General features: G+C 37.0%; 1 protein-coding gene across 2 annotated transcripts; it reads right to left on the reverse strand.

The window, feature by feature from the left end:
• Positions 1-9,381: 9,381 nt before the first annotated feature.
• Positions 9,382-118,459, reverse strand: UPF2 (UPF2 regulator of nonsense mediated mRNA decay). Of its 2 annotated transcripts, XM_044228898.1 has the most exons (22): positions 118,342-118,459; positions 112,524-112,903; positions 108,479-109,258; positions 99,012-99,172; positions 92,396-92,593; positions 83,847-83,996; positions 81,978-82,081; positions 77,468-77,553; positions 61,212-61,320; positions 53,056-53,169; positions 50,487-50,603; positions 48,876-49,061; positions 46,607-46,810; positions 45,495-45,770; positions 43,160-43,343; positions 37,920-38,059; positions 34,976-35,080; positions 34,574-34,672; positions 28,064-28,231; positions 18,492-18,633; positions 17,179-17,299; positions 9,382-10,669 (listed from the first exon to the last, which is right to left on the reverse strand). In XM_044228898.1, exons 2-22 carry the CDS (start codon positions 112,883-112,885, stop codon positions 10,660-10,662), a joined length of 3,816 nt encoding a protein of 1,271 aa, XP_044084833.1. In that variant the 5' UTR covers positions 112,886-112,903; positions 118,342-118,459; the 3' UTR covers positions 9,382-10,659. The 2 variants fall into 2 exon arrangements, with proteins under 2 accessions (XP_044084833.1, XP_044084834.1); XM_044228899.1 differs by lacking the exon at positions 9,382-10,669 and having other exon boundaries at positions 17,175-17,299.
• Positions 118,460-121,896: the final 3,437 nt, after the last annotated feature.

Consider the following 121,896-nt stretch of genomic DNA (forward strand, 5'->3'; position numbering starts at 1 on the left):
TGCTCTTGCCCAACCCACTCACCCCCTTTGTCAAGAGGCTAGTTCTTAGTCAGTACATGGTTTTCTCTGCATTAAACAGCATGGGAAAAATAGAATGCTTCCTTCTAAAATCAAGAGCAAGGCAAGGATGCCCACGGCCAACATTTCTACTGACTATGGTACTGGAGATTCTAGCCAACACAATCAGGTAACAGAGGGAAATAAAACACACTCAGATTGGAAAGCAAGAAATAAAATTGTTTTTGCGGAATGACATAATCCTGTATGATGAAAATCCTAAGGAATTCACAAAACAACCACTAGAGCTAATTAAAGGGTCAGATAATGTCACAAGATACAAGACCAATGTAAAAAAAAAATTGACTGCATTTAGATATGAGCAATGAACAATCTGAAAATGAAGTTAAGAAAATAATTCCTTCACAATAGCTAAAAAATCATTATGCAATTCTTATCAAAATCTCAGCAAAATATTTTATAGACATAGATAAGCTTACTCTAACATTTGTATGGAAAGACAAAGGAACTAGATGAGCTAAAACAATCTTGACAAAATCAAATGGGAGGAACCATTCTACCTGATATGGAAGCTTACTACAGAGCTATCATAATCGGGACAGTATGGTATTCACAGAGGGAGAGACACAGAGATCAAAGGAACAAAAAAAAAAGGAAACCAAAACAGACCCACACAGTATGTTCTGTAGTTGCTTTTTGTTTTGTTTTTGTTTTTTTCTGACAAAGATGCAAAAGCAATCCAATGGAAGATTGATAGCCTCTTCATTGTAACATGTAACAGAACATCATTAAGCAAAAAAATCCTTGCCCTAAATCTCACATCTTACACCAAAATAAACTCAAAATGGATTACAGACTTAAATGTAAAATGTAAAAACCATAAAGCTATTTTAGGAGGAAAGGGTGGCAGAAAATCTTTGAGAACTAGGGCTGGGCAAAGATTGGAGTTCTTGGGCATGAAATAATTTATGGGGGAAAAGGTAAGTTGAACTTCATCAAAATTTAAAACTTTTGCAGACAAGAAAACTCCATTAGGAAGATGAAAGACAAGCTACAGTTTGGGAAAAATATTTGAAAACTATGTAATGGGCTTGGTATCCAGAATCTACAGAAAAAATTCTCAAAACTCAAATACACAAATGCAGTAAAAACACCAATGCAAGCCTGCCTATAATCAAATTAGAAAGGCCAAAGGCATGAATAGACATTTCACCAAAGAAGAGAAATGATTAGCAAATGGACACATAGAAAGATATTGAACATCATTAGCTTCTGGGGAAGTACAAATTAGAACTAAGGCGATAGCACTCCATACCTATAATAGTAGCTAAAATAAAGAACAGTGGTTGGGACCAGATGCTGGCAACGACATGGAGAAATTCGAGCTCTCATACATTCCTGGTACCATCACTCATTTCTTATGAACTCAAACATGCATTTTCCACAGGATCCACAAGTGCATTCTCGAACATCTAAATCAGAAATGAAAACTTAGATTCACACAAAAGCCTCAACATATAGGAAGCTTTACACTTAAAAGTGGTTAAAATGGTAAATTTTGTGCAAATATTTTGCCATAGCAGAAAAAGAACTTGTACACAAATATTCATAGCAGTTTTATCTAGAACAGCCCCCAAATGGGAATAGTCTAAATGTCCTTCAGTGGGTAAATCATTAGACAAACTCTGGTACACCCACACAACACAATACTGCTCGGCAATAAAAAAGAAATAAACTATTGACACATGCACCAGCTTGGATGGATTTCTAGGGAAACAGGGCCACAGTGTACATAACATTTTCAAAATGGCAAAACGATAGAGATGAAGCCAGATTAGTAGTTTCTAGGCATGATGGTTAGTTGTATGTGTCAACTTGACTGGGCTTAGAGATGCCCAGATCACCAGCAAACATTATTTCTAGGCCTGTGTAGAAGAGTGTTTCTGGAAGACATTAGTCATGGAATCGGACAACTGAGTAAGACTATCGCCCTTCCCAGTGTCAGTGGGCATCATCCAATTCACTGAGAGCCTGAATAGAACAGCAAGTGGAGGAAGGGCAGATGTGCTCTCCTTGCTCATCCTGGGACATCCATCTTCTCCTGCCCTTGGACACAAGGGATGGTAGATGTTGGGCCTTCAAACTCTACCCAGCGACAAGGGCTAGCTCATGAGTTCCTTTGTGGCGATGGAACTGTGTCTTGATTGTGGAGGGGTTACATGAATCTATACATGGAATCACATTGTCCAGAACCACCTATATGAATGCGTATATAAAAACCAGTGAGAACTGGACAGTATGTAGTCTATCAGTATTTACCTAATGTCTGTTTCCTGGTTTTGATGCCATACTATTATCATCTAAGAAGCCACCGCTGGATGAAGTGTTTGCAGGACCCTGTACTGTTTTTTGCAACCTCTCAATGGTTTATGATTATTTCCAGCTAAAAAGTTTAAAAAGTCAAATGGAATTAGGGATCCTGTGCATATTTTAGATTTTGTCCCCAGCAACGCGAGGGCGTTGACCTCCTCTCGTGCATTTGATCTCCACATTTGTTCTCCAGCTGGAGCCAGCGGGAACTGAAAAGACAGAAACACTGGTTGACTAGGGAGGGGGCAGAGTCACATAGGACTGGCACTAGAAAACTAAACACTTCTGCCAGCCACAGATCTTCTTTTTCACCTTCCACCTCTCTCCTGACAGGCTCTGAGTAAGCAGAAGCCCTTCTCCCATGAAGGCTGTGCCTGCCGGTCCAATGGCACCTTCCCCTGGCTCCTACTGCAGTGGGCAGGGGAGGGGGAGGGAGAGGACAAAGGCTCCAGGTAGGTGTGGTCTGCCTGGTGCCCAAACCTTTCAGAAGCCCAGGGCTCTGCTGCTGAGCACTGGCCTCAGAGAGGGACACCTGCAGGCTGTGGCTGGAGGACCTGTGGCCCGACCCAGGTGTGCAGCGACACCGCCAGCCCGGCTGCCTGTTATGTCTCCTGAGTCGCTCAGAGACAATGCAAAGCAAACAAACAAAAGTCAAATTAAAAGGAAAGGAAAATCCAGGTCACACAGAACAGAGAGCCAGAGCCAGAGATCAGTTTGCAGTCAGCCCTGTTCTCACAGGTTTGCACAGCCCTGCAGGGAGCCTTCCCTCACTCACCAAGCCTCGGGCCCAGTGCCGGGGCCCACAAGTCCCCGAGGACAAGGAGAGCCTGAGCTCTTAAAGTTTTATGTGGAGCAGTTCTGGAGAAGAGGCCCCTGGTGCCTCCTTTCCCTTTTCCAGGGCTACGTGATCTCAGCTCTCTGGTCAAGACCTTTGCCCACCCACCCACAGGAAGTCTCCAGAAACCAGGTGCATCTGGCAGTAGCCATTTTCACTGGTAGCCTGCGAAAACACAAGGTGTGGGGCCAGGCCCTGCAGACCAGTCGAGCAGAGGAAGCAGGAGCCTCTATGTAGCTCCCTTCCCCAGGAATGACACCCCCTGGACACTGTCTCTTGCAGCACCCCATCACCCAACTCCTCAGGTTCTTTCCCCCACCCTCCTCCACAGAACCCACCAGCTGGCCCTCAGGAAAGAGGTCTGAAATCTGATCCTTCCTGCCACCACCACCCCCATTGTCTCTCATCCTCTCCTCTGGGCTCCTGCCTTACAAGTTTCTTACACTCAACTCAGCAGTGAGTGACCCATGAAAATCAGAGCAAATCAGTGTTGTCACACCTAGAAGGAAATCCAAATTTCTCACTCTGGCTTACAAATCCTCTCCGGTATGGGCCCTGCCTCCTGTTGGCTTTTCCCTGAGTCCCTCTATGTGCCATGCTCTTTGCTTTTTCTCCAGTCTCCTGTGGAATGTGTGTCCCCCATCTCCAAGGCCTGGTCCTTGTCATTCACATCTTGGCTGAGCCCACTTTCCTTGCAAGGAGCACCCCTTCTCTACAGGCCCAGTCTCAAGGAGCCGGCTGACCACAGTGCCCTAGCCAGCACAGTACCTGCATTACAGTGTAGTCTCAGGAAAACAGACTCTGAGGAGGAGTTCAGAGACAGAATGTTTATCAGGAAGGCCTCTTGGGATCAACCTCTGTGGAAGCGTGAACAGAATGTATGGGTAGAAGGGCAAGTGAGCTTGGACGCAAGCCCAACAACACACCCATGGGGAGTTGGAAAGGCCCTGGAGTTATCCTGACCCGGGCTGAGGATGGACGGGCCTTCATACTCCTGCACTGACCAGTCTCCATGTGTGGACGGCCCCAGGGCACGCCTAGCAACACCTATAGCCCAGCAATTCTAGAAAGAGTGAAGGCCGCCAGCCAGCAGCACTCCTGGAACAAGGCCTTCAGCCAAGGAGGCCTGGGAGACACACCACAGGAGCCATCCCTCGAGGCTTCTCTGACCCTTAATTTTTTTTTTTTTTTTTAAATTACGTCTCTCCCTCCTAGTTGGTAAGCTCCGTAGAAGCGGGATTTTGCCTTGTGCGTCCCCGCACCCCTGCCTAGCACATACCAAGTGTTGATTAAACACTTCATATTCAATTTTCAAAACCAAATTGGAAAATTCATCATTTCTCATTGTCCCAATGAGTTAAATGAGGCTGAGGTTATGACACTTACCCAACAAGGGGCAGGACCGAAATTCCAGCTGGCGCTGTCCAGCATCACTCTGCCACACCAAGGTCATGGAAGGGGGGCCGTGCAGTAGTTGGTCCTGCATTGATGTGGAAGGGTACACATTCTGAGTGCAGCTTTGATCAAGGTTATACATTTCTGAAGCATTTGGGCCATTCCTTATAATTCCTCATATTCTCAAGTCTTCATCAATGGCCCCTGTGCACAAAGAAGTCGTAGCAAGTGTGGACTCACTGGCTCGAAGGCCAAGCCCCACATGGCCTGGTGCTACACACATAAGCGGGGAGTCAAACTGGTTAAACCAAGGAACAACTCCACTTTATCATTTCAAAGCTGCTTCCTGTTTTGTCCCCTTCACTTCTCATTCTTTGTCAACGCCCTCACAAAGAAGCCCAGCAAAAACACCACCTGCATCTCAACATGACTCTCAAGTATTTTCCTGGCCCATCCTGCCTGCTGGAAGACATGGCCAGCCCATGGAGTTTCAAGAGCTCTTCCAAAGAGCACCCGGGCATTTGGTCAGTCTGACCCCATCCACGATATACTTTGGGAAAACACTGGGCATGGCCTGACCCAATAGCCAGTTCTATCTCGTTCAGGAATGTTAGGAGGACTCAGAAGCTACCCTACTTTTGGAGTCAGATGAAGTAGGACCACCACGTAGTTTCCCTTAATAGTCAAGTCAACCAGCAACCCTCTGCTACTGAGGAAGTTAGAGATAGGGAAAAAAATCAATGAGAAAGTAAAAGGTTTATGACTGAATTTATGTGGCCAATATTCTCTGGGGAGATGGGATGTTATTTTTCTACTTGGCAAGGAAAGAGGGCTTAGTCCAGGCTGGAGTCACTTGAAGGGTGGCATTCCCACTGCTTTTGGAGGACATCTGTTTGTGGGTGATAATGTATATAGTTTGTTGGAGGTCATGCGTGTGAAGTTCACCCATGTCTGAACTTCATATTTACTGTCTGAACACCTAAAGGATTTGGGAGTTCTTTGAGCGCTAAGAGTGTGTCAGTCAACTTTGCCACTGACACTGCATGTGGCACATAGAAGCTGCGGTTACTATAACTATTGCCACCACTCCTACTAGTTAACCTTTATTGAGCACTAACTACATAGTAGCCACTGTGTTAAGACCCTCATGTCCATTATCCCATTATTTCCTCATTCAACTCTAAAAAGTTACCCCATTTTACAGATGAGAAAACCGAGGTCTAGAGGTTAGTAACTACCTAAGGTCGTATAGGTAGGAAGTGTCAGAGATGGTGCTCAATCTACAACTAATGAGTGAGCGATCAGGGGTCAGCCTTGCGCCTTCACTGCCCCTCTGAACATAGCAGGCATTTCTTGCCTTTGGGTGTTACTGAAAATATGTTTCAGACCCAAGCACCCCTTAATGGCAAGTGTATACAGATGCACACAACTCTTGGTGGGGAGACACATTAAACCCAGCTCTTAGATTATAAAAAGTTTACCTCTTAGATCACAAAGCAAACAGTTCATAGAACTAGAATGACATAAAAATATGAGTATTTGTACACACACATACACACTCTACAGAATTTGAAATACTTTCCTCAAAAACTAGAGAATTAGAATGACTTCCAAGGAAACAAACATTTGAGTAATAATCCAACAATTTTCTAAGTTATTCCTCCAGAAAGCTTATCTGTTGAGATAGCAGGTAGCTGAGTGTCCTTTGGATTTCCAAAGGTTAAAGAGGAAAAAACTTTTTCAATAAACATAAAAAATGTGATTTTACTATAGGATGTTAGGTATTTTAAAATTTGTTTTAAATGGATCCCACCTTCATTTTATTTTCATCCGAAACAAGAATAAGGACAAGCATCAGATGGCGATGTACACCTCAATGTAGCCATACAAAGTAAAAGGGATGCTATAACAAGAGGTTGTATAGATAAAAACACTTGGGGTTCTTTAAAAACCAAACTTTGAGAGATAGCAGTGCGGGAAACCTCACATTTAAAATCTGAGAGACGTCGCCTTGGTGGCTCAGTGGGTTAAGCCTCTGCCTTCGGCTCGGGTCATGATCCCAGGGTCCTGGGATTCAGCCCCACATCAGGCTCTCTGCTCAGCGGGGAGCCTGCTTCCTCCTCTCTCTGCCTGCATCTCTGCCTGCTTGTGATCTTTCTCTCTGTCAAATAAATAAATAAAATCTTAAATAAATAAATAAAATCTGAGAGAAACCCAATTTTGGAAAAGCGAGTACAGGAACTGGCCCTTCCCTGGATAATTGGTAAGGCCCCTGCAAGGACAGCCATGGAATTGCAGGGCCTTCCCCTTGAGCATAGCTCACTAGCCCAAGGTCAGACACCTGCACCAAACACGGCCTGCAGTTGAGTAACATGCAGATGTGACTGGAGACCATCAGGTCATCTCTGTAACTAGAGAGAAGACTCAGGAGATGTTGGCAGCCAAGTTTACAGTGAATGCTATGAACTGAATCTTGCCCCCCAAATTTCTTAGGTTGAACTCCCAATCCCCAGGGCAACTGTCACCTGGAAGGGGCCTCTAAAGGAGGTACCTGAGGTTAAATGAGGTCCTCAGGTGGGGCCCTAATGTGATAGGAGTGGTGTCCTTACAAGAGGAAGAAATGGAGGATGCAGAGAGGGACAAAGAATGAGGACACCGTGAGAAGGCCACCAGCTGCAAGCTAGGGTGAGAGGCCTCACCAGAACCTGACTATGCTAGCACCTTGACCCTGGGCTTCCAAGCTCCACAACTGTGAGAAATGCTGTTTAAGCTACCCAGTCTGTGGTACTCTGTGAGGTCAGAGTACAAAGCAGAGGAACAGAAAACACAGTGTGAATCTGGACTGCATTTCGTTACTTCCAAAGCCCAATAATACTCCCATGTTGGCTTAAACATTAGGATCCTTAGTCTCCCATGGGTTTAAGCAAATTGAAATTGGGTAACTTTCATTTGTGACAACATAGCACACTGGGCTTCTGGATAGCTAGAAGATCATCCATAAATGTAAAAAACCTTAAAACCATTTCAGAAGGAAGCACAAAATGTTTCACCTCTGCCTTTTATGAGGTTTTTGTATATTTTTTAAATGTCAGGTTTTCCATGGTGAGTATTATCAAGATTATTATATACTACAGTGGGAGATTATTAGGAAATCTGAGGTTTACCTCTCTGTTATTGGCCTCACCACTCTGGACCCATTTCCTTCCTATAAAAATTCTGCTTACAAAAATTCTGGTATCACCAATGACTGACCTCATTGCATTAAGTGGGGTAAAATGGCCCTACTTTCCAGGACGATTTACCATCTGTAGACTATTTCTTCCAGTACTAACATCCCACACACTCCTTGACTACCACCACCCCACACAGCCCGGCTCTGCACCACGTTCTCTTATCTTTTGTGTGTGTGTGTCTTGCTCATGTGGTTGTTAGCTTTCTGGTCTTGCTCCTTCTCCACTCTTCCAGGTGTGTGCTACCACTGTTCTTCCTTCTTCCTTCTTCTTGGCTGAGGTTTACATGGGCATGTTGGTGATGACTCTATGAAGAGCATTTGAGGTATGGGCGACTCCCACAGCGAACCCCAGGGACTCATCTGAGGAGGGAACTTTAGGCCCAGAGGCCTTTTTGGCTCATTAGTTCCCAAAAGGAAGCAAGGGTTCAAAGCTTTATATCAGATTTGTTAACATCTGCTTACCTTTAATGGACCATAAGAGGAAAAAGAAGCCCTGAAGACTGACAAAGTTATGAGAACCACAATGTTTCCCAAAAGTCAGGAGGCTCTCCCCCTTTTTTATTTTTAATAGACGCAAGCTTATTGATGGTTAACACATAACCTATCTTACCTAGCACTGGTCTTTTGGTCACCAGTAATCTATCTGGTTCCAGTTCCAGTAAGCTGAGTCAAGTACCAATGTTGCACTCCACCTTATTTGGTCCACTTTCTTTACAGTTCCCAAAACATGGGACACCTGCTAGTGACCTTCTTCTTTCCAGATGAAAGATTGAAGGTGAATTATCACAGCTGATTTTCAGATATTCTTTGCCTTGTGTATGACATACATTTGAATTATCTCTGGCTTCCTCTAACAATTTAAAACTCAGAAAGAATGTAAAAATAGTAACAATTGTAAACCATTCTCCCCAACCTAGGATCACAAGTAACGGCATACCAAACCATGACAAAGATGGCAGTGAGGATGGGAAAAATGTGATTAATAGAGTTAAGTAGAGTTTTGAAACTTCCTTTTTAATTAAAAGTGTGTTTCTTTTCAAATTCTAATGACCCTCAGATGCATTTTAGAAATAGCGATCACAATCATGTCTTCTGGATTGTGTAAGGCTCCTTGAAATGAACACCTGGAAAGAAACTGAAAAGAATGGCTCCTTTCTGAGTTGCACAGAGGCGTCTGTCAATCCTGTTGCACATACATGGGTAAAACCAGAAATGCTGCCTCACGCTAGGCCAGACCGTGTCAACCTTTTCCACCTAACCAGCTTTAAGCCCATTCTAAAAATGCTTATTCTACTGGTCTCCATGGGCTGGCTAATCTGTGTACAGACCCTCAGGTGAGGTAAGTCAGGCGCCCAGGAATACCACGCAAACCCAGAATGCTAGAGGGAGAGCAGCACTACCACAGATATGCCCAAGAAACCATCTCTGAGACTATTTCAGAAAGAACAAGGATGACCTCTGAAGACAAAGATCTACCCATTTAATAAAATTTCCGAAACCCAAACCAAATAAAACACAACCATGGCAAATCTAAATTACAACACTTTATTGCAGCATCGGCAAAGGTCAGATTTCTGAAGCTGGTGAAGATCGGGCAGCATTTCCATGTGAAATGTTACAACTTTACAAGTTTTGTTCTTATTTAATTCTACATGCAGAAACTGAAACATGGTAAAAGAAAAAAATGCAAAATAGCTAGAAAAAAAAAGATGTAATCAAGTTGTAGCATACAGATGTGCTCTTTAACTAAATTTACTATGCCTATCGGAAAGCAAACGAAAGACAACTATCCTAATAAATTAACAGATTGCCAGAAACAGACTAAGAACCCTCATTTCTATTTAGTGGGGGGGAAAACAAAACAAAACAAAACAAAAACAAACGCAAAATAAAAGCTCTACTGTTTCCATACTTTCTTTAAAGACAGAGGCTGTAAACCCATGAAGGTCAACAAAATCTTCTGATCCCCTTTCCTTGTTGTCCTTCGTCCATTTTCTGTGACATGCTGACTGGTACGCTGTTTGTTTTCTATGATACTTACAATGGGCTCAACTCTCCCTGTTCTTGGGCTGGTGTCAGATTCCTCTAAGCCATCTGAACTCCTGCTCTTTGTGTAGTAGAAGTCTTCACATTTTTCTTTTACCCTAGTAGGCAATTTTGTATTACTGACTCTGATGGATAAAACTGATTTTTCTCCCTCATCCCTTGTTCCTCTTGAAACAAATTCCTAAACAAAAGCCTTCCTGGTGGATTATCTGGTATTTGGTTATCTTTCATCATTTTGTTGTCCTGCATGTAAGTTTTTACTAGAAGGTTTTACTGCTTGCTCTATACTTTTCTACTGCAGTCCTGGAGCCCCCAAATGTATCTTCTTCCAACATGGGATGTTCAATTCAGAGACACTGTAACTCAAATCAAATTTAAAACTCAAGTTCATTTCCCCCATACCATTACCATCACAACCGTTTCTTCTCTGGCTCAGTCATCTCGTTGACGCTCTTCTTGGTGTAACTGCTCAGTAGTCAAGTTAACCATCTCATTTCTTGACCGCCATTCACAAGAGAAGATTAACCCTCACGTGATTTCCATTACAAAAGGCCTTTACGCCTTATCTGGAAGCTTCGGCTTGTTCCGGTGTTGGCAGAGGCTGCTGTTCCCGCCTCACGGCCCCAGCCTGTCCCAGGTTTGGATTCGCAACTCTCTAGACCGACATGCTGAGATGTGTCCACTGCTCTCATTCAATTGCTGGAGGACTCCACTATCCACAACATCAGATACAGGACCTAATGAAATGACACGTGCTGCTGGATCAACGTCTCCTGGAGGCACAAACAGGGCAACGTTAAAAAGAACTAGCGCTGAGGGCAAACTTCTGGCAAGAAAAGGCCCCCTCAACACCACCAACCACTATTTCCTGAGGTGTCCCAGGCAAATCGGTGCTTCTTAAAGAGCACACAAACTCCTACTGGACTCAGAAACAACAGGAGCAGAGGGGTACTTAAATGAGCAATTCTGATGGAGATCAGACAGGTGGTCCTGGAATCTTGCCTGTAACTACCTTCTAAGGTGCTGAGTGCTTAGAGTTTGTATAATAGTTGAACTGTGTCCACCCCACCCCCCAAACCCGCATGTTGAAGTCTAATGCCAGGACCTCAGGATGCAACCTGATTTGCAAGGGGTCAGTGCAGATGTAATTAGTTAAGATGAGGCCACATTGGAGTAGGACAGGCCCATAATCCAGTGGGACTTTCTTTTTTCTTTCTTTCTTTTTTTTTTTTTTTTAAGATTTATTTATTTATTTGAGAGAGTGAGAGAGAGAGAGCATGAGAGGGGAGAAGGTCAGAGGGAGAAGCAGACTCCCCATGGAGCTGGGAGCCCGATGTGGGACTCGATCCCGGGACTCCGGGATCATGACCTGAGCCGAAGGCAGTCGCTTAACCAACTGAGCCACCCAGGCGCCCCCAGTGTGACTTTCTAAGGAGGGGAAATTTGGATACAGATGCACTCAGAGGGGGAATGCCAGGTGAAGATGGAGGTGCAGGGATCAGCAGTGCTGAGGGAGCTGAGGGGGGACCCTGAACAGACTCCCCCCACCCACAGGTGTCAGGAGGAGGCATGCCTGCAGACGCCTGGCACCAAGATGAGGAGTTGGCCACCATCACCTAGTGGGCGCTGTGTCCTCTGGCAGCACTAACAGTTCACTGCTCACAGAGAAGCTTATATGAGCAAGAAAAAGATTTCAAAGAATAAGATGTGAATATGGCGAAGTGTATCTTCAGCTCGATATATCTGTTACAGGACTGAACTGAATGGAACAAGGTCAATAACACAAGTACTCCCTGAGAGAGTGTCTCTCCTGAAGTCAAGTCAAATGGTCTAAAATAGAATATTTTAAATAAATACAATAAATGATGGGAAAAAATGTCCAGTCTTTTTTTTTTTAAGACTTTATTTATTTATTTGACAGAGAGAGATCAAGTAGGCAGAGAGGCAGGCAGAGAGGGAGGAAGGGAAGCAGGCTCCCTGCTGAGCAGAGAGCCAGATGCAGGGCTCGATCCCAAGGCCCCTATCATGACCTAAGTAAGCCCAAGGCAGAGGCTTAACCCACTGAGCCACCTAGGTGCCCCCCAAAATGCCCAGTCTTCGATAAGATAAATATATCCCTGAATATAGTATAGATTGTCATTTGACTGCTTTATAGGCAAACAATCATTTTGAGAGATTTAAAAATTTAAGAGCTCAAAAAATACAATATACTTTTTAGATAAACTATTCAATAAGGGACTCTATTTTAAAACAAAAGTATCATTTATTTAATTTTATAATAAGGACATAAGAAAATTTCTAATAAAAAATGCACATCTCAGGTGCTGGAGTCACTTAATTGGTTAAGCATCTGTGTTCCGCTCAGGTCATGAACCCAGGGTCCTGGGACGGAGTCCCACACTGGGCTCCCTGCTCAGTGGGAAGTCTGCTTCTCCCTCTGGGCTTGACTCACCCTGCTTGTACTCACTTGCTTGCTCTCTCTTGCAAATAAATAAAATCTTAAACAAACAAACAAAAGCACATATCTTTAAGATGGATTAAAAGAAGTCCTAAAGTATAACACTCTACTTGGAATGTCATTTGTATTTCAGCAGCTTTGACATCACCTGAGAGATGTTAGAAATGAGTGAAAACTAGCAGTTTAATAAAAGCCACAAAAATTAAAATACATATTTAGGGGCACCTGGGTGGCTCAGTTGGCAGAGTGACTGACTTTTGATTTTGGCTCAGGTCAGGATCTCAGAGCCATGAGATCAGCCTGCACTGGGCTCCATGCTGGATGTGGAGCCCACTTGGGATTCTCTCTCCCACTCCCCACCCCTGCTCATGTGGGTACGCTCTCTAAAAAAACACAAAAAAACCCACAAAAAAACAAAAAATAAAACCATATATATATAATTATATGTATATGTATTTTAAAGTTTAAGGAGCACTGGTTTAATTCATATGAAGTTTAGCACAAAAACTGTATCAGCACTAATACTTGCCAAAGATGTGAAGTTTCACAGTATTTTCAACACTGGCAGAGTGGAAAACAACCTTTTCTGTACTGGTTAACTGTTTTACTAGAACATTATTACAATTTTAATGCATTATAAGCAAATGCCTATCCTTTGTTAGGGTATCACTGCCCAGTGAGAAGGGCTGTAATTTTAATTCAAGCCTATTTTAAGGATCACTTTTTATTAGAAAAATTTTAAATCATTATAATTAATGCCTGGGAACCTATCAAAATCTGCTTTAATAACCAGTGTCCAAATGAATTTCTCCTTATCTGCCATATAACATGGACAATATTAATAACTAATTTTTTTTAAATAAATGGTAGCCAAGTTAAGAGACAAGTTGAAAACAGTTTCTCAGACCTGACTCAAGTTCTCTTCCCCCTCCTCTGTTTAGGAATTCATCTCACAGCACATTCTTCCTAAGGGATCTGAGGAACCACTGCTCTAGATACACATCTTTCTACTGTCTGGCCCAGTGTTAAAAATAGAAAATAAATAAAGAGGTGCCAAACCACCAGGAGACTCCACCCCACCAGTTATGTTCCTTCAAATGACTACATTTCTTCCTTAAAATTTATGTTTTAAAAAATGGCAAAGAACATTTGGTCAAAAGCTTATGTTTGCATGATTGCTTGCTCTTCTCCCATGCTCATTTGTGCCTTTATTATAAGACTAGTGTATTATAAGACCACCGTAATATTTTACAGAAAGCCATTTTTAAGAATGATGGGTAAGTTAGCATTTTTTCTTGAGTTATGACTTTAAGAAGAGATTTTAAAACAGGAAGAGATGGTAACTCAAGAATTGGACTTTCACAAAATCAGGAAATGAGGAAAGGGCTAGGGGACAGAGCTTAGGGAAAAAGTTTATTAAATGACTAAATACAGATTTTTCCACGTTTCTCTGTCCAGTCAACAAATATTAACTGAGCATCTACTATGTGCTAGGCCCAACAGCCATGGAGGATTTATAACAGAAAACAAGGTAAGACTTCACTTCTGTCCTAAATCTTCAGTCTCATGGGGAATATAAAGACAAGTTAGTAGGTGATTACACAGGACAAAGTCTGTGGAAATACAGGGCAGCATATATGCACCAACTTACGTCAGACTTGAGACTATCAGGTAAGATGTGAAGGAAGAACAGGAGATTTCCAGAGGAAAACAAGAGAAAGTTCCAAACAGAAAACATAACTAGAAGGACTTAAAAGGCCAGCTTGGTTGGGAGTAGAGGAAGAGAAAGAGATAAAGTCAATAAGGTAAGTACAAACGCCCCCCCCACACACACACAATAATGCAGGGCCTTTGTTAATAAGTTTAGGAGTTTGGACTTTATCCTACAAGCCATGAGGAGCCACCAAAGGTTTTAAGTAGAAGAGTTCACCTACTCAGACAGCAGATGGGCAAATTTAGAAAGAACAAAGTGAGTACAGCAAAGAGAATGAATTAGAAGGGGTTGATATTGGAGACTGAGAAGTAATCAGGGGGCTGCTGGCAGCAATCCAGTAAGAAGTGATAGCAGCTGGGGCCCCTGGGTGGCTCAGGCTCAGAGGGTTAAGCCTCTGCCTTCGGCTCAGGTCATGATCTCAGGGTCCTGAGATTGAGTCCCTCATCAGGCTCTCTGCTCAGCGGGGAGCTTGCTTCCCCCTCTCTCTCTGCCTGCCTCTCTGCCTTCCTGTGATGTCTCTCTGTCAAATAAATAAATCTTTTTAAAAAAAGGAAGAAGAAGAAGAAGAAAGAAGAAGAAGAGACAGCAGCCTGATCTAGGGTGTCTGCAGCAGAGGTAGAATACAATAGGCAAGTGTGAGAGGTATTCAGTAGTAGAATCAAAGGAACTGTTAATTAATTAGACATGGAGAATAGTCCAAACTTAAACCTCCTTTTCTAGTGTGGACAACTGGCCCAGCAGTGCCTCTGCTCACTGAGCCAGAAAACAGAGGAGAGAGACCTGAGGACAAGGGACATACCTCCTAGGTGGTTGTTTAGAAGACAGGAAGACCTACAGTCAGAAACTGAAACCTGTGACCTGAGCCATAGCTATGGATGGAAACTTTGCCACAGGAGGGAAGGACACCTCCCACAGAGAGTACAGGGATAAGAGAGGAGGGTCTAGGAGTGACCCTGAGTGACATGAGCGTCTCCAGGCAGAAGCAAGCCCATAAAGGAATCAGGAGACAGGTAGAAGCAGTCAAGGAGGGAAAAGAAAGACCGGAAGACTGGACAGCTACAGAAGCCCAGGGAAGAGAGTATGTCAAGAAAAAGAGGGCCCAAGTGCTGAGTGCTGCTGAGGCAGCCTGAAAGAAACAGGATGAAACACTGGGAGGTGGCTGGGGGCTGGGGTGAGGGGGCAGTAGACTACAGTCAGCCAGACCAGTGAAAGGTGAGGAAGAAAGAGCACATGGCCAATCCTTCCAAGTTTGGTTAACTAGGGGCTGGAGGGAGGGAACAAAAATACAAGTTAACAAAGAGAATTCTGATAAACAACTGAATAACTGGTAGCTAAAAGGCATACCTTTGTGTTCATCTATTACACATCTATCAGCATATATAAATTTACACGTCTGTTTTCCCATATTTTTTTTCCTATTGCTTAAGAAATCCCTGGTACTTAATAAACTTTTAATGACTGTTTAAATAATTAAATGACTTGGACAAAATCAGCTCTTTCAAATACCTACACTTAGTTTTCCCACTGGACTATAAGCTTAAGCATAAAGACTTTGTCTTTTTGTACTTCTTAATTTGCCATAGTGTAGGACTAAACCCATGGTAAGTGCAGAAGGAGTGAAAGCTGAGGGGGGCAAATCGTACCGCAAGTATCAAATATGTATCAAATGTCATAGTTACTGATTCTTAAATCCACCCAAACATTTAAAAATTGGGAAAAACTAGGAAAATGCACTATACTTGCATTACGTAATTCAAGAAGGGATTAGGTATTCATAGAAATCTTGCCATTCAGAGATGTGAAGCTATAATATGTAAACATGAAGTTGGTGGGAAACATCAAGATAAAAATATTCTAATAGATCTGTTTGCCAACCAGGAGACAAGAGAAACAGGCAGTATCAAGAACACTGATATATATTCAAAGCTCTGTAAGAAAATGTAAAACGGAGAAAACGAAAATTTTCATGGCTTGTTAAAACTACCTAGCTTCTACGTTTTAGTGGCAATAAAAGGTTTTATTAAAGGACTTTAATGAAGCTTGGATAATTAAAAATAACCTAATATCTTGCACCTCATTAGATGGATTTGTACATCAGTCCTAGCTTGGATTTCTAAAAACATTACACTCACTAGATGTTAAAAACAGACCCCAAATCTGTCATGACAAACCAAAGTGCTAACCCATAATCTGACTAGCATATAGGTCTCAGCATATAGGTCAAAGAAAAATGTATCAGGTACACACAAACATAGTGTGCGTACAAGACAGAGACTTACACTTCCCCAGCACTGCTGTCACAGTAATGAACTATTCTGCTCCCTATCCCTAGCACACTCCCTCCCATACCCACCTTGCCTGCTGCCGACAGCAAGGTGACATCCTGGGCCTATCGTCTGTCCTTAGGCTAAAACACCAATACCCTGAAGGAGATCAGTAAGAGCAGCATGGCCAATGTTATCTTTGATTATAACCTGACCATAAGACAGAAAATTGAGTTAATGGTATGGGTCCTTAGATCAGATCCCAGAAAAACTTAATTTTCTCCCTTAAAAGAAGATGAATAAGGTTTTATTGACAATCTTCTATGTGAAATTCCTTATGTAATTATAATTATTTCACTTTAAGCAACTCAAGTTTAAGCAGAACTGGCATGGATCCCAGCAGAACATTCTATAATTAAAAACAAACAAATAAACACCTCAAAACAAACTCAACCTGCAGGATTTAAAGTCTAGGAAATAGGTTTTGAGTTTTTGTTAATATGACCCTACACTGGCCTAAAAAACCTAACAGAAAAGTGTGATTTCTCTCAAACTCATCTATAACTAGTCATCTCTGTGAATGCAGAAGTGAAAATTAAAGAATCCAAAAAAGTCCACTCACAGAGTGAAAGCCAAGATCAATGTGGCTGAAATTAAAAAACCAAAAAACTGTAATTATTTCATAGATGTTTTCTTTTCTCAAATATCTACAACTCAAAGACTTTTCTATTTTGCTAAAAATTAGGCCTCTATCATTAAGTATAATCCAAAACTATCTAATTTATTCATACAGACATCATGAAAAACAAGTAACTAAAGGAGGAAAAAAAGGAGAGACCGTCTTACCTCCCACCAGTCTTAAAGATTAGATCCGCATTAGGTGCTCCCTTTGGATGTTGGTAACGAGGCCGCCGCTCCCGATTGGTGTTTGCTGGAGCTGGGCGCTGGGCAAGAGACTGCAGCATTTCTGTACACAGGAGTAAAACAGAAAAAGTGGTCAACTGTGGTAAATGCACTCCCCTCCATGAAGCAAATAAAACTCTAGGAGATCAAGTTTTTTAGTTCTGTCAGGTAGGTGATTAAAGAAAAATAACCATCACACAGACTACAATGATTAAGAAGTTCTGAAAGAGCACACCGAGAGAGGCGACACTCTCTTAAGCATTTACTATCCAATATTCCCCATACTGTCAATCTGGCCACTACATAAGTGTGAGGCGGTAAAGCAGTATAAGAAGCAGTCTAGTTCAATAGCTACAAACATAGCATCTGGAGCCAGACAATATTCATTCAAATCCCAGCTCTGGTACTTACTAGCTACGAGACTTCCGGTTCATTTCCCTAAATGTCAATGCAGGTAATAATAAGCACTTATCTCCTGGAATTGTGGTGAGGCTTATGTGCTTTGTAAAAGTACAGAAGTCAGTGCCCAGCCCGTAGTAGGCACTTCTGCTGAATGTTAGCCATTACTACTGACTGTTTAAAAATGTTGGGTATCATCTACCAGAAGAGATTCTAGAACGATTCGAAGATAGAAAACCAAATATTTATTTACTTAACAATCTATCTTGCACAGAAAGCAGTCTGTCAATACAGTGCTATATAATAAACAGTCATGCTGTGGCTCTAAAATCTGGGTGCCAGAGAAATGCCAAGAGGCTGGCTAATGAGGTTCGTGGAGTCTATACATGAGATCCAGTTAGTTGAAGAGTGTTGGGTACATCGGCACAAAACCAGAATCTTAATTTGAGTATACCTTCAAATCTGAAGAAGCATGGGGTCCTCGAGATAGGATTCCCAGACAAATGAGATAATAAATATGTACTGAATTAATTGCTCACAGATGACTGGCAACATGAGGCAATTAAAAAGCGATTATCATCTCAGTTGCAAACATAGCTCTAAAGAGTACAGAATCTAACCTGAATTATGGAGCTGGCAGAATATGCTGAAAATGACATTGTTATTTTGCAAGTAAGTGAAGAAAGAAATGGAATATAAAAGCAATTTCTTAAGCTTAATATTTACAAAGATGACAAATATTTACATAGCTTAATATTTACAAAGAGAAGAGTGTAAAAATCCCCCTGATATTCTATATTTAAAAAGCCCAAAAAGCATAAAACTTTCCCACTTCTGTCCTATAAAGGATTATTTACCTTGATAATCTTCTTGCTCTTGCCGCTCATTGATATCTAAAGTGAGCTTTTTCATTCTCATCCTTTCTTCTTGTTCTGCCTGTTGCTGGTTCCAGTGATTTGCAGCAAGTTGGGAAGACATGGGTACATTAAGGATCTTAAACTGAGAAAAAAATAACAAAGAAAAACAAATGGCTTGAGAAAATTGAAGAAAAATGATTTCAAATAAAATGCTAAGTAGAATTAAACAAATTTAGAAAAAATAATGTCTTTCCTCTAAGTCAATAAAGACAGTATCATCCAAGAACATAAAACAGATTAATAGTCTTAATCTTCTAGAGACAAACCCACTCAGGTTGGCTAGGAAGTGGAAGACTATCAAGTTCAACCTCAAGAAAAGCAGAAGCTCCTCTTGCCCGCATTGTTTAGAAACACTCATCTAGCAACAGGGTATCAGCTTCCATCAAAAAGACCTTATTATGTATGGGTAATTGTCAAAAAGGCTTTTTATGCAACCTATAACCTGCATCCTTTTTATTTCTATCCTCTGGAACCAGTTCCAGTGCTCGCTTCGGCAGCACATATACTAAAATTGGAACCAGTTCCAGCCTCCCGGACCATACCACAAACAAATCTACGCCATCTTTAGTATTGACACACCTTCTTACTTCTAAAGATAGACTACAGGAAGAGTTAAGAAACTACCCTGTAAGATCTATTTCTCTGTTACAGGAGAGTCCTTATCTATGAAATGTTTTTGTTTTTAGCAGGATGTCTCTGGTTAGGATTCTGCAATGTATACAAACCTAGACAGAAGCTATGAGTTTAAGAGCTCCCTGGAAATTGTTGAGTAAGTTACATAACTATCTGAACACAAAAAGGAAATTCGCTCTGCTGTGGATAATGTGCACACCTTAGTTAAGAGAACTTCTCAAATACTCTGGGTCAATGGCATGCCTGATGAGGAAAGAAAGGACATAAAGACCTGTGCTCAGGATCCTCTCTCTGCTGGGTCTATGCCATTTTGAATGCTTATATCCTTGAATTAGTAAAGCTTAACACTGTTTAAGTCTCTGACTCATGTGAATCTGATCAGACAATCTGGTTCTTCATATTATCTCATATGTCCTCTCTTGATACTCACTTTTATATAATGCACTTGAGTCAGTTAACATTCCTCTTAAAATATAATACCCAGAACACTAAATGCACCAGGCCAGATACACTAAGGTGAAAAATATAAAGTGGGTAGTGATATAAATATGAAGGTGAAATATAAAGATGAAAAATATAAAGAAACATCTACAAACCCAACTGACTGCATTTCATTTTTATCACAGTAGATAACCAAGTATCTCCTATTTCAAAATACAAATATATTTAAGGTAGTCCATTTGGCTACCAGCCTAGCAGACTTTACCCATTCTTCCCAATGAGATTAGTTTGACTTAATGTACTCTTAGTGGTCAAGGATAGACTTTCTGAAACTACCCCTTTCTATTTTATGAGTTCAAAACCATCTTTTAAAGAAAAAAACACATACACATTCAATCAAGAAAACCTCACTGCAATCAAGATAATGAGCATGTCCATTACCTCCAAAGACTCCCTGTCCCTCTGTAACCCATCTTTTCCTCTACCCCAACCCCAGGCAACTGCTATTTCTGTCACTACTGATTAGTTTGAACTTTTTAAAATTTTATGTAAGTTGAATCATACAACATGTATTTCATTTTGTCCAGCCTCTTTTAATTCCCACAATGATTCTGAGATGCATCCGTGTTGCTGCAAGCATGAATAGTTTGTTCCTTTTTATCGAAGAGCAGTACTTCTTTATATGAACATACTGCAATCTGCTTATCTGCTTACTTGTTGACAGCACCTGAGCCTCCTATTTTGGGTTATTACAAACACATTTACAAATGTTTGTGTGGACACAGGTCTCCAGTTTTCTTAAATACAAAATGCTAGTAAAGAAAAGCTGGGACTAGCTGGTGTATTTTCTAATTTTTTTCAAGTAAGCTCTATACCCAAAGTGGGGCTTGAACTCATGACCCTGAAATCAAGAGTCAAATGCTTTACCAACTGAGCCACCTAGGCACCCTGTGGTGTGTTTTACTTTTTAAGAAACTACAAAAATATTCTCTGAGGTATTTGTACCACTTTACATTCCACTAGCAGTGTAAGAGAGTTCTGGTTCCTCCACACCCTTGCCAATACTTGGGATGGCCTATCTTTTTAATTTTAGCCATTCTAGTGAGTATACAGTGGCATTTTTACTTTGGTTTTAATTTTTATTTTCCTCATGACTAAAATCATCTGTTTCAAAATTCAATCTAGAATTCTGCTAAAAGGTGATATAAGTTTACTGGATTGTACAGTTTTCAGAATGTATTTTTCCCTTGCTCTTTGAACAAGGAAATTATTTGCCCATTAGGAACTTTCGACTCAATAGGAACGACCTTCTAAGTTTAACGACAACTGCTCTACAATTACTTATAGAAGTTATTTCAGTCTTTGAGGATATAATTGGTTTTTAACTAAAGACTGGGACTCATTTAAAGTACATAAATTATCCCTTTCAACACTATCTAATTTTACCCGATCTTCAACTTACCAACTTCCAGGATGAAATCTTTCTTGTTGATAAAAGCAAAAGTGAATGGTTGGTTCGTTCCCACCTCTGCCTGCCTGGCCCCAAACCTCCCACAAACGGTGGGATTACCCTTCCTTGTTCTTATGATCCTGAACATAGCATTTTAAAAAGTACTTCCTCTTGTCAACTATACTTCAATTAAAAGAAAAAGCATTTACACATCCTCTACATCTCCTTTAAAAACGGCTAGCTGTGGACTGTTTATGGTCTGATGAGAGTCCATTTTCTCCTTCATCCACAATTATGACTCTGTGTTTTTCCTGCTCCTCCCCCAAACTTCCTTTCGGTTCCACATTACAATCAGTGCTTTCATGAAATATACACTTGCCAGGCAGTGCTGCAAAGAAGACCATGGATTTTTGTGGTCAAACAGATGAGGTTCACAGCTCAGGCCTACTCTATATTAGTACAATTCGGCAAATCACTTAAGAACACTCTTTCTCTCAGCTATAAAATGATATCAAGACTATCTTTTAGGGTGCTATAAGAATTAAGTAAGATAAATATGTACAGTGCCTAGGACACAGTAGGTTCTCCATAAATATTACCTATTAATAACAAAGGTTATTAATCAAAATAACAAAGTTCAGAATAATAGTCACCCTCATTAGTCACTATACAGCTGAAACCAAAACTGCAGAAAAATAAAATCACATGTCAACTAAAAACATCACTTTCTTAGCAGAATGACACTGACAACCACCAAGTAGAAACTGAAGACCTTAACTACTTCTGTCTACTGTCCTGAGGCCTGTGTAGTAGTCTACATCAGGAATGTGTCTGCATCAGATGGGACTTGCCCCAACTGTGTCTTATTTCCACTAACAAAAACAACTGAAACAAAGTTAAAATAAAATGGTCATCATTCCTGTTAATAAATCTTTTATTTTTCACAAATCAAGAAGATGAACAAAAAATAAGTTAATGAAAAAGTTCAGCTTAAAATAACCTTTCTGCCAGACTCTTTACATGTTATTTAATAGATGAAACAAAAACCTCATAATAAATTTACTCTTCCTAAGCAGAATTACTGAGATGTTGCATTAATTCAAAATGAAATTTTAAATTTCCAGCACTATGCATGAAGAAAGCATTCTGTTTCACCTATATTCCCAAATCCAGGTACTATACTACTGGTAGAGAAAAGCTGATTAAAACCGACACTACAGGGGCTACTGGAAGGTTCAGCTGGTTAAATGTATGCCTTTGGCTCAGGTCATAATCCCAGGATCCTGGGATAGAGCCCAGCATCAGGCTTCCTGCTCAGCGATGAGTCTTCTTGACTCTTTCACCCTGCTTGTGTCCTCTCTCTCTCTCTCACTTGCTCATTCTCTCTCTCAAATAAATAAAACCTTAAAAAAATAAAGTGTAAAAAAACAAACAAACAAACAAAAAACAAAATAACAACAAAACAATCCAGACACTGCAAACAGAGGTGGGCCAAATTATTACAACAGCAGAAGCAGATATGTCAAATTCCAGGAAGACCACAAGAATGAGGACAATTTCCAGCATGATGACTTAAAGCAATTTTTCAATCTTCTCTTAACAATTGTGAAATCTGGTTAGCAGATATATCAGAGATACAAATACTCTAAATAGAATTTGACCTGCCAGTATAAATCAATAAAGACAGAGCTATGTACATTAATACATTAGTTTTAAAGATATACTTACACATAAAAGAACAATGTCTGAAATAAAGTAAGAATTCAGTATGTTTTAGGTATTACTGTTATCACTACAATTACTTTCTTATTTTAATTATAAGTAAGAAATCTGGGCAATGCTGAGTATTGTCACAGTGAAATATAAGAAACCTATTAGGTTTCAAGAATCACAACTAAATTTTAAGTCACTCTTTGTTCCTAGTATCAAGTAAAATGCCTTATTTGAGATAAGGATAAAGAAAGGTGAGGGACACCTGGGTGGCTCAGTGGGTTAAAGCTTCTGCCTTCAGCTCGGGTCATGATCCCAGAGTTCTGGGATCTAGCCCCTCATAGGGTTCTCTGCTCAGCAGGGAGCCTGCTTCCTCCCCTCTCTCTCTGCCTGTCTCTGCCTACTTATGATCTCTGTCAAATAAAATATTAAAAAAAAAAAAAGTGAAAATCTGAGTTTCTCAAAGTAAATTACAGACTCTAATATTACAATGCTCTTACTTATTCAGCTAGCTGCTTTTCCTTAATAGCTTTATAAACTGGTTTTAAACATGTGTAGATATATGTAAACACATTGGGCAAAGTGGCCCAATAAGAAAGGCAGACAGATAATTTCTTGAAATCACAAACTGCAATTCAAAGATGCTTCCATCTGTTACCACATTAAAACACTAAGAGAGAAAACAGGGTGGCTGTTTTTTTCCCCTTTCTGGGTTTCTGATAACATTTAAACTGTCCTTCACAATTCAGTACTAAAGAGATGAATAATGATGGTACTTACCACACTAATAAAACATTATAAAAGAAATTTCATAATGATTTGATTAAAAATATGAAAAATATAGGCTTCTATTCATTTATAAGACTGACTTGAGATAAGTTCTACAAAAGAAAATGTTCTGAAGTCCTTAAAAAGGATATAAAAGAGAGTAATAAATACAGAGAGCACAAGAGACCAATTTCCTGATGCCACCATCACCAACTGACTTTACTGTAAAGCTGCCAAAACATTTTTAAAAGAAAGTTACTACTTTATAGCAAATTAGATGACAAAAAGACGAAAGTTGTTTTTTTTTTTTTAAAGATTTTATTTATTTATTTGAGAGAGAGAGACAGTGAGAGAGAGCACGAGCGAGGAGAAGGTCAGAGAGCGAAGCAGACTCCCCATGGAGCTGGGAGCCTGATGCGGGACTCGATCCCGGGACTCCAGGATCACGCCCTGAGCCGAAGGCAGTCATCCAACCAACTGAGCCACCCAGGCGTCCCAAGACGAAAGTTTTTTAAACTACATTTTCTGGAATGCAATAATTGCAATAAAGGTGACTTAGGCTGTATTTTAAAGCTATTTCATAACTGCAGCTGAAACTGAAATATACACACATAATCCCAAGTATCAATTGCTATAGTCAAAAGATATATAAAACAAATGATGACTCCTTATAAATATTAACTGCAAAAAAATGGGTTGTTTACAAATATTATATATAAAAAATATACTGTACATTTGTTTAGAGCAGTCAAAAAAGTTCTTTAAAACATTATATAATGGTTCTATTAAAACTTCTATTTTAATAGCCAAAACATCTTATTTCAATTCACTATTCTAATTTATAAATGTTTAAATCTAGAAAAATAAATTATGAATAGCATTATCCTCTTTTCAACTACTCATTTCATCAGTACCTTTTATTTTCCTAATGACTACAGAAGAAAGTTATTTCTCAGCAGAAATCTGGTACACAAAGAGATCATTCACTTAAGAACTAAAGATTCCTATAAGGCAAAACATTTCACATTTCTAGAAAAACCGTTAACACAAGAAGGGCCAACACCCAAAAGTTAAATAAAGAAATAAAAATCAGAACAAAGTAACTTTCTTTTTCAGACCACAAAATACCAGTGATGTTTCTTCAAATAATGTTCCTAAAACTGAACATTTTCCAAAATTCCAAATAAAGTTTGAGTTGAAAATTTACTTATTAACCAAGTACTCTGAGCTCTCACTTCATCTTGCTAATATATTTTTAGTAAAGTTCAATAAAAATGTTTCCTTAAAAATTAAAATTTCACATTTTAAGAAATAAAAATTTCCACTCCTCATTTTATAAAATTATATGGGTTATACAGTATATAATCTATCTACTTTAAACCAAAAATATTCCTTCTAAAAAATAAGCAAGTTTTACTTCCATCGATACTATTTAGAATTTAGGACTGCTGAAAAGAATTTATTTTTCAAAGCTTAGAAGTTTCTTAGCTGTGGTTTAATTTATGCCTGCATGTTCTTAAAAGGTCAAATGGTATCTATGAATTGACGAGGTTAAAAGGATTTTCTACATGTCCCTCAAAAAAGGGAGGGACAAATGAAGGAAACGGATTATTTAAATTTTGTGCAATTTGATCTTCACAGAAAGATGTTCTTAAGCCCCCTTTTAGATAAGAAAAATGATCTGGGCCACCTGGGTGGCTCAGTCGATTAGGCATCTGACTTCAGCTCTGGTCATGATCTCAGGATACTGGGATTGAGCCCCATGTGGTAGGGCTCCCCACTCAATGGGGAGTCTGCTTATCCCTCTGCCCCCACCCCTCAGCTCATACTCTCTCTCAAATAAATAAATCTTTAAAAAAAAAAAAAGATTAAGAAAAATGTTTCAAGAAGTATGCCAGTAATACAAATGTTCAGGAGCTGCACTGGAATGGGAACCAAGGCACATCTAACTGAAGTTGCCAAGTACTGCCCTTCACAGTGTAAAAAAAAAAAAAAAAAAAAAAAAAAAAACCAACAAAAACAACAAAAAAACCCCTCTCTTTTGGACCCAGAAAATCTGGTATGGGGTAGGGGAGGAGCTAAGAGTTTTTAAAGAAAACAGAGAATGAAGCAGACCTAAAATGTAATGACTGAAATAGAATAGTGAGCCTCAGAGAACGTAGTAGTCCCTAGGAAAGAAAAGCAGAAACTCTGGGCTTTGAGAATCCTAGGAACCATGATGAACTAGGAGTTTCAGGTGCTCTGAGGGCAGTTTTGCAAAAATCTTGATTCAACACCAAATTTAGGGTCTTGGTTAGAAAAAACCCTTACTTTTCTAGGGACTGAGTGGAGGATGGGGGGGGGGGATTGCCAGAGTTCAAACCTGGCCTGAGGGTGGGTGAAGGCAGAGCTCCCCTAAATGCACAACAACCCCAGAGGCCAGGAGGGAGGAAAGGCCATGACTGGAAAAGAATTATGAAGGCAGTGTTGGAAGACACAGCAGTGCTCTGAGCCTGAGCCAAAGTTAACTGCTGACATACAACATGATGTGAAGCCTTCTCTGGCCCTCCTTTCCAGGGTTCTAATTGTTGTACAAGTTTTGTATCTCAAGTTTTGTATACTGGAAGATTTACTTGCAGTACAGCAAAATACTGGACAACTCTGATCCCCTGAGTACATAAGATTACCCGACAAAAGCAAAGGTAAAAAATTAATTTGAGCACTATCTCTTGATGGCTGTACTGGTGAGGAGGGAATAGACTATCCCTTCCGTCACAGATGACATCTTATTAGAGATCTTGCAGACCATCCACTTCAGCACAGTAGGCTCCCTCCCCCTCTCCCCACCTGTCTCTCTCTAGCCTCTATCTTGCTTTATTTTCCTTCATAGGATTTCCCTCAACCTCACCTTGTGTGTTTCTTCACTGTCTGCCTCCCAGCACTGGAATGAAAATTCCCCTCTCCTCAACCCTCCCAAAGCCCCACCCCATGCCCCCACCCCCTCCTGCCCAGAGGAGGGACTCTGGTGATTGCTGTACATTCTGCACGTGGGACAGTGCCTGGTACATACAGAGCGAACAACAAATTACCTGTTACATGACTGTTTGAATGAATACAGAAGCCAGGTTATTAGACTTATCTATAACAGACTTATTACAGAGTCTATAATTATAAGTCTATATTATAGACTTATCTATAGTAAGTTGTGGTAGCTACCGTATTTCATAGAACATAATGTTCCCTAATTTTAAGATGCTCCATTATTTTACACACCACTAAAATAGGAAAAAATGCTGCCAATTATCACAAGATACAATCAATGCTAGGAGGCAACTTGATTTCAGAAATGTTAAAATGTGAGAAAATTTTTACAGAATTGGTAATGGGATATATATCCTAGAGTTGTATCTGAGAGCTGACCTTTTTTTTCTTCATAGCACACTGCACTCTTTGCAAATACATTTGTCTATCAACCTTGGCAGGATGTGAACTTATGAGGGCAGGGATTTTATCTTATAGATCACCAAAGTCTCAGTACTTGGTATTTGGCATCTAGAAAATGCTCAATAACCAATAAATATTTGATGGATGAACAATGAATCTGTGTATGAATCCCTTAAGTAATAGTTTAGCAGTCAGGGAAATGATTCTGAGGACTGTCTATAAGATAATGGAAAGAAGGAGGAAGCAGTATAAGGAGAATGGAGAAGGATTAGAGGTCAGAAAACAATGATTTTCAAGAGAAATCTTTTTTTTTTTTAAAAGATTTAATTTATTTATTTGACAGAGATCACAAGTAGGCAGAGAGACAGGCAGAGAAAGAGGAAGCAGGCTCCCTGCTGAGCAGAGAGCCGATGCAGGGGCTCCATCCAAGGACCCTGGGATCATGACCTGAGTTGAAGGCAGAGGCTTTAACCCATTGAACCACCCAGGTGCCCCTTCAAGAGAAATCTTAATAACTGAACATTTTCTTGAGCTGTATCTGTCATCATCCTCCTTTCCTTTCCCACCGAGCTTACTTATGAAACCTTTCTCCTGAAAGTCAAAGTATTTATATATTCTAACAAATCTATATGAATTTAAGATTTAAATGTCCTTTCTTTTATGGGCGCCTGGGTGGCTCAGTGGGTTAAGCTGCTGCCTTCGGCTCAGGTCATGATCTCAGGGTCCTGGAATCAAGTCCCACATCGGGCTCTCTGCTTAGCGGGGAGCCTGCTTCCTCCTCTCTCTCTCTCTGCCTGCCTCTCTGCCTACTTGTGATTTCTCTCTGTCAAATAAATAAATAAAAATCTTTTAAATACATAAATAAATAAATAAATAAATGTCCTTTCTTTTAAAACATATCCATTCAGTAGAAGTCAGATGTGTCTTCCACACATATAAAAAATAAAATTATTTCTACCTCTGAGTACTTTAAATGTTTCCAACTCTCCCCTCATAGGCAAAAGATAACTTAGAACCTACAAAACAGTTATTAGTTAAACTCAGTAACTAACAATCAATTGTGAATGCACAGAGGACAGTTTCTTACCTGCTGTTTATTGCCTTTTCTTGTTAACATGACAAACGGCATTGTGTCTGCAGACTCTGCCTCTCCCTCCCCACCACCGAGTGGAGGCCCTTTCCTCAGCTGGCTTTTGAGATGCAAGGGAATAGCAACATCTAGTTGGTGCACTTTAACAGATTCTCCACTTCGTTGCTTAAAGACAGAAATGAAAAAATATAAGTACTCCAAGGTACACATGGATATATGTAAATATAATTGTGAACAATTCATTCAGTGCCATAGTCCCTAAAACACACCAATCACTGGAGCCAAAGTAATCCTTCTGAAAGGTAACCAAACGGAGTTGGCCCCTCCCGTGCCCCTGCTCTTACAGCCGGCTTGGCAGACTTCTGTGACCAGCTCCCGTTTATCACTGTAGCCTCCCCTGAGGCCAAAACACACAATGCTGTAGGTTCTCCTAACTTTACCTGCTCCTGAAATGCACAGCCAAACCACACATCTTCCTACATAATTACCATGTGTCACAAGTGCCTGCTCCTCTGTTAGAATCCTCTACGAGACTGGTGGGGTTCAGCACTGGACACTCTTTCCCTGGTGTCCTCTAGCAGGTGCTCAATTAATGTTTAAAAATGAATGAAATCTATTAATGTTCGGATTAGCTTTATGTTTGTTAACATCCAAGTTTTTAACATTTACACCAGTTTCATCAACCAATTATTTAAACAAACCTTCACTGAAGACTTACTGTGCATTAGGCTTTGAGGTACTAATACTAAAAATATAGTCTCTATCCTCAGAGAGCTCATAACTTGTTGAGAGAGAGAAATCAATTAATTACAATTCATCCAAGTCATATAAACCTGTGTTGGGTGTAGAGTGGCTATATATAAGCTCAGTTGGGAGTGGGTGGATGCTGAGATTTCATAAAAACAATAAAAATGGGACACTTGAAAGTATCTTTAAGGCTTCATATGATTTCTTATAAGCAGATGGTAGCAGAGCAGTCTGGGGGATTTGGAAGGAATTTAGGAAGGGGAAGAATAGGTGCAAAGCAAGTACATGAAACATGGTGCATTTAGGGACCGGCAGACAATTTTCCGTATTTGCTGAAAGGAGCACAAATGAGGAAAGAGCTGAACGTGATTCTTCAAAGCTAAGCAGGGATTGCTCAAAAGGCCATGAAGGTTTTGAAATTGCTTTACTATAATTTAAATGATCTTTCAATATAGGCTCCTTATTTCCAAGAGATTTCAAATAAAATAAAATGGTAATAAGGTGTAAAATTTTGTTATTTCTAAGTTCCACTTTGTTAGAATTTGAAGTTCTCCCAGGTTTGTAAGATTTACAAAGACTTTTTACTTAAAACTTGAAAGGATCAGGTTAGATCACCCTTGATTTATAAATTAACCATTTTCTAATTATAAAATTAACATATTCTCTTTGTAAATTATTTAAATACAGAAATGAATCAGCTAATGTGTCCATCCATACAAACCTCTCCCTCGACCGACCACCTCTACCTGCTCCAAGGTGCCAAAACCAGTATCAATGGGGCATGTTCTTTCAGATTTTTCTTGAAAATACTAATATAAACATAAAAATTTACAAGGTGCAAATGTGCATACTGTTCTATACGCGTTTTTCTTCTTTTTGATTCCATGAGCATCTTTCTAGTTGAGTATATATAGAGCTAATTACATGGCTATGCCCGTATTTATTTAATTGGTCCTCTACTGATAATCTAGACTTTTTTCCTTTCCTTTTTTTTTTTGTCTTTAAAGATTTTATTTATTTGAGAGCAAGTGAGCATGCACACAAGCTGGGGAAGAGGGAGAAGGAGAAGCACACTCCCAGCTGAGCAGGAAGCTCAACCTACAGACACGCGCCTGATACCAGAACCCTGAGATCATGACCTGAGCCAAAGGCAGCCACTTAACCGACTGAGCCATCCAGGGGCTCCTAGACTCTTGTTCTATTACAATATGACATCGTTGCATATTTAACTTCACGCATTTGAGAGACAATTAGTAAGGGTAAATTTTTATATCAAATGGCATCCCCATTTGATAGGTTTACTAAATTTCTCTCTAAAAAGGCTGGACTGATTTACACATTCCAAATGCAGATGTTTACCAACACTTAACCACAATGGGTATTATTATTTTTTAAATCTTAGTATCTGGTGATTTGATAAAAAGGCTCATCCTAATTTAATTATTATTATTATTTTTTAAGATTTTATTTATTTATTTGTGAGAGAGAGAGAGCACAAGCAGGGGAGGCAATAGGCAGGTAAAGAGGGAGAAGCAGACTCTCCACTGGGCTGGGAGCCTGATGTGGGGCTCAACCGCAGGACCCTGGGATCATGACCTGAGCCAAAGGCAGATGCTTAACCAACTGAGCCACCCAGGCACCCTTAATTTGCTTATCCTTTGATTATCGTGAGCTTTAGCATGGTTTCACTTATTTTTTCAATCAACAAAAAGACCCTGGGTCATTCTTTTTTTTTTTCTCATTGGCTTGCAGGATCTGCTGCTATAGTACAGCTATTAACCCTGCGTTATATAGACCATATACACACACACACACACACACACACACACACCCGCCACGCAGCCCACCATTCCCCCACCTCCCGCCCGGTTTGTCATTTCTTATGGCATTCTGTGATGGAAAGCAAAATAGCAAGGTGGCTGAGAACAGCCTACACCACTCACAAGGCTTATGGCCTTAACTGCAGCATGGCAATATTAACAGTATCTGACAGCACTGTATGAAGAATAAATGTGAAGTGTTAATGCAGTACTCAATAGTCTGAACATTTTTTGAGATTCCTGACAAATTTGCAATTAATTCTGTTGTGGAAATAAAATAGAAATTCAGTTTTATTTTTATTGACCATTCACTGAATAATCCATTTCCCTCAACTGATCTGCAATGTTATCTTTACAGTCTAAGCTGTCATGTTTTAGGTCTATTTTAGACTCTCTTATTTCATTAATCTATTTACTGCTGTGCCAATTATTGTGTCTTTAAAATGTTTTATTTTCTTATAGAGTATCGTCCCCTACTTTCCAGAAGTTTCCTAGCTATTTTATTCTTACAGATACATTTAAGAGTAATTTTGTTAAATCTTAAAAACAAGCCCTTTCTCTCTAATAAATAAAATTAAAAAAAAAAAAACTTTCTCTCAAACAGATAAAATATTTTTAACCTACTGAGCCACCCAGGCGCCCCAGATAAAATATTTTTTTTTTTAAAAAGAATTTTGTTAATTCCATTCTGCCTCTATCTCCCTGTTCTTCTCCAACTACCTCCTCCCCCAATCCATCATTCCCATCCCCTGCCAATCTTTCCAGTGGGACAGAATTATGACTACACAAAATCTAAGGACCTGATTTATGGAGAATCAGTATCTTTTACGCTACTGTGTCTTCCTGTGACAACTTTATCAAAAGAAAAAAAACTCCCTGTGGCTGTTTGCTTTGGGTATTTGACAATGTTTGAAAATTAGCGCTTAATTTGGGATTAAATTTTCTCCAGTAGGCTAAACACATACGCATAAATGTAAATTCAAGCTTCCCTCCTCTCTGATCACATCCTCCCATCCTTCTAGCTTGTTTCTTCACGAACTCCCAATAACCAATGATTACTGGATCCTATCAAAAGACTGTATCTTGACTCCATCAGCTTTTCTATTTCTAAATGTTAGGGGCTCCTCAGGACTCAACCTGGAATCTTGTCCTCCTCTCTCTCCAAACCTTTTTTTTTTTTTTTAAGTAGGTTCCAGGGGCGCCTGGGTGGCTCAGTGGGTTAAAGCCTCTCCTTTAGGCTCAGGTCATGATCCCAGGATCCTGGGATCGAGCTCCACATCAGGCTCTCTGTTTAGCAGGGAGCCTGCTTCCCTGCCCCCATCTCTGCCTGCCTCTCTGCCTAGTTGCGGTCTCTCTCTCTCTCTCTGTGTCAAATAAATAAATAAAATCTTTAAAAATAAATAAATAAATAATAAAGTAGATTCCATGCCCAATGTGGAGTCCAGTGTGGGGCTTGAACTCATGACCCTGAGATCAAGACCTGAACTGAGATCAAGAATTGGACACTGAACCGACAGCCACCCAAGCACCCCCTCTCTCCAAACTTTATATGTGGGTGATTCATTTATTGTTCCATCTTTAAGTATGCTCTAACAACCACTCCACTTATGTTTCTCTTCTGATATCTGACAATTCCATTTTGGCATTTCACAGGCTTCTCAAACTTAACATAGCCAAATGGAACTTTTGCTCACTTTCTCCTTATTTCCAACCAGAGATAACTAGCCAGTGGCCTAAGCTAAAAAACCTGTGCTATCCTGGACTCCTTGACCCCACCACTATCTAATCAAGTGCCAAATAAATCTGGTTCATTCTTCTTCCTAAACAACTTTTGATCCAGACTTCATTCCCTGTGCCCTGCCACTATTCTAGACAAATGATCATCATCTGTCACCAGGATCACCAGCCTTCTAATCAGTCTTCCTGACACTCTCCTTGCTTTTCCTCTTATCCCAGCCTAAACCTTCATATGAACCTATGGTTCATACACGACTGTGCCATCCAAAGAAAACCCATCATAAATATCCATTCACATACCAAGCCACCCTCCCCATAGACCCGACTACACTCTGGTAATACTGGCTTCCTTTTCGTTTTTCAAACATTACACATCACCTTCTGCCTCAGGACCTCTGACACACTGTCCCCATATTCTCCCAATTTTTCACCTGGAAGGCTCCATTTCTGCCTGTCTTATCTAAAATTCATGATCTTTGATTATCCTATCTCAACAAAAGCCATTCTGTTCTTTCAGTTCCTCAGCACTGGGCACAATTTGAAATTATGTATTTGTTTAGTTGTTAAACATGTATCTTCCCCCATCAAACTTAGTCTCTGAGGGCAGGAACTAGGTCTGTTTTTATTTACTACCTTCTAAAAGCCCACTGCATAGTGCTAGGCACACAGACATACTCAATAAATACTTAAACAAATGAACAACAGAGTCAACAGTTATTGACTTATGTAAGATAGGAAAGTTAGGTAAGACAGAAAAAGCTTTCTTTTTTAAGATTTTATTTATTTATTTGACAGAGAGAGATCACAAGTAGGCAGAGAGACAGGCAGAGAGAGAGGAGGAAGGAGACTCCCTGCTGAGCAGAGAGCCCAATGCGGGCCTCAATCCCAGGACCCCGAGATCATGACCCGAGCCAAAGGCAGAGACCCTAACCCACTGAGCCACCCAGGCGCCCCAGGAAAAGTTTTTTAAGAAATAGATTGTTGCAGTGCCTGGGTGGCATCTGCCTTTAGCTCAGGTCATGATCACCAGGTCCTGGGATTGAGCCCCACATCAGGTCCCAATTCAGTGGGGAGTCTGCTTCTCCCTCTGCCTCTCTCCCCTGCTTGTGTGCAATCTCTCTCTCTCTCAAATCAATAAATAAAAATCTTTTTTTTTTTAAAGAATAAACTGTTTATTATCTGTCTCTTCAAAGGGAGTATGATCATCTGATGACTTGTGCTCCTAAACGAGATAAATTTAAGACTTCATATTTCTAGATATATGAAGAAGCTTTAACAACATAGGAAGAAACAAACTGGACTAAAAACCTATAGCACTAATTTTTACTTTATCAGAGCTTTTAGACTTGGTAGCATCCACAAAAGTAAAATCCAGTATTTCTTCCCTAAGGATTACTCCCTCAGCACAGAAAGACTACAAAACCTTCCATCTCAAAAATAACCCTTTTACCTCTAGTCACCTCTCCATTTCTCCTCCCTTTCTAGTAAAACTCCTCTAGGGCCACCTGTCTCTGTATCTAGTATTTTCACTTCCTCCCTTCCTGTTTTCCAATGAGCCTACAGCATGGGGCCTGCATACCCTATCCCAGAAGAAGGACTCTCCTCAAATCACTAACAGATTTAACAACAGCCATAAAGAGGGTGGAAGGAAACAGTCCACAGGATGTGACCTCTAATTATAGAAAAACACAATTAATCTAAATTACTGGGAAATGGAGCTTTTTATAAGTCCAGTGTATTAATGTCAAGAATATGTTAAACATTTCTTCAAACACCAAATGACCAATATTCCTCTACATATTTACAAACAAGTTATTCAAATTTTAAATCAAACTTAAGAATTTGGTATATTAAATTTCCCCAAATATTTATCTTTGGCAAGGTTTGAATCCTAAGCAAACTCTAAGTAAAGAGGTCTCAGAAACAAAGAGAGGACTTCAGAGAGAAAAGGCAGTGACTGGTACGATGAAATTACTCTAAGTGTAATATTTACTACATTTCCCCCAGTGTATCTCAAAAAAATGTTCAAATTAGGATGTGGGATGCGAGAAGCACTGGCAAGTGCAAGCTGTATACGTGAGGAAGCAGCTGCCGCGCAGGCAAATGTTTGTTTAGATGTGGAGATCCTTGTGTCAACCAGAACGGAACATGCCGCAATATTCTGTAGTAAGAAGACACTCTGGGGTAGAGGAACCATTCATACCTGAAGATTTTCCAGCATCATTTTATCCAGAGCTTGAATGAAGTCCTCATCTTCCACACAAGGTACGTGCTTAAGTCCACCTCCCTTAATCATTACCTCCTTATTAAAACAAAATGAGAAACCAGACCACAAATTTTAAGATCATGTTTTGGATGGCAGAGTCTTTTGTATTGATAAGCTGGTTCAACATAACTCAAAGAATGAGTGAGTAAAGTATGTAACATTACTTCATGTTAAAAAAAAAAAAAAAGTGTTAATATAGTATTTAGAAAAACAAACTGAAAGTGATTTTCCAAAGGAATATTCTTCAATAATGACAAGAAACACAACTTGAGTGGCTAAAACTGAAATAATAAAGAGAATGTGGCATGATTTCAAAAGCCAATTTTCAGCCATACATACAGTATTTTCTTCATCAGTTTCATTTTCTTTATTGGAGTCTGTAAGGTAATCGGTATTCTCTTCCTCTTCCTCCTCACCTTCATCATCATCATTATCAGAACCCTCCTGAAATTATTTTACATTAGAAGATTAAAACATTTTGAAAAGGATCTCTATTTTAAATGCTTTAAGATTTTAAAACTTTCTGTATAATTGTTCATTATTCTCAAGTTCCAGCCTTTATGTAGTCTGCCTACAACTCAGAGCAAAGTCAGCTGGCATTAGCTGAAAACTAATGTACACCAGTAGCTGAAAACCCATCTCACGATCTTCCACTGATCTAGTAACACAAAGATCCTTTGTAGAAACTCCTCCTTGTGCTGCAGAAGGAATGAGCTTCCTGAACCTTTTATGTATTTCTCCTCCCTGACTATTTTGAGACTGAATTTCTCACAGCAGTTCTTTAATACCCATCTAACTCTGAAAGTCAATAAGTAGTTCAAATTTAACATGGTTAGCAGCTGAAATCAAGAACATCAAAAATTTATAAAGCACTACAGTGTATGAAGCACCTCAGCTTGGAAGGTGTGCGGACATACCTCATTCTGTTTGCTCTATAAAATTCTGAAGAAGGCAGGATAAGCTTTCATGTCCCCATTTTTATACAGGACAAAAACAACGCTTGGGTAAGTTAATTGACCTGCCCAAGGACACACTTGCTTATTAAGCAAAGGAGGTAGACATTCTGATCCCCACACTTCTCCCATCCTCTCCTGTCAATGTCCCCACCTCCTCTTCTATCAGCCAAATTTCCTTTTCAAACAGAAGACTGGAAATAACCTGAGTGATTCTGCACAAGGACACACACAAAAAAGCACACAGTTGCACGATATCTGTGTATTCTTCCATTCCCAACAACAAAATTCAGTCTCACTCAGTTCTGTAAGTTTAAAAAAAAGACTACACTAAATCCAGCTTCTTCTCATTATGCTGAGAAATAATGTGAATGAGAAATATCACCTAGGAAAAAAAATGATTTAAATGTGTCACAACCTTTTCAGTATACATAACAATTAATTCCAAAAATCCAAAGACGGTATTATAATTTACTATACAGATAGAGATTTTTAGCGCTTCTAAAATGGAAATATTCTGGGAATGTAAGAAATGCATTTACTTTTTTCAAATGTATTAACTTTTTTTTTTTTTTTTTTGGAGAGAAAGCAAGTTAGAGAGAGCACGAGCTGGGACAGAGGGAGGGGCAGAGGGAGAGGGAGAAGCAGGCTCTCTGCTGAGCAGGGAGACCAACGTGGAGCTTGATCCCAACACCCTACGACCATGACCTAGGCCACAGGCAGACACTCAACGGAATGGGCCACCCAGGTGCCCCGAAATGTATTAACCTTTTTAAACATAAGTCTGTAATTCAAAATCAAATTTGCAAGAGATATTAAATTTGCTTGAAAAAAGTAATCATTTCTTAGCACTTAGAAAATATTTCCTATTCAAAAATTAAGCTAAACTAAATTAAACGCATAAACTTTTCATCCTTACCCTTTATTTTTATATTACTCAGGCAAAATAAAATAGATTACCTTTTGAAACTGAAATGCTGATCAAGAATTCCACATCCTAATGCCTATTATACATAATAATCTGTGCACTCTGGAAGTGAATGGACCACAAAAGCTGGCTAAGGAAAGCAGGGGGGCAGCAGAGCACAAGTCACACTGTCTGAATTCAAATACTGGCTCAGCACTTAGTGAGATCTTGGGCATATTAAACTACCTGTGCCTTATCTTCTCACCTACCTCACAGCATGGTATGAGAAATGGTAATATAAATATTACTACTACTATAATGATAAATTAAATCTTACACTTACTGCTGAATTATATAAATGCTATACTACAGAAAATTAGAATTTTAGCAGAACATTTACTTCACCTTTACTGTTATCTTTAATTTACACAGCTGATATTCAGGAGGAAATATTCTGGCTATTTGGTGCTAGGAATAACTCTGAAAGGCCATATGGAGCCAAGGACCAAGCTGAGGACCAAGAAGAATAAAAGAGCACAATTTTTCTGAAGAGTACACTGTAGCCCTTTCTCAGCTGAAGTTGTAGAATATCTCACACTGCTCTTATGAATCAACCTATTTTCTCTCTTTAAAATGTTTTCCCTGAGCATCTGGGGGGCTCAGTTGGTTAATCTACTGCCTTCGGCTCAGGCAGTGGTCCTGGAGTCTGGGGATGGAGTCCCACATGGGGCTCCCAGCTCCGTAGGGAGTCTGCTTCTCCCTCTGACCTTCTCCCCTTTCATGCTCTCACTCTATCTCTCTCAAATAAATAAAATCTCTTAAAAAATAAAATAAAATAAAATGTTTTCCCTATACTTGGAGAGCAGCCATGGGGAAGGGTGGTCTTGAGAAGAAGACAAGGCTCATGCAATGCCAACTGAACACTGTGTTTTTCTACTTAGCAAACACACATGTATCATGTATGATATTTACAACTGCAATTGGAAAAGTAAACAATGGTGAAAAATTATACAACTTTCAAAGTTCTATTTTACTTTTTAAAAAGAAAAAATACATCCCAACTCTTCAGATGAGAAATACAGGAAAATGAGTCACTTTTCAATGACACACCTACTAAGGATGTTTAATTTATTAGATTCTGTTTATCTAATTAGTGCAGCAGCAAAATCTACTCCAAAAAAATGTTCCTACTAAAAAAATGTCTTATGATCTGGTAAATACTATGATTTTCTTACTTAAAAAAAAAACAAAAAAACCCCACCTTAATTCCAGGGGTTTTATAACAGACATATACTACTGGTTACAGTTCCTATAATAAAACTAAGGAGGAGATCTTACTTTACAAATTAAAGAAAACTTTGGCTCAAATAATCAAGATACTCTTGTACAGATGTACCTATTGCCTATAAACAAAAGTCATCACCTCTTCTTCTGGTTCATTTACTTCACTTTCATTTCCAGATTGTTCTTCTGTTTCAGCTCCTCCTTCTTCTTCTTCTTCATCCTCTTCAAGATTTTCTCCTTCTGTCATGGAATCTTTTGAATCTTTGTCATTTACTAGGCCTTGAAATGAGGAGAAAGTGGAATAAAAAACATAAAAAGGAGTAAATTTTCAATATTATACCACTTAATTTTTTTTTTTTTTTTAAAGATTTTATTTATTTATTCGAGAGAGAGAGACAGTGAGAGAGAGCATGAGCGAGGAGAAGGTCAGAGAGCGAAGCAGACTCCCCATGGAGCTGGGAGCCCGATGTGGGACTCGATCCCGGGACTCCAGGATCACGCCCTGAGCCGAAGGCAGTCATTCAACCAACTGCGTCACCCAGGCATCCCTATACCACTTAATTTTTAAGTGAGATCATTTAACAGCCATTTTCTCAGAATACTAAGAATACAATTTAAAATTATTTGAGAAACATTTTACAAACTACAGAGACCTTCATTTCAACAAAAAAGAATTAACACATTATATATATGTATATTATATATACATAAATTTATACATTATATATATGCATATATACATATTATACATTTATACATTATATATATGCATAAACACATATTTTTTCTTTCAGCTTCTGTTTATCTCCATCTCAGAAGAACACAAAACATACCAGCATATAAAATGCAGCCTTAACCATGTAAGATGAAGCCTCAGCCACACTTTTTATCACGCGACATTTTAGAATACCTCCAACATCAAAGATATAAAATTAAGTTGCCTTCATAGAGAAATCATTTGGCTATCAATCTGAATGTCTGCACATTAAGATTGAGGGAAGGAGGCAAAGTTATATCACCAAAGGGCCTAATTTTTTTCTTCAGTATTGGCATTCTCCTCCTGAGAGAACCCTGGCTTGAATTTGCTTCCAAAGCTCAAGGCCTAGTCAATTCTTAATTAACATCTGAATTCCAAACCACTCTACTCGCAAGATGCCTCATCTGATCTGACTTTCTGCTGCTCTCTCCTGAGCCTTCTCTGATAGCTGGGCCTCTTTGTCACAAAGCATAATACTATCTTGGTCTCCTGCTCATCTGATACTCTTCTCAATAGAGAATATCCTTCAAAGTACACTTTCAAGTCCTTCCTGTACATTCCCTAAGTTCAGTCTAAATTTTATACTTTCTGTATAAATTCAATGAGTACCTCAACCTATTACTCTTCCTACTTGCTCCTAAAGCACTTGAATTTCTCATAGCACTTTACATTTAAGGATACACCATTACAACTTTTTTTTTTCTAAAGATTTCATAACCGTTATATCAGATTATAGGGCCCTTGAAGACAAAGAATTGTTTTATATATCCAAAACTTATCATAGGCCATATATTGATAAATACACACTAGGTGTTTAGTAAATAATTATTTATTCAGACTCTTAGATGATTAGAGCAGAAAGAAACTTTAGCAATCATATAATGATTTAACTCTTTCATTTTATGAGGAATACTGAATTCCAAAGAATTTGAATAACCTATCCAATAGGAGTAAAAAATTATTCCAGTGTCTTAAGTTCAAGAAATTAACCATGAAGTAACAAAAACATGAAAGTACAAGGTGATTAAGGTAGGTAAATGAAGTTTTAAAATTTTAAAAATTAATACTGAGAAAAGAAGTTGTGGCTTCAGAATGAGAATCCATTAACTTAAAATTTCTGTCACTTATTAGTTTTCAAACACAAAAACAGATTTTATACAGAAACATTTTATTTATTTACTTATTTATATATAGGCACTTTAAGAGCAGAATATTAGACTGTTATTTAAGCTATCAAAGCCAAAAAATTTAGTCAACTGTCTAAATCTAAACTTTCTGAGTAAAAAATATCACAGTGCTGATAAACTCACATAGCATGAGCGGTCCTTACACCTTTTTTCTATCCACCTAAAACATGCATAGTGGGAAGAACTATAATGCAGAAGAGAGCACGCACAAGCAGGGGGAGCAGCAGGTAGAGGGAGAAGCAGGCTCCCTGCTAAGCAAGGAGCCCAATGTGGGACTCAAGCAAGGAGTGGGACCTCAATCCCAGGACCATGACCTGAGTCAAAGGCAGATGCTTAACTGAGCCACCCAGGTGTCCCTAAAAATATTTAACTCCATAATCCATCTGCAGTTTGATAGGTTGTGGCTCTGTATCAATTTTCCTCCAAAATGCTGACCTGCTGCCCTTATCCTATTTTTAATATTCCTAGTTCATTATATACAAATTATTTTTTATTTAATTGGGGGGTGCTTCTAGGCCTTTTGTTCTGTTCTACTGATTTTTTTTACTAATTTGTGAAATACACTGTTGGCTTTATAATTTATTCATGTGGCTTCTTTCTTTTTCACTTCCATTTCCCTCATTTCTATTCCTTATATGATGATACAATCTAGAAGTTCCAAAACAAGATTAAATTATATTGCCTATGACCATTTTGGTTTTGTTCTTAAATTTAAAGAGACTGTTTTAGCCAGTAATTCTAAGTCTATACTGAGAACACCAAGATACACATAAATATCACACAAAAATGTTATTTATAGTAATGTAAAACTGGAAATAACCTAAGTGCCAAGCAATAGGTTTAAATAAATTATGGCATATTCATACAAAGGAATACAGCCAATTAAGAATTAGAAAAATATTTCATATCAGGAAGAAATTTCATAATATATTAGGTAGAAAAAAATCTAGTTATAAATACGAAAAAAATTTTAAAGGACGAAAACATATACCAAAAAATGTCAACACGTGATTATTCTTGTGTATGGAGCATGATTTTTGTTTTCTTGGTATTTTTCTCATTTTTTGCCACAAACAAGTACTACTTTTTTTTTTTTTTTTAAGATGTATTTATTTATTTATTTTTTGGCGGGGGCCTTTCTTTTTTTTTTTTCAATTTATTTTCAGAAAAAAATTATTCATTATTTTTTCACCACACCCAGTGCTCCATGCAAGCCGTGCCCTCTATAATACCCACCACCTGGTACCCCAACCTCAAGAGCTTCTGTGGATAATATGTACCACTCACCAAAATTTAAACCTATTTCTTAGAGATGAGAAACTCTGGACAATATAATTATATCCTAAATATTGTTTGCTTCTTTTGATTCAGGGAACAAGTTATTTATTTTAGAGAAAGAGAAAGTGAGTGGAGGGGCAGAGGGAGAGAGAGGGAATCCTCAAGCTGACTCTGTGCTGAGTGCAGAGCCTGATGTGAGGCACAATCCCACAACCCTGAGAGTATGACCTGAGCCAAAATGGAGTCAGCCATTTAAATGACGGAGCCACCCAGGTGCTCCAAACAAGTACTACTTTGAATAATATAAAAATGACTTTCAAAAGAAAAAGGAACTTTGTAGCTCTTTAACATTGGGCTGTTACCAAGTTAAAATGATAATGAATTTACAAAGTGCTTGAAAACAAACAAAAAAAACTACCAAAGGCAAGATATGGAAATAGAGTAATATAAACTGTTCCTATACATCTTCTTCCTGATACTTAGATTCTAAAACAGGAGGAAAATGGGACAACTTGAGAGCATACTGATTCTAGTTGCCATCATCTTTAGAGTTTGATCCACAAATGGTGGCCTGTGTTTTCCTTCCCATATTCTAAACAAGAACAGACCCCTCAAAAGAAGCCCGAGGTCCTTTAACTTAACCCTTTGCTCTATAAAAAGGATAAAGTATAAAAAGGATAAAGTATACCATACTCTTCACTGCTACTAAACCAGGTGTCAAACTAGTATTACCTGATGCCCACTACACAGAAAGTACCATCTGTACAAGTTTTTGGGAAACAAGGCTAAGACTTAACTATATCAAAGCATCTGAAATAGGGGCGCCTGGGTGGCTCAGTCTGTTAAGACTCTGCCCTTAATCTCAGGTCATAATCTCAGGGTCCTGGGACTGAGCCCTGTGTTGGGCTCTCTGCTCAGCAGGGACTTTGCTTCTCCCTCTCCTTCGGCCCTCCCCCACCTTCTCGTGCTCTCTCTCAAATAAATAAATAAAATCTTTAAAATAAAAAATTCTTTAAAAGCATTTGAAGTAAATGAAATAATCAAGAGAAGTGAGTACTCTGCCTGAAATGATCATTTTATACAATTGGAAATCTGAAAAGGAAAAAAAGGGTAGTTAACTGGGGACAAAGTTCAAAGAAAAAGGAATCACATATGCCCTTCTGGGTGGAGTGGTAGAAAAGTGAACAGCTGCATAATCAGTAGCACCTTTAAAAATACCTTTAAAAATAGATAATAGCAATCATATTCTCCAGAGGATGGACCCTTGGAGAAAGAATTAAAATGCTGGATATAATATGAAAAAAATAGTTTTAGAGGAAAAAACTCACAAATACTTCTGCCATGAAAGGAAGTACTTTAGATAGGCAACATAGTAAATTTATGCAGTTAGCATAAATGGTGAAGCTTAAGGATCCCCTAATAACAGACATATGGGTACCAAGTGCTGGCAGAAAATAAAACATTAGCTTAAAGCCTAAAAACGTGTCACTTTGAAATGACTACAATAAAACAAGCTAACATGCTAAGAACTATTAGCAAGCAAAACGGATTGGTAAGGCTGCATCTCATTCCAGTTATTTCCACTGATAAAGTTAGTCAGCTCCTAGTCCCTTGTGGGAGCTGTTCAAGAGCTAACTCTTCTTCAAGAACAGTCTCAGAAGAATGTTGAGAAAGTAAACAGACCAATCGTCCTATAGCACATAGTTCTCACATTTTCTCTAGTCCTAAGAAATAGAGATTACTCTCCCAAGTAAGGTCTGAAATTCCACAAGGTCGTTCCAAAACTTCTGATACTCCCCCTACAGTGTCTGCCTGCACTATGTTAGAAGATAATGCTTGTTTAAAATATATACTGTATACGTAAGAAATGCTTTCATCAAAGGTGTTTTCTATTAGCAGTAAAAATTCCACTAATTAAGAGAGGCTGACAGGAAGTGTTTTTCCATCACTATCCCTTCCTTACATGACTATTCTCCTCAAAATTGGGATTATTTAATCAAGAAGTATGTCACCCAGGTCTTACCTACACTATTATACAACACTCAACAGTGAAAACAGAAAGTATACAAAAGCAAACACTGACAACAATATAAAGCAAATTCTAGAAACAATCTGCCAAACATCATCTTCGTTTTCTCTCTGTAATTAATTGCTTACCTAGTTTTATTAAGAATTCTCGTTCCAAGTCGTGTACCTGCCTGATGGATTCTTCCAGAGAGTTACAGAGTTTGATCTTTGGTCTTAGCAGTTCTAGTGTATCACTGATCATGTAATCTATGTCAATAGGAAATGGATGGTCTTTTGTCCAAACTTCCAAACTTTTCTTCCACCAAACATAACGCTGATAACAAATGAAAAATAAGTTTAGCTATAGGAAATTAAAGAACAAAAATATTTTAAAATAATAATCTATATTGTGATATTACCTAGTTAAAATAACTAAGCTAAAGAGTTATACAAAACACCTACCATTTTTATTAATGGTCAACAGTAATAACCCTAATCCACTTTCTAAGCCATTTGGTGATTTTAATTTTTTTTTTTTATTACAACTGTCAAAAATCCTTTTTAAACGCAAGGAAAAATCGTAAATAAAATATCAAATAAATTTCCAGGTACTGAAACAAGGCAGAAATCCCACTCCCAAACCCCAAACAGGGTTTAAATATTTATTTTACAGAACAATAAAACCAAATTCAAAGCCATAGTTTTGATACATTTTTATTATTTTCTCTATGCTACTTGCTTTGATTTTTAAGCAAGTCAATTAAAGTATCGGAAGATACAAAAAAACGTATCTGAAGATACAGTTTTTGAAATACATAAAAACCATTAATTCACAAGCATTTATTGGACAGCTACTATGTCATACATGGTGCTGTTCAGAGATCTTCCCTCGCTTCTCCTAGCCTGATTTCTTCATTCTATTTTCTACTTTGTAATCTGTAAATTTAACTAAAAAGCACAACCCAAGAATTTGCTTATATATAAAAGGGTATCCTTCTGGGTGCTTTCTCCTCTCCAATTTGTTTTAGGTCCTTGCTACTGACATGTGGACTTCAACTGGGACCTTGTCAGAAATGCAGACTCTTGGGCCCCCACCCTAGACCAAATGAATCACAATCTGCATTTTAACAGTATCTCCAGGTGGCGCATATGTACATTAAAGTTTTGAAGCACCACTGTGAAAGTCCTTTCCATCTGGCCTTCCCATACTTAACTGTACATGTACATTTTCTGACCTAGAACACACTGCCCTCACCCCCCAGGCCTTACTCACTCCTTACTCCCAACTCCCTAGGTATATATCCTGCTACACATTTCTGCTTGTTACTCAAAAACTGCTTTTGTCTCCTTCTGCTCCTAGATAGTTCTGAGTGGCTTTTTTCTCTCAGTCTGGGATTTCAGCGTGAATGCAAATAAGGACACTCTTCTGAAAGAGAGTTTACTTTTGATGCTGAGAGTTACAAGTGACATTTTGCCACAAACGTTTGGTTTCGATACAGTCTCCAATGTATGATAGTCCTTGCATATTACCGGCAATCTGACTCTCAAATCTGTAGAATTTCCCTCCCCATTTTCTTCTTATCAAGTCAGAAAACAAGCGAGTAACAAGTTGTTCTCTACTGCATAGGTACGGTGACAGAACAAAGTTATCTGCTCTTCCCCCAGAGCATTTGCCCTCATTTAACAGTAGCCACTATGTGGATATATTTCTGATACTACAAAAGTTATAATTTTAATTGTATTTTCTTCACCAAAATAAGTGAAGAAAATACTAACAAGAGATTATATACATTAGAATGATCATATATAACTGAATGGTGCTTTTGGTACTTTATTTTAGTAACACCTGGAAAATTCAATAGTGAGCAGTTAAACCTAAATCTAAGTTAACTTTTGGAACACCAACCTTATAAAAGTTGTAGATCTGTCTCCATACTTGTTTCTGAATTTAATTTATATTATACTTAGTCTAAATTTTAAGTTTATATAATTAACTGATATTGGGACAGAGAAGCACAACCCAAGAATTTACCATGAATGAACAAATATTTTTTCCTGTGTTGAGAAGAGCATATTTTCCCCAAAATGACAGAAAAAAGTGAAATCATTTAGAAACAAGAATTTTAGATGTAAAATCAGAACACAGATGAGTTGAAAATGTTATCAGACGTATAAAAAGTCATAAATTATCATACTAAAACAATAATCCATAAATTATACCAAATTTATAAACCATACCAAAATAGTTCCCCAATGATCATTGTTAATCGTAAAAGCGACAATGCAAATAGAATGTTTATATAGTAGAATTCTTTTCATCATATATGTTTAATCTCTAAAACATCCTTGCAGGAAGAAAAAAAAATCTAATCTAATGATGAACACATCTTATATGTGATATATGAATGCTGTGTTTCTTCTCTAATATTTCTGTAACACAAGCAACTCATTAAATGATGCCAAACTGAATATTTAGTTTACATACCTGAAAGTATACAAGGAAGCAATCAAGTTTTCGTTTACTGGAACCTCTGTCAAAGTACTGGCCACAGGTATCCAAAATAGTGCACACTAGTCTAATTCTGAAAAGGTGTTCAGGAGGATCTAGTGAACTTGGAGAGCCATCTGGGTTAACACCAAATGAAGTAAAAGAATAAAGAGTTCTAAAAATAACAGCTGATTCCACCATTCGATAATTATAAAGTTCCCCTAAGAACTTGGCACTGCTGATACGTCTCTGATTAAATTTAGGCTGGTTAACCTAAAGGGGAAAAAAACACAGATTTCCATTAAAGAACAGTAATGTGTTGACAAGAGGTAAAATTCTCCTCTGTCACTTGATAATACCAATTACTGAAAGAACACTAAACAGAGGGGAAAAAAATGGGTCTTTTCCTTATTTTCTAGTAAAGTGATCACTTCTGCATATCCTTTTTAAGAAATGGCTATCTTTAAAATGTTTTACTAAAAAGAACAAGTTAAATATTTAAATTTAGTATTATCATTAACTAAGTTGATGATACAGTTAAGATGTAATTCTCCCTATAACTTATTTCTCCCCCATAACTTATTTTTCTGTAATCCATGAATTAAGGAAATGAAGAGCCAACAGAAAGAGGAAACAGTATATAGAAATTCTTACCAAAAGATTACCAATTCACCTAATTAAGAGATTTATAGATTCCTATAGCCTGAGTTCTAGTGCCCTAGAAATAATTAAAATCTATCATACTCTTCCAAAATAAGCCTAACTGAACTTGAGAAAAAGAAGCAAAAAACTCTCCGGCACTAGCCTGAAGGATGACTAGGAAATCTGAGACCACAGTAATTTTAAAGAAACACTAAATTAATAATGAATACTGTTTTTCTGAAAATAAATAAATTGGAAAAAAAAAAAAAGCACAATGAAGCACGTGCGAAAACACATGCTCCCATTTGTGTGACAAAATATAAATATAAAAAAAAAAAAGAAACACTAAATTGACATCACAAGGGAAAGAAAGGTTTCCAAATTACTCTTTTTAATAATCGGATTTAAAAGCTGTTTACATTCTCCACAAACTCCAATTTGATGACTTCAAGGAAAGTCCTTATTACCTCCATTCCTAATCGAATATCTTCTAAAACTCCGTCCACAACATGGATTCCAACATCTTCTTGGTAGAGGACCAGGCCTGCTAAGAGGTTGGCTACACAATGAATACTATTATATTTCACATTCCAGATATTTATCATACAACAAATAACATAGTCTTTCACTTCTTGGTCCTGCCAGGGCAACTTTCGCATCTGTCTCAAAACCTACACGGAGAGAATTTTGTTTCAATTACTAAGTTAAGTACATAATACTCTAATATACCCAATAATAAAAATATTTTGATTCTGCAGTCATTTAACTTTTGAAATAAAAAATACTTTAGAGATCCTCTACCAGCTTCTTAGCTTTAGAGACAAGAAAAGTGAAATATTTTTAATTATTGGCAAAATTTATTCACGTTTGCCCTACATCTCTTCATGATGCCCCTAAATTTCCTAGAGTTTCCAGATCTTCAATCAGGCTAATAGTATATACCCATAATACCAGTTACTACAAACACATACCCAAGGTTTACAAAAAATAATATTTTCTTTTGCATATCACTAATGTAAATAATCTCAGGTACTTTTTGTAAATCAAAAATTTCTAGTAAATAAATAAACCCAAGATTAGTGGGCTAAAAGATCACTTGATATGGAGGATACAACATTATACAAAACTAGCATTATACAGCATCCTGTTTCCTCAAGTGTAAAGAGGGATAGTAACAGCACTTACTCCACAGTCTATTGTTAAGGATTAGACAAAGTTACAATATGTGAGGCACATAGAACTGTCTGACTCGTTATAAGTACGACAGAAAGGTCAGCCATTACTATTTCAAAAACTCTACTGGTAATGAGATGGTGAGCAGAGCTCTACCTATAATCAAGTTCCTCCCATTTTTATATATTCTGAAAAAAAAAAAAGTAAAAACAGTAAAAAAAAAAAAAAGATACTATTAGCAGATTGCAAAGCACTCTTTTCATCTCTATAGCCACCACCCATCTTTCTTTCTTTTTTTTTTTAAAGATTTTATTTAATTATTTGAGAGAGAGAGAAAGAGAAGCAGCAGTAGGGAGAGGCAGAGGGAGAAAGAGAAGCAGACTCCCCACTGAGCAGGGAGCACAACGTGGGACTTGATCCCTGAACCCTGGGATCATGACCTGAGCTGAAGGCAGATGCTTAACCAACTGAGCCATTCAGGCACTCTAGCCACCATCCATCTTTCAAGCATTTAATATGTTCTCAAATCAGCTTCAGTGGTAATACTAATGTTGTCTCAACCACAGAGCAACCTATATTTTTAAACTTATAGCTAATTCTAAAATAGCTTTCAAATTGCTTGTTGTTTGAAACAACTACTATCTGTGAATCTCTGAAAGTTGAGTCCAATTTCCAAAGTCACATGATCATTGCTCATTACCCGTGTATAATGCATGTATTACTGCACACCTTTTCTTCTCCCACAGGTTTTCTTTGTGCAACAGCTTATCTGTTTCACATTTTTTTTTTCCTAAAGAGGAAAAAGGTTCTACAATGTGTTGTTTCAATTTCAAGAGTTAACCATGAAATGTTCTGTTCAACATATCCTACTTGAAAGTGAAGTTTCTAACAAGGTAACTGCAATAATTATGAAAACAGGTCAGCATTTCTTAACCTTTTCTGGAAAATGACCAAAATTAAGAAATTTCAGAGGGCCATGGACCTACTAAAGCCCACTCAAGGTTAGGATCCCCTGTATTGAAGCAGAATATTAAAAGTCAAATTTATTATAGAATATCAGAGACAAAGTAGTAATGTCAAATATAAACAGTACCAAAATTAAAATTAGAATAATTACTTCAGAGTAAGAGTCACAAAAGGAAAACAAAACATATGTCCTGTATCTTATGTTCATCATATGACTTTCACTTTAGAATGACTTGTATAGAAGAAGTCACAATTCAACTTGTGATCTAATCTTAACTCTCCTAAACTTCACTGCTGAAACTTTAACAGCTCTACTTCAATTTCTCCAGTTACAGAATATGAATAATGCAAGCTGCTTACATTCCTTACCGGTACTTTGTCGAACACTGAAGCAATTTATAAACAAGCTGATCTGGAGAAATTGAAATATACGTCCTGAACCGAAACATTTTAGTACACAGGCTACAAGCCAACTGCACTGTTCTTAATACTACAATCACTAGAACGAAAAATAATTAATTCTGTTGAATATTATATCATCTTAGCACTACTACAAATATCAAATTGACTATTACTTTATGATTCAACAGGACTTACCTTCTCAGTGGTAACTTTGGAGAGATCCTTGTACAAAAGTTTCCGGACATATTCCTGGAGAGGAGGACGTTTCTTTTTCACTGTTTTTTCAGCTGGAGGTGGGTTGCAGTAGTAATATGCATTCTCCACCATTGTAACATATCTTGCATCGAGGTGCATTGCTTGTTTCTTTCTCATCATTTGCTCCTAAAAGAAAAATGTCTAAATCAAAATACTTTCATTCTAATCTTTATTCCTAACCAAATTTCTATTCTCAGTGATAGGATTTCAGGATAAAGGACTAAAAAAGAAAAAAAAAAAAAAACCACAAAAAACGCAATCACTAGGTATTTCTAAGAATGTATTAATTAGCACACTAATATACCAAAATCATGTTTTTAGAACAAATTAGTCCAAGACTACTTAATGTTAGTCCTTAGGCTCTGACACAGCTCTACGAACAAGAAAACTAAAAGCACCCCAGGTTTATTAACTTGTCCACAGCTCTGAGCATCAACCCAAGAGGTGTTGATTCAAACACACATCTAGTCAACCAATGATAAAAGCTTGTTGCTTTTGCTGTAAGAGGGGAAAAGATCCACTGAGCCAATCCAATATCACCCATACCACCATGACTAGTAAATGTTTTTCCTAGCAAAAATAGAGGATTCAAATATTGTAAATAAATACAAGACATTAAAAGCTAGCTCTATCACATTTTTATATATACAGTCTCTTTTAACCTTAAGAGCCTGAGCCAAAAGAACAAGAGCTTTTTCCTTGTTAGGATAAAAATTTGAACTTGGAATGACGTTTAAGTCACTAATGTGACAGAAGCCTACAGAAAATTTGGAAATCAATTCCATTTGATGGCCTCCAGATTAATATTTTTGTTTATTAGAAATAAATTGTTTCTTCATATTAAATATTATTGGCAGAGAGTATTCAAGCTCACAACTGGATTTTAAAAAAACTAAATTATCTAATGAAAATTATATAATCAAGACTTTTGTAACAGTAACACTAATGTAATGACAGTCTATGCCCAGGATTCCTAAACCTGAGCTTTTTTTAACACTAACATCAATATTCCCTCTGCCATCACACTTCCCATCCTCCTGAGTCTGCAAGGGAATGCATGGATATTATCCATAAACACAAGAACTTAATTGCTTAATAAACTTGATGGCCATTTCAGAATCCTAAGTAGCTTAAGAAATAGCTTCTACCCCAAGTTAATTTTTCAAGCTTATAGTTTATATTTTTAAGCTTACAATTTATATGCTTATGGCACATAAAAAACAGCTTCTTTAAACATTCAAGAACATCCATAAAAAACAGCTCTAACACAACAGTATCACCAGTACTTGCTCATTTGCATCACTTATCAAAAGGTATTTGGGGATGAACTTAATCCTCCTTTACCATACAGTGAATTCACTGGCAGACAAGTGAGAAAAATTCCTACAACTCTCCTGGAATGGCCACAGCACATAAATATGGGAGGTTCTACTTTAGGCAGAAATGTTTCTTTTTATATAGCAGACCATGATCATAGGCACTGGTCAGTATTTCTAACCCCTGAAGTAAATCAAGAACCTCAAGCTCTTGCTAGGATCCTCAAGCCCTTACCAAAAGTACACTGGTCCTCAGGTGTGATTCTGGTGATCTGAAAAGAAATCTTCCACAGGTTTCTAGTAGAGTACATGCCATTTCAATATGGTGATGGGAAAAGTCTGATAGAAGCATCTGTAACAACAATGATGATGAGAAAACATAAAAGACAACACTTCAATCCTGTTAAAGAAAATACAGATCTATGTGTATAACAGCTTCAGAAATGTCAAGTGTGAAAAACAAAAACTAGTCTACTTTGGCTTAACAAGTTTCACTAATGAGTATCTTGTGTTCAGTCACAAAAATTTTATATAAAATCTTCAATATACTTAATGTCTTTTCTTTCAGATAAATACACGAAAACTAGTATCAAAGCCTTTTGTATATAATGACCATTAGATGCTATTTATTTAAACACCTGTGACATACACAACACAACTAACATTTTCTAAATCGCTTTGTGGTTTTTGGTTTATGGGACATTCACTTGTAAAATTCTGACCAAAACAGGTGCACTGTATGAAATTTAGAAATGTAACACATTACCATAGCATTTCAGTATTTATCCTCCTAATCTTTCTCTATGCACATTTTCTAAACCAAAACAGATTCAAACATATCACATTATTTAATAACTTGGTGTTTTTTAGCTAGTATGACTATTTTGCTGTGTCCTTATTTATCCTTCTATGCATGATTTAAAAGAGGCATATTACTGCATAATATGAACTACACTAAAACCTAAGTAATTCTTACTTATTGGATATTGAAATTGTTTATGATTTCTTGCTACTTAAACAACTGTGGGACAAATGTCCTTGTAGATAAATTTGTACATTTATTATTTCCTTAAAGCAAACATATAGAAATGGAATTTCTAGGTGAAAGAAATGTATACCCTTCCCACCTATCTGTAATAATTACTATAAAGAAATATACTAACGTTTAAATTGTTCCATGGTATGATTCCCTTCAAATATAGCACTGAGAAATCCTTCATAATCGTTTTTGAAATGCTGTCCAGAGATTCCCTAAATGTACTCTGCTGTCTTCTGAGATGCTCCAAGTAGATTTAGGAAACTTAACCCCTTAAATATTTACAATGACTATTAATATTTTAAACACTCTTAAGAAATCAAGCAATAAAGAAACTTGATAAATTTGTTTAACTTGGGGTTTTCCAAATGTACTTGAATCCATGAGACCCACTTTGTGTAATATACCTAATAACCTAAGGAAATCAATTTGATACAAAATTTGTCATTGTCTGTCATGATCAATTCAAATTTTAGAATTATCCCATCTCTGCTGCATCAGCTTTACCACATATAATTACTTACTAATTTCTAGCTTAATTCCGTTGTGGACAGAAAACATAATCGAGTAATTTTAGTCTTTTCTTTTTTTTTTAAAGATTTTTTCTTTATTTCTCTGACAGAGATCACAAGTAGGCAGAGAGGCAGGCAGAGAGAGAGGAGGAAGCAGGCTCCCTGCAGAGCAGAGAGCCCGATGCGGGGCTCGATCCCAGGACCCTGGGATCATGACCTGAGCCGAAGGCAGAGGCTTAACCCACTGAGCCACCCAGGCGCCCCAATTTTAGTCTTTTCTAATTTGCTGTGATTTTTGTTGTTAGTTACGGTAAATGACCCACGTGCACCTGAAGAGATTTTAAGTTCTGATGCTGCTGGGTATAGTGTCCATTAGATCCAGGTTGTTAACTGTATTGTTCAGTTCTGTATACACATACTAATTTCGTCTGCCTCTTCTTTCAGTTAGTGAAAGGTGTTTCAAAGTCTCTCACTATGACCATGGATTTGTTTACTTCCTTCCTTGTTGACTTTTGCTTTATATATTTTGAAGGTCCCTTACTGGATTCATACTGATTCAGGAAGGTAATAGTTTCCTGCTAAAATCAGCTCTTTGTCATTATGAATTGTCCTTCTTTATTTACAATAAATGCTTTGTACCTTAATTGCTTGATGATAATGAAAACAGGTGTATTTTCCTTTTTAAGATTTATTTATTTATTTCAGATAGAGAGTGAGAGAGCAAGTGAGCATGAGTGACAGGGAGAGAGGATGTCAGACTTTGTATTGAGCATGGGGCTCGATCCCATGACCCTGAGAGATCACCACCTGAGGCAAAACCAAAAGTTGGATGCTCAACCAACTGCACCATACAGGTGCCCCAAAACCAAGTGATTTTTAGTCAGTTCTTCCACGGTATGCTCCCCCCACCTTTTTATGTTAGCCTTTCGGGTCTTCATATTTAACTTTCTTAAAGGCAGCCTACAGTGTTTTACTTATTTATTTATTTTACAGTGTTGTTTTAATAAAGTCTTACATTCTTCAGTTTTTACTTCCTGTATTTTGTCCCATTACATTTCATGTAATTACTGTGATAGCTGTATTTCTATCTACCATACTGTTATTTATTTTTGGCTCTGCTCATCTATTTAAAGTTCTTTTTTACTCTTTTCTTGTCCTCCATATTAAACAAATATTCCTTACTTATTTCATTTTTTTCCAGCATTTATAACTAAAACTTTGTCTACTAAAAACAACTCGAATAATGCAGCACTAACCTTTAAACAATGTAATGTATCATTTTTTGTGAACATCTTAAATTTAGTTAATTCTCCAATAAAACGAACAGTTTTGTTCTTTGTTTCAATATTGATCTGGTCCTTTTTTCGTACCTACAAATTAAAAGAAAAGAGACATTAGCTTAGAGAATTAACATTTTGAAATCTCTGATAAGAAATATAATTTTAATAAGATTGCATTCACCCCAAATATTTTAAATAAATCTGCATAAATTTCTTGCTATTCAAATTACTTTAAGTTAAGGCAAAGTAAGCTCTGTGGAACACGAGTGCTGGGATATGATTTGCAAACAGTTCCATGGTCAAAGAATTTTGGGAAATGAAACACTTTATTGGGCTTAAATAGGTTCTCAAATAAAGAAGCCTGTTTAACCTAATTTAATTCATTTATTTAACAACATAAAGCTCCTTTTGAGATGCTAGCAACTACGAGTTAACATCTCACTAATATTATAAGGAACACACTTAATGAAATGCTGCTTTAAAAATAGTAAGTACCAAGAGCTTCTTAAGCAAAAATATTAGCAAGGCTTAGTGTATTATACTTATGAACTACAGTATGCATTTTCTATCATAAATTCATTACAGTGAAATTTTTGATATAATCACTATTCTTTTTTTAATCATCAGTCATGGTTGTATATCAAATTTCAAACCCTTTGCATATGTAAGCCTTCTAACTTAGACGCATGTTTCAAAAAACATTCAGCATAACAAAATCCTATTATAATAGTACAAAGCAAACGTATGTCAAGATAAATGTAAATGGATTACAATTTTATCAGCAAACAGACTAACAGCAAACAGTCTAAACATCTTTTATGTGAACAACAGTGACAATAACATGGTGGTGTCTCAAACTAGTCATAATGTACTTTTTCAGAATCCTCTCCTGTCTTATTCAGTTGTTCCAAATGGTGGTGCTTTGAACCAGTTTAGTGTTTTCTTTTCGAGGTTACTATCCTATCTTATTTGTTCCACGTAACAACATTCTGAGAAAGGAACAATAGGTTATAATCTGACTTAATAATTTAACAACAAAATAAGACAAAGCTCTCAGATGACTTGATGAAAGATCAGTACTAAAATCCCAGTTTCCTATTACTTGAGAATTCCACTACCTTAATATGTGCTGGGTTTTAAAATAAGTCCTAACCTCACCAGCAGCTAGGTGATTAATGACAGTCATTTATATAAATACTAAACTTCTACATACTCATGGAGCTAACACTTGGATTGAATTTATCATCTTCATTTTTAAGGACCTACTTTCTATAGCAAGCAAAAATAGGTGTTAAGATTTTTTAGCTCTTCAGGTATAATTTTTAAATAAAACTAAGTTTACTCATTTAAAACATCAGAGCAAACTAGAAGCTCACTATAAGCATTTATTAAAGCATCAATAAAACTGCATCGATTAAAAATAAAATCACAGAATTCAACTTATAGAACTTAAATCTTGACTGTTTCAGCAATTCAGAAAAGAGCACAGCTTTCATAAAGATCCTTTCACAAATAAATGTTAAGTACTACGTATGAAAAGCTCCTCGAACTGATTTATCATTTTTTTCTTTTCCTTTTTTTTTTTTTTAAGATTTTATTTAACAGACAGAGATCACAAGTGGGCAGAGAGGCAGGCAGGGGTTGGGGGGACAGGCTCCCTGCTGAGCAGAGAGCCCAATGCACGATTCGATCCCGGGACCCTGAGATCATGACCTGAGCTGAAGGCGATCATGACCTGAGCTGAAGGCTTAACTAGCTTAACCCACTGAGCCACCCAGGCACCCCTGATTTATCTTATTTTATGAACTTTTAGGATACACTAAGAGTATGGATTCTGGACCAGACTTGCTGGGTTTAAATCCCAGCTCTATCATTTACTAGCTGTTACATAAACTCTGCCTCGATCTCCTCGTCTTTAAAATGGAACTAATAAAAGTAACCTACCTCAAAGTTGTTGTCTTAAGTCAACGGATACATGTAAAGCACATATAACAGTGCCTGGCGCTAGGAAGAATTCAATATATATTAGCTACTACTAATTTTATTCATCACTATTATGTGGACACAAAATAACTGTTTATGGAGTGAACAAATAAATGAAAATGCTTAATGTCTATAGATTATCACAGGGACAAAAAAGAGCAAGTAATTTATAGTCAGAAATCTGAGCCCCTTTCATTCTACACCATTCTGGGGGTATATAATCTTGGGTAATTCACAAAAATTTCCTCAACCACTGGCTCGCCTAGTAAAATATAGATAAAAATAAGGATGGTGATGATGACAGAGGCAGTTGTGGTATTAACGACAGTTATGCTTCACTTGATTTCTAAGCAACTGGTTTACAGAACAAAATATTATACCCCCTTCAAAATGGTATGAGATGTTTTGAATGATGGCAAAATGCTTCTCAGTGAGAAATAAAGAATGGAAAATCATATACTATAAATTCACCCCACCCAGAAAAAACTACAGAGGAAAAAAAGGTAAAGAAAATATACAAAAAGATTAATAGGTTTGCTTTTGGGGCGCCTAGATGGCTCAGGGGGTTAGAGCTTCTGCCTTCGGCTCAGGTCATAATCCCAGGGTCCTGGGATCTGGCCCCACATCGGGCTCTTCGCTCAGCAGGAAGCCTGCTTCTTCCTCCTCTCTCTCTCTCTGCCTGCCTCTCTGCCTACTTGTGATCTCTGTCAAATAAATAATAATAATAATAAATCTTAAAATAAAAAAAGTAATAGGGTTGCTTTAAAGTGATGAATTATGAGGCTTCCCCTCTTCTTTCTAAATTATATATCTTATATTTTCTAAAGAACCCATGCTGAGCATGTCTTTCTTTTACAGCTGAAGAAACAGGGAAACAAAAAATGTGTAAGGAAGCAACTCAAAAATAATATACTAAAGCTGAATCGTGAGAGGGAGTGGGGCTGAGAAGTATACAAACATGGTTTTAAAAATCTCTTTGGTGACTCTGCATGTACAAGCTCTTAGTAACTGCTGTGGAACATTACACAATTTTAGGTATTACTGAGCATTATAACTTTCAAAACAAATAACATAGTGTACCATCTACAATTATTCTTAAATATTATTGAGGGTATAATCTAAGTAACATGACAAAATTATAGAATTTTTAAATGAATTATGAAAAATCAATTCTACCTCATTCCCTCATTTTCAGATGAAAAAAATGAAGGCTTTTTAAAAGTCTGTAACTTATAAAAAAGACTGACTTATTCTGACTATTCATTATTTTCTAGTCTCATTTGTTGACTCCTTATGATCAAAAAGGTATGTCCAAACATTTCTGCGGAAGTAAATAAACTAACAATGTAAAATTTTCTATATATTGGGGCGCCTGGGTGACTCAGTCGTTAAGTGTCTGCCTTTAGCTCAGGTCACAATCCCAGGGGTCCTGGGATCAAGCCCCACAACAGGCTCCCTGCTCAGCAGGAGGCCTGCTTCTCCCTCTCCCACTCCCCCTGCTTATGTTCCCTCTCTCCTCTCTCTGCGTCAAATAAACAAACTTTAAAAAAATCTTTAAAAAATTTTTTCTATATATTTCTAGTTCAATGTCTCTTACAGAATTTTACTCACATAATCAATCTTAGCAAAAATGTTGCTTACAACTCATTTATTAATGACAGCTAAAACTGAGATCAACTGAATAACTAAATTCCTAAGCATTAATAAAAACTCTTGGATACATCAACATATAAAAATTAAGGCTTTCCGAGGCCTATCTAGGAAGACCCTCCTCCCCAAACTGGTCCTTCTATAACTTCACCCAAATAGACATGATACACTGTCCTCTATAATTTGCTCATTTTGTTCTACATAAACTTTATTCATTTAATCATTCTAATTTTTTGGAAAATCTACTATACACTAGACACTAAGAAGGCACTAAGTCTATAAACAAGTAAACTTGCCTTCAAAGTTTATTTTGTGCTGTGGACCACTGATCTCCAGGGTAAGGTAGGTAAGACTCTTGATCTACTAGAGTGTCGGAAAAAAAGTCTTGGAACTTTTATTTTTTTAAATATTTTATTTATTTATTTGACAGAGATCACAAGTAGGCAGAGAGGCAGGCAGAGAGAGAGGAGAAAGCAGGCTCCCCACGACGCAGAGAGCCCGATGCGGGGCTCAATCCCAGGACCCTGGGATCATGACCTGAGTCGAAGGCAGAGACTTTAACCCACTGAGCCACCCAGGTGCCCCAAAAGTCTTGGAACTTCTATTTATGTTCTGATCTCACACTTTTCAATTTACTTTTATTTTATAAATTTACATAAAATATTTCATACAACTGCAAATATATAAGTATGCCAAATTGGGATATGTAGTCAATTTATTTTACCACGAGAAATTTGATTTAAAAAAACTGAAAGACTGCTAATTTAAAAAATGTCAGTCAGGGGCACCTGGATGGTTCAGTGGGTTAAGCCTCTGCCTTCCGTTCAGGTCATGATCTCAGGATCCTGGGATCAAGTCCCACATCGGGCTCTCTGCTCCGCAAGGAGCCTGCTTCCTCCTCTTTCTCTCTCTGCCTGCCTCTCTGCCTACTTGTGATCTCTGTCAAATAAATAAATAAAATCTTTAAAAAAAAAAAAAAGGTCAGTCTGATATGCTTATATTTAAATAAAAGCTGTCCCTTCGCTGTAAAGTAGGCTCTGCTGAAAATTTGGAGAGCATAGAAAAATTAGAAAGGAAAAAAATATTTCTTATTGCCCCACTATCCAAGACAGCCACTGCTAACATATTGATATGTAATTCTTTTCTTTCTTTACGTTCCAAGCATTTTAACATAACTGTAAATTTATTCTGTGTAAGATTTTACAGCTTCTTTTTTTTTCCACCAAAAGAAGCACTTTTTGTTACGAAAATTTTTTAGTAAGTATTACTTTCGATGGCTCTATATCATTTCAGCACTGCGACTACCTGACCATTTTCTTAATTCACTCTTGGGCTTCTAGCTTATTTTCCAGTTTTTCCCCACAATTCATGATATGAATAAAGCTTTTTTGGGTATACAGGATTATTTAGGACAGATTCTCAAAGTTGTCCAATGTATAAACGCCTGTAAGAATCTTGAAACATACTACCTAATTCCTCCTCCAAATTCTGACCTCAAGTGTATGTGGTTTCTATCATCTTTACTAATCTGTTGGTCAAATTAGTAGATTAATTGTTGTTTTAACTAGAATTTCTTGGACTACTAGATGAGATTTCATATAGTTCTGTTAACCAGTTTTAGTTCTCAGGTGAGATTCTTTCCCCCACCCCCCCTCAGGTGAGATTCTTAAGCAAAGGGTATGATTGTGATAATATGCTGGAATTAGACGACAGAGACAGGGAAGCCTAAGTAACACTATTCTCATAATTCAAGCTATGAAGAGGAGATGCTAGATTTGGAGAAGTGTTTTAGAAGAGAGTACCAACAGAATTTGGTGAAGGCTGGCTCCAGAATGTCCAAAGAGCAAAAGTACAAGTACTTCTCTTAGAGACTAGAGAAAAAATATTGCAAATTTACAGACAGAATGAAGGTTGATATAAGGAAGTGAAGGCTGAAGATTTTTTTTGAGAATTCATGAGTTTATTTTATAAACATATTTACCTAGAACTACATGAGAACTTTCTAAGCATCAAGAGAGAGGTTCTGGCAAGAGACATGTATTTGAGGTTGCTGAGAAATAAAAGTCAACTAAAGCCCAGGTAAAATGTGTTCTGTCAAAAAGGAGGGTGAAGAAGAAGGTCTGGGGAATGCAAAAATACAGACTCAGCTGGAAAAAAGTAGAAGATATTTTACTCTTGATACAAGATATTGAGAAAAGCAGTCAAGTAAGAACCAGGAGAGTGTGGTGGGAGAGAAGGGATGATTATTATTGTAATAATATCTATGTCTGAGCACTGCGTGATGAACTTTTTATCCATTATCTTGTGTAATACATAAGAACAATCCCATCTGAAAAGATACCAGTATTATCCCCACTTAAGTAACTCGACCAGCGTTAACAATGCTAGTAAGTGGGCAGACAGAAGGGCAGAAAAAAAGAACAGTCCAGCAGTTTAGAATCTGTAGGGACATCAACTAACTTAAAGTGATTAAGAGGATGCTGGTGGTCTCTACCAGGGTGCTATGATGAAACAAAGGGTAAATGTCAGAAGCAGAAGAGACAAGTATACTCTAAAACAACTCGAACAAGAAGCAAATGAAAGAGGGTGGGGGCTGAGGTTGAAGACATTTTCTTGTTGCTATTATTTTAGTTTCACTTAAGGATGGGAAACTTTAGGCACATATAGAGACAAAAAGCAAGTTGCTGGCAAAGTCTGCAGATGTCAGGGTTAGAAAAGATTGATCCTGGAGGAAGCAGAAATGATCAAGTTATTTGATCAAGTCACTTCAAGTTACTCTTCTCTCCCCTGAAAGCAGTGGTTCCCACAGTATTCTCCTAGAATTCCGCTAAGTCTCTGAGTCGTAACAAAACATTACATCAGGAACGAAACTTCCAAGTCCCACAACTCTCACCCCAATTATCAATTTCGGTGGGAAGCAAAAGATACATGAATAGAATATTCTTAATCTTAAATTTCTCACCAAAAGCATTAATTATGCTTGGTCCAGCATGTATGTTGTTTTTGGATTTGGTTGAGGGGTATATGTGTGACTCATATAAATAGAGTCATACTGTCTGCCAGGAAAAATTTCTTGTTTTGCATAATGGGATTAAATAAATCAAAAAGAATATCATAACTCTTGATGCATCAATCCCTGAACTGGCAGCATTTATCAAAGTGTGTTCTTTGACCCCTTCCAGGAGGTTCAAAGTGCACATTACCCTATTAAAGCTTTGGGAATTCTTAAAAGGGAACAAAACAAAATCATTTAACTCTCTTGATCTCAAGTGTTTCCAAACAGCCTTTAAAACACAGAAACCAGTGCTTGCTTAATACTACGTATGAAAATCCAGAACACACTTCAGCAAAAACTGCCCCAGAAAAATCTTAACCACAAATCTCATATAAACTAACACCTATGGCAAGAGGCCTTTAGAAGTCCTCCCACTCTTCACTGAAGACTTTTTCCTTCTCTGAACTCAAGGTTCTTACTCCTGAACAATTCGTTTGGCAATTAAACATGCAATTTCCCATAATATCAAATATACTCGGGGTTTAAATGTTTATTTCACTCTCATTTTTGTATTTATGCCTTTTCTTCACAACTAGGTTGTGAGATTCCTGTTCTCAGGAATTATTTCTGTTCTCTGAGCACTCAGCAGTACCAATTTCTGTATAATGAGCAATAAAGTGCATGCTGGGCACAGCAAACATTTATGTGCAGGACAAGCAACTTGCTATAAAGCTAAGTTTGTCAATTTTTTCCCATTGGCTAATATAACCACTTGAATTTCATGCATTTTCAGTCTACAATATTCACTTTCAGTCATGTTTAAGGAACCATTTTACTCCTTTCAAGGCTTTATTTATATACCCTTACAAGGTGATGGGTAGTATGGATTTGGAGAACAGCTAACAGGTAATTTAAGACTCCTAGAACCAGAAAGGGAGAGAAGCTATCTGGAAACTGGTCCCTGGTACTTATCAGGGCACTCTTTAAGAACTTACCGCTATACAAGGTAAAGATTGTTAAGGCAAGAATCAATAAAAACATGGGCTATCACACCATTCACTGCTCAGATAAATTATACAATCTCGTGTACCCCAGACATTTGGACTCCCGACACCCCAACGGGCATCCTCCAGGCACTGTGCCCTGACTTGCACAGCCAATCCGGTTTCTTCTGGGAACACCAATGAGACATGCTGGCTCTCTTGACCTTAGAGAATGGTTCTTAATTTACAAAAGCAAAAAAGTGCAGTACCTGTAGGAAACAAGGTAGCAGCAGCAGCTCATCTCCAGACTGGAATATACTACTTATCAATTTCAAGCTTTGTTGAGAAAATTACATTTTAAAATCTCAGAAGCTCATTAATTCTGAACTCTTAACCACTATCAAATTTCAGAAATATGCTTACCAATACAAAATTATATTCTTAAAGAATCCTCACTCAACTTATAAGTATATAAATATGTGTGTATACATATATAACAAAATAAATGCTTAAATACATACATGAAATCTGAAATCCCCCCTCAGCATGGAACAAAGATCCTCTGCTACATCAGACATGCAGGGATGCAATGTAGCAACCAATCTTGCATAAAATGGTAGCAAATCCAACCTGCAAAAGTTATATGTGATATATGTAAAAGGAAAGACATACCAGAAGTAATTAATCTTAAAATTTAAACTTTCTCAGATATATTCACACATTAAATGATAAAAACTAGTAATCGTACAGATGTGCCTATTTATTGCCATCATAATGAAGCATATGTAAATTCAACCTGCTTTGTGAAAGCTTACTAAGAATCTGGCATTTGCTCTTCAGTGCATTTATTGCACATGTGCAATTTCACTGAGTACACAATTTTGATAATATATGAAATACCAAGTGCAGAAAACATCAAGTTTTGACATGGCCTGAATTTTTCATCACATAATTACTAAGTAAACATACCTAATGGTCACTTACATAGCGCAAAACAGAACCTTTTTAAACTATTTCCTTCTTTTATCCACTGGTAAGTTATTTGGAAACTTTAATGTCTAAAGTGAAAGGGTAACCAATAAACAAGATGGCATCTAAGAAGTCAAAATATTATCCAAAACCCACACACTAACTTCTGCATCTTATTCATTACAGAAGCTACTCAGATTCACCCACAGTGCCTATCCTCTCTTACTTTAGACAATAACTGGCAAATATGTGGTTATTCATGCTGCCACCCCCTTTCATTATTAGAGCGCTTTCTCATCAAATCTGAATGCAGCCCCAGAGTCCTGCTTAACCCAGCACTCTAGGCAGCCACTACTAATCAGAATGAATACACAAGCTAAAATTACTTTCCATTCCTGCCACAGCCATTATTTTATAGAATTCGATTTCCAAATGATGCAATACTCAGCCGATGCTACAGATTAGCAGCAGTGAGGAATTAACAAAAGCAGCTGTGGTGACCACATCAAGTCATAGGGAGCTAACAGTGAGAAAGGAAGTTAAAAATTATAAAAATTCAACACAAAAGCTCAAAAAACTAAGCAGCCCACAGCCATGGAGAACAGAAACACAAAAATCCTACAGGTTATCCCTGAATACATCACTGCAGAATAGTGATGAAAACAGTTTCATCAACAGAGGAAAAAATACGCACACCATGCAAGGCTTAGATTAGATCTGCAAAATTCAAACCATGGACAGATTAAGGCTCAGCTGGAAGAAGAAACACAGCAAAGAAAGAAAGAATGGAGGTTAATCTGAAAGGTGCAGAGAAGTGCTCAAATTCATACCTAAGAGCCTAAAAACCTTTGCATTCCTCTTTGACCATTATAATTTCTTCTAAAAATTATCATTTAGTTCGTTCTTATGTGCCAGGCTCTGTCCTAGGTACCTAATAATACACTTCATTGAACTTGTTGATACTAATAACCATCCCATAAGGTGGATATTTTAACTACCATTTCAGAAATAAGGGAACAGATGCTGAGAAGTCAGGAAAATAGTAGCTTTGTATTAGTGACTCAGTAAATTTTGTTAAAGGCATCACACCTTTCTTTACTGAAACAATGAGAAGTTCAATCCATTATATAAAGGTCTAACGCAAAATATTTAAAATGTTAAATGTTACTTTAAATGTTTCTTTGAATTATTTAAGAAGTTTTATCAACTGAAGGTTAAGCTCCTGTCATACAGAAAATATGCACATGTGGGGCACATTACTCCTTGATATGATAAAAATGAAGTGTTCCCATGATATATTCTCACAAATAAGTAGCAATTTTCTTCATGTCTTTTAGCGTAAAAAGCCTAGGACAAATGAATCTTCAACTTTCTTGCATAACAGATAGATTCACACTAATAGCAAATTTACTTTATAAATTTTAAAACTTTGGTTGGAATATTGTATTTTAATATAATTGTAATACATTTTGTTAGAATATATTATCTGGTTTTTCATTTGTTTTTCAAACCTGCTTGAGCAATAAATACTTTTTTATTTCAGTTCATAACCAATCGCCAAATACAAATAAACTACTTATACCTATGCCTAGGTTCTACCACCCACAACTGCCACAATTTCCAATCAGAAAAATGAAGAATACATTAAGTGAATACAAGAACTGAGGTCATAAGACAACAAAGAGGAATGTGCTCTGAGTTAGGAGACTCAGGTTCTAACTCTCTCAAATAGTACTTCTGTAACCTCTAGTCTCAGCTGCCCTGGGTAACCCTCCCACAGCTGGGAAGCTCACCTCAGAACCTCCGCACTGGCTCTTTTCTCAGCTGGAAGATGCTTTTCTCTTTCCCCAAATATCCACACTTACACCCTAACAAAGGCCAAATCTTATTTGGCTAATAATTCACCTCCTCAATGAGACTTCTTCCAAATACTCCTCTGAAACCACAAATCCACCAGGCCCCATGCCCCCAATCCTCTACCCAGCACTATTTTTTTAAAGTAACATTTTCACCTTCTAACATATTATATAATCTACTTACTTGTTATGTTTATTACCTTGTCACCCTTCCCCACCAGAACATAAGTAAACTCCATGGGAAACAGTTAACTAATACTCAACACAGTGCCAACAACACAGTGGGTGCTCAGTAAACATTTGTTAGATAAATAAATATTACTGGTATCTCACAATTAGGTTTATTTATTATTTTCTTTTTTTAAGCAGACTCCACGCCCAGTGCAGAGATCAATGCAGGGCTTGAACTTACAACTTCTGAGATTGAGAAATGAGCCAAGACCAAGAGTTGGACACTTAACCAACTGAGCCACCCAGGCTCCCCCAGGTTTACTGTTAGCTTTTAGTCAAAATTATTCTTCACCACTCTGAGGAAGGATCATCTGATTTTTATAAAAATAATATTAAACTTCATCAAGTTTTACATTTTATCAAAGCTAGCTTATCAAATATTTTATGTACTTAATAGGATAATCATATATTTTCTTATTTTATTTATAGGTTTCCTATTTAAAATATCTTTTTAATCCTAAAATTAATCCTCTGATCCTGCTGGATTTTTATTTATTATACTATTAAATAGGATTTGCTAGTTTTTTACTTGGAATTTTTATATGGACATTCAAAAGTGAGACTGGCCAATCCTTCAAACCCTTGCTCTTTGTTACATTCTGCATATTCATAGTAGGAAACAGCAAGTTTGCTTTTCTATGCTCTAGATCAAACAACACAGCAGAAAAATGACTTTTCCATAAAAGACTGAAAGAACTCAAACTATCCAGGGACGCCTGGGTGGCTCAGTTGGTTAAGCGGCTGCCTTTGGCTCAAGTCATGATCCCAGCGTCCTGGGATCAAGTTCCACATCCGGCTCCTTGCTCGGCGGGGAGCCTGCATCTCCCTCTGCCTCTGCTGCTCTCTCTCTCTCTCTGGCAAATAAATAAATAAAATCTTAAAAAAAAAAAAAAAAGAACATATTAAAAAAAAAACTATCCAGTCTTATTCTATTTAAGATAAAATTAACTGATAACTTCACAGGTCTACGTTATCTTGAAATAATTTGGAAATGTATATTTTCCCCAAAAAATTCAGTTTCACTATGATTCTTTCAAATGCTTTTAAAAATATTTCCAGCATATCATCGGGCTCATTTCTTAAACTTTTAAATGTTCTTTTTGTTTAAATTTTCTAAATGCTTCCCTATTTGGATTTTAAGAAATAGTTCTTGAGTTTTTAAAATTAATTTTAATTTTGGTTGTCTTTCTCAATGTATTTTTCAATACAATTTAAAATTATATCCACTTAGCACAAAAATTTTGACCTAACTGTATCATTTCCTTTTTCTTCTTTTCCTGGACAAGTCACTTATACTTTATTACATTATTTTCTTCTTCTACAAAATCAGCCCAATCTATATCAAAGCTTTTTGCTAGTCCCAAAAGAAAGAAAGAGATAGTTAACCTTTCTAGAGGAAACCAGTCTGTGCTAACCATTCAGGTTCTTATCAGTGAACTAACAAATAAGTAAGTGCTTTCAGCTTCCAAAGCGATTTTTAAAAATAGTTTAAGGATTCCCTGGAAGATCTTAACTCTTTTATGCCTTTCCAGATAGTTAGAAATCCTGGGTTTTGTTCTGGCCACATGAAAGTGAAGTTAGATATTCTATTTTCTCGGAATCCTCTACTCATATAAAGCTCACCAAGTTCTTCTCAAGCTAACACTTTCTAAAATTCCACTTTTGGGGCTCCTGGGTGGCTTAGTTATTAATGTCTGCCTTCAACTCAGGTCACGATCCCAGGTCCTGGGATGGAGTCCCACATCAGGCTCCCTGCTCAGCAGGAGGCCTGCCTCTCCATCTCCCCGGTGCTTGTGTTCTCTCTCTCTCTCTCTCTCTGTCAAATAAATAGATAAATAAATAAGATACATAAATAAATAAATAAAATTTCTTTTCCATTATACCCATCACAATTAAAAGGATGGCTGAAAGTAAATGTCACCCTGCCCTATTTAAATCTTTAATTTATTGACTGTTCATCCACTACTTCGCAAAATAAAACCTCTCATGTTGTATGTAAGGTAATAAATTACGTATTTCTTCAATGTTAATTCAGCTTAAATATGCTTTTCTGTCTGTTCTACCCCTTTATGCATGCAAGGCTGCAAGGGAATGAAGTGCTAAATGCTATGCCAACCACATTAAAGGTATTAACCACAAAATAAAACATTTTAATGAAACTAAAGAGTAAGATTTATATTAAAATTTAAGCTAGGTATGTATTTTTAGACTTTTCTGCAATTCAACTAGAAAATAAACTTAGATCCTCCCTCTGAAAACAATTTTTGTCTTCAGAGTGAGCGTTATTTTTACCAACAGTTAATGAGTGAACCATTTGAAAAATAACATTTTTTTCTTAAACAATAAAACCTTGCTTACATTTTAAGGTCTCTTAAATCACACATTTAAGTATCTTACTAGCAGTTAATGATCATCAAGGTAATAAACATCCAGTCATTAACTACAAGTAATAAAGAATGCAGAAACACATTTTGTTACTGAGTGGAAAGGAAAGAAATTCTTAAAGGTTTTTATGTCATAATCAATTAGCTTTCTAAAAGAAATGTCCAGCTTTTTTTTTCTTTTTAAAATCTAAAGAATTTAAGTATTAGAAGGTATTAATTTTACCTTGTTCAAAAATGCCTAGAAAAAGGAGGAATGTGAAAGAATACCGACACCATTCAATTAAAAGAATACAAAGGATTTTCTTCATTGAAACAATGAAGCAGATGATTCAAAACATATGAAACGTAACAAAAGGTTGGAGTCAGTTACTCGGAAATCAACAACCAAATGCCCAAAAGACTTTTTCACAATGTTCCGCTCCCAGTGCAACAGTGCCATCAGGTGGCATAACATGCTAACACGCTTCAAAGACTAAGGAAAAGCTGTTGAAAGAATCAGGGGAAACACTTCATTCTCTTAAGTTTGTTTATATTAATCTAAATCTAAAGAGATTCTGATCATCCATCTGTAAAAACTTGGAAATTCATACAACTTCAAAGTCATTAAAACCAATACTGGGTTCGACTGTACCAGAACAATGAATAAGTAAGCCGTTTCTAGGTACTTTACACTCAAAAGTTAGTTTAGGGGAGGGGGCCTTTCTGAGATACTAAGCCCAATCTCTAACTTGATCTAGGTGGTGGATACATAGGTATACCTAAGATGTGAATACTCTGTACAAAATTTCAATTATAAGTTTTAAAGTTAAATTACAAATTAACTATAAAATGATATGAAACATCAAAGGGAATTTCTAATAGATTTCATTTCTATGGAGCCCTTCAATAGGCTGAGATAAAATGCCAGGCTTCTAAGATTTTTTTTGGCCAACTATTTATTTAATGAAGGAAAAACACACTAACAATAAAAACAGTTTCAGACTGAACCTTCAAAAACTGTACATGTTTAAAAAAAATTATACAGATGGACATTAAATTTTAAAACTTTTATGCTACAAATGACACCAAGAAAGTGAAAAGACAAATCACAAAATGGGAGAAGATACTTGCAAATTATTTTGATAAGACACACATACAAAGAACACATAAAGAACTCCTACAACTCAGTAATAAATAACATATTTTAAAAAGGGGGTAAAGGATTTAAACAGACATTTCTCCAAAGAAGACATACAGATGCCAATAAGCACATGAAAACATGCTTAAAACCATCAACCATTAGGAAAATGTAAATCAAAATCGCAGAAAGATACCACTTCAGACTAGGATGGCTATAAGCAAAAAAGGGACACTAATAAGGGTTTTGAGGATATTGAGAAATTGGAGCCCTCATACATGGCTCATGGGAATGTAAAATAGTGCAGCCACTGTGGAAAAAGTCTGGCAATTACTGAAAATGTTTAAAAGTTACCACAGGACACAGCTATTTCACTCCTAGACATACACCGGGAGAAATGAAAACAATACTCACACAAAAACCTGTACACAAGCAGTCATGTCAACATTACTCCTAGTAGCTAAAAAGTGGAAACAATCCTATTGTCCTCTCTGCTGAGCAGAGAGCCTGATGCGGGGCTCAATCCCAGCACCCTGGGATCATGACCTGAGCTGAAGGCTTAACCCACTGAGCCACCCAAGCACCCCAAGGCTGGTGGTTTCTTAGGGCAGGAGAAAAGGTGGACAGAGAAAGTATGGGATTGATTACTAATAGAAGGTTTCTTTGGGCAAGATAAAAATGTTTTAATATTTGATCATAGTGATAGATATTTAGAATACTGAATGTATCACTTCAAAGGTGTGAATTGTACAGTATGTGAATTACAGCTCAATAAAGCTTTTTTTTTTTTTTTTAAAGAAAAGATCCATAAAGAACCTTAAGAGTATCTAGTTTAGTGCTTCCTAAACTAAAATATACAGATTAGGTAAGACAGCCATTGTCTACCAGACACTAGCTCTACAAACATAAAGGGATCCCTTGCCTTTCAAAAGTTCACGTTATACCACTCTGCTTTTGCTTAAGACCTGCATCTATACTGGTTTTGCTACCTGGAAAAAATCCAGAGAGGATTCTTCACTTGCACCAAAAAGGTGAAAAGCAAGTATCAGGTTCAGCGTTGGTTTTGCAATGAGGCAGCTACAGAGGCGGTGCACACCAGGAGCAGCCAGAGTGGCTCCATCCCCAAGAACTACACTCCACAGACTGACATCAAATCACCAGAGCTTTCAACTATGTCTGTGAGCATCCATGCCTTAGCTAGATTTATTTATGGATTCTGTTACTAGGATGTGTCCCAAGTTATCAGAAAAGTCTAAGAGAGGTTTCTTCTTGGTGGTTGGAAGGGTCTGGGTACATTCAAAGACTTCCATATAAGTTTATGGTAATTACTGCTTTACACCATTTCAATTTAAGAAAGATTTCATAAGAACATTCTACTTTTGGGTGTATACAGTTGACCCCTGAACACAAGACTGAACTGTGCACATCCATTTAAATACGGATTTTTTTCCCCCAATAAATACAGTACAACACTGTAAATGTTATTTTTCTCTCCCTTGTGATTTTTTTTTTTTTAATTTGAGAAAGAGAGAGAGATCACAAGTAGGCAGAGAGGCAGGCAGAGAGAGGCCAGTAGGAGGAAGCAGGTTCCCTGTGGAGTGGAGAGCCGGATGCAGGGCTCCATCCCAAGACGCTGGGATCATAACCTGAGCCAAAGGCAGAGGCTTTAACCCACTAAGCCACCCAGGCGCCCCTCCCTTGTGATTTTCTTAATAACCTTTTTTTTCTCTACCTTACTTAATTTTAAGAATATAGTATATAACACATGTAACACACAAAATACATGTTAATCAACCGTTTATGTTAGCAGTAAGGCTTCTGGTCAACAGCAGGCCCTTAGTTACGTTCTGGGGGAGTCAAGAGTTATACATTAATTTATGTGCAGAAGGTTGGTGCCCCTAACCCTCATGTTGTTCAAGAGTCCACTGTATATATAAAACCTTTGGGCCCTCACAGCCACAGGCACTCAAACAACAAACAGTTTATTCTGATTTGGGAAACACATTATTTGGTCAGCTCAGGCAGGATGGGCTGGATAAAGGAGGGAATCCTGGCCATAGTAAAGAATCTTGGGCACACAGATGCTCAAAAGGATTCATGTCCTTTGGGGAGGGTGGGGAAGAGAAAATGCCACCCAAAAAGAAAGATGCACCTTATCAAAGGGGTCCCAAAGAGTCTATGTGGACACAGCAGACAGTGGGGATAGATAAGAGCAAGAGCTAAAACGTGTCAAGAATCTCCTTGGCCCTCTCTCCCAGTGTCCCAGTTTGTCCCCAAGTCCAGAGGACTCAAATAACTGCTACCCCTAATACACTAATAACTGGCTACCCAAGAGAACATTCTAGCATGCTCACTCTAGACCCAACCTGCTTTGTTCCCTCCTCCTCCCATTCCCCCTAAAGGCGATCAGTCATCTCTTTTATTCAAGACGGAATGAATAAAATGAATAAAAGATGGAGATGGGTTTGTGAGCCTATGAGAGAAGGGAAGAGAAGAAATAAGGAAAAAAAGAGAATGAAAAATGGAATGAGTGAAGACTTAATGGTACTTGACTATTATTTTTACTCTGGCCTCTTTAGAGACCAAGCTATAATCCTCAGGACAACCCAAATAGCGCAAGTAAGGTAGAAAGATGCCTCGGGGTTAAGGACAACAACAAAAGCCCTTCAAAATTAAAGGCTATCCCAATCAATAAAAATATACAGTTAACCAGGAAGCATCAACCTTGTCCGAGACTCTAATTCACCATTTTAAAGATGTGTAAACAGTCCTTGCCCTTCCAAGTCACTCAGGAACATAAATAAGACAAGTTTTAGCTAAACACTGAAATCGTTAAAGACCAGAGAGTACTATTTACACTAGAAAAGTAGACAGATGAGACATCTGTTCTTACATAAATTAGAGATTTTTCTAAAACTCAGCTCATCTGAAATGTGTATGAAATATGGAAATGCCAGTAAAGAGTTAATAGTCAATGCTACTTGTAAATTCCATTGCTGAACAGACCGCCCTCTATCAGCCAAACCATACTTAAAATCTCTTTTATCGTTTTCAGTGAGAAAACTTACTACTTACTAGAGAAATAAAAATTTAATGGCCTCAAACAAATCCCTATGAGTGTATCTGAAGCAACGGCAACAGCGCAACCCGAGTGCTCCACTTGCTTCCCTACATTTTCCAAATGTCATTATTGTCATCTTAGGCTTTGGGCTGAGGGAAAACGACGTGTAACTTTTTGTCCAAGGTACCCAGGAATGAGCTGAAGTCACACACTGTCCTTTCATGCCACGGCAATCCTGGAAGTAATGGCAACGATATAAGATGAAGTCTGTAAACTTCATTTTTTAGAGTAAATGCCAATGTTGCATAAGCTTTGAATGGAACTACCAAAATCAATCCAGATTTGATGCAAGGTAAATTACAGCAGAAGCCACAAGTGAAAAGTGAACAGAGAGCTAATCCAAACAGGGAAATTTTTCAAAATCTATTTATTAATATTACTAACCACAATTTATTTAAAAAATACAGAGGGGTGCCTGGCTGGCTCAGATCACTCTTGGTCTCAGGGCGATGAGTTCAAGCCCCACACTGGGCATTTACAAAAATAAAAAGAAAGAAAGAAGAAGAAGAAAAGGAAAAATTCCTTAAAATGTATCAAACTTTACCAGAAAAATATTGCCACAAAATATATTACAATTCTGGCCATTTTGCTGTGATTTTAAAAATACAAAATGAGAAGGCACCTGGGTGCCTTAGTCATTGCGCAGCTGCCTTCAGCTCAGGTCATGATCCCAGAGCCCTGGGATTGAGCCCCACATCAGGCTCCCTGCTTCTCCCTTTCTCACTCCCCCTGCTTGTGTTCCCTCTCTCACTGCGTCTCTCTTTGTTAAATAAATAAATAAAATCTTTTTTAAAAAACAATATGAAATGAGGGGCACCTGGGTGTTCAGTGGGTTGAGACTTTGCCTTCGGCTCAGGTCATTATCTCAGGGCCCTGGGATCAAGCTCCTCATCAGGCTCTCTGCTTGGTGGGGAGCCTGCTTCCCCTTCTCTCTGCCTCTCTGCCTACTTGTGATCTCTATCAAATAAATAAATAAAATCTTTTAAAAATAATAAAAATACGAAATGAACCCAAAACAAGAAATGAGGAAGGGAGCACAGGGGAGAACATACTTTGAGAACAATAAGAGGCAGAAGATTAAAAGAAGACACTGAAAAAAGTGATTAGCGAGAATACGGTAGCTGGAAATAAGCAAAGGAGATTTTAGGAGTACCTAAAAAAGAAAACCAAAACAAGAGAACAGAACAATTATCTATTTATACTTAAAGATGAAAATCGGGAAAACTTCCCTTAAGTATTCAATATGAACACTGAAAGGGCATGGAGAATGATCAACAACACTGAGGAATCTCCATCTTGGATCTCCACTGGATTTACTAGAGAAAGAGTTTCGAGCAGCCACATGAATGACCAAGTCAATCACCCAGGAGAAAAAGAAAAAGGCAGGCTGGCCTACAGCTTCTCCACAGTAACACCAAATGTCTCATGACACTCGGGTAACACCGATAAGGTATTTAAGGGATAAAGTATGAGCCATGAATCCTACAACTAGCTAAGCTGTCCTTCAAGAAAGAAATCCACAGACACATCACTGAATGTACAAGACCTCAAGGGTTATTTTTTCACAAGAACTCTTCTTGAGAAAATTATTAGAAGATGAACTTCAGCAAACCAAGAGATAACTAAGAAAACCAGAGAAACAGGGCTGGCCGGGAACATGGAGTATTTTAAACTGTAGAACTAAGACAAAACAAACGAGGGGGTTAGAGTGACAAATTAGGATGCGTTATCAACATGGAGACAAAACAGGGAGGGCAGACGGAAGAGAAGAGCAAAGGGGAAGTCTGGTAAGTTTGCTGCTTGCCTGCCTGTAGCACTGAGAGAGAATTAACACTGAAAGCTGACAAACCAAATGACACAAGTCTGAGCACACTTAACATTGAAAGAGGAAAATGTCAAAGAAGGTAACATCACAGACGGACACCAGGTGGGTAAGGAAACGGAGAACAAAGGAAGAGAACACAAGCTAATTTCATCATCACTGTGGCAGGAAAAACAAAGATTATCTAAATAACTAACCATGAAGTAAACCTACAATTATGAAGGGAACTACTAAAATAAAAATACAAACCTTCCTCAAATCAGAAAATACAAATACCCACATATGTAAGGCAAATAAAACAATACAGATTACATAATGAAAGATTTTTTCAAAAATAAAACCAAAAAGACAAATAATATAACAGAACTTGGACCAATCATATCTATCTTATCAAAAAGTAAACAGGGTGCCCAGGTGGTTCAGTCGTTAAGCATCTGCCTTCAGCTCAGATCATGATCCCAGGGTCCTGGATCTGAGCTCCCTGCTCAGCCAGGGGTCAGCTTATCCCTCTTCCCTTCTCCCTTTGTTCCTCCCCTCCACCTCCACTTCCAGCTCATGATCTAATAAAAAAAAAAAATGTAAATAGCCTAACTTAATGATAAGAAACATATTTTTCAGAAAATACGTCAAAGTAAAATTCAATTCTAGAATATATGAGAGACTCAACTAAAATAAAGTGATTCTGAAATACTGAATATAGGTCAGTATAGAAGGTCAAAAGCGTATGAGAAAAAGAAATTAATACCAGAAGGTAGTATCAGGCCAAAAAAGCATTAAGACAAAAAATGACACTTTATAGTGATAAAAGGCTCAGTCCACAGTGAGGTGTAAGTTTTATCTTCATACTAAATAACAACAGTAACATTCAAAAAGCTGAAATCATAGCAGTTATTAGGAAAACACCACACATCAACAGCAGTCTTTAATTCACCTTAGTCCAGAACCCCTGGGTAGAGAAAAAAAAGTCAAGAAAATAAACAAACTTAATAAAAGTTAATTTAATACTGTAAACTTCCCTGATCAATACATTTAACTCTGTACCATAAAAACAAAGAACGTAACCTTTTTTTTAAAAAAATGCTTGGTGGGGAGGGGCATCCCCCACCTGGGTGGCTTAGTCAATTAAGTGTCCAACTCTTGGTTTTGGCTCAGGTCATGATCTCATGGGTCAGGAGATGAAGCCCAGCATTGGGTTGCCAGCTCAGTATGCAACCTGCTTGAAGATTCTCCCCCTCTGTCCTGCCCCACCGTGCCCCCACATGCTCTCCCTCTAAAATAAATAAATAAATCTTTAAAAAAAAAAATGCTTGTGGAATATTCACGAAGACTGACTATATAATAGGCCATAAAGAAAATTTCAAAGACATCCAGAAAGTCTAGGCTGTATTTTGTATTCATAATGTAGTAAAAATATGAATTATTAACCAATTCAGACAAGAAAACAGAACAAAAAAAGTCCCACTATCTGGAAGTTTCAAACCTCCCTCAGATACCTCCTTAGGGAACAAAATGAAACTTAAAACTAAAATTGGAGAATTTCTAAAAAACAAAAATAGAAATCACCACATGTCAGAACTACAATATACAGCTAAGACCATTCTCAAGACAATATGTTAAATGCCAAAAAAGTAACAAAATGAATGAAGGAAAGGAAGAGAGGAGGAATTGGTAAATATCAAAAGCCAAAAATAGTGAGTAAAAAAAATTGTAAAACAGTAGAAAAAATTGTAATTTTGAAGCTGGTTTTTTGGTAGGAAAAACAAAAATGGATAAAACTCTAGCTGATATGCTTAAGAGGAGAAAAAAGAAAAGGGGAAGTACAAACACAGCGTTGTCTATAATGGCAGACTGGAATGTCCAAATGGTTAAATATAGTACATCCATAATTAGAAACACTGCAGCTTTAAAAGAACAAGGGAAATCTTTATATATTGATATGAAAGCTCTCCAAGATGTATTATTAATGAAAATAGTAATGTTCAGAATGACAGGTACAGTAAGCTGCCCTTGTATAAAAAACAAGAAATAAAAGAATTTATAATTACATTTTCTTGTACATGAAAAAGAAACTTAGAAGGATATATAAGAATCAAGACAGGGGTTTCCAAATGGAAAAGTGGAAACTGGGTATAAGGAGACAAGGATGGAAAGGATACTTTTCAGCACAGTGTTTGATACTTCTGGGTTTTGAGCCTATAAATGCCTCACATATTTTTTAAAATGAAATTTTAGATTTGCATATGACCAACATTAATCCATGGAATATTTCAGCACTTACCAGAACTATACGTGTTGAAAACATAAAAAATGAAAAGATCCAAAACTCTCTTTTTTATTAAGTAATCTCTACACCTAATGTGGGGCTCAAACTTACAATCCAAGATCAAGGGTTGCATGCTCTACCACTGAGCCAGCCAGGTGCTGCAAGAACTCCCAAAACCTCCCTTTTTTCCCCCTTCCACATCTTACCCTTTTATTTTTTATTATTTTTTATTAACATATAATGTATTATTTGTTTCAGGAGTACAGATCTGTGGAATCATCAGTCTTACACAATTCACAGCACTCACGATAGCACATACACTCCCCAATGGGTTATGGACACTGGGGAAGAACTCCCTTTTAAAAGAGCCTGTAGTTTATACAGATTGGTAAGGATACAGGTGGCAAAGCAATACTGGGAAATGTACCTGATTCTTCATACAAAGACGTTATTATTAAAAGTGCTAGAAGAGCATCTATATGTACATAATGGCAATGAAGATGGCTATTCAGAGAAGATAGCTCTTGGGCTAAGATCTAAAGGGTGAGCCAGAAATTTTCAGTGGAAAAATAAAGATTATCCCATACAGATTAGAAGACATGGGCTTGGAAGCAGAAAGAGGGAAGGGTATTGAAGAAATCAGGATCAGGATTTTGCAAGAGAAGAGTGGACAGAATTCACGTCTAAAGCTGAAAGGAGGCTAGATAAGATAAGGCATTAAATACCATGGTATGTAATTTTATCACCTTCTACCTGTCCCATATTACACTGAGTGCTGGAGATAAAGAAGTAAACATGGCCTCCTCCCTGCAGCTTATTTAGTCTAGAAGACAACATCCAGGGAAACAAGAAAGCAGTTTTTGCAACACTTTTCCCGTCTCTAGCTCTTTGCACATACTCCACTGCCTCCACGAGAATGCTCTCTCTACACTGCCCTTCCCCAGCCATCCCTGCCTAGCTAATTCCTTTCTCAAGACTCACATTAAAAATTACCCTTGTTCCAGGCAGCCTTCTCAGACTCCCCAGACTAAATCAATCAGTTCCACTTGCTATATACTTCAAAGCATGCTGTTTTGATTCTTCTTGGTAAATGCACTTAGAAGTCTTTGTCTTTCTTCTTTTCTAAACTGTAAGCTTTGTGAATACAAGAGCCTAATCTGTCCTGTTTACTACTGTATCTCTAACACTAATCTAGCACAGAATATAGCAGACTCTTAATGAATTAGTTAATAAATACATTTTAGAACATAATCTTTTCTGATCACTCAGGTATATTATTAAAAAAAAACCTAAAGGACTGAATTTATACATTTCAGGTATATAAGACTACATATAGGTCTCTTCCTCATGGCTCTAGCATACTATACACTCGTCTCTTTACTTTTTCCCTCTCCTCTCAAACCATAAATTGTCACTTACTATACTACCTTTAAGTCTACATTTCTAGAAGATTCCAAGTACATCTAATTTGCAGCTATTTGATGAGCTAAGCAGATAAAGTGAGTTATAAAGGATACAACCAGCAAAGACCAAATAATAATATACAGTTTTTGAGGGCCTTCTTGGGGGGTGGGCCACCAGAGGAGGGGAAGAGTATGGTGGAACAGGACAGAGTAGGGATGAAGGGAGACAGGATGCTCTTTTGTAAGCAAACTATTTACACATCACTGCATGATTTCTTTTGTAAACAAAGACTTTTATTTTGCTAACTTTGGATTATTCTGTGTTATATTAAGTTCAAATAATTGTTAATACCTATTTCTTCATTCAAATAGAGTTGAAAGAAATCTGAAAATAAATTTCCACTGTATAAGAAGAGAACCACTTGAAAAAAATCAGTCCAAGATACTGAGGAAAAAGTATCTGAATTTTCATCAATGAGAGGCATACTCTTTTTCCCACTTACAAATACATGAAAGTGGGATGTGTCTCACAATTAAGGGTTCAACAATAACGGCACTATTTTTTCCTAGTTTTACATAATGGTGCACTTCATAACTGATGGCACCTTAGATTTGATGAAATCAAATGCATATTATAAAAATATTCATGTACACGACTTTCTCAACTAGAGAATGCTTAATTATTATTATTAATACATTCCATCTCTCTTATACCACTAAGATGAAAAATCAAATGCTCATACTAATGATGCTGGCAGGAGGCAAAAACCAGTATGAAAGAAAAAGAAGCAGCAATTTGGTTTCACTGAGAAACCTTCTATCAACAGATTATGGGCCTCCACCAACAAATGGACCTAATGAAAACTTTGCTTAAGAAACCTTCAGTGAAATCCCTCAGAGCCCTTACCTTCTAGGGAAGTATCTACATTAGCTATGTGGTATGTAATCATCATAACAGTGAACAAAATTACTTAATTACTCACTGTTGAATAAACAGAAAAACATCTCCTCCAGGTTCGTAAGGTCAATAGACTGAGTGGTCCTCCATATTTCAGGATCATTAAGTTAGTGTAATTTACAGCATTATTATTCTCTAAAAGCATTATGCAACTAATATGCTGCTTGAATTACTAGCAACATAATCACGAATATAACTTCCAATTCTAAACTATCATAATTACAAAAACATGGAACTTTTCATTTAAATACAACTGCAAAAATTAGAAACACTAAATTAGTCTGATCCTTATACAAAATAAAAACTCTCCAAAAAACTTATATATGTTTTGTTATTTTTTTCTTCGCAGAGGCAAAAATGTAAACCAACTGCTTCTAGAAATGATTAAGTTATTACTACTCTTAGGTTGCTATTATTCTCAAACATTTCCTCTTCAAATAATAGATTAGCATTAGAAAAAATATTTCCACTAAAACTAATGAACAAAAGAACAGAAATCAATGAGAAAAAAGTTCCAGAAAATATGCTAAAAATAATAATGTCTGCTGACAAGAGATGTTTTTAAAGAGATAGCTGAGTAAAAACATTTATCTTACAATCATCACTACAGCGTAAAAACACTAACGAATTACTTTTTGGTTTTTAGTACCTACCTTTGTCTGGGAACTATAAAGAGTGCCCGTACCAACTTCTTCCTATTCGCTTTTGTATTCATGTTCATGCAAAAATCCATTGCTGCCTAAAGGAGAAAAAGCAAATTTTTTTCTTTAAAAAGCAAAAACAAAATTTTTTTTTTAAATTTAGCTAATGAAAGCAGAAACCATGCATGCATGCTACAAAGGACTTCTACTTGTTCCTAAGCATTTCAAAATAGTTTTAGAACACTAGCATTGTAAGCATATGCCAAACTAAAAAGATCACTGAAGTTTAGTATTCTCTCTTTTTAGATCTCAAAATCATGTCTCATAAACTTTTTAATTGCAACTAGCGTTACAAACAGAAACCCAAGTGAGTGGACTGAAGACCTGCCACAAATTGTTTGGCAAATATTTATATGAAATGGCAATTAATGCCTCTGAGCTCACTGATGTCAAGTAAATCACCATTAATATTGGAAAAATATTCTGACAGAATTAGAAAGTAGCAAGAAAAGTTACCAAAAACCAAGAAAATTACTGCCACTAATCAGGATAATCAAAAAAGAACAAAGATAAACTAGAAATGAGAGAAAGGTATATATTATTCTCAGGAACATGTAAAAATAAGTGCCTAAGCATTGACTAAGAAGTTTTAGTTTAGTGTCAACAGTCAGATTCAACAATTTAAAGAAAAAACATCACAGGATTACAAAAAATACCCACACCTGTTATCTAGTGCAGCAATCTACCATTCCATACAGCAAGAACAAAGAAGTGTTCAGTATTTCATCACTATGTCTGACAATTAAGCATAAAAGAAAAGCTGAGAGAGGTATGTGTTCTAGGAAGCCAGTGGAAAGCAAAAATATGAGTAATTGGTATTTTTAAAACATAGGCATATATATTTTAAAATGTTAAAGATTTTCAGTATATTTGGTTTAAGAAAAATAAGGAAGTCACACTTCTAAAAGGAATAAACTACCTTTAAATATACTTCTGAGGATTTCAAATATTGTCCTTCCATAGGTTCACATGTAATATAATGATTATTTTATCAATAATCCCAATCCTTAGTTTCCTGATTATCAGATGCACATAAAGGATCCACAGGTTCCAGATCTATTAAGCATTTCTACTCTTCACTATTGACAGAACGCACTGAAATATCTCCCATTTGGTTAAATCTTTTGAGGAAATGGCACAACTAACACTGATTAGATTCAAATCTGGGACACTAACTCACATTCCAAGTATTCACCAAGATCAAAACTGTACATCAAAATTAGTCAAGACAGAAAAATCAATTTAGAATTTTCTTCTACTTGTAAAGAGAGTATAATCAACGTTATTAAAGCTTACATTTTATAACATTAAAGCTTCTCATAGCAAATAAAATAACAAAGAGAAAGGAGAAAATACAATAAATTTCCTACAATCAATTCACCCATTTGCAACATTGAAAAATTCTGGACCTAATAAATAGAAACCCCAAAGTCATGTACTCAGAAAATAAAACAGGTTAACACTGGAAAAGTTCGCATTCCAAGGCCTAACACACAGAAGGGGTTCTACTATTCTAAGTATATAGAATAAATAAAAGACAAGATGAGTATAAAATTGTTAGAATTATTAAATTTCAGAAAATTAAAAAGAGAAAAGTTTCATATGCATATTATCCTTAGATTTAACCAGTCCTGTCCTTTTGGGAGAAACGGAAGCAAAGAGTCTCTCTAGCAGCATCTACCTGCCTGAGGAACAACTGCTGATTGGCAACTCAATAAGCAGTATTCTGAAAACTTGTTTCAAAACATTTTGGGTCAATGAAAGTTCAATAATCATTTCTTATTTTATTAAGTAAAAATAAATTCTTATGATCATCAAATGTATGTAGAAATAAACATTAATAAAAAATAATAAACAAACATCACCATGAATGACATTACTCACAGAAGTTACCCAAAAGAAATCTCCACTCTGGTTTCTATAGTGTTACATAATTACTGAATTCAAAGAATTCTTGGATTTTTCTGTTTCCCAGGTACTTTTCTCTTTAAGCCACTTGGACATCTGTGAGTGTATATGGAGGAAATTCCTTTCATGAGGACGCTAACTCCCCAGAGGAAAAATCCCCAGAGGAACAAACTGGGGTCCAATAGGGAGGAGTGGCCCACGTGACCCTCAGAGAGCTAACTCAGAATTTACTATACAGTCATTACTGGCAATAACTCTTAATACTGAGCAGGGCGCTAGAGGATAACTTCCAATGCAGACTCATTACAATAATGCTACTACATACAAAACTGGTGAGTTCCTTCTCACCTTCAAGTTTCATGATACAACTCAAAATGGGGTATGGGGATGAAGCAGGAGTGTCAAGGTATCTCTCTATCATCCTCTGTTTATGTCACATGAATAAATACATGAACATTTGGCAGAGAAAATATTCATTCATATTTCAAACTTGCTAATAAGTTTTTGAAAACTGTACAATGACCTAATCACTCCAAGAAGCCAATATGGAAACAGTTTCAAGCCTACTTGATTATATGAATAGTTAGTGAAAAACATCTAAATTATTTAAAGGAGGACTAAACGAGTTCAAAGCTGAAAAATAACTTAACTTCTTAACTTCTGTAGTTCTCCACAGGAGACTGTCAGACCATTATGGGGAAAAAATGATTATATTATACTTTGACCAAAAAAAAAAAAAAGGCTTAAAGCAAGTTTTCAAACTTTGGGTCTCAAAAGCCCTTTACCTGAAAGAACTTTGTTTATGGGTTACATTTATCATCATTTACCGTATTAGAAATTAAAATTGAGGGCGCCTGGGTGGCTCAGTGGGTTAAGCCGCTGCCTTCGGCTCAGGTCATGATCTCAGGGTCCCTGGGATCGAGTCCCGCATCGGGCTCTCTGCTCAGCAGGGAGCCTGCTTCCTCCTCTCTCTCTGCCTGCCTCTCTGCCTACTTGTGATTTCTCTCTGTCAAATAAATAAATAAAATCTTAAAAAAAAAAAAAAAAAGAAATTAAAATTGAGAGACTTTTAAAATATCATTTCACTCAAAAATACCAATAAATCTATTAGTTGTTACTTGTTTTTGGAAATAACTATATACTTTTCAAGATGAAAACAATTTAGTGCCAAAAGTGGTACCTTTTTAGATAACAGCTATATTTTTGTATCTACTTATACAGTCTGTCATGATGTGTTTTTTTTTGTTTTTTAGGATGAAGTAAATAAAGAAAATCCAACTTCACATATATACATAGCTAGAAAAGGGACGTGTACTTTAGTATACTTTCCAATAATTGTAGATATTCTCTGATACTACCCCAAAACTTGACAAGTGGTAGTTTCCTAACGGTTAGTTGCAATGTGGAACCAAAACCATATAAATCAATTTTTCATGCTACATTAAAATCCACTGGTCTAACTTGCACTTTTCAGTGAATCTTTAACATCCAAGCAAGATTCTGTGAACACTGTCTCGTGGTCACTTAGAACAATGGTTCACTGAGTGATGCAGATCTTCCATAGACATAATTTTATATATTTAAAATTACATTATTTAATATAATTGCCAATCTCATCAGGGAAGTCTCATCAATGAATCTCTTCAGAAAACAATTGGGAAGGTATCAAGCTTGTCGTGGTAGACTTAAGTATCCCAAAATTCTAACTTTTGTTTAAAAAACTAATTCCTTCATTGGTAATAAATACTTTGTTGCTATCCTTGAAGTGACAGGATCACCTTGTTCATGTTGGAAAACTGTCTGCTAAACACCCAAGTCTGAGTAAACAGTCTGTCCATCACTTCTTTCAAGTAAAAATGGTATTCTATGAAAAAAGCAACTAGTTCAGCTCGAAACTCAATCACACAAATATTTTCCCAAGAAAACCTTGAGAAAGCAGAAGTGCCTTATATGAAAGTCCCATTTTTTTCAGATTAAAAGGATGTGCATTCAAAGATCAAAATGAAATAAAATCATAAATTTTTACAGTCATCAAGGAGAGTCTTAAGTGAAAGTAGCACTCTATTTTTAATTGCAAATCATGGCAGCAAAGAATACAAAGGCTACTAGCACAGTTTTCACCCACTCATGCTAAATTGCCAGTTGCTTTTTCAAATGTCAAAAACAATGAAAAGGCAAGGCTAGTGGGGGGGGACCCTAGTTTTGGTATGAAAAGAGTTTTAACTTTACAGACCTCATGAAAGCGCCTCAGAAGACTCCAGAAACTGACAAAGCATACTTGAAGAATTTCGGGCCTAAAACCATATTTTTCAAACTGTGGGGTCCCTATATGAAGGGGAGAAGCATCAAGCCAATTCTAGACACAGTTTCACACTAAGAGATAACATCTACAAATTGGATCCAATTTTCTATGTTTATCTTGGATTCCCAAGAGTCCACTTGAAGACATAGTTCATTCTATGGCTAAAACTGTCCAAAACACACAGGCATTCCTAATTAGAGCTATCCCACAAGGTCTATGAGCTTGCATAAAGTTAAACCATGACAATTATACCTTGTCTATCAGATCTCGGTTGACACAGTTGGGCAACTGCTGGAGGAAAGCATCTACTATGAGCTTGAGATGAGATCCAGTGCTGGCTTCTTCATCTTCTTGTTCTAATATAAAATTATTTTTTAAATAGGTTAAAAAAATACAAAGAGACAATACAGACAAGAATAGAAACATTCAATTTTAAGTTATTTGGCAAATAGATAATCTGGAGTTTTTTGAAAAAATGGAAGCTTTTTTATGAAAATATTTTTATGAAAAATGGAAGCTATTACCCTAATATTTGGGTATTATCTAGAATCAGAACCTAAAGATTTCAGGTAGGCTTTCAGGTATCAAATATGAAAAGGCAAACTTTTGCATTAGGCATAAAAACTCAAACATAAATTGCATATAGTTTTATAATAAATTTGTTATTTTTATCTGCTGAGCATCCCACCCCCATGTCTTCAAGTAATAACAGCCCTCCCATCACTTGTTTGCCTTTGAAGGCAACCCATGGGATTCTGATAGGGAAGGGCACAGCCACAGCACAGCATATTGCCTTCCTCTTAGCCACAGGCAACCACTAGCCAAATCCTTCCATGACACTTGTGTATAGATACTGAGAGAGACTCTCTTGTCCTTTGATGTTAATAGCTGATAGGACCTGGGCCTAGGGCAGCTTCCAACCATGCCCACCCTCCCTTCATGACAGGGAGAAAAGAAAATCTCCAGTAGGGATGCCTGGGTGGCTCAGTCGGTTAACCGGCTGCCTTTGGTTCAGGTCATGATCCCAGCACCCTGGGATCGAGTACATCGGGCACCTTGCTCCACAGGGAGCCTGCTTCTCCCTCTGCCTCTGCCTGCCACTCAGCCTGCCTGTACTCTATCTCTCTGTCAAATAAATAAATACATAAAATCTTAAAAAAAAAAAAATCTGCAGTAGGAAACAATGAAGACAATAGAGAAGTAAGCAATACCGACAAAAGGTATCCTTCTAATAAAAAAATCCCAGCTAATAAATGGATAAAGATGTGGTACATAATATATATGTGTGTGTATATATATTAAATATTACTAATAGCCATAAAAAGAATGAGATATTGCCATTTGCAACAATATGGATGGACCTAAAGAGTATAATGCTAAGTGAAATAAGTCAGAGAAAAACAAATAACGCAGGATTTCACTCATATGTGGAATTTAAGAAACAGAACAAGCGAACAAAGAAAAAAGAGACAAACATAAAAGACTCTCAAATACAGAGAACTGGTGGTTGTCAAAGGGGAGGCAGGTGGGCAGGCAGATAAAACAGATAAGGGGGATCAGGAGGAGACATCATGATGAGCACCGATAATGTACAGAATCACTGAATCATATTGTACACCTGTCCCTAATATAACATACTGTATGTTAATTGTACTTCAATAAAAAGTCCTAACTAATTAAAAAAAAACTAATAGGAAGTATTTAGGGAATAATTAACAATATAACTTTTTTTTTTACTAAATATAAAATATTACTCAATTATAAAAACAAAATTATAACAAACTGATCTACTAGTTGTCTTTTTATCTCTCAACCATTTTAGAAAAACCTTCAAATACTTTTACGTTAAGACTGTAAAGATCATACCATGAATTAAAGTAAATTCAGGACAAACTAGCAAGTAAAGATGCAGAAGAAATATCTATTAAGATATTGAGAATTTGGATGATCATTAAAGCGTGTATTCACATTACATGGGACATATTGTGCTTCTATTCCAAATCAAATTCCAAAAAAGTGATGGCCTGGAAAGAATAGGAAAATAGAGAACTAAAGAGTAAAGCAGAAGCTCTGTGTTTAAAAATTAATCAAGAATTAAATTGTTAGCAAAATAAAACCCACCTTGCTCGTCAAGAAGTTTCTTTGTGAGATCCTCAGCTTCATCTCCACCCTCTAACTCCAAAGTGTCATCATTAATTTCTAGATTCTCCAACTCGAGTTCCAAATCATCAGGATTTGATACTTCCTTATTATCTTTAGGTTCTTTTGTCTCTATTTGAAAACAAAGAATCAGTTATCTCTGAATTAAAAGTCATATTGAAATCCTGTCACAAAAATAGGTAAGAATTCACAAAATCTGCATCATTTGTCTTAGAATCTACATATATACCTGGCAATAAACTTGAGTATATATTTAATATTCTCAGATTTTATAAAATATAGTATACTCATTGAGAACAAAGACCATAACTTCTTTGATTCTATAAGCCATCTATTAACCGAAGGAATGGGTGGGTGGGTAGATGGATGGATGGATGGATGGAGACATACATGGCATGAGGATCTGTGGTAAAGAGAGGAAAATAAAGTTGATTAGATAAAGTGGATTCAGATTAAGGTGGATCTCAAACTCCATGATGACAACTTCAGACTTTCTCTTTTACACAGTATGAGCTTTGCTGGGTCATGAGCAGGAGATAACATTTAAATGTGAGGTGACGTGAAAACTGACTTAGCAACAATACACAAGATTAATCAGAAAGACTAGATGCAAAAAGACCAACTGGGGAAACATCCTTATAATTCAGATGTCAGGGCTTAGAGGAAATTAAAAAATGCAACAAAACCAAGAAAAATAGCCAGGAGTTGGTAATAATGCTCAACAGAAAAGATAAAAATGAAAGCGGAAGTAAACTCAACTTCAACAATATTGCCATAATTTTCAATGGATTAGCTTTACTTTTGGTGTTTGAAATTTTTCATAAATGAAAAAAACAAAAAATCCTGACTTCAAGACTTTATGCTTTAAAGAGTAGTAGACTTAGGGTGTCCACTGAAATTATATTTCTCAGCCTCATCTTCTCTTAGAGTCTCTAATCTCATAATTTCTGCAGTAAAAGTAGAAATGTTTTACTGATACATGATCCCATCCCATATTTGGAAGAATCAAAACTCTAATATGGATTGGTTCTGCTACCTCTATTGGAGACAGTTTTCTTATTCATTTACCCTTCCATTCAACTAACACTTAAATTCTTACATGCTAACTACTGTTCTAAACAACAAGGGTACCACTTTGCACAAGATAAAAACCCCTGCCCATATGGAACATATACTCATTTCCCAGTATTCTCTGATGTCTGGCTATCAAAAAAACCAACATTTACTACCAGCTACTATGTATTCAAAACTATACTAAACTGAACATTCACAAAAAGCATAAATGTGACTCTTGCTCTCAAGAAATGTATAACCTATCCAAGGAAATTAAATTAATATACACAAGTGAGTCAGAGGAATATGGTGAAGTGAGGATTACAAGCAGAAAACATGACAAGGGAAGGCCATGAAGTAAGAGGACTATCCTGCTGCAGATGCTAAAAAGGCGAAAAAAGTAAGGGTAATGTGGTATCAGATATTGGAGAGGAAGACCTACACCAAACTGTGCAGCGTCCAAGAGACAAGGTTAACAAGTTTACATTATCTTCCAAATAAATGTAAAGCCATTAAAAAGATAGGAGAGTCAAATTAATTTTTAGAATGTACAGAAGGCAGCAAGAGCAAATCCAGGGCAGCCAGGGAGGAAGAATCACACAGTGGCCCAGGTTAAAAGACGATAGCGCCTTAGATTAGAATAGAAGCAGTAAGAACAAAACCAATCTCAGATACGTAAAAGGTTGAAATAAGCAGACTTGATTACTACAGTGACTGCCCCTTCCTCTTCTATCGGACCCTGAAAAACACTGACATTTAAAAGGTCCAATGAAAGTGGAAACTGAAGGTAAGTAGAGAAGACAAGAAGGTTTAGTGCCACAGAAGCCATGGAATGGAAATGCTCCACAAAGGAAATAGTAAACTGTGTTGAATAGTTTGAGAGATCAAATGAGACAGAGACTGGAACCTGCCCATGAGATACAGCAACATGAACTTGACTGGTAATTTTGGCAAAAAACAGTCTCGGTGTAGAGGTGAGGCTAGAGCCAGACTGAAGTTGACTAATGAGGAAGTAAGACAGTGAACAATCTGCGTGTTTCAAAAGGACTACATAAAAAAGAGACAGGACAGTAGCCAACAAAGGATAGGAGGCCCAGGAGGCTTCAGAGTATTCACAATTTGCTTTGATCTGTTTTGTTTTTTAAAGATGAGAATATGTTTGAATACTGAGACTAAGGATCCAGTAGAGAGAGGGAAAGAGAGACAGAGAATTCGATATCAAAGAGATAAAAAGGGATAATGGACTGCAACAAGGTTCAGGACAAAGAAGGAAACAAGATTCAGAGCAAGAAGATGACCTGGCCTTATACAGAAGTTGTAGAATTTCACCTTATCACCCAGGGAAGAAACATTGTATAAGCCCTAAGACAGGCAGATTTATAAATTAGAAGGGGTACACTATTGAGGGAATTATATCTGAAGGCCTCCATCTTCTCTATGAAGTACTATATTGCACATCATCTTCTGCTAAGGAGGGAAGCAGAACGAAAACGGGAGAGAGAATGAAAATGTGTTACAGAGTGTGGGAGAGGGAACTAAGGACAGAGATGCTGTCAAATTTCCATGCAGTGTTGAGATTGGTGACCATGAATTTATCAAGTTATCAAGCTATCTAAATGATCATCTCTAAGAGAACTCAAAAGTTTGGATACAGAAATCAATATGGCGGATGACAGAGTTCATCCAGGGCTGAACTTGACAGGCATGTATGAATGAAAGCCAGAAGAAGAAAGAATGTGTAAGAGAAATATTAAAGATGTATAGCAGCATGCAATCTAGAAAAGAAGGTAAGTGAAGGCAGGTGGAAACTATTGGAAGGCCAAAAAAAATAAAAAATAAATACAAATTTAAAAATTTTTAAAAACTGAGGAAGCCAAGCAAGGGACTAGATATCTCAAAAGAGGCAGAAGAGGGGCAGTGAGGGTACCTGAGAAGGTAAGGTATAAGGACACAGAGGTATTTAAGTTAGAGGTAATTTCAGGGCTGGTGCAGATTGGGAAGATTAATTTCTATCATACTGGTAAGAATGAAAGGTAAAGTTCAAACCAGTTACTAGTAGACTGTACTATAATTTTTTATCCACAGAATACCTCTACCAAATAAAATAGCATTTTCTTTCTTTTAATAAGTTCAACTGCTTAGTCAGTTACAAATTTGGTTTATTCATTCTTGGTTATATTTCTGTACATAAGACCATATCCCCCCTTCTCCTTTCATAATACTGTTCACAGGATTGATCTCTTATATTACTAAAACAGAGACTTGCTGGTCCACACCATATTTCTAATTTATCCTATATCACTGACAGAGTAACATTTTAACAGAAAGTAACAAAACAGTAACATAAAGCTGTGTATCAATCACATCTATGCATCTATGTTATTTAAACTTCAAATAAATGATACTCATGGTCTGTAGTGAGATAGTTCAAATGAATTTCTCACTACCCTCCAAATTTATTATACCTTCTAAAAAGGCAGAATGAATTATTTGATCCTTATTTCCTCTCCAAATATACTAGATAATTTCCAGCTGCTGTGTCTTATTTTTTTTTTTCATGCCATTCTCTCTACTTGGAAGGTCCACTCCAGTATCTCTTGTCAAAATTCAAGTTAAGCTTCAAAAAGACTGTCACAAAGGTCCATTTCTGCCACAGAGTTTTATCTGATCTCCAACCATGGTTACTGACCCCACGCGTTTGTTTGTTTGTTTTTGTTTTTTAAAGATTTGAGAGAGTGCATGGTGGGGGGGGGGGGGACAAGGGAGAGGAACAGAGAGAATCCCAAGCTGATGCCACTATGAGCAAGGAGCTGCATGCTCAGGGCTCAATCTCACAACCCTGAGATCATGACCTGAAATCAAGAGTCAGAAGCTTAACTGACTTAGCCACCCAGGTGCCCCCAGCCCCACTGTCTCAACTGCCACAGTTCTTGTACTTTTCCTATGGCCCCACTCCTACTTTCCTTCATATTCTAATTCTTTGAGACCCAGGCTGCTCCCCACTAATGTGACTGTAAGTCCACAGGCTTGCTCATATTTGTCTCGTCCATGTCCCTCAGTTCATTATCTCACAAGAGAGGTTGATACCCTAATCCCACTACCTCAAAGAAAAACAAATATTAGAACCCTTCAAGTAAGTCAGATGCTATGAAAAACCTATCATGGCAGAAAGAAATACTGAGGTAACTAATATTTTAGAAACTACTTCTCAGGGCTTCAGTTGTACATATATGAGGAAATGCCTTCTGAGAAACTTTAACTGACAAAACTGAGCAGTAGTTACCTAAAATGAGCATTTTATGTATTTTTTTCCTTATACTTCCTGAAACATTTCAAATATTTCAACATTACTTTCCATAAAATATAAAGTAAAATTTATCTTAAGGTAAGAACATCTTTGAGATTAACCAAGAGGTTTTTATATTTTTATGGTACCACAATATAATCCCACATATTTTTATGGTTCCACCATCCTATGGCATTCTTACCATAGGATGACCTCAACTATCGTGTACACCAAAATAGCCTAATTTTTGGAATACTACTCAGCCATCAAAAAATAAAAAGATCTTGTCATTTGCAACAACATAGATGGAAGTAGAGGGTGTTAGGCTAAGCGAAATAAGTCAATCAGAGAGAGACAACTATCAAATGATCTCACTGACTGTGGAATTTAAGAAACAAAACAGGGGATCATAGGGGAGGAGAAGAAAAAAAAAAAAGATGAAATCAGAGCGGGAGACAAACCACAAGAGACTCTTACGCATAGGAAACACTAAGGGTTGGGGAAGGAAGTGGGGTGGAGGGTCGGGTAACTGGGGGATGGACATTAAGGAGGACATGTAATATACTGAGCACCAGGTATTATGTAAGACTGATGCATTGCTGACCTCTACCTCTGAAACTATTAATACATTATGTTAACTAAATTTAAATAAAAAAAAACTTTAAAAAATAGCCTGTTTTTCATTTCACATTCAGTATACTTTAGAACTTAGATTCTAAGTAAGAATGTCATAAAACGAAATTGTTTTATTACTCTTCTTTCAATTAATATGTAGCACGACCCTATCCCCCATTTTAAATTATATGAAAAAGGAAAACAAAACTGATCCTTTAAAAAAAAGCTTTCAGTTAAAAACTGTAGGTATTTGGGTGATATGTTACTACATATGTTACCTGTAACACATGCACCACTGTGGTTGGGATACTGACAGTAGGGGATGCTGTGTGTGTGTGTGGAGGGACGGGGGATACGGGAACTGTATACTTTCAGCTTAATTTTGCTGTGAACCTAAAGCTTTAGCTCTAAAAAATGAAGTCTAATATTAAAAAAAAAAAGCTTTTGTGTGTCAAAGGACATTATCAAGAAGGTAAAAAGACAATCTTTGGAGCGGGAAAAACATCTGCAAATCTGATAAGGGTCTAATATCTAGAATATTTTAAAAATTCTTAAAATAATAAGATGACTTAGTTAAAAAAATAGACAAAGGACTTAAAAAGAGATATGCAAATGGTCACCAACCACATGAAAACATATGCAACATCACTAGTCATTAGGAAAACATAATCAAAACTACAATACCACCTTTACACCCACTAGGACAGCTGTAGGAAAAAGAAAATCATAAAACAACAAGTGTTGGTAAGGATATAGAGAAATGTAGGAATGTTAACATGGTCCAGCCACTGTAAAACAGTTTGAGAGTTCTAAAAATTAAACATAGAAGTTTGTATTTCTTAATCCCCTTCACCTATTTCATCCATCCTTCTGCATCCCTCCCCTCTGGCAACCGCCAGTTTGTTGGGTGTATTAATAAATATGTTTCTGGGTTTTTTTTCTTTTTCTTTTCATTTGTTTTTCAGATTCCACATATAAGTGAAATCATATGGTATTTGTCTTTGTCAGACTTATTTTACTTAGCATAATATTCTCTAGGTCAATCAAACAACATCCAAGTTGTTGCAAATAGTAAGATCTTATTCTATTTTTTTTTTAAAGATTTTATTTATTTTTATTTGACAGATAGAGATCACAAGTAGGCAGAGAGGCAGGCAGAGAGAGAGGGAGGAGGAAGCAGGCTCCCTGGTGAGCAGAGAGCCCAATGCGGGGCTCGATCCCAGGACCTGGGGATCATGACCTGAGCCGAAGGCAGAGGCTTTAACCCACTGAGCCACCCAGGCACCCCAGATCTTATTCTATTTTCTTTTTAAGATTTTATTTATTTGAGAGTGAGCGAGAAAACACAAGTTGGGGGTGGGGCAAGGGAGTGGGGCAGGCAGGGGCAAAGGGAAAAGCAGACCCTCCTGCTGAGCAGGGAGTCCAGATGCAGGGCTCCATCCCAGGACCTTGAGATCATGACCTGAGAGGAAGGAAAACAACTAACTGACTGAGTCACCAAGCACCTAAGGTTTTATTCTTTCTTATGACTAACATTTCATTTTATATATATGCCATATCCTCTTATCTATTCACATCTATCAACAGGCACTTAGTTTGCTTCTACATTCTGACTACTGTAAATGGTGCTACATTCTGACTACTGTAATGGTGCTGACTACTGTAAATGGTGCTGCAATGGTGCATATATCCTTTCAAATTACTGTTTTTGTTCTCCCAAATACCCAATAGTGGGATTAGTGGATTGTATGATATTTCTACTTTTAATTTTTTGAGGAAATTCCATACTGTTTTCTATTTGTAGTACCAATTTATGTTCCCACCAAAAATAATGAAGATCCCTTTTTCTCCACATTCTCACCAACACCTCTGATTTTTTGTCTTTTTTGGTACTAGTGATTCAGTCTGGTGGGAGATGATATCTCACTGTGGTTTTGATTTGTATTTCCTTGGTGAGTAGTGGTGTTGAGCATCTTTTCATGGTCCATTGACCATCTATATGTCTTCTTCAAAAAAAGTATATTCAGATCCTCTGCCCATGTTTTAATCTAATTATGTGGCTTTTTGGTGTTGAGTTGTAGGAGTTCTTTATATATTTTGGATATTAACCCCTTATCAGAAATAGCATTTGCAAGTATCTTCTCCCATTCTGTAGTTATTATAATAGCTTTGCATGGTGACAGATGGTAACTACACTTACAGTGGTGAGTACCATACAACATACTGTCTAATCACAATGTTGTACACCTGAAACTAATATAACATGCCAACTATACTTCAACTAAAAAAATAAAAAGCTCAAAGTCCACTGATGTGATACACACACAAAATGAAATATAGTTCAACCATAAATAGGAATGGAGTACTGACAAAAGTACAATGTGAATATACCTTCAAAACATGATGCTAAGAAAAAGACAAGAGATCATACTTTTGTGACTCCAATTATATGACACACTAAAAATAAATCCACAGACACAGAATGCAAATTGGTATTTGCCAGGGGTTAGAGGAAGGGAGGAATGTAGAGAAATTGTTTCATGGGTATAGGAATGATGGACTGTTTTAGAAGTGTGTGTTATAATACCTGCATCAAAAGCAAAGAATATTACTTTCTAGTTTCCAATGTAAGGCATGTAAATTACTAATCTTAACATAACTCAAAAAGCAGTGTTAACACAGGAATTCAGGGCCCAATTCATTCATTAACAAGGCTGAAATTTCAGATCCACCTCTCACTAGCTGTGTTAAGTTACTTAAACCTGGGTAGTTACCCAACCCTTTCGTGCCAGTTTCCTCATCTGAAAACAGGGACAATAACAGTAGCTGCACTTCACAGGATTATTAAGAGAATTAAACAATGTTTTACTTATAAAGTACTAAAATGACGTTTGGCATGAAGTGATTATTAAATAAAAATTACTAGCTATTATTTTTTTATACGAGTTCCCTAATAAATAAATATATCGGATTACAAAAGCACATTTAAAAAAAATTATCTGCCATCTCTACAAATCCCTGCCACCATTCCCTCCCATCTCCCCTCCATCTCTAGACTGGCAGAATTTCGTTTAGAAAACATGGTGTGACTGGTATTCAGGACCTTCCACTATGTTAATGATCTCAAAGCTTGTGATTTCTCTAAATTAACTCTCCTTCACTAAAAGCTAGGGTTATCTGGCCTAGAAAGAGTCTTATAGGTAAAGAGCACCACGGAAAAAAAAAAAAAGAGCACCACGGAACTGACACTTTTCCTAACTGGGAAAACTCTCCAACTGGGAGAATTTCAGCTCTTACCAAGATCTCACATGAACTCATTACATTATAAACAAACATTTTCAAATTATTTCACATTAACATAAATGTTTTGGTACTGTTGAAATTATGTCATCTATCACCCTTTCGTGCTCTATTCCATGTTATTCTGTCATTTATTTAATCTAATGACTCAATATTCATACTGCAAAACTAGTAACTAAAAAAATACTTTTACAAATACTAATTTAAAATTAATTTTTATAGCACTTAATGTAAAAATTTATCCTCTAGAATTTACCTTTGGAATCATCTTTGTTGGAATCTTTATTCTGACAACTTTTCTCATTATCTTTAAACAAGATGGCTGGAACAAAAGCTTTCAAATCAATGAGGTTCTCATAAAAATTCCGAGCATCTTCATCTTCCCATATACCACCTTCCAAGTCATATTCTCCAGGCTTACCAGGTGTAAAAATATCAATTCCAGGCCCATGCTCTACAATAAAATAAGCCAGAGGAAATTAAAACCATTTCAGGTATAGTATGCAAAACCATGTAACAAGATATTTTCAATTTTACAACTGATGAATCCAGAGTGTTTCAATTAATAGAAGCTTCTTCAATCAACAAATACTCTGGACTGTTCATGTAATCATCTTTAATATCAAATGAGGACAGACTAGAGGACAACATATGTGAAAGACGCTTTTTCTCTTATATAAGAAATACATAAGCCTGGCCATTCCTAAAATACTCACATCTCCCATAAAGCATTTTTTTATGACTCCCAACCCTCTGTACCACTTATAACACAATTAACTTCCTAAGTAAACCAAAAAATATTTAAGATTTTTTTTAAGCAATCCCTGTACCTAATGTGGGGCTCAAAGTCACAACACTGAGATAAAGAGTCACATGCTCTCTGGGGTGCCTGGGTAGCTCCGGGGGTTAAGCATCTGCCTTGAGCTCAGGTTCCTGAGATTGAGCCCTGCGTCAGGCTCCCCTGCTCAGTGGGGAGTCTGCTTCTCCCTCTGCCTCTGCCCTCGCCCCACGTGTGTGTGTGTGTGTGTGTGTGTGCGCGCGCGCGCGCACGCATGTTCATTCTCTCTCCCTCTCTCCAAAAAAAAAAAAAAAAAAAAGAAGAGTCAATGCTCTGCCAATTGTGCCAGTCAGGTGCCCCAGAAGTAAACCATAAGCTTCTAATTAAGTTTTGGTATGATTCTTTGGTATAATCCGTGGTATAAGGCAGGTTGCTATAAAGTGCCAAGTGATAAATAACTGGAAAAGAACAGAAGGAAAGAAGAAAAAATAAGAAGATATTTCAGGAGATGGTAGGAAAACCACGCAAATATTTGCACATGTACACACACACACACACACAGAGTCTACCTTTTACATACAACTATAACTTCTTAAAATCAGAAGAATTAATATCCAACTTCATGATCATGAGATCACTCGTGAATTTATCTATTCTCACTGTGCTTCTCTCCTAACTAGAACTGTAAGTAGGAGAATGATCATATAGATTAAAAATAACCATAAGAGGAACGCCTGGGCTCAGCTGGTTAAGCAACTACCTTCAGCTCAGGTCATGGTCCTGGAGTCCCAGGATCGAGTCCCACAGCAGACTCCCTGCTTAGCAGGGAGTCTGCTTCTCCCTCAGACCCTCCCCCTTCTCATGCTCTTTCTCTCTCTCTCAAATAAATACATAAAATCTTTAAAAAAAAAAAAAAACGTAAGAAAATGATTCATTTCATAGCAAAAACAAGATCAAGTGCAACAATCAACACAACACTGGCTCCCTAGCACACTCCTTATATGCCTTACAGCACATATATTTAAACAAAGGGCATCAAACCCGTATAGTATAAAAGACTGATAAATTTATAACTTTTGTGCAATGAAAAATATAAACAAAAGCGAAGACAAACTAGAAGACAATACTGGCAATATTCATACAAATAAATTAATATTCATAACATAAAGAGGCCTACAACCAAAGACCAAAATCCCAACAGAAAATGGATAAAGCCCCTGAGCAGGTTAAGTAAAAGACCATATGAAAAGAACCTTAACCTCAATACTAAAAAGGATAATGTTAAATAAAACTAACATTTCTCACTGCAACACATTAGATTATGTTTAAAAAGACTGATATGAGCAAATGTTGACAAGCCCACAGGGAAATAAGCACTCTCTTATCTAGAGTATAAATTAACACAGCATTAAGGAGATGTCATCTGTCAGTATCTATCAATATTTATTTTATTTTATTTTTAACATTTTATTTACTTATTTGACAGAAAGATAAAGAGCACAAGCAGGTGAGCAGCAGGCAGAGGGAGATGGAGAATCAGGCTCCCCTCTGTGCAGAGCCCGACACAGGGCTCGCATGAGGCTCAATACCAGACTCTGGAATCGTGACCTGAGCTAAAGGCAGGCACTGAACCACCCAGGCACCCCAGTATCTATCAATATTTAAGATAACTATAATCTCTGATCCTGTAAGATTCCCTCCAGGAATCTATACCTAAGAAATAAAAGGAAATGTGAAGTAAGATTTACAAGGATATTCACTGTAGCACTGTTTGTAACAGAGCAAAACTGAACAGAATCTAAATATCTACCAATAAGGGCTGACAAAATGCATTTATACACTCTGTAATACTAATGAGACACTAAAAGAATGAAGCATATTTATCTGAATTCAGTAATTTCTCAAAAATATGTTATTGAAATAGAAAAGTTAATACAAAATAACATACTATATAAATTAACAAGAAAGCTATGTATCAAAATCTGATTATGTATTTTACATAAGTATTTTGTACCAAGAAGTCTGGATAGAGGCATATTAAACTGTTAACCATGGATAGCTTGGAAAACAGAATGTATAAGACAGGAAACTTTCACTTTTTACTCTATAATATCCATGAATATTTTACATATATAAAAAATGCATTTACACAGTAACTATAAATTATAAAAAAATAAACTTCTGAGAAGCAAAAAAATGCTATGAAGTCGAAAAGCAGTTGATAATCACAGGAAACTATCTGCAATGCATATGACAAAGAATAATTTCTTAAATATGCAAAGTGCTTTTATACTTAAATTAAAAATAGATAAATATTTGATGAAAAAGAAAAGGCAGGGGTAAAGGATTCAAACAAGTATGTCACAGAGAAACAAACATATATATAAAACAGCCAATGAACTTAAAGAAGAGATGCTCAACCTCACTCAGAAGATAAAACTCAAGAACTACAATACAGTAAGAATGTAAGGAAAAACTCATTCTCACATAGCTAGTAGCATGTAAATTTCTCTGGAAGAATATTTAACTTTATATATTTAAACTTAAAATACATATACCCTATGGAAGTATTGAATCACTGTAACTGTACACCTGAAACTAATATTACACTATATGTTAACTGACTGGAATTTTTAAAAAACTTAAAAAATAAAAATAAAATGTAGAAAAGAGAGTAGTTGCAGAACAGAATATATAATACAATCTCATTTCAGTAGGGCAGGAACCTGTATTCTGATCACTTAAAAGTTCAGGCCTCTTCAGACCAAGATGAGGTACCAGTGTTCTAAAACAACTAAAAAATCCCAACCAGACAATTTATACATAAGCTTTTGAACAGGATATAAGATAGCACAGGAAAGTGATTCCCAGAGAGAAGAAACAAAAAACCTGACCCCTACAATTAACCCCTATAGCTTAATGCCTGATAAGATTTTCCAGGCTATAGCAAGTTAGGGAAAAGTAAAGCAGACCCCAGAAGTCTCCGTGAGATGAAAACAACAGAAGCTGAGAGTGTGGCCAGACTCTAGCCCATGTGGCCAGATACTGCAGGACGGAGTGCCACAGAGAAGAAAAGCACAGAGAGAGACCTTGAAGATCAATAGAGGTCTCCTCTTGAATGTTCAGCAGAATACTAATCAGCCCCTATGTCTGAGGGAACTTGTTGAGAGTGGGAAAATAACTACTATGAATCTTCATAGAAGATTCATGGGAAATCAAATAGAGCACAGAAGGATATTGCTTCTGTAATAGGGAAAATTAGCCCTAGACTAAACGCTGCTCTGATCCCAACTAACAAAGCCAACCTGAAAAAGGTAAAACTGTTTCAAAGTAGCTTAACTGTGCCCCAGAATGAAGGTCAATGATATTTCTAAGAATACAAAACTATCCAGCAGTTATCCAATTTAAACACGATAAAAAGGCAAAATGTAGGAAAAATACAAGAATTGTAAAGAAGATAAATCACTTAATTAAAAACCAACACAGAAATGACATATAAGATAAAATTAGTAGATAAGGACATTAAAACAGATATTCTAACTATATTTCATACACTCAATAAGCTAGGAGATAGACTAAGCATGTTTGAGACCATGGAAAATATAACAAGCTTCTAGAAATAAAAATTACATCTCTAATATTAATAATATCGGGCACCTGGGTGGCACAGTCAGTTGATCATCAGACTCTTGGTTTCAGCTCGGGGAATGATCTCAGTGTTGTGAGATCAAGCGCAAGATCAGCACAGAGTCCGCTTGAGACTCTCTCTTCCTCTCCCCCTCTGTCCCTTCCATTTGTGCTTTCTCTCCCTCTTAAATAAATCTTTCGTAAAAAGGGCGCCTGGGTGGCTCAGTGGGTTAAAGCCTCTGCCTTCGGCTCAGGTCATGATCCCAGGGTCCTGGGATCGAATCCCGCATCAGCTCCCTGCTGGATAGTTTTGTATTCTTAGAAATATCATTGACCTTCATTCTGGGGCACAGTTAAGCTACTTTGAAACAGTTTTACCCTTTTCAGGTTGGCTTTGTTAGTTGGGATCAGAGCAGCCTTTAGTCTAGGGCTAATTTTCCCTATTACAGAAGCAATTTATTTATTTTTAAATAAATAAAAATTTTTATTTTATTTTATTTTTTTTTAAAGATTCATTCATTTATTTGACAGACAGAAATCAGAAGGAGGCAGAGAGGCAGGCAGAGAGAGAGGAGGAAGCAGGCTCCCCGCTGAGCAGAGAGTCCGATGAGGGGCTCGATCCCAGGACCCTGGGATCATGACCTGAGCCGAAGGCAGAGGCCCCAACCCACTGAGCCACCCAGGCGCCCCAAATAAAAATCTTTAAAAGATTGATTAGTAGTATATCAGACACTGTAAAATAAAAGACTAGTGAATTTGAAGACACAGCAATAGAAACTATCCAATACAAAACACAGAGTATAAAGTATTAGAGAATAAAAAGGACAACTTCAAACCACCTAACATAGTTATAATTACATCTCTGTAGCAGGTGGAAGAGTAACAGAAAATATATTTTAAGAAATAAGGGTGAGGATTCTCCGAATTTGATGAAAATTATGAACTAAAAGATTCAGGAAATCCAATAAACCCAAACACAAGAAACATAAAGAAAACCATACCTAGCCACATCATAATTAAGAAATTTTAAAGCAGCCAGAGGAAAAATACCCAATAGTTAAAAAAAAAAAAAAGTATTAAAAAAAATGTCACTCTAAAATTCTATACCTGGTTAAAATATCTTTTAAAATGAGGACAGAATTTTGTGTTGGCCTGTTATCTCTGGAAAATGCCTAAAAATACTTTTCAAGTCATTTAACATTAAAAGAAAAACTACCTTAAATTTCAGTAGAAATAAATCAATACCAAATCAATGCCAAACAATATCAAAGATTTTGGTTCTAAAATTCAATAAATATACAGGAAATTTCCAAGAAGCCTGCCAGATTAAAACAAACACAAATTATACAGTGGAACTTTTTTAAAAAAACAAAAATTTTGAGGTTCACTGATGAAGGGATATAAAAATTAGTAGGCATTATACACATGATTATATATAAATTTAATAAAATAAACACATTCACACTATAAACTATGTGTTTCTTATAGAGATGTAAAATACAAAATATCTTTTGGTGTTACAGAAGGCTATCTTACAAATACTTTACTCTTAAAAATTTTTTAAGTGAACAGGATTGCCAGATAGCTTGAAGGTTAATAACACATTAACACACCTACTAATGTAAATATAATTATTATATAAAGTAGCTGATGTGACAGATTAATGTATTAAGAGCCCTACCAACCTAAGGACAATCAAAATGGAACTTTAAAACATCTTTGAAATAGTATGGAAAACTCATCTCACAAAATGTTAAACAATTTATCTCACAAAACTGTAAAGTAACTTTTAATTCTAAATAACAATTTAAGATACTGTATCATTCAAAACAAATAGATTAAAAATAAATATAAAAAATATTAGAATCCCAAAAATCCATTCCACCTTATGAAAAATAAAGTGAATCCTTTTATAACCCCAACTATGATTTAAGACAGGCCCCTGTTGGAGGCACCTGGGTGGCTCAGCTGGTTAAGTGTCCAACTCTTAGTTTTTGCTCAGGTCACGGGATCTCAGGGTTGTGGGATCTAGCGCAGTGACCTGCTCCACACTCAGCACAGAGTCTGCTTGAGATTCTTAGATTCTTTCCCTCTCCCTCTCCCTCCTGCTCTTTTCCTCCCTGCCCTCTGAAATGTACCTGCTCTAATAAATAAAATCTTTAAAAAAAAAAAGAGGCCCCTGTTGGATAGAATTCAAAGATACCTAATATAAAAGTACCCAAAGGACTACATCGTAAAATCATATGAGTTAATTATTGTTCTCTGAGTGCAAAGCCTTTTCCATTCATAGGAGTGTTTCAAATAGCAGTTTTTCGAAGTCCTTATTAGGTCTTAATACTGTACTTCTTCATTTAAAACATCTTAAAGGCATGTTTAAAACTTAAATTTTCAATACTATACACCTGACAAAATAAAGACAAGTGATAGTGCTTGCTGAAAAATCACAATGTTTTTAGGGCTATCTTACCTTCTGGTGTTGGTTTGTCTTGAGGAAGATCTGGCATATTTTCATCCAAGAGGTCTGCTAAGGATTGAGAATTTGCCAGCAGCTTCTGATATGACATAGCAAATTCCTCATACTGTTTATGTCTATCTTCACTTAGCTCCCCTTTAGAATGGAGAATACGCCTATAAACAAATGATGAAATAATCTGATAATCTCATCAAAATACATGTGATCATGTATTGTTACACTGGGAATGTTCCACAAAATTTTATTTTATCACATAAGCTTTTTGCATATTTTCTTCAATTTATTTTTACTAACATTTTCAAGATGTATCTGAAAATTAAAACTGGTATAATCATATTCACCTAAGCAATTAAATTTCAACATTAAATTCTTCAAAGGCGATTGTGATTAACTATGCCTGCAGAAATGTAAAATTTGACAATGCCACTAATTAAAAATTATTTTAAAAGTCCTTTGTTAAAAATACTCCCTTCAGATAGTTAATCAAAAATACTTAACATACCTAAAAAAGTTACTATTTCAAACCACAGGTTATAAAATCAGTATCCTTAAATTTTTTTTACAATGATCTGAATCAAGATTTTTTGAAAAAGCCCACATCTCCCAAACAGCCAATTCTCAGTTTACTGTACAAGTACTGGTTATTTATCCATTTAATGAATATTAATGGAGCAACACACTTAAGCAAGGCCAGGCCGTCTCAGGAACAGAGAATACAACTAGTCTTCCACTCTACAAACAAATCACTAATAAGCCACCCATAATCATAAATATAGAACTATTGAAAATTTTCAAAATGAACAGTGAAATAAAAATCTTACTATATAAACAGATAGCTGAGATGTCTATACCTGCATCTATTTATGACTAAGTACATACATAATAACATGTGAAATGTAAAACCTTACTGCAAATACAATATAGGTTTCAAAAAGCCAATTATAAATGTAAATAAAGTCATTTTCAAAATATACAAAAGTTTTTTATTACTTGTTATTTGAATTTTCTTATGAACAAAGAAGAAAATGAGGTGTTTTTTGGTGATGTTATCTTATTAAGAGTTACAGAAAATAAAGTGAAAAACCATGCCTAAATTTACTCATCCTAGCTTACCTAGAACAATTTCCAAATTTTCCTATCTTACCCGATTTCTACCCACATAAACTTTTGTTTAAATGCTGTAACATTCCAGCCAACATTTTCTAAGTTAGGAATATCAGCTCCCATTATAAGCACAGGGCAGATCAATGCATAGGATACTATTCATTAAATCCAATCTTCTGTTTTCAAATCCAGTCTATTAGAAATCCAAAACAAAGAATTTTCACTCATTTTCTTACTATTTAAAAGTACATTAGTATCATCCAACGAACAAGAATAGAGTTTCTCTCTTTAACCACTTATTTCAAACTAATTTTACAGGAAAGAATTCTTTATGAATTTTTTAAGAATTCTTTAAGAATTTTTTATGAATGAATTCTAAACCCAAAACATTCAAAAATGCTGAACTCATGAAAGCAATGACTATTACTCTGAATGAGGAAGCTTGTTAGAACTTTTAATTAGAAGTTGTATCATTTTTGAAGATAAAAAAGACTAAAATTAAATAAATTGTTTAAATTAATACTAAAATGTTCTGCAGTGTACTATTAGAAAAAATGTTAGTCAATAAAAACTTAAGTTTATTCTGTAAGATTAACTGTTATGTTCAGAGTGACAGTAATAGTCCTGAGAGATTTCAAAACATCTACTGACAATTAAGATGCAAAATTATTTCAGTACTTGAAAAGAAATTGGAAAACATCTCAAAATAACAGAACCTGGAACTTTCTCTAACAAGTTTTGACATTCTGGTAATCTGAAGAACATACATGCAGTTTTAGGTTATACACTCACCAAGCATTTATAATATATAAGCAGGAATAAACTGATGACTATTTTATCGCAACAAAAAAGACTGATACTTTCTCCAATATCAATCTCATTTTCAAACATCTGCCTGTGACTTCACATTCGATCAATTAACAGTGAGTGATTTAATTCTATGATAGTTCCCTCTAAACACACTCCAGTTCCTTTCCAATCACCCTAAAACAAATTAGAAACTCTGAAGCTCCAGAGGTAACTCCCACACTCCCCCAAAGCTCAATTCCATGATCAAATTTTTTAACAGTACTATTTAACCTAACTGCTTAACTTACATGTGCTTAGGTCACTACCTACCAAGAACAGTCCTCAGGACAAAAGCTTAGGTTTTGATAGATGTATTTTCTAATCATATCTTACACTAAAAGCTTAGCAAGCAGCACAAGATATCAATGAAATGGCATTGGAAGAGTTCTGTCATACACAAAATTTACCTAGTCCTACATATTTTCCTTGACCATTTATTTATTTACTAAGAATCAGACTAAACACACATCTAGTAAGACTATAAATTTCAAGCAGAGAAATAAATGCATCATAGGTACCTGAACATTCAAAATCCCTAGAGTCATTCAGAAGTGCCCATCAAATTAAAATGAAACACTTTTTAATGACTGTACCATACATGGCAATTTTTTATGTTTATGAAACGCCCTGGAAAAATTATCCGTTCGATTAACTTTTTTAGAAGACCTATATGAGGGAACTAAACATTATGCAGCACATTTGACCAAAGTACCTAGTCTCTCGTGTAAATCTCCCCAAGTTTTCTTGAGAATTCCATGGGACTATATCACTATACAAAATCAAGCTGAATACATGATTTATCACATATTTTAATTATAATCTCTTCAGAAAGACATATATTCAGAAAGTTGAATAGAAGCCATTCTTTTTGAGATGATCATAATTTAGAGGTTAGCAAACTATTTCTGCGAAGTGTCCAGATATAAATACTTTAGGCTTTACAGACCACACATTCTTTGTTGCAACTACTCAACTCTGCTGGTATGACACAAAAGCAGCCATAGATAATACATAAACAAATGAGCATGACTATGTTCCAATAAAACTTTATCTATGGACACTGAAATTTGAACTCATATAATTTTAGTATTTCACAAAATATTCCTCTTTTGATTTTTTTCTAACCATCCAAAAAAGTTAAAACCTTTCTTATTCTTAGCTCACCAGCTGTATAAAAAATAGTGTTGGGTCTATCTGGCCTGTGGGCCATAGTTTGCCAATCCATGCTATAACTAGAGTTCACTGAATCATCATCTGTTAAATGTACTGCAAGTGAGTACATTCTCTCTCATGACATCACTATAAAATAGGGAGTTACTGGGAGCATTTTAAAGATCTAAAAAACAATGAAAACAAAATTAATTCCAAATCTTATTCATTATAATAAAAATACAAGATAGTAGACCTCCTTCACCCGATGATAAGTTATCACTATCTGGAAGCAATCCTAAGGTACATCAATCTTTGATTTCTAGTGTTTTTTATATTACTAATTCAACACTGGAAAGCTGACAGAAAATACCAAATAGTCCATTCTTGAATGGAGCCTTCTATCTCATAAGAAAAGTCATAAATGCCTCAAAAAAAAAAACTCTATTAAAAGACATATTTTTGTTTTGTTTTCCTTTTATAAATTTTTCTTATTGCTTGACATTCTTGCTTTTATTTTATATACTGTTTACTGTTGTTTTGCATTGTTTTAAAAATACCCATTTTCAAAATCATCAAAAGGCACAAGAGAAATTCTCATCACGTCTTTCTGAAGGATTAAGCAGGCAATATACTACAAATAAAAACTCACATTTATACTTACAATGAGCCAGATACTGTTATTAAAAGTGCTTTTACACGTGAATTCACTCACATTTATCTCCGAGGTAGACTGCTATTATTCCATTTTACAAAGAGAAAACTGAAGCACAGAGATGTGAGATAACTTGCCAAGAATTACAGAACTGAGTAAATAACAGATCTAAGATTTGAACCCAAGGAGACTGGCTCCAGAGTCCATGCTTACAACTATTAGACTCTACTGCTTCCCAAATTAAAATTACCCACTTGGTACCCTATACTGTAATCATAATGTCTCTCAAATGCATATATCAACAGCAAGCCTTCTCACACTGGGGTGCTTATTTTATATTCCTTCGGGTCCTTCTGTTTGATCTCACTTGGTAAGTACCAAGAGGCTACTGTGTTTACTAGACACTTTAAAATCAAGTACAAGTACTAAATGGAGATGAAGATGAGTAATATGGAAATTGTGAAAAGTTCAGTATGAAGAGGTATGAAAGAACTATATCTGACACTTGCTATATAAAAAGATTTTATTTATTTATTTGAGAGAGAGAGAGAGTGTGAGAGAGAGCATGTGCGAGGAGAAGGTCAGAGAGCGAAGCAGACTCCCCATGGAGCTGGGAGCCTGATGTGGGACTCGATCCCGGGACTCCAGGATCACGCCCTGAGCCGAAGGCAGTCGTCCAACCAACTGAGCCACCCAGGCGTCCCGACACTTGCTATATAAATCACAATGGGCAAGCTCTTTAATCCCTAGATCTGATCACCTTCAAAACAGACGTATTTCTTTCAAGGGTACTATGAAGGTCAATTAAAATCAAACATGTGATGCACTTTATCAATGTACAACAGTACTTTAATGAGAAAAAAAATGCCACAGCCCACTGTGAAAAAAGTGATCTTCAATGCCAAATTATTATTTGATCTTGTATTAGCCAAATTAAAAAAGAAAAGAAATCTTGGCAAGAACACAGAAAATCCATTTTAGCTTTGAGCTAATACAGTCATGCAAAATAAAACCGAACACATGGCCAAAACCTTGAAAAAAAATATCATAAAGCAGACTATGAAAAACAACTAGGTTTCACTTGTCTCCTTTAGCAATTAGTCAAATTTTCAAGACTATTAAATTTTCTTTTGGTTTCATTTTACAATTTGGTTATGGGGCGCCTAGGTGGCTCAGCTCGTTAAGCAACTGACTTCGGCTCAGGTCATGATCCCAGAGTCCTGGGATGGAGCCCTGTGTCAGACTCCTTGCTCAGCAGGGAGCCTGCTTCTCCCTCTTCCTCTGCCTGCTACTCCACCTGCTTGTGCTTGCTCTCTGTCAAATAAATAAATAAAATTTAAAAAAAAAATTTGGTTATGGGTGTCTTAAAACCCTGTATGAAAAGACACTACAGCATAATAAGCATAACTACTAAATCAAATATTTATTAAATAACTGTCAAAGCCATTGAATGAGAATTTCAGGAAAGATGTAACAATTTTAAAGTACTTACAAAATTGTTAAAGCCTCATTGAGCCTTAAGTACAGTGAAAGAACATCTTAATAGTGCTTAAATGCTATACAATTTATCAAACATTCCACCTGTAAAGGCAATGTACAACTTACCTGAAAGGAAAGTAAAAGGTAAAAGTAACATTACTTAATTTTACATTAATGTGCTTTTAAGTTTTAACACTGGAATGAATTTGCAATAAATGAAGTAAATCTCCGATTTTATTAACAACGGGGAAAGCCTACATTCTACTTATCTTTCTCCTATGCTTTCAATCAAATCGCTTAGTGCTGTCTGAACATGTAATCATGAAGGTCCTATTCACCACTACTGAAAAAAGAAACTTTTGCCACCATTCCCACCAGTTAGGGAGAAAGAAAGGAATTAAGACATTTCAAAATTATTCAATCAAGAACTGACTTAATATATGAATTCATGAGTTCACTTCTGTAAGAAACAGTTATATAATTAAATTATATCTAATAAAATTAAATAATTTCTTCAATTTTTATTAAATGCCAAAAAACAGTAGGTCATATTACCTCCATGAGGATAATATCTCATAGCACAAAGCATTTTAAGTATAAAGTAAGAGCATTACTGAACATTATAAAAAGCAAAACCGACCAAGTAAAGCTATTAACTCTAAACTGGCAGATGTTACCAGATATTTTCAAATGTGTAAGTATTAATTATACTCCCAAATCAAAATGTATTTTAAAAGTTCTTTGAGGTACAAAAAGCTAACAAGGTCAAATTTATGAGACTTCACCAAATCCTAGGGTCAGTTGTATTACTTGCTTATAGGGGCTTTGAAACAGAACTAGCTATCTAATACCTGTATTATCAGCCCACATAACACAAGAAAAGAACAGCTAAGGCTCAACAGGTCTTATCCAGTCACTGTCTTCATTCACTCATTAGTGTCTCTTAGAAAATACCAGAGATTTTATTATTCTATTTTTTTAATTTGGCTGAAAGAATTCTTAAGTATAGACTTTAATGAGTATAGACAAAGACTTCACAACCTCTATAAACAGTGGCATCTCCCAAGTTAATTAAAATGACCCAAAGCATTTAGGTCTCACAGACTGAAAATAGAAAGCATTTTTTTAACTGTCATTATTAAGATATTGAATAAAGGCTTAAAGTAATTTAACTGCATGAGTCTTAAATATCCCCTAGCTCAGCACTGAGATTTCCAGCATTATCATGCCTAAAAGAAACCTTACTGGGTAGACTATTGTCCACAACTGTTCCCATGAGGTAGAATAACCTCAAAACACTACTGGGTAATGACCAGGAAGGGGAAACCTTGGGAAACTGGTCATTTTAACAGTACACTGTAATGTACTAATACTGGGCCAAGGGACTCCACTAATCCATTCCTTATGTTCTCTTGGTCAGTCAGGTATTCAAATCTACAATACAGAGGCTGCTCAATTTAAAGCTATCCTAAGGCATGAGTTATTTATTAAGCCATATGCCAATTATTATCTATATTGTGATTAAGACTCTCCCATCTCCCTGGGTGCCTGAATGGCTCAGTCAGTTAAGCGGCTGCCTTCAGCTCAGGTCATTTTGCCAGGGTCCCGGGATCAAGTCCCACACTGGGCTCCCTGCTCAGCAGAGGACCTGCTTCTCCCTCTTCCTCTCTCTCCTGGGTTGTACTCTCACTCTCTCTCTGTCAAATAAATAAAATCTTAAAAAAAAAAAAAAATTTCCCATCTCCCAAATTATTACATGTAAGTAGACAGTATCTCATGATAAAATGACTGTTACAATGCTAGGTCAACTTGTACTAGGTAAATAACCTCCCCTAATAACCACATGTTAACAGTTCTCTTTAAATGAGTAAAAATTTCTAGGTAAAGGCCACAAAATCATGCTCTTAACACTACATCCCGTTCAAAATTTTCATGACGACTTGAATAATATAAAAGAACAGGTCTGCTTATCAAAGGTGAATGTGACCAGCATGTAAGTACATAATAATATATACAGCAGATAATAACATAATCAATATTCAAAATTATCATTAGGATAAAGTAATATGTCAAAAACATCTAAATAAAGTTGAAAGAGGTAAATGCATTCAGGTTTAAAAGATGATTTCCACTAGTTCAAGGTGAAGAACTGGTCTGGCAGCAGTTCATTTGAGAAATTAATCTTCAGGTATATACAAGTTCACAGTCAAAAGAATGACAAGGCAGCTATAAAAAGCAATGGAATCTGAGGTTACAGCAGGAAAAAAATGCATCCAAAGCGAACGTCCTAAGGATAGGTGTGTAGAAATCATGCAACAAGCTGAAGGAACAAGAGATGTTTAGCCTTGAGAAGATGAAAAGGGAAACATCCTAGCAGTCTGCAAATATTTGAGCTATTATCATGGGTATGAAAGAGGAGACATGTCCCACATCAGTGTTTCTCAAACTACCTATGGTAAAGGAATTAGTTTTTTTTCTCATCACTACAGATGCTTTTATAAAATATAGTAACAATATAAGAACTATGGATGTCTTAATGCTTTGTCTGTTCCTATACTTAATTCATTGCAAATAGGTAAACAGTTCATGAACCCCCATTTTAAGCAGCTTTATTTCATTGTACCAGAAATCAAAATCCAGATTTACCAGAAGTTAAATCAAAGGGAACCGTTTTATGAGAAGTTAAATTACTGCTTGAATTCCCAGTAAGTAGGTGTGCCAACACTGGAATGGCACTTTCAAAGAAAGAATACTTTATCTGTCAGATAATCTATAAAATGGACTCCTGCACTGGTAAGGTGATTGGATTAAATCATTGTAGACTCTACCCTCTAAGCTCCCTTGAGGCCAATCAGAAGTAAACACACACACAAAATCCCTAAAGTAGCCAATAAAAAGTAATCAAAGCATACTATAAAATCAGCCATGAGGTATTAGGTAGAACATATGGGGAAAAAAAAGGATTAAGAAAATGACAAAATACTATTTCAGCTGTAATTAAGATACCTTAAATATGTGAGAATTAGAGGGCCACCATTTTCTTTTTAAACTCATTACTGACTACATAAATACACCCTGAAGCTGCCTATTCGAAGTTTAAAACAGACCTCACTATTCAAAAGCACAAAACAAAGATTTTTTTTTTTTTTTAAAGAAACCCTGAGGAACACAATTGCCATCTTAAACTCTCCCATCCTGAGGGACCCTCAACCATCACAGTTTAGTCATATGGTCTGTGGACCTATCTTGATGCAGACCTAACCGTACTGCTACAGTCTTCACTTCTAGTTAAGTCAATCACCTACTGAATAAACCAGCACGTCCTTCCCAACTGCGGGTTTACAGAAATAAAGTGTACCCTCCCATACTACTTCTTGAAAAATAGCAATTTCAGACTCTTAACCACGCACTTTAAATAGGTGCAAAGTACTCAGCCAAACGTTACTGCTGTTATCCCCTTTCTGTACTCCTCAGCCCTCCTCCAAATCCACCCTCCAGAAAAACTGATCTACTGCCCACCAACTACATCAGCTTCTCACTTGTTGACGCCTCCCAGCTTCTAACTTGTTGATGCCTTCCAGGTACACAGAGGCTACACAGCAGTCAAAGGTGGCCAGCTCAATCAGGTATCTTCACTAATTACCAGAGGCACACACATTATTCCCTGAAACTTTAAATGGATGTTCCCAGGAGAAAGACTACTATAAATGCACTTTACATAGCAGCATTTAAGAAAATTTTTTTCACATCTAACTTGTACTTTTTCTCATTTCTGCTCTAATGACTCATCTTCTAAGAAGTAGTAGCATCAACAGTGACATCAATAAGAAGGATACAAAACAATGAAAGCAAAACTATTATAGAGAGGGCACAACAAAACACACAAAAATAACAGCAGGTTAAGTTAAAGCAACAGAAAAAGAAAATTGATCCCTCAACATCAAGTTTTTTTTTTTAAGTCACAGGAAGAAAACACATCCACAAAGTAAAAATCACCATATACTTGCCAGGTTTCTTTCAAATTTATAAATAAAATCTATCACAGACTCCCATTTAAACATGAGTACTTAGACTGGGACTTTGAAATTCTCCTGGAAATGTTAAGAAATCACCTGCAATGAGCCCTTTCCACAAGTTCTTTCAGTGGCATGAATGAAGACTTTGGAAATTTTTAAGTATGAGCTCCAAAATAAATTCTCAATTCTGAGAAATATTTGAAAATCACCTGTTTTGTCTCTCAGTATTCTGAAGCTCCCTGTGGTCCCTTTTCAGGTGTTTGGTCAAAGATGTAAAGTATTCTTTTAAAAGATTCTGGAAAGGTTGTTGTTTCTCTGGACTAATTATCTCACTAGGAGGAAAACTCAAATTAAACTTCTCTGCAGCACTCTTCACTTTCCGTGGCACAAGTCCAGCTATATCATCTCCACAATGTCGACAAAAACTAATCACCACAGAAACATGAGTATGGGATTCCCGATCAGCATTAATAATATTTTTTAGCTGTTCATAGATTAAGGAAAGACCTTCCTTATCAGTGAAAATCCCAACTATTGTCAATTCTGCAATGAAACGCAAATCAGTTCTTAACTTGGTAATGTTAGGCGTTTTCTCTTCTTTCCTCGCTTCAAAATGTTTTTTCCAAACCTGAAGAAGTGACGGAGCGAAGTCGGCATAACGCTGGTGAAAGAGAGAGCACAAGTGCACAGCACAGTTCACATCAGATATTTTTAGCTTTGCTTCCACAATAGAAGCTACAGCTTCTGCAATGTATTTGCTTAAATTTAGGCCATTAAAATCATGAGACAAGGAGTCTCTCTGTTGTTCCGTAATAGTTTTTAGTTTCTTGACAAAAGCAGTATTTTTCTTCAAACTTGAGTCTAGTCGGCTAAAGAAATTTTCCTCTGGTCGGTTGTCTGGAGCATTTTGGTTTTTGCTACGAAGTTCCTTCCTTAACTGATGTCGTTCCCAGGCTTCCTGATGAAGCTGAAGGGATTCCTCTTTCTCTCTACATAAAAAACAAACACGTAAATAAAATACCTTGTATATTTTGAAAAATCACTGACAAATGTCCTAAGAGTGAAAGACAATGAAAACACAATCATATAAGGATCAGCATCCTAAAGAAATGAAACACGCAAAAAGCCCTTTTACTACCTTTTTTAAAAATTTTTTTTCAACTCACAACCCTGAAATCAAGACCAAATAAGAGTCGGACACTTAACCAACTGAGCCACCCAGGTACCCTAACTTTAAGATTATGTTTTTAAATAATCTCTGCATCCAGATGGGGTTCAAACTCACAATCCTGAGATCAAAAGTTGCACACTATACCAGCTAAACCAGCCAGGCATCCCTTTTCCAACTTCTAAAGACATATTATTAATGACTTAGGATGGTAAGAACCCAGTATACTGAAAATACCAAATGTTGCAGAGTGGATGATTATGAATAACTAGAGCAAAATCATTCTGTCAACTGGCAAACTAAATGGATAAAATACTTTTGTCAATTCTACCTCAATAAAGCTACAAAAATTAATGGATTAAACACATGATGCACTAAATGAAAAATACAAAATAATATGCCTGGGAAAGATATAAGAACTAAAACAGGTAAGAGCACTGGGAATATAGGGAAAAAGAAATATGTCCACTAAGAATATTTTAAAGAACAATGTTTATTTAAAAATGCATTAAAAATGTTTTGATATGTTAAGTACCACTTTTCCATATTTTTCAGGCTAAACCAAACCTCTAATAAAGTACCTTTCTCAGTTTGGGTCTTAAATTTCAAGTGTAATTAAGAAAATCTGAATAAGAACCAGAAGAAAATTATAAGATACAACTCCTTTAATTTTAAAAAAGGCTAACAGTTTATCCTGAAAAAAAAAAATTTTTTAAAAATGGAACATGTTTAAATTGCAAAAGTAGTAAAATAACTTGAGCAGGAGCAGGAAGGTACAGACAATCTGACTTTGAGGCTACTGACAACCAAAATATGTAACTTTAAAATATAAATTTCTAAAAAACAGATTTGTACCTTTCAGAGATAACCATCCCTGAGCTATCCTTCTATGACTTTTCAACTAAAAGCCACAGTAAGTTAACAAGAAGTTGCATCCATCACTGGAAACACAGGGCATGTGAGTATCTCTCGGAGTCTCCCAGCTACACACAAAATAAAGGATTAACAGTGAGAGCACACTTTAAGAAAGAATAACTCATCATGTATATGCCTTAAGTAAGTCCATTTTCATCTGCAATAGAAATACTTTAAGATACATAAATGAAATATTTACCACTGAAATAATAATGCTTTAAAGTACTCCAAGAAAAAAGGGGATAATTGTTGATGCTGAGTAGATAGATGGTTGGGGGGGGTTGGGAGGACCGGTTCGTTACGCTACTCTGTTTTTTGCATATCTGGATTTTTCCCAGTAAGAAGTTGGGAGTCTGGTGGTTTGGTTTTATTCGTTTGTTTGTGGGGTTTTTGAGGGGGGTTTTTTTTGTGGGCTTTTTTTTTGCTCTTTCTATACTAGGGTAGAGGGAAGAGCAAAAGTCACAATGAAATTGAATATCCTTCTGAATATTTTATAATTAATTTGAATACATTTTTAGCACAAATTTAAAATAGTTTAATTTTAACATGTAATTAAAATAAAATAAGCAGTGAAATACATTACGTTCTTTTTTTCATGAGCCTTAAAATCCAGTATTAACACTCACATTTACATCAATCTCATTTTGTACCCACCTCATTCTGTGTAGGTCCACAGCTCCTTAATTTTTTTTTTAAGTAAATTATAACCAAGAAACTCTCAAGAATCATGGCTCTGTATATTCCCAAACTGGCCTCTACTACTGCCTTCCATACATAAGGCTCCAGTACCTCACTAAAAATAGAAGGGCTAAAGAACTTTGGTAGGAGAATAGGTGGTTGAGCTGTTCTAGAGATCCATGAAAATTCACACGTGTGTGCACGCACGCACACACAAGAAGGGGAAAGCCCATGCTACTCAACAGTAGTCACTCATGCTACATCCTAGTAGTCTTCCTGAGAACTACTGTTTTTCTCCAGGTCATTATACTATCTATATAGATTTATAAGGTTAAAAATGGATATTTTTTTTAAAGATTTTATTTCAGAGAGAGAGAGAGAGAGAGCAAGAGCACACACGTGCATGAGCACAACAAGCATGAACAGGAGGAGAAGCAGAGGGAGAAGCAGACACCCTGCTGAGCAGGAAGCCAGACATGGGGCTCGATCCCAGGACCCTGGGACCATGACCTGTGCCAAAGGCAGACACTTAACCAACTAAGCTAGGCATCCCTAAAAACAGATTTTTTTTTTTTTAAGATTTTATTTATTTATTTGAGAGAGTGACAGTGAGAGAGAACATGAGCAAGGAGAAGGTCAGAGGGAAAAGCTGACTCCCCATGGAGCTGGAAGCCCGATGTGGGACTCGATCCCGGGACTCCAGGATCATGACCTAAGCCGAAGGCAGTCGTCCAACCAACTGAGCCACCCAGGCGCCCCTAAAAACAGATTTAGATGAAAATAAGAATGGGAAGCATTATGGAATTCTTTTTAGGGACAAGTTTTTAAAGTCACCGAGGTTCAAAAAACCCAGCAACTCCACTGCTTACTGTAATCTCCTCAAACTTCATTTTATTAATCTTTCAAACGACGATATCATTATGGCTGCCTTTAGAATATGTGCTGATATATTTTGTAGTACCTGGCACATATTAAGAATTCAGCAAGTAAGACCCATTAAGAACTGAAGATTTTCAACATAAGACAGAGACCAGAAAAAAAACCTTTTTTTTAAAAGTCAGAAACAAACCAGATTACTCCACACCTCAAAAAATATGTTAAAATTCCTATTATTTAATACAAATAATTAGGGGCACCTGGGTGACTCAGTGGGTTAAGCCTCTGCCTTCAGCTCAGGTCATGATCTCAGGGTTGTGGGATTGAGCCCCGAGTGGAGCTCTCTGCTCAGCGGGGAGCCAGCTTTCCCTCTCCCTCTGCCTGCCTCTCTGCCTGCTGGTGATCTCTGTCTGTCAAATAAATAAATAAAATCTTTAAAAAAATACAAATAATTAAAGCATCATAAGCATGCCTCTAGTCACTGAAAGTAACAGATCAAGTAATGGAAGATACTCTCATTGACGTGCACCCAGAAGTCGGATTCCAAATAATCACTGCTTTCCTACTATTTCAATCTTCCCATTCCCTCATATCAATAATAAAATAACTGCTCTTACTTCAACTGGGCAGCTTCTTCTTCTTGCTGACGTTTTGCCTGCTCTTCTTGCTTCTTTTTCTCTTCCTCTTCATGTTTCTTTTTTTCTTCTTCCTCTTTTTTCTTTAATTCTTCCTCTGCCTTCACCTTTTCTTCTTCTTTTTTCTTTCGGTCCTTGTCTTCTTTTTTTCTCTTATCTTCTTCCACTTTCTTCTTTTTATCTTCAGGGACCTTAATAACCTCCTTCTTGGCAGTAAGCTTGATCTCATCTTTTGGTTTCTCCCTGCTGCTCACTGGCCGCCTTTCACTGCAGTCTTTTTCCTTGTTGTTTAGTAAAGTTTCTTTTTCTTCCATACTTGCTGGCTTTTTACGCTCAGCTGGCATTATGTTACCCAGAACAATCTGTAAGAGTAAAAGAATGTCAGTATTCTTTGTACTATTGGAGATGCAATGACTTTTAGTAATGTGACACTGTTTTCTAAACAGAACATATTAATGAAATTATTGTGGAAGATTAAATAAATGCATGCAAAATGAACACTAGTTCTGTGATAAAAGAATTTCTTGGTCACACTCCACATTCTATCATTATTAGTTACACCTCATCTAAGTATTTTTTTACTTTTTTTTTTAAAGATTTTATTTATTTCTTTGACCAAGAGAGATCACAAGTAGGCAGAGAGGCAGGCAGAGAGAGATGGGGGGAAGCAGGCTCCCCAACGAGCAGAGAGCCCAATGTGGGGCTCGATCCCAGGACCCTGAGATCATGACCTGAGCTGAAGGCAGAGGGTCAACCCACTGAGCCACCCAGGCGCCCCATTTTTTTACTTTTTATTAAGGAAAAACTGAAACACAGAATTATAGAGCACAATATAACCAACCTCCACATACTCACTGCCCAAACTCAACCATTAGCAACTACAAAACATAACATTCAATTAAATAGTTCAGTATGTATCTGAGAATATTTTCAATCAGTTTTAATCCCAACATTTCACATCCATTAGGAGATGCTAGTGACATATTTCACACAACATGGAATAGAAGTTTTTAAGTTCGAACATAAGCTCTTGCCTCCTATAAATGAATTGACAAAATAGATGACAGAAAGCAGATTTCACATTATCATTCTAACCTTATCAAACTTTCGAATACAGAAACCATGACCATCCCAAATTACACTAGACTTTCAATCTTTTCATTAGTACTAGTCAAAGTTAATCTATAAATAAACATAATGATGTTCACAAAATCTGTATATTCTGTCTACATCTGCCAATACAGTAGCCACCAGCTCAGGATTTCTCAGGCTTGGCACTACTACCATTTCAGGCAAGCTAATTCTTTGGGAGTTTTGGTGGGGGAAGGGAGGATATTGACACTATTTTGTGCACTATATGTTTGCAGCATCCCTGCCTTCTCTACTAAGGAGGTGCCAGTCAGTCATCTCCCCACTTCTGACAACCAAAAACTACTCCAGACATTGCCAAATGTTGCCTGGGGACAAAATCACCACCAGCTGAAAAACAGTGCACTAGCTACACATGGTTACTTACATGAAAATTAATTAAGAGTTTGAAATGCTGTTCTTCAGTCACTACCCATATTTCAAGCACTCAATTTCATCACATGTCTTAGCAGCTACCACATCAGACAGTGCAGAAACACAACATTTTAATTATAGCAGAAAGTTCTACTGGATAACACTGGTCGATAGTACAGGTTCTATACAGTTAAATGGAAATCAACTGGGGGACAAAAAACTGTAATTCTCAGCAAAATTCAGCATTTTTCTTTCCTAAAAAATTTCTCTACTTAGAACTAGTGTTCTAATGTAATTTCTCTCATGGACAGTGCTTCATGTTTTAAGTCCTACATCATCTGAAAATTGTATATGAGAATATCAAAATACTTTCTATTTAATACAGAATTGAACTATTTAAAGTTCCTAATTTTATTAAGAGCTAAAAATATACACAGTATTCTTAATCATTTTCAAACACAGATTTTAAGTTACAGCAATAAAAACTAGGTTAGCAAAGAAAACATTTGCAATAATAAATATTTTATAAACACAGTACATTTATTTCAGCAGTCCAATAGGATGTTATCACAGAAAGAAAACCCAGGCCAATAGAAGCCCTTTAAGTAATTTTTGGAGGCACAAGCAACGCTCTATTTTCTCTCAACCACCTCTGTCTTTCCCTTTTTCTCCTTTACTCTGACTCTCCTCCAGGTCCACATTCTATGCATTTATTTTCTTTTTAAGATTTTATTTACTTATTTGAGAGAGAGAGAGAGAGAGAGAAAGAATGGGGAGGAGAGGGAGAAGCAGGCTCCCTGCTGAGCAGGGAGCTCTTGTGGGGCCTGATCCCAGGACTCGAGGATCATGACCTGAGCTGAAGGCAGACACTTAACTGACTGAGCCACCCAGGCACCCCTACATTCTACCTTCTGTGCATTTATTTTAACAATGACGCCCAAAGGCTTCAGTTAACCTCAGTGGTGGAACTCAAGAAAAAAAGCTCTTAATCCTGTTGAAGCTATCATTAAAACACCAAACGGCATAATTACTTACTTGTGTGGCAAGGCAGTCTTAACATTTGTATCATCTGGGAAGAGTAGCAGCTTCAAATAAACTTTAGTGTGAAAAAAACCATGCCCTAAACCAAGCAAACTTTAAAGAAAATACTCATAGCTACCACTCACTGACCCCACAGTAAACATCTTACATACATTATCTCATTTAATACTAAAATCTTTATGAGGTGGGTATTATTTTCCCTATTTTATAAATGAGTTAACTGAGACTTGACCAAGTAACTTGACCAAGGCCTCCACAGCTGGTGACAGAGCTGGAATTGGAACCCATACTCTCAGCTAAAGTTATTAAGAACCTTGAGAGTACCAAATTGTGAGGTGGAAGACTTGATCACAGATATTGACAAATCATAGAATTATGCATCTGAAATTGAAAGAGTCCCTGATAATGGCTAAGCAGTTTTTACACTTTTAACTTTTGTTAGACCCTAGCTAAAACATACAGGAGAAGATAATTCCTAACGTTAACAATACAATCTTACTTAGGGATATTTGTCATTACACACAAAAAAAATAATACTCTTTATATACAGAGTTGGTATTTTCTAAAGTGAAGTTTATCAACAAGCGATACTTCAATGATACAAGAACTACAGAAAATAAAAAGAATGGCCTAAAAATTTACAAGATGATAATTTAGATATTAAGTTCTATAAAAACATTAAATTCACTTGGAATCTAACAAATTCATAAAGGATCATGTATTAGCTTTACAGAGTCTCCTAAACTTTTGTGACTCTCTACAGTATTTATTCATTCAATAAATGTTTAGGGGCGCCTGGGTGGCTCAGTGGGTTAAGCCTCTGCCTTCAGCTCATGATCTCAGGAACCTGCTTCCCCTCCTCCCCCCGCCGCCGCCTGCCTCTCTGCCTACTTGTGATTTCTCTGTAAAATAAATAAAAAAATCTTAAAAAAAAAATAAATGTTTAAGTGTCTACTATATCAAACTGTAGTAGGCACTCATGAATTGATTCTGCTCTAGAACATAAAAAAAAAAAAAGATTCTCAGTAAGACCCTTAAATCTTCATACTGATAACTTCTTTAAATCACTTCATCCTTGTATTAAAAGCATATCCGTACCCAAAGTACACTTTGAACTAAATTTCAGTGGACAAAAAATGTGACAGAAATGTAAAGACCCATGTAAACACCAGCGATGCAACATGTGAAAACAGTATAGGCTTTGAAGTCAGACTTTTAAAGTTTGCATCCCAACTCTGCAACCTGCTAGCTATGGGAACTGGGAAACTTCACTTCTAAGTCTATTCACTGATAAAATGGAGGTACTTCTACCTCTATTACAGAATTCTTAATCTACTAACATGGAAGGTAGTATCAAGAAGGCATTCAATAAATGTTTATTCTTTCACACAGAACACTGAAAAGTTCATTGGATGAGATTTTTTTTTTTAGAATTAGGACCACCAGACTTTACTCCAATTCTCAGTTTTTACATAGACATGGCAGCAGAGGCGTGACCTGCCCAATCACACTAGTTTAATGGCTGTGTCAAGACTCACTGTCCAGTGCTCTTCTCCACTATATACCCTGACTCAAGATTTTAAAAGCCAAACAAAATATACCAACAAACTAATTTAGATCCGTATGCATTTGTACTGTCAATTAAACTGTTTAGTGAAATGCTAATATTTCTTTAAATTATTTTGATAATTCATGCTTTAATAAACACCCAAATATTTAAACTAAACTATTTCAAAATGTTTTTCAAGTAAAAACTTAAATTATAAATAGATTTCATCTCAAAATAATCAAGATTAATATTAGTAATCTTTTTTAGTTCTTACAAATTACTCAATACAATTACAGCCAGTCCTTAAAAGGAAGCCATGTTTTAAAACCACCTTCCTAGCTCCGCAAGTAGTGCCCTGGCCTTTGGGCTGTATATTTTATTTGGTTTTCTAAACATACTCTGAATGTCCAAAAGAAAGTAGAACTACTTTATTAGCAAAACAGGTACCCAGGGAGTGTACCAGGGGACAGAGTGCAGAGTAAGGGTGTTTCCCTTTTAGAGATAGTCCTCTAGCAAAGTACCATATGGGCTATGTATGAAATCACAATCAGACTGCTCTGAAAATAGTCCAGAGAAAGACAATGCTGTTTCACCTTTTAATTCTGTGTTATTCAAAATGTCCTAAGCCCTAACTGCACAAGGGCTTTATCTCCCAGTGTCTGGCTTTATAAAAAGTCCTTAATATCAAGGACTCGTTCAAAGTTTTTATAAATTTCACCAGAGTTCAAAGCTGGTTTTCTTGATGAGTTGTACAATTTTTATAAACACCTAAAAACTACGATAAACGATAAGGGTGAGTGATCGTTTTACTTTGGTCTGATGCATTACTACATACAAATCCTAAAAGAGCAGAAGAGCTGATGGCCCGGCTCAGTGTGTACCCCAAACTCATAAGCTGGCTCTGTCTGGTCAACTTGACAACCAAATACCCTGTGATGATCTCCTCAGTTCAAAAGTACCAACGAGAGTAAATACTAGGAGCTATGGGATGAAGGCGAAGGCAAAGCAAAGAACCCTCAGCCTATGGAACTAAAAAGAAGTAAACCAAATAACCCATGCTCACCCTTCCCAAACACCGAAACCCCTTCCCCTCCACACGTATCTCCCACAAACCCCTGCTCCTGCTGCACATTCCCATACCCCACACGCTTCCCCGCCACAACTCCCCTTCTTACGAGTACCTACGGTCACCTTCGTTGACCATCCTCGCCCCAACCTTAACTTCTCACCCCACACTCCCTCACCACCCGAGACCGAGACTCTCATGCTGGTCTCCCTACTCCACATCCTCCCACTCAACGCACCCTCCCCACTTCCTCGCCCTCGCTTCCCTCCCGGCTCCCGAAGAGCTTTCCCCAACCTCCCCTCGCTCTACTCCACACCCCCAAACATCTTCACCCCGCCACAGCAGGCTGCCCGCCTTCAGCCCCGAGGCCCAGGGCGGGCATGTGGGGCAGACACCCCCTCGACTGCCCCTCATGTCTGCCCCGGGCCGGGGGCGCCCGCGTTGATGGGAGTCTCCGGGAGAGGGGTCTGAGGAGGACGACGCCGGAGCTGCGGTCCGTCTACTGCTCGCCGCCCCCGGAGCGCTGGGGTGCGGAGTCGCCTCTTGGGTCCCTCAGGGAGTAGGAGTCCAGGCCGGTGCCCCCCGGACCCGCTTCCTCCCGATCGTTGGAGCGGAGGGGAAGGAGGTTCCCCGGGACTCACCTCGAGCCTGTTGTCAACATTAGCCCCGGGTTTCCCAGCACCAACTCCAGCACTCGGGCTCTCCCCTCCCCTCCCCCCACCTATCTCGCAGCCGAGGGCCCGCCTTCCCTCAGCTCCCCCTCCTCCCTCCGCCCGCCGGCCCTCCCGCCCGCCACTCACCAGCGCGGCCGGGCTGCGGGTGGGGGCGGGGCGGAGGGAGGAGGAAAGAAGGAAGCTGTTCGGACGCTTGCCTGATCGAAAACTGTCCGGGTCTCCCTGCCCCCGGCATATCGATGCCCTTAGTTTAACCCCGAAGTGGCGGATCGCGAGCAAAGGCTCAGACAGGTGCGATGCAGATAGAGACTTGTTCAAATTGTCCACCGGAGAAGAGGAGCCAGTTTTTCAGGCAGGCAATGAACAGGGCAGCCACAACCAGCATATCAAGTGAGGTCCCCAGCGGAGGGGAGGAGTGTTCCAAGGACCGGAGGCAGGAAGTGGATTGGTCGCCAGGAAAGGGAAAGCGCCTGAATTGTAGATGCGCAGGCGCAGGCACTTGGCGGGGGGGGGGGGCGGCCTAGAATGGGGTGGGGCGGAGCTAACAGGAGGTAAGGAAGGGCGGTGGAACCCTAGGAGAATTACGGAGCGCCATTAAGGACAAATTTGGCCACGTGATTCTCAGGGGAGTTTCCTGGAGCGAACGTAAGGAAGAGGTCTAAGAAGGGAAAGTTTGATTGGACTAATTTAAGGGGTGAGGTTGAAGATTTAGGAAGTTGGAAACCGGAGAAGCTAAAGAATATGGCTGGTGGGAAAAGTAAAAGTTGGTTGGGAATGGGTCTAGATTTAAGAGTGCCCTAGAAAGACTACGAAAGTCCCGTGGGGGAATTTCCAGAAACACTTTTTGGGTGTTCGACATAAAAACAACCCAGAGTGAAGAACAGAGGTTTTTCTCAACCTTTCTTAGAAAGTACCCTGTCCTAGCAAGCAAATTTTTAAAAAATTAAAATGGAATGATCTGAGTTACTGAATGTAATTACTCGTCTAAAAAATTGGCTGGTCTTGTCATTTCTTCCAAATGCGAAACCAAGTCAACTTTTTTTTTTTTTTAAGATTTATTTTATTTATTTGACAGAGATCAGAAGTTGGCGAGAGGCAGGCAGAGAGAGAGAAGGAAGCAGGCTTCCCACAGAGCAGAGAGCCCGATGCGGGGCTTGATCCCAGGACCCTGGGATCATGACCCGAGCCGAAGGCAGTGGCTTAATCCACTGAGCCACCCAGGCGCCCCCCACGTCAACTTTTTAAAATGGGTGTTCGTTTATCCACACAACTTAACTGCTCTTAAATTGTATATCCCCTCTTTGTATCTGGCCTCCGATTTTTATCAAACCAGTGTTTGAATCTGCTAACATGATCTCACTGGGTGTTCATACTGGTTGGTTTTGACTGGTCGGGAGCCAAAGGAACAAGGGTGCAAAACTGGTCTTGATTCTTGCTTGACATGTGGCGCCTCACCTGATACAGAAGCGCGCAAAATGAGCGGCTACCAACCTCAAATACATGAGCCGGATCTAGATTCATTTGCATTCAGCTTTTGCCCATTTACCTCTATTCACTGGTTCGCTTTAAAGTTATTAGTAGTAGGCAAATCGCCTTCACAAATTGAGTGTTGATGTTTACTGTACTTAGATTTTTTTTCCCCCAAAACATTGCTAATAGGCCAATCATTTAAAGGGTAGTGAAAGGGAAAGATATGGTGCTATTCTATACCACTGATTAATGAGTAGGAGGGAGGCACCTGGGTGGCTCAGTCAGTTAAACATTTCGTTCTTGATATCAACTCAGGTCTAGATTTCACTATTGTGAATTCAAGTCCTGCCTTAAAAATTCAAGTCCTACTTCAAAAAAACAACATAACAGAAGAGAACTGCCCCAAACCACCATAGTGGAGATGGCCACTGCTGTTCTTTCGAAAAGTTTTTCTCATTTTCTCTGCCTACCTTAAGAAAATTTACCTCTATTCTGTTAATGAATAAATATGCCTATCCAAGTCAGTCTTTACCTTTTATGAAGTATTAAAAGGAAATCATGTGAATACAGGGATCAAAAGGAGAGCATTTTTATTGACCTGCTTATTTTAAATTTCTTATTTAATTAATAATCATCATAATCCTATAGGTATTACAACCCCATTTTATAGAAACTGAGTCACAGAAAGATTAATTCAATATCACAAAACTAGTAAACATACTATTACACACAAGTCCAACTCCAAAAACCCAACCTTTTTCTGATGTATCCCACTGCCTTAATGCCTAGCCTTTTTCATAGACTGAAAATGCTCCCCATTGTCTTTCTTCCAAAGAAAAATGTCAAAAGCCACCAACGCTTTCTGGTGTGAGGATACCATTTGCAATGTCTAACTGGAAGAAATACAATTCTCTGAAGAAATCATCATTTTTGCATTCTGATAATTCAAACTTCACTATTTGCTGTAACTATATTATAATTAGTTTTTAAGTGTCTATCTAGATATTTCATTATTTGAGGAAATTCTAAAAAAAGCCTTTTCCTCTTTGCCTGCTTCAGTTGACAGAACTACACTGAATGAAAAAACGGATATACATATCATTTACATGATACTGTTTTCCATTTAAAACCCAGTTACAATGCTGCTTCGCATTAGAAAGCAAAGGCAAGAGAAAGCAATTACAATTTCAGGGCAGGATAAATCTTAAATTAAAAAAAAAAAACAGGGCTCATGTGATATGAATTGCCTGTGCCCTGCTGAATGTGTGCTGTATCTTAAATAAATCTACCTCCATCTTTTAGAAGCTGATGTCTAGTTTGACTAATTTAAGCTAGATTTGTGTCTTTTTTGTTTTGTTTGTATCTTTTTGTGTTTTTTTTTAAAGATTTTATTTATTTATTTCACAGACAGAAATCACAAGTAGGCAGAGAGGCAGGCAGAGACAGAGAGAGGGGGAAGCAGGCTCCCCACTGAGCAGAGAGCCCGATGTGGGGCTGGATCCCAGGACCCTGGGATCATGACCTGAGCCGAAGGCAGAAGTAACCCACTGAGCCACCCAGGTGCCCCGTCTTTTTGTATTTTTAATGAGAGATATAGAGGAAGTATACTCCTAGGCATAATCCAGTAGCGGGGTAAATATTAATGATGCAGGGGGAAAGAAAAAAGGTAACAATGAGCAAAATCCTTGCGGTGGTGAGAAGGAATAGAATCTGAAGCACAAGCAGAAAGAGTGCCTTTGAGGGGCGCCTGGGTGGCTCAGTCGGTTAAGCATCCAGCTCTTGGTTTGGGCTCAGGTTCTGATCTCAGGATTGTGAGATGTAGCCCAGGTGTTGGGCTCCATGGGGAGCTTGGAGTGTGCTTGAGATTCTCTTCCTCTCCTGCTGTCCCTGCCCCCGCACCGGCCTCCTCTCTCTCTCTCTCTCTCTCTGTCTCTAAGATTTTATTAAAGATAATAAAATCTTTTTAAAAAAAATTTAAAGATAATAAAGATTTAAAATAATAAAATCTTTTTAAAAAATATTTAATTATTTGAGAAAGAGAGAAAGGGAGAG

Source organism: Neovison vison, chromosome 12 (assembly GCF_020171115.1).
Source record: "Neovison vison isolate M4711 chromosome 12, ASM_NN_V1, whole genome shotgun sequence".
NCBI lineage: Eukaryota > Metazoa > Chordata > Mammalia > Carnivora > Mustelidae > Neogale > Neogale vison.

Coding starts and splice junctions, on each gene's coding strand:
- UPF2 (XM_044228898.1), bottom strand. CDS start 112,885: ATGCCAGCTGAGCGTAAAAAGCCAGCAAGTATGGAAGAAAAAGAAACT. Junction 82,082..83,846: donor GAAACTTCTTGACGAGCAAG/GTGGGTTTTATT, acceptor ATTTTATATTAG/AACAAGAAGATGAAGAAGCC. Junction 49,062..50,486: donor TGAGGACCAGTGTACTTTTG/GTAAGGGCTTGA, acceptor TTTTTCTTTTAG/GAGCAAATGATGAGAAAGAA.